At 43.7% G+C, this 112,455-nt stretch overlaps 3 protein-coding genes across 4 annotated transcripts in view; 1 reads left to right on the top strand and 2 right to left on the bottom strand.

Moving 5' to 3' along the window:
* Nucleotides 1-22,302: 22,302 nt before the first annotated feature.
* Nucleotides 22,303-26,179, top strand: LOC116781984 (trefoil factor 1-like). Its single transcript, XM_032677906.1, has 4 exons — nucleotides 22,303-22,381; nucleotides 23,352-23,498; nucleotides 25,046-25,195; nucleotides 26,151-26,179. Exons 1-4 carry the CDS (start codon nucleotides 22,303-22,305, stop codon nucleotides 26,177-26,179), a joined length of 405 nt encoding a protein of 134 aa, XP_032533797.1.
* Nucleotides 26,180-32,339: 6,160 nt separating this feature from the next.
* ABCG1 (ATP binding cassette subfamily G member 1) lies at nucleotides 32,340-86,985 on the bottom strand. Of its 2 annotated transcripts, none has more exons than XM_032678172.1 (15): nucleotides 86,854-86,985; nucleotides 83,680-83,923; nucleotides 52,926-53,043; nucleotides 52,046-52,178; nucleotides 50,547-50,597; nucleotides 47,902-48,047; nucleotides 47,109-47,232; nucleotides 45,918-46,032; nucleotides 45,098-45,246; nucleotides 44,814-44,915; nucleotides 43,269-43,437; nucleotides 42,393-42,493; nucleotides 41,776-41,934; nucleotides 40,446-40,564; nucleotides 32,340-39,068 (listed from the first exon to the last, which is right to left on the bottom strand). In XM_032678172.1, the coding sequence occupies exons 1-15, from the start codon at nucleotides 86,893-86,895 to the stop codon at nucleotides 38,840-38,842; spliced, it is 2,001 nt and encodes a 666-aa protein (XP_032534063.1). In that variant the 5' UTR covers nucleotides 86,896-86,985; the 3' UTR covers nucleotides 32,340-38,839. The 2 variants fall into 2 exon arrangements, with proteins under 2 accessions (XP_032534063.1, XP_032534065.1); XM_032678174.1 differs by lacking the exon at nucleotides 86,854-86,985 and adding an exon at nucleotides 86,294-86,428.
* Nucleotides 86,986-107,269: 20,284 nt separating this feature from the next.
* Nucleotides 107,270-112,455, bottom strand: part of LOC116782096 — a 9,578-nt gene continuing 4,392 nt past the window's right edge. The window contains exons 5-6 of the mRNA XM_032678217.1: nucleotides 110,719-110,917; nucleotides 107,270-109,460 (exon numbers count right to left, since the gene is read on the bottom strand). Coding sequence (XP_032534108.1) covers nucleotides 109,237-109,460; nucleotides 110,719-110,917 — 423 coding nt within the window. The 3' untranslated portion in view covers nucleotides 107,270-109,236. The remainder of the gene's footprint in view (nucleotides 109,461-110,718; nucleotides 110,918-112,455) is intronic.

Below are 112,455 nucleotides of genomic sequence, written 5' to 3'. Positions count from 1 at the left end.
CAGCCCAGTGAGCCTGTGAATCTTCCCTCTGATTTCTGTTAGGCCCCTTGCTGTGGTGTCTTAATTATGCATAGGCATGATTTAAAATCATAGAATGGTTTGGGTTGGAAGGGACCTTATATCATCTAGCTCCAACCCCCTTATCATATAAAAGAGTTACTCTGTAAAGCTGGATTTTCCTCCCTCACCTTATGCCATTAACATGCATGCCAAAGGTTTTGAAATAAATATAATCACAATATTAGTATCTGTGTTAAGCCAGGTGAAGGTACACAGAGGTTTAGGACATTTGCTGTGGGAAGGGTTTTGTAGCAGAGATGGTCATTGTGTTTATTCTGAGAGAGGTGGGACTAATGAACTGGTCTCTACTAGTCATCAATATTACAGCTGAAATGAACTGGTACACAGAAAAGTAACTTTTCAAGGAGGTTTTATGGTAGGTTGCCAAGCCTTTCTTTTTCCTTGGAATTTCTTCTCTTCATTCAATGAAAATAACTTGCTACACTTCCTGTGCTTGTAGAGAGGCCTGCCAAGCCAGTTGGGGCTAAAGGCAGCTCTGGTTTAATTAATGCTGATTAGGAGTCTCATGGTAAACACCTTGGAAGTGTTTAAGGTCTTTATACTGGGGGAGTATTATATTTGCCACATTACTAAAGAGGCTGACTAAACAGCTTCTGGCTTGTGAACTCAGATCACTGGTTTGAAATGGTTGCTTTAACACAGGATTGTGTTACAGCCATGGTATCCCTTGGAAATACAACCTGCTTGTAGGCACAGCCTCGCATCACCACGTAACAGACCCTCAGGAAGCTAATCCAATGTACAGCTTTGCAAGAAATGTCCAGCATGTGAAGAAAAATTTCTTTGCCATTCATCATTTGTTCCTGTCATTGTGACAATTAAGTTTGGAAGCTGAGACAAAACTGGTAAATTTGGGTGAACCAGATGTGACTTTTATTCAATATGCAGTTTTTCCAGACACTCTGAAACACATCACGTGGATAAACTCCACCTTAGCCAGTCTGATATTCGGGGTTTTTTCCACTTGAGATGTACAAATAAACAAGAAATTTCTGTAAAGAGGCAGAGATAAGCATGAAACAAGTGCCTAATATTGGTGTCTGAGGATGTCAAAGTCCCTTCTGATGGGTAACATGTTATTAACATGCTTTTGACACGCTGACACATCCTCCACCCGGTCCATCCCTGCACAGAGGTGGGGATGCTGCACAGCTCTGCTTGTAGGGCAAGATTCAGGTAGACCTGTAAATGCAAATTCAAGAACTTGACATTTAGCTTAAAAAAACCCAGATCTGGCTCATTTATTTTTTTTGAGTGTCTTCGATATCCAGACAAAGCAGGTTGAAAACTAAGAGCTGCACTGTGCATCCTGCTGGTTTTGCTGACAGAGCTAGTTTGATCCCTGAAAGGTACATGCTCTCCAGAAATCTCTGTGAGTGTAGCACTGTTTTAAGATCTGCAGATCAAATTTATTTACCTCAACAAATAGCCCAGTATCACACTTGTGGGCAGCAAGGGCCCGAGATTGCATAAAGCACAGTAAGAAAGGAGCTTGCTTGGTCTGTTTGACTTTAGGGAGGGTACAAGGAAGTGTTTTTTATCTGAACCCAAAGAGCACACTTGATCATTGCCTTTAATCTCTCTTTTTATGTATTTTTCATGAGCAGAGGCTTCCGAGTTTGTTTTGTTGCTTTTGTCACACGTTTTCTTGCTGGCACAGCTCCAGTCCCAGTAGAGGAGAGCAGGTTGTGGCCCCAGCATCGACATGGGTTAGATGGGTAAGTTTTTGAACAGTTTGCATCAAGATTTGGCAGAGGAGAGGTAAAAATGCAGTATTTTGGGATGTCAAAACATGACCAAGCCAATATTTCCTGATTAAAGGAAAACTGACTCCATCACTAATTCATTTTCCTGAAGAGAGCTTTGGTAGCTGATGATCTGAGCAATATAATTGTAAAATGCTATGGGCAGGAGCAAAAAAAAAAATAGTGATTCCCCCATCTTTTAATGCTGGAGTGTATTTACTCAAGGCAAATGCAGGCACAGGGCTGGCAGCTGAACAAGGAGCGTGGCCTTGCCTCAGGCACACACATCAGAGCTCTGCTCTGAGGCTGCCAGCCATAAATATGGTCCCCCTGAAGCTTTCAGGTGAGAGAGGGAGGGCCGTGACAGGGTGAAAAATGAGAAGGGAAGAGAAAAGGACAAGGGTGTCTTGAAGCACCACAGAGTGAAGCACTTAGAGGGAACAATTTGCACATAAAAATAAAATCACCAGTAAATCATAATTCCTTCCTATGGGGGAATCATAATTCCTTCCCACTTTCTGAAGTGCGTTTTGTGTAGAGGGTCAAGTGTCAGGGAGTTTTAGATCCATTTCATGCAACTCCATGTGTTATTCTTAGGGCATCCTCACTCTCAGCAGCATTACTTCAATCAGAAAAAAGTCTGAAATGCTTATGAAAATATTAAGCCCACAGCAGATGGCAGCAGACAGCAAAATTTTGCCTACATCCTCTGTTGAAAAATAAATAAATAAACACTGAACAGTTCGTGCCTCGGCCACCAGAGGTGGATAATGTGGACACAGTTACAGTCCCCATCACACTCTTGGCTGTTTGAGGAGAGGTCACCGAGGAGATGCAACTTCCCCAGCACAGGAGGTGACTCCCAGGCACACGGGAGTGTGGTCAGAGCATCCACAAACCTTCACAGATCTCCTCTGGTGGGTGCTGGGCCCGGCTCCCCAAACTGTGTGACTTCTTTGTGCTAGTGCTGCTGGCTCCTCACGTTATGGGATGCCCTGGAAATCACAGCCTAGGCCTTTCTCATGCTTTGATATATTTAAAAGTGATGTATTTGTTATTTTTAAAACACTGCAAATTTACAGTGGGCTAACCATAAGATGTTACTGCAGAGCTGGTTTTGATCCAGAGAGATCTGTTGAGCAGTATATTGTCCACATCTCCAAATACCTGGCTAATCCCATCTGAGACTGAATTTATAATTGGAACAGTAACAGTGAAAAAGAACCTTCTGCCTACAAATTATTTTTGTCACTCACAAATGGCAGGAAAAAAAAGTTTATTTAGAGATTTAACAACCTTCCTTTTCGTTAGCTTTTCTACTAGGACTAGCCTGGTATCACAATTTACAAGCCTCAGGGCAAAAATGTGACCAAAACACAAAAATATTTCTGTACAGGTAGCCAGGGCTCAACACTTACAGCCATGTACAGATACCCACTACATAGATTAATTTCAAGGAACTCCTAAAGCTATTGGGGAAGTAGAAGACAAACTTCTCCAGAATCAAATTACTTCGTCTCTCTGTGGCTGCAGCAGGAAGGAAGGGAAAGATGGATGCCTATTGAAGGTTTCCTTCACCTCCTCCTGCCTGCAGGAGGAGTAAGGCAGGGCCGTGGCAGCCAGAGACTGTGAGGCTGTGTCCCTGCCCCTCCGTGGCTCTGCATTCCCACATCCACCCACGCCACGATAATCCCTGCTTTTTATAGTGCCTCCTCTGCATCGCCCCACGATCCCCTCCACCTCTCAAAGACCTCCTTGCCTCACAAGCCCTTTGCTTTCTCCACCCGTCTGTATCCCTAAATACCCACCTTCCCTCCCCTGGATGTTCCTCATGTACCCTGCCCATGGCATTTGGCTGGGCAGGAGGCAGGACAAGCGCCAGACAATCAGCCCAGCACCTGATGCCAGACCAAAGCCTGAAACATCCCTGCTTTTCCCTCAGTGGGGACAGTCACTCAGTTCACTTTCTTCCACCCAGCTGAAAGCTTGCACAAAACTTGTCAGAAGTTTTTATGACTGTTTCAATAGTTTCTTCTTCAGTTTCTCTCTCAAATTCTGTCCAACAGGTTCAGGAGTGTTGAGATTTAACTCCAGCAGCTCAGTACCATGCAGCTGCCTGTGCATTCCCCTCCCTGCCATGGTGGGGAGGAGAACTGGAAAGAGAAGGTGAATCTTGTGACTTGAGATTAGAATAGTTTAATAATTAGAAGGAAAAAAACCCAAAATAATAATAATAATAATAACAACAATAATAATAATAATGAAAAGGAGAGAGGGAGAGAAAAACCCTCAAGAGAAACAAGTGATGCACAATGCTCACCACCCACTGATGGATCCCCAGCCTGTTCCCCAGCAGTTATCTGCCCCTCAGAGCAGCTCCCCCAGTTTATGTACTGAACATGACATTCCATGGTATGGAATATCCCTTTGGCTCGTTCAGGTCAGCTGTCCTGGCTGTGCTCCCTCACAGCTTCTTGTGCAGCTCCCCCCTGGCAGAGCATGGGAGACTGAAAAGTCCTTGGCTTAGGGTGAGCACTACTTAGCAACAACCAAAACATCCGTGTGTTATCAACATTATTCTCACACTAAATCCAAAACACAGCACTGTACCAACGACTAAGAAGAAAATTAACTCTATCCCAGCCAAAACCAGGACAAGGAGCGGTTAGGGGACTGGGAAGGCAGGCAGGAGGAGGGCAGATGTGCTGCCTGCTTGCAAGAAACAAGGAAAACCCCACGGGTATCCCCAGCGCATGGGATAACTTCAAACCTTCATTCCCTTCCAAAGGCAGCACCCTCTCCTTCACTTCAACTCTTCACCCCCTGAGGCTTCACCCCTCCTGTCATTCTGCACTTCTGCCCCTGTCACAGCCTGAGTTGGTCCTTGAGCATCTTTGTGCTTTTCCTGCTGTCCCTGCACAGGCGTCACTCACAGCAGATCCCGGTCCCCTGCTCCAGTGAGGGGTCCCTGCAGTGGCTGTGGTGTCTGTGCTCCAAACATTCCTCCTTCCTAAGGGAACTGTGGCCCCACTGGCCTCTCTGTCCTTCAGCCTCAGGGAACTGAGCCTCCAGGGTGTTTGCCTTCTTGGGTGAAGCAGAGAATAGAATGAAGCCTCAAAAAAGCAGGTAGGCTCGAAAATAAAATTAAGCCAGAAAACCAACAAAAGGAAAGTTAAAAAAAAAAAGCCTTGGAACACTTAAAGAGCTTTATGTTTGTGGTTCATTACCAGCATCCTCCAGGACCTTCTGCTCCCCCCATTTCACGGCCACAAAAGGGTGTGTTTGGTGGAGATTAAACTCCAAAGAGAAACTCGAGCCCAGGTCAGTGGCTACAGAGGCAGAGCCCATCTCACTGCCTGAGGTGGCTGCAAGGACCCTCGTGGTGGAGCCCCTGCCTCCATCAGAGGGACTCAGAGCTGTTTCCCTCCCTGCCAGCAGCAGGTAGAGCAAACTGGGAGCATCCCAGTTTACATGTTCCCAAATGCAAGGTCTTTATCTCTGGCAGCCCTGCCTGCTGTGCAATGCCAGGTATTCTGCATGTGTGCTACACTGGGATCAGTACTTCCCACCTGTCTGATTCTGAGGGCCACAGAGTCATTTTAAACAAAGCCAGGGATCATCTTGTATTTACAGGTAGAAATGCTTCTTTATTTATGCAACCTTTGTTTTCCTGTTCACCCACCTGTATGTGTGGGCACATGTTCATATTTCTAAAGATGTTTTTTTCCTTTTTTCTTTTTTTTTTTTTTGGCAGCTGCTGTACAGGTCACCCTCTAGTCACTGACAGGCTGGGACTGGAGACTTAAAAATTCTGTTCCAGGTGATTAATTAATCCCCTTCCCATTGCAGTAGGACAGTAAGTAAATGTTGACTCCTCTGGGACCCGAAGTTCCTAGTCCCTGCCTGTGACAGGGATGAGCTGGAGAGGAGGGTGGTGACTGCTTTTCCTGGTAGCCCCCTGAGCACTGCCAGCATCCCTTTGTGAGACACCAGGGATGCCACTGTGAGACTCATGCAGGGGGAGACTTGTCACTCATGAGAATCACATAAATCACACACACAACTGAAGCACAAAGACTGTGACAGAGCAGGGACAGACTCAGGGCCATTCCAGGGGATAGGCCAGCCAGTGCCCACCTGGAGCTTGGGGAGAGCTCCCAGCCCACACCACAGCCTTCCCTGCAGGGTTCCTGCTGCCCTGCAAGGGCTGCCTGTTCCCAAGGGCTGCCTTCTCCCAAGGGCTGCCTTCTCCCAAGGGCTATCTGCTCCCAAGGGCTGCCTGCCCCTGGCTTGTTCCTGCCTGGGGTAACCCCTCCACCCCCATACTTGGCAGGCGGCAGCGTCACCTTTCTTACCACACTGACGCCACCAGCTCTGCAATGTTGACTGAGCCTTTATCACTCCTTGTGGATAGCAATTAATTATAATAATTAATAGTTATAATAAATCCTTTTAGTGGCCTTTCCTTAGGCCCTGTTGAAGTTCCTGGGAAGCAACAGAAACCATGGATGTGTGCAGGAACGTGACTGCTTCTGGACAGTTTTGCTGCTGATGGTTTTGCAGCATGAGGGAGAGAAGTGCAGCTCCACCTGACCTGACCTGTAGTCCCAGTTTTTCCCAGTGCTGCAGACAACCTGTGCATGCTCTCCAGCAAGGCACTGAGCTGGGAGTGGAGGAGCTGCACCGCTGCTCCCCTGCCATTTACCTCGGAATACATACCCACCAGACACTGTTAAAAGAAAGGATGAGTAACAACAAGCCCCTCTGCAAACCCTTTCTCATTTGGCTCTGTGCTTATTTGCCTCACTGAAGAGGAACCCCCATTTCTTTCTTTTTTCCTTGCACTTGTAGCCCCTGTTAATTTTGTCCCTGGACTGAACACTCTTTGAAGGCTCCCCATCACGTGCATAATTTAAGAAGCAAATAAAAAAGATTGCTGTACATACACATAAATGCATTGACTTGATGATTCACCACGTTGAAGATAACTTATTTAGCAACAGGTGGAACACACACCCAGTGATAAACGAGAGCCAGGCTGGTGAGAATGCCCAGTGTGATGGACAAACCTCCCCGCCACACAGACCTGACACTCAGCTGGGAATCTTTGCCAGCCTTTGCCCGGGATCAGCCACCTGTCTGATTATGGGACACCAAGAGTGCTAACAGTATGTCAGACAAGAGTGACTAAAAAACATAAAACAGATAAAAAAGCAAATGTAAATCAGTGTGTTTGGACAAACACAACTGATGTAAAATAAAAGCCTCAAAACTGACTGTTTCCTTTGGACACACATCCTGCCTAAAGCCTGTAGATAGACATTATCCTGACTCCTTATCTCCTTCTTGGCTGTTGGGCTCAGCAGAAACCCAGAAATTAAGCTCAAGAGTTTCTCCATCAGCATCCAGGAGTTGTACTGGGTGTAAAATCAAGTATCTGAAATTAGCCTATGCTACTACAGAGCATTTTTTTCATAGGCATCTTGCTTCATTATCAAGAAATACCGAACATTAAGTGAATATTGTGTTCTTAGGTGTAAAGTTATGGGCAGAGGTAAAATGTAATTCAGTACAGGATCATGATGGGAATAGGCAATGAGGACACTTCCAGCATCATTCCTTTGAGAAGGAGGGAGGATAAAATTTGGAGTGCAAATGATCTGTGTTTCTCTCAGCCATGGTAGCACAGTCACATGCAGATCTGCTTTCCCAGCAGTGCTGCTTTTCAAGCAGTTCAAAACTAACATTTTTCTGAATCAGCTCAGGAATTGCTGCAGTTTCTTTCTTTCTTTCTTATGTTGCTGAAAAGCTGATTTAGTTTCGGATTTAGACCATTCTGTAGCTCAAAGGGAGCAGCTCCATTCTACCAGCAGAGAATCAGGGAGTAAAGCTGTTCAGCTGCTTTCAAATTGTGTATTGGTGCCTCTCACTCTGTTGTGTATGTGGCATCAGGAAAAATAAAGGGGCATTGACAACATCCCTTAAGGGTTATGTTAAAAAAGATCAAATCAATTTTCATTCTCCAAGTTAAATGAACTCAAAAAATAACCCAATATTCATAAGGAAAATAGATTTTTTAAATGTTTAGTTAATCTACTGCTAATAATGTAAGTCAGACTTATTTCAATTAAGTTTCTATGGCATCATCCCGTATAATCCTTGCTGCACAAAGCTCAGAAATGTTCCTTGTGCTTGTCACCTGGAGCATCCCTGGCACACTGCCCACAGTCTCGATGGCATCACTCTCATACCACACCCAAGTCATCCCTTGTGTTTACACCTACCCAGATTTTAATAGCTGATGTTTCCAGCTTGCCAGCACTGTCATCAGGCTCTTTCCACAGGGAAGTAGAGCAGCATAGTGTCAATCCCTCAGAGGCTTCTCGGGGTGATGTTTGGGGTCATACCAGTCTGCAGAGCAGTGTTATGGCTGTGGACACAGAGGAGTGCTGGGGACTGATGTGAATAGAAAGAACCATTAAACTGTGAAGATTAACATATTCTGCTCCTGATAGCAGGCCAAGACCACAACCCACTTCGCTAAGTAGCCCTTTGCTTAGGGGGTTGACCTGTGTCATACCTGTTTATATCAGAAGGAAATACACCCCTGAGTTCACAGTTATTCTTGACAATTGACCAGGCAGATCAAATATGAAAGGCAACCCTGGAGCAGCTGCATTGATTAGTTAGGAAAAAACTTATATATCTCTATGCTTTTACATATTTTTATATGAATGTATGTGTGTATGTAAATGTATATGTATGCATATGTTTGCATGCCATATATATATATATACACATTTTGTTTTCCTTATCTTTTGCTTTAGATAGTCTGTAACCAACACAGTGTGATCCCAAAAGCTAAAAGGAAAACCATGGGTTTCTAGGTATCACAGAGTCATCATAATGCTTACAGCAGAAGTGTTGTTTCGATCCAGCCATTCCAGATGTGCCCTGGTGCTTCATACTGCCTCCAGGAGGTCAGTATCCATGAGCAGCACTGCCATTTCTCCTCGGTTTTCAATGACATGCAGCCTTCAGGTCCTGGCAGAGAACAGCCTGTGGTGTGGTGCAACCTTGGTGCAAGAACAAGGGCTAGGAAGAACTCAGGGTGATCCATGTACTGGCTGGAGCCAAAGGAAAGCAACTCTATCTTGAGGTCATTAAGTACACAAATTAACTAGAAACAAACGATTCCTTTCTCCTGCAGCAAGCCTGGTGCCCCAGGGTGTGCTCAGTTACTGCTGGAGGGAGGGAGGGGAAGAGGGAAACAGGATTAGGTCCCCTGGGGTTTACGGGAATCTTTTAAACAAGCAGCATTGGATCACCTGTTTACAGGAACCATGACAGGGAAGAGAGGCTGAGGGTTGGACTGGGGTGTTGGGTGACCTGTGGCAAATTCCCCAGGTCCTGGGTGGTACTGACCAGCACCCAGGAGTGCTGCAGATACCAGGGGATATTGCAGCGGGCACTAAGAGTGCAGACAACCAAGCTGAGCCCTGAGCTTTCAGGAACTCTGTCATACCCAAACCCACAGGAAGGAAGCATCAGGGTCATTTCCCCAGCACAACTCACAGAGTGGGGTGTCTGCTTAAGGAGACCATCCCACCAGGGTCCACAGAGGCAGCTGGGGCAGAAGGCTCCTGTCAAAAGAGAGGCACAAAATTTCCCTCTCTAGAGAAGCTGAAGCCCCTCTGGGTGGGTAAAGAGAGATGGGGAGAGCTGGGTTGGCCCTAGTGGGACCAAGAGGGGTTCAGAGCAGGCAGGGCCCCCCTTGCCAGCACCTGCTCACAGCCAGCTGCTCTTCTGCAGGGAACCAGCACCTCCTCTTCCTCCCTCCACACAGCTGGTCCATGTGTCAGAAGAGGGAGTGCAAAGCCCACTCACAAAGCAGGGCACAGAGCTGTGGATGATCAGTACTTCCTAGACTCAAACTTGCTCAATTTGTAAAGAAAAAATAAAGACCTCTATCTCCAGTAATTAGTCCCTTTATATGTCCTGTCCCAGTATTGCTGAAGAAGAAAGAAGCTGGAGGAAAGCACGGGGTTTGCAGTTATCAGCCCTTCCCATGCAGCCCTGAGGGCTGGCAGGGCAGGACAGGCTCTGGAGCTGCAGCTCCCTGGGATCAGGAATGGCCCCAGGACCAGGGCTGGGGACAGGCAGGGAGTGTCCAACCACTGCTGCTGCAGCTTCTGCTCTCCCTGTGGCTCAATTAAGGCTGAAATTCTGCTGCTTTATCCCTGGACACTTGTGTATTCAGAGGTAGTGGGGAAAGAAGTGCAGGGCTCAGGGTTAAACCTGCAAAATGGAAACCCTGTGACCCCATCCCTCCCCATATCCTGCAGAGATCTTGCATTTCAGAGAGGGTTTCCTCCCATCACTTCAACCCTGAATGGTTAATCCCACCCTGCAGCCTCTGGAAGAGCATTTCAAAACCAGTTTTGCCAAATTTTAGGCCCAGAATGCTTGCTATGGAGAACCAGAGAGGAAAGACATCTTCCAAGTTTAGCTGAATGGGAAGGGAATGAGGCAAAAGTCCTCCTAAAATCCACTTTTCTCCTGCTCCATTCTTGCAGAGGGCTTGCTGCTGCTGTCCTCTGAGTATATTGGGTTAGGCAAGACCTTGGGGTGAAAGACTGGTACCCTTCAAAAAGGGAGAAAGCCTCACTGCCAAGGTTACCCTTTGCAGGACTTCCCAGCTGTCCTGATGGCACCTTCCACCTGAATCTATTTGAAAGCTGTTTTTCAGGAGTGTTTTAGCTGAGGGTGTCTCATCAGAGTCACTATTTCACACCATCTGCAAGTCTGCAATATCCCAAACAGGGATCTTTTGTTTTGAACATTGAAAATCTCTGAGATTAATTTAATACAAAAAAAAAAAAAATCAAAGATCACCATATTAGGCAACAATCACTTTGTTACATCATGCAGTTACAATGGCCAACGTTATGGGATGAAACCTGACTGAAAATTCCTGACCAGTGTGTTCACCCTCATAATTTGCAGGGAATGATCTAATCAAAGTTTGTATAAAACTACTCTAAGGAATGGCAAATAAAGCATTTACTAAAGAACAGTTATTCTGAACAGATCCCAACACAAACATCAGGGCTTGTAGAGGTGGCAAAAAATAGTTTAAGTTAAATTATTGGGAGGATCTTGTCTCACCGCTAATGTAATTTCACTACATAAAATATTTTAAAAGGGCAAAGGGGCTGAGCCAGGGATTTACCTCCAGTCCAGGCTAAAGGAGAGAATGAGGGGAAAAGCCCCAACCCTGAAACCTTCAGGTGAGGGCACCTGATTGGGGCTCCCAACTTCCAAGGCTTCGTTCTGACTCACATATTACCCCTCTCAGTTTCTCCCCTTGCAAGTGGCCCTCCTTAATGCAAACAATTAAATTGGCATTAGGTGAAAGTGGCTGTTCCTATTGCCTAATGAGGAGAATATTTGGCAGGTAGGTAAGGGTGCCTGGCTTGCTGTCCAGAAATCGGGCCCTTTCTTAAAGGGGCCTCACGTTCTCCGTGCTTCTAAAGTTCTCCTTCATTATCAAGGAGCTGAATAAGGAGGTTTTGAACCTCTCCAAACAAAGTCCAAGCAGCTTCAGACTAAAACCCAGGAAGAGTGTTTGTAGAAGAGAGGAACAGCAGGTTCCAGAAACAAGAAAGTCATCATCCCATTTACAAGCAATTAAACCCCACTGGCCTCCTGTCAGCAATGAGTGCTGCCACTGCAGAGCCCTTCACAGGATAGGTCAGGTTGGAAGGGACCACAGTGGTCCAACCTCCCTGCTTGAGCTCATCCCAGAGCATATGGCACAGGACTGAGTCCAGACAGTTCTGGAATATCTCCAGTGAGAGATCCTTGGGTGCAAAGTGCTGTGTTCCTGTACTCTACACCCATCACTTGCTCAGGATGCGACACAGAGAGGGGCAGGGCTGGTGAGAGGGGCTGGGCTGCTTTCTGTCACCCTCCTGGCCCAAATGTGCCTGTAGTGGCTGGGCAAGAGCCTACTCCTGCTTTGGGGAAACTGGTTTCACTTTGGGAGAAAGGCAGTGTTTGTTCTCTGGCTGGAGAAACGGGAAATGCCACAAACTCAGCCTGAAATCCTCCAGGCTGGCATTAAGTTCATCAGTGGCAAAGCCTGCTCTCAGCACACGTGTTGCTTCACAGATGTTGTTGCTGTTGCCCTTCCAGAAGCCCCAGTGGCTGTTACAAGTCCCTGGAACTCCCCAGAACTTCTTGTCAAGCCTAGATGTGGTGAATGTGCCTTTGCCTGTGAGCAGGGTGCAGCTGAGAGCTGTAATGCAGGGACCACAGCTCCTGGGGACCAACAGGAGAAGGTCAGGGATGGATGGGTTCTGTGCACAGCTGATCCCAGCACCATGGTCCACACCTCCTATGGCCATGTCCTCCTCCAGCCCAGGGTGCAGATCATCCCCAGCATCCATGTCTTAGTGTAGCCCCAGGGAAGCAGCAGCCCCTGAACTCCCCAGAATCCTTCTAGAAAGCTTGAGCCAATCCAGGCTGCAGCATGGACTGTCAGGAAACAGCAGGGTGACTGCTGGAGCAGCCAAATGTCACCAGGAGTAAGAGTGTCCAGGATGGTGTGGTGCTGCCCTTTGAGAGGGATCTATGATGTTACTGGGCAGTTCTGCCTGGTGGGATGGTTTACTGCCCTTTTGGTTAGCCAAAACCACCAATGCAGCCCCTTCCTTTAGAAAAGGTAAAACCCTGCAGGACATTTCAGATTCTCCCACCAAAATTTCTCCCTGAGTGACATTTGTTAGGGCTGACACCAGCATGCCCCCAGCCCTCTCCCTTCCTCAGCTGCCCCTCACACCACCACACAGCTGTCTGAAACAGTGCCCAGCATGCTTCCTAGTTCCTTTTTTCCCTCTCTATTCTTATTTGTAGTCCCTTCATCATTAGTTCCCACAGGACTATCAATAGCATATTTGTCTGACACAGACAGTTTCACTGTTATAAATTCTCCACAGCCCATTGAATAGAGACTTTTTAATTAGGTTTTAAGGATTTTTCCATTAGCAGAGAGACATTGAGAATTCAGGTCTCACTTCTGAAAAGCAAAATATGTTAGAGAGGGAAGCTGCTTGATTTACTGCAATATTAACATTTTCCTCCCTGTATTTATGGGCGTGGATCAATTGCTGTTTTGCTACTGTGGACGGATATATGTTTGACAATTTACTTTATTGTGCCACAAATGAGAAATTTAATCCAGTGATCCAGTGAGAGCCCTCTTGGGGTGCTGTTTTTTCTGTGTGACACGCATGGAAGATGTGAACAATGTCTTTCATCATCAGAATTTTATTGCTTTCCTATTTGCACCAAACTGGCTTTTTGTTCTTGCTGTCAAAGGGTTTTTCTGGCTTTAGCTTTCACTTTGCCTGGCAGATCTGAGATAGGGCTTCACATGAAAGTGGAAAAGATTGAGCTGGTGCCACCTCCTCGGCAAGGTGGCAGGGCACAGCTGGGCTGCCTTGGGCCCTGGACACGCTTGGCCACAAGGAGAGGGCACGTGTCCCCTTCTAGTGTACTCCCAGCTGCTGGGTGTTCCATACTCAGGGAATTCACGAACCAAGTGTGATATTTTGGGGTTTTCTAAAAGCCCAGATAGATTTTCCCTTCCAGGAACTGTTGCAAATGGCTTTTTGTTGAGCTGACAGAGCAAGCCTGCTGTCTGTCCCATCCCAAAACACCTTCAGGTCGGGAAGAACTGTCACAGCGGTGCTTTGCCAATGAAATCCTTGCAGGCTTCAAGTTTCTATTTCAATCTACTCACCCTGACAAAACTTTATGTTGAAGAAATCCCAGCCAACTCCAACAGCCATGCTTTAATCCTGCTGGGTACATTTAATCTACTTCTTGCACCTCAGCTATAAACCAGTGGGCTGTTGCATCATTTTTTGTCGGGTTACCCCAGGTAAGCAGGACAGAGCAAGGGCAACCTCAGGTGCTGTTTCATCTGCTGTGGCATCCTGCATCCCAGCTGGAGACTGCTGACATGCCTGTCTAGGCCCAAGCTAAAGACCTGTCTGGTTTCTGCAATGCTCTCACCTGCAGTAACTCATTATATAAAACACAGTAAAGTAAGGTGTTAAGATTTTCTAGTTTCAAGAGAATTTTTTCCTTTCCTGCTTCTTGCCAGAACTTTACAGTTCACTTTTTATGCTCACTCTCTTTAAAATCCTTACAAGAGTGGTTTCAAAGGAATTTCATAGCTAGCTTCGTTTCTGTTGAAATTTCCACTTTTTTTTTTTTTCTTTCTACTCTCTACTTTTTTCCTATCATTATTTTGTTAAATCCCTTGAAGGACTGAACTATATAGAGACACAGCTTTCCCCTGAAGTAGCTCTCCCATTAATCCTTGTATACTCTTGCTAACACTGGAGCTTAATATTTCCCCCTCTATTTTTAACCACATTTAATTGGTGCAGAAGAAACACTTCCTGGCCAGTATTTCCTCCCCTCAGTGTCATCAATGAAAAGAGCAATAACAGAAACTCGCTAAAAGTACAATTGTCTTGATTCCACCCTGCCACCTCTGTAGGCAATTTTTGCCAGCAGCTCAGCAGAGCCAGCCCAGGTCACTTTCTGCCCTCTAATTTTTTTTTGCAGACCCTGCCACACTGTACATCCCTCTAAGCCTTTCCAGTCCTCACCATCAGCTGGAGGCAGCAGCTTAGGCAGTATTTTTTCACTACCCACTTTTGAAACCACCAGGAAAAACTTCTCTGAAATGACCTTTTCCTCCCACACGGTGTCTTAGGTTCACTTATTATTTCCTAGGTTTCCTGCTTCTCCTATTTCAGGCTTTTCTCACTTTGTATTTATCTTTTTAGCTATTTATGCCAGAAATAACCTTACAGCCCTTCCGCTGCATTGCCTGGTTTCAAAGTTTTGATCACCCACTGTTCCCATAGTAGCAAATGAGAACTATGGATTTATTTTTTTTTCATTTCTCATGTGTCCCAAATAATATTCAGTCCTTGACATGTAAGGTGAAACCCAGAGCTCACAATCTGCTCTAAGAAGCTGCAAGAAATCTAAGAGGGGAACATTTCCCTTTAGCTTGTAGGGTGAGTGTCTGCTGAGCACTGCCTGCTCCCATTTGTTACCACTTGCTCTGACATTAATTAACGAATTATGCTAAAATAAGATAATATAGGCAATATTTGTCAGCTGTTCCATGTCATTGCCCTCAGAATGTCAGCGTTTGGAGCTGCTGAGTGATCTCAGTGACTCCCTGTTCCTTCCCCTGTCCTGGGTGCAGGTAGGAGGTGTTGGTTTGTAGCCCTTGCTGGCAGGTGATGCTGTTTCGCAGCACCTGCAAGAATCCCTCCCTCCCACCAGTCATTTTTACCAGATTCAGTGTTAAACCCAAACTAGATTATCTTGGTTTTGATCGTGAAACTTTCACCAGGTGATTAAAGTCACCAATTCATGAGAGTTTGAAAAGATGCCCCCAAGAAATGATGGAAATCAAAAGAAGCAATGATAAAATCGTGGAATCAGCCAAAGTTAATCCATCACTAGCCCAGTTCCCAGTACCATGCGTGGCCAGTTACAGATTCTTACAGAAAAACTTCAAGGAATAAAGAGAACACAGTCATGCACCATATTCTTCTCATTTCCCACCCCTGCCCCATCATTTTATTGAAAGCTTTCTGGTTGTTGTCTTCTGAGAAATGACGAGTAACATTTGCTGAAGTCCAGCCAGCCCCAGGCAGCGATACTTTCACAGAACACCCTTCCAACCTCCAGGGACTTGCAGCTTAGACATTTCCTGAGACAGATGTGTAGTCTGAGGATTTAAAAACCCCAAACAGTTTTTTTTTCAACAAGTTGACCCAATTGCTTTTCAGACCTGTGGGAAGTTTTAGCATCCATGACGTCCCGCAGAAGTGAACTCCACAGCTGACTTGCTTCACCCACGTGCTCAGCGAAGAATTGTCTTAGTTAACAGGCTTCTAACCTAACAGTTGGACTTCTATGTTAGATGAGACCATGAGCTGTGTCTCCTGTAACCTGTATGGAGCTTGCAGGCCTGGAGATATGTGAGCACTCCTTGTGTGGATGCTGTCCCACACCTCCATCCCCACCACGGGATCTCTTACATGCTGGAAGCCGAGAACACAGCATGAAAAAGTAGGCATAGTTTTAGTCTATAAAATGACAAAACCATGTGAATCTGTGATTCTCTATCCCTTGCCTACTAATTGTTAATCTGCCATTTGCTTTTCTCACGGTTGCTAAGCACTGAGCTGGTGTTTCCATAAAGCTGTCTGTTATCTTCCATATGCTCATGTCACTCTTACATTGCACTCACATGAACCCCAGTGATCGTAATCAGCTCAGGGCCCATCATTTCATTTGAAAAGGTAGGATTGCTCCTTTCCCAGGTGTGCATCTCTTCATGTTTACAGACATGAAGCATCACCTGCCATTTAACTCTGCAGTCATTCCATTTTGCACAATCCATCTGAGCAACTGGCTCATAGTTTTACTGCCACAGAAATACTGTGTCATCAACAAATTTTACCCTCTTGCCCCCTCTTCCAGATGGTTTATAAGTTTGCTAAGCTGCAAAAGTCCCACCATAACTCTCTCAAGGAGCCTCCTCATGACCTCTCCCCTCAGTGAAAATCATCTGTTGGCTCTCACTCTCTGCTTGTTGCCTTGTTTTCATCCAGGAGACAATTTCCCCATCTGTTCTGTGACAACCTAGTTTTTAAGATCCTTACCCTCTTCAAAGTCTTTTTCCATAGCTCATTGCTCCCACGAGCCAGAGGGATTTTCTCAGCATCTCTCCTAATTACACTGTCTCCTTTTTAACTTTGGGCAAGCAGAACGCGACGTGGGCACGGGAGTAGCAGGGACTGAGGGGTAGGGGGTGTCAGAATTATGTTTTCTGCTTTGCACTTGGCCCCTTTCCTAATAACTACTGAAACTCAATTTGCCTTTTTGGCACTTTGAATATTCAGTTGGCATATCCACAGTGATGCACACTCACAGTGTGAGTGACAACAGATAATTTGCAGCCCATCTTGGTGATTATATAGTTAGGTTACTCTTCCACCATGCACTTTACTTTGCACTTCATTTGCCATTTATCACCCAGTCAATCCTGTAAGATATTTCTACAACTGTTCAGCTAGCTGCACTTTTGAAAAAATATGAGAAATAATTCTGAATCATCAGCACATTCACCACCTCATTATTCACCAAGCTTTCCTGATCATTTATGAATATGTTGAACAATAAAAATCCTCCCCTCTCCCTTGAGATTGCTGACCTTGTCTCCTATCTGAAAAGAAGTTATTTGTTTACCCCTTTATGATTTTACTTTCCTACAGTCAAGGTTTTTTTTCTGTTTTCTTTATTTGACTTTGAAAAAAGGTCATTTTTCTTCCAGTAGCTTCCTTTACTCTCTCATTTAATTATTCTGGGTCTATATGTGTGCCTGAGGACACTCTCTTCATAGTTTTTGTTCGGTGGTAAATATTTACTTAATCTTTCATATTGTGTCTTTCAACAGCTTCCTGCTGTTTCTGAACATTTCACCCATTTTACTCTTCCTTTGAGTTCCATTTAATAAGTCTTCTTGGCGTATGTTTCCCTTTTTAGAAGGTAATAAGCCAGGATCTGGACTTTCTTATTGCCTGGGGCATGGCAAACTGGAATGCATCACAACCACTATCATAAAGAGACCTTGCAATGGCCACATCTTGAATCAGACCGTCTGCATTTCTCAGGAGTTTCTCTCTGGGTCACTGCAAAACTGAGGGGGTCTAGAAAAGAAACAAAATACGTATTTCCCTTCTTGGCTGGTCACGGTCAGTGTGTCCTTGTCTCCACAGGCTGGTCCACATCTCATCTCAGGAAAAATAAGCATTTTCTGGTGTTGCTTTGTCCTGACAAAAAAAGGGCGAACGCTGGCAGTACCAATATCAGGGGCTGCTTGGAGGTCCCAGAAGCATTAGGGAAAATTACAGGCTCAGATCTGTATTTCTAAATTGGCACTGAGCTTTGCAGTCACAACCAAACCTTTTTGCAATGTGTTGGATGCTGAAATTCAGGCTTTCAGATCTGACTCAGCTGTGAGTTGTGTATTTGGATAACCTTAGGTAATTATCTTTTTCGTTTTACCTTGTTCAAGGATGTTGGCCATATAAATGCCACAAAACCCCTCTGGTTTGTAGAAATGACATATTCTTTTACAAAATTCCCCTGAAGGAGTTTGAACAGACCAGGTTAAAGTTGGTTTTGACACCTGCATTATCAAATAGGAGGATCTCAGTGGTTACTTTGAACTGTCCATTCCCAGAATTAAGATGTAGGGTTTTCTCTGTTTGTTTTTTGAACCCGCAGTGTTATTTGGTAGACAGACAGATATCATCCTGGTTTGAGGGCTTTTGTGGGTAACTCATTTAGTCAAAATGTATGGGAGGTTAACAGCCCTCTCCCTCATTTACACCAGGAATGACAGGGTAGGCTCACTGCTCCCAAGCATGGATCTGCAACAGAAAGGTTTGGTTTGGAAGGGACCTTAAAGATCATCTAGTTCCAACCCTCCTGCCATAGGCAGGGTCATCTTTCACTAGACCAGGTTGCTCACAGCCCCATTCAACCCGGCCTTGAACACTTCCAGGGGTGGGGCATCCACAACTTCTCTGGGAAACCTGTTCCAGTGCCTCACCACCTGCCCAGGCAAGAATTTCTTCCTAATATCTAATCTAAACTTACTCTCTTTCATTTTGAACCCATTCTCCCTTGTCCTGTCACTAAGTCCCTCTATATGTCCCTCTCCAGCATTCTTGGAGCCCCTTTAGGTGCTGGAAGGGGCTCTAAGGTCTCCCTGAAGCATTCTCTTCTCCAGACTGAGCAACCCCAACTCTCTCAGTCTGTCTTCACAGCAGAGGTCCTCCATCCCTCTGATCATCCTCATGGCCTCACCTGGACTTGCTCCAACAGGTCCATGTCCTTCTTATGTTGAGAGCTGGAGGCAGCACTGCAGGTGGGGTCACACCAGAGCAGAGCAGAGGGGCAGAATCACCTCCCTTGACCTGCTGGACACACTGCTTTTGCTGCAGCCCATCAAATGCTGCAGGATGTCATCTATGCAGTAAAAGGTGCAGCGTGTCGTGGATGTGTGATACCCACACATAGATGGTTTGTGCTGGTGCTACACAAACTGCTCACATAACTCCTCATGGGCAGCCCCACAACATGCTCCTATGTGCCCCATGGGAAGTACACCCTGAAAAATACAGCCTGGTCCTACAGACCATACTGTGGGGGGAGAGCAGCAACTGCACTGCCTGTTCCCCACACCACCCCCTGTGCACCTCCAAAAAGGGTGGAGGCATAGCAGGGCAAAAGTGGCCACTATGAAACAAGGCAGGTAGCCTAATGATAAGGGAGGAGAGTGCTACTCATTGCTGTGGGTTCTAGAAACACGTTCATAAAAACCAGTCTTGCAGTGAGCGAGTGGTATGTGATGAGCTTCACCTAAGTGGTGTTGTCAGACCACCCCTGCTCCTGAGTCCCTCCTTCTGCTGAGAGCCCTTTGCACAGCTGGCAGGAGCAAAGTGAAGACACACCTCTCCTTTGCCTCCATTTTTTTTCCCTCTTTTATGATGATTTATTTCAGGGAGCACTCAAAACTTGAGGTGTGTTTTGTGGGGTCACAGGCAGTGATGTTCACCCAATGGCAGATCTCTCAGGTCAGTACAGTTACCACTGAATGAAATTCCCTTTAGGACAAAACACTCTCTTTAGGATGAAAAATCTAAGTTGTACTGGTTTTTGCTGGATTTTTTATAAGTGAAAAGAGACAGAAAATAAGTACCAACATCCTTTAAAAATTCTGGATTAGCAGAATAAAGAGTTGGAGGCTGTTACTGATCTGCAGCAAGATCCTTACCAGCCATGGTGATTTCTCCATGTCCTTGCTGGGAAGGAAAAGAGAGCACCACAGTAAGAGCCCTGTGGGACCAGAGGAGGGTGATGAGGGAGGACATGGAGACTGGAGAGGAGGAAGGAGCCCTCCAAACCTTTTCTGGCCATGGGCACTTGCAAAGTCTGGACACCCTACACCAAAAAGTTTAGGTAGGTGCCGGCCTCACTGAAGGAAACATATTTCCAGGGAAACCCCAGATAATTTTCAAGGCTTTGCTATATAAACATATTAAAGATCTTAAAGTAATCCCCTGGCAGAAAGCAAGCAGCTTATTTCTTTCAGTGTGTTTGCTTTAAGATGCCAATCAAACGGTCTTTCCGCAGCAAAAGCTCAGGGGTAGATTTGCCTTTGTGCCTGTGGTTGGGATCAGGCCCAGGAGGTGACAGCCAGCAGATAAGGACTTAATTAATGTCCAGAAAGAAGCAGGAGGGACAAATGTTATCTGCAGTTTCACCTGACTCACACGATGGGCCGATAACCTATTGAGAATTCCATGAAAGTCCAAAAGCAGCACGTTGTCCCCCTCGGGATGACAGCTTTCCTCTCGTGCAGAGACAACATTTCAGCCAAACTCACTCCTTGTACCATGAGAAGAAAGCTGATGGAAATATTACTCATGACTTTTCTGGACCAGCCCTCATGGTGGGCCTTTGGGATCAATGTTGATGTTGCACGTAAGGAAAAACTAGATTTTTAAGCTTTACCTCTGATGTTTTCTCTAAGTGATGAAGGTAAAAAGTGTGATGTGGACTGATGAGCGATGGAACATGGTCCTCCTCTGCCTGCAGCCTGGTCTCTTGTGAAATGAAGGACACAAAAATGTCTGGTTTATTAATTGTGACTTTCAATGAGAAGTGCCATCCATGTCTTAAACAGGGACGGATATAAATAAACCCCATGAAGTATTAAATAAATTAATGATCAGAAAAATAATATATTTGTTTCCCCTTTAGACCAAAACTCCTCCCACTTTGTTGAAAATACTTTTCAGCAAATAAATTACCTCCAAAACATAACTGTAGAAGTAGAAAGTTCTCACTTTGAACTTTGTCAAGGAAAGAGGCACAAAACAAGCTCGTATACAATAATCAAAGGCATGAAGACAGAATTCTGTCAAAGATTAAAAAAAACCGCATTGAGTCTCTTTTTTTGGTGAGGAACAGGAAGAGTTACCTGGTGGGTTTCCCATGGGAAAAGTGATGCTGCAGAGCACTGAAGGGGCCACAGCCATCCTTGCTTGCTCTGCAGGTGCTTCCTGTGGGAGGTGGTTAAGAGGTGGTCCCACCCTCCCACTGCTTGTCTCCCCCTCCCACTGCTTGTCTCCCCCTCCCTGGCACTGTTCTGTTTGTGCTTAAGATTGAGAAGTAGCTAGAAGTTAGGAAATGTTACAGTAAATGGTAGAAAAATGTCCCAAAATGAGATTAAAGCCTTGGACATCCCAAGTCTCAAGGCCTTGGGTTGCCCCAAGCAGGGACGCTCCCCTTGAAACCAGGAGAAAAACAACTGGGAAATTAATAGATCAAACGTGGTGCTTCAGAAGTTTGGGGTTGGCTGGTGGTGTTGGGTGGGTTGTGAAGAAATTCACTGCTTTGGGGATCGGGCAGAGGGGATGGGAGCAGCCCCTGCCATGGCCCCCCCTGAGACAGGACCTTGTGCAGGTCAGCAATTCTGAAATACTGCCTGGGACACTCAGGTCTGACCCCTGGACGAGCACAGTGCCTGTGGGGCAGGCTGAGATCATACACGCCCTCTCCTTTCTTCTCTTGGGTCTCTGTGCTGTTGCTCTTGGACTTCTGAGGGTTTTTTCCCTCTTGATCTTACCTTCTTTTCCTATATCCCCATGTGTGGAAACCAACAGTGGCCTAAGCTGGGCTCAGTATTTCACAGTCACACCTTCCACCTTCTGTGTTTATACATTTCTTCAGGTGCACAGTTTGCCCTGTGGTCTCCTGAAGCTTGGAGGTGTCACACCTCCAGCCCTCCTGCCTTACCTGCTTCAGAGTAAGCATAACCAAAACCCTAAGGCCAGGGAAAAATTCAGGCAGAAAAGATACACTTGGATAGGAAATGTAGGCATGCATCTTTCAGTAGTGCCAACCATTTAAAGCTGCCCAGAGGTCTGAAATACTCTGATGGCCATGAAATCACTTGGCACCCAGAGCACCCAGAGCTCGAAACCAGAGCCTCTGGTGCCTAGAGGCAACCAGCAGCATCCACTTAATAGATCATGGGATCACGTAATAGATATGTATCTATAGGTATGTAATAGATTCATGATCAATAGCTCAGGGGAGCCCAGAAATTTATCTCAGGGATATCATGATATTCATGGCAACATTTCCTAATTAAACAAAAGAAAACCCAGCCTCTGGGTGAAGCATCAGATGGAACAATGTTATCAGACCTCGCTGGGCAAACATGGGGAGTGTATAAAACCAGCTGCTTCCAGGGAAGGCAGCACCTCTCTGCTCTACCCACCTTCCAAGAGCAATGGATCTCAAGGTGGTCTGTGTTCTCTCTGCCACCCTCGTCATAGCCCTCAGCACCTTGGCAGAGGGAAATGCACCAAGTAAGTACATTCACCTACTGTTGCCTTCCAGGTATGTATGGGGGGGCCTGGTCCTACCAGCTGCAGGCAGAGCCTGTCTTTATTAATGTATCAGACAGCAAACGGCTTCTTCTGGTGAGACTTTTCACCAAAGCTGGACTCTACTTTTTAATTTTTTCAGGGAAATCTATGGCAAAATGTAAAAGACTGTGGGTGCACTCCTGTGTTGGTGGAATAACCAGGAACCTGCTGCAAAGGCAGGGGGACAGACATGCCCAGGAGCTCTCTAGAACAGGACCACAGCTGGAACAGGAGCCGGTTTTGCCTAAATAGTCTTCTGGCAATTATTTTTTGCTGCTTTGCCATGTGAATACAATTTCAAAGGAGTCTATACGCCTCCTAATTAATAAACAAGTCATTTAGACAGCTTCAGAAGTGAAAAGCAACTCAATGACACCTAGGGACAGCTCTAGAATTTCTTGGTTGTGGATGACTGTGCAGCAGATTTAAAATGTTAAAAGTGTAGTCATAACTATTTGCACAGAATAATACGTTTTTATAGTCACCTGACAAGAATGCAAAGATTTTGTATCTTTACACCTGTTTGAATATGCACTGGACCCTTAACTCTTTTTCTCTTCACAAGACATGGGCAAATCAGCAACATTTATGAGCATAATATTTGAAGTTCTTGGGTTTTCCCATTTGATGTGGTCAATTCAAAGTCCACAAACTGGGCTGGTTTGGCTGCAGGTGGGACCACAGACTCTCAAAGGGTGCAGTACAGCCCTTGCCAAAATCAGTGAGAGTTTAAAAGCAGCTTTTAAGCCACACAGGCTCTGGTCTTGGCAGGGGACAGAAAATGTACAGTTGCACAGATGGACAGAATCTAGGAAAAGAGCATTGTTCCCTGTGGTCATCTGATAACTGCACCTCCACAAAAAAGTGTGCAAACTGACACCCAGTAACTTGCTCCTTCTATCCTGAACAGCAAAATGCCAGTGTAAAATGCTCCCAAAGGAGAGGAAAAACTGTGGCTACCCAGGAATCTCAGCAGCAGAGTGCAAGAAAATGGGGTGCTGCTTCAACTCTTCGAACCCCAACGTTCCCTGGTGCTACACTCCTAAACAGAAGAAAGGTAATTTCTCTGCCAGAAACACTGATTTACCTCGTGTTTGATTATCTAGAAATGCGTACGACCAGAGGGCTGCTTTTCTTCTGAGGTGAGAAAAGTGGGAGCAAACCTCTGTTAGAAGACCACTGGTAGTAAAATGCGAAGTCAAGCCTTACTTACCCACCAAACTTCTGCCTCATCCTCTTCACACAATGTATTCCCTCTTCCTTCAGACTTCTGGTTATCAAGCAACCCATGCTGATTATTTAAAACATTTCCCTGCCATTTGTGGTCTTGTTCACTGGTAGAGCAAGGGATCCTCGGCGCTTATTTCAGCGGTTTTGCTATGTGGCTGAGGAGGACTTGGATACCTGTACAAAAGGCCACAGGCATCCTCTAACTTCTAGGTTTTTGCTATTTTCTCCAGCCTGTTTTGCTAATTGCTACTTCCTTCTTCTCCTTCATGTTTCCCAGCATAGTTGCACTTGGTTGTCCCTTTTTCTCTGCCATTTTTGCTCTTAGTCTTCACTCGATGAAATCTCCAAAATATCCCAGGGAAATCCTTTTCTCTGTTAGTTTCTTCTTTCTAAAGCTTCTGAAGTCCTGTTTCCATTTGTTGCCATTATTTTCTCAGGAAGGGGAAAAGCTGCCCTCCCACTCTTTCAAGGATTGGGTGTATATTTTACATAACTCCATTAGATAACTGAGTGTAATTAACTGTGTTAATTAATTGAGTGTAAGCTACATTTGCTGGACTGACTGCACGACTCCTTCCCAGGAGAACTTCAGGGCAGTCTCAGCAGTTGCACAAGTGAAATGAGGGTGCAAAGGCAACGTTACCCAACAGAAGAACTTGATATAAGTCGAGTTTGGTCAACAGGGATCAGAATTGCTGGAGGGAAAAAAATGTTTTTGCTTTTGAACACTGTTTGCATTTCTCGTAAATCTTGAAGGATGAACGGCAGCACCTTATGGTGCCATTACATAAAATTGCTTTTCTGAGCAGAACTGCTTCAAGGGAGAAGAATAAAGTATTCCAGCTGGGTGGTATAACCTCTTTACTTGTGATTTTACTTCTAATTGCCTGGAAGAGCTGTGATTTCCCCCTAAATGACCCACCTCCTTTGTGTAACTCAACTGGTATGCAGAGGAAGCTGGGTTGTCCCATCCCTGCATTAGCCAGGCTGCTCTGGGGTTAGCACTGGGTCAGGTCATGGATATACCCTAGCCTGAAGCCAGTGGATGTGTTACCATTATGGGAGACAAATGGCTTTTCACCCCATTGCTGGATCTAGGAAAGATAAAGATGAGTTGCTGCATGACACTTCTAGGGGCGAATTTTGCCTCTCTTGGTCCCTGAGTCACAGCAGCAATCCATCACCCTTTGGTACTTAGCTTTGCCTAACAGACGTGGTGAGGATTTGGGTGAAACTGTTCATCACAGCTGTCACATCTGCTCAGGGACCTCACCTTTGTGTTCTGCCTTTTATTTGTGAACTACATCACCAGGTAAACGGAGCATGAAGTGACACGTTCTCCTTCCTTCCTTTGTTTTTTTTTGCTTCACACAGTTAAGAAAGTGTGTCCCAGCGATCCTTATGCCAGGATAAACTGCGGCCACCCTGGCATTACGGCCAAGGAGTGCACAAAGAAGGGCTGCTGCTTCAGGGCACGTCCTGCTGGGGTCCCCTGGTGCTTCTACCACCGTGTCACGGAGGAAGGTAATGAATGACCCGCACGAGACATCGTCCCTTGTGTCCCTGCAGAGGCCCCCCAGCTCCCGGCAGGGCCCGTGCTCTGCCCAGGCTTGGTGTGCTGTGCCAGCCAGAGATTCCTTGCTCAGGGTGTGAGCAGAACAAGGTGGCTAAACCCTAAAAAAGCAGCTTCTTGCACAAAGAGGGGGGTGGTGCCAATACATCTGAGCCAGGGACTTCTAGGCAATGTGGCTGCACAGGTAGTGTGGGCTCAGGTGTGAACTCAAGCTCTCAGCTAATGTTTTGGTAGAGGTGCAGCTGCCCAACTCACATCTGCTTCATCATCATGGGAGATGTCTTTGGAAATGTGCTTTGGAAATGTAGAATGAAACTTACAGTAATTTCTGATCCTCTACTGACCTTTTTTTTTTTAATTAGAATTGAACCTTTCAGCATATCTAATGCAGATAACCAATAGCCTCAGCCACAGTGTGTTTTGTACTGGGTACAATTCACCATCATATGGTTTTACTGTTCTGAGACACAGTTAGGGACCACATGTACAGATGGGGGTTGGGGGAAACTGCTGAAAAGTTGCCTTTTGGATGTCCTGCATGGGGCAAAACAGTTCCTAGCATCTTGTGCAATTTACGGAGAAAACGTGTCACTTAACCTGCTTCTTCTCTTCAACTCTCCAGCTTGTTAAAGGAGAAACTTCCATCAAGAACTTTCCAAACTTTGGATCTACTTCAATGGAACAAGAGATGAGGTCCCAGCTCAGACTTTGTGTTTTGCAACAGCTGTGATTTCTAGACTGTTTTTTACCTGGGATTGACTCCTTTTGGATGTAAAGTTACTGGTAGCTTTTACTCTCTCAGTAGGCTAGTACCGCACAGGTTTTCACTGTAATAAAAGAACTAAGACACAATTTGTGGGGGTTTATGCTATCTTTATCTTGAAGCTGTATTTCTCTGTTTCCCAGGAAAATTTGGCACCTCAGCAACCTGTTGATGGCAGAGCAGTCACTAACACTTCTGAAAGGAACACGGCACTCAGCTTTTTGTGTTAGTTACATTTCACACTTGCAAGTGACTGCTTGAATTTGTTAGCTGATCCATGGCTTCACACAGGCCACTCGTCCTTCTGAACACTGAGAATATTCAGCATTTCCCATTATACAGATATAGCAGTGGGTTTGGGTTTTTTTTTTTCCCCTCTGAGACATAGGGAAGGGTGCCTTTGTTAGCTGATCTGACTGGTCTGACTCAGACACCTCCTGCTCCGTGCATCACTCTGGTGCTGCCAGACCTTCAGTGCTGCTGCCAGCGGGGCATGGAGCAGCTCAGGAAGGCAGGAACCCATCTGGTAACGTGAAAAACCCAAAGAGCCCAGTAAAGAGACTTTAAAGGCACTGTTGAACCTCTAAGAAATCTGTTGGGGAAGAAGATGGGTAACACGAGACTGCTGTGGCAGCAAGGTGTGCTCAGGGCTTAGCAGGGAAGAACAGTTGTACAGGGTTGTGCTGCAAGCACAGAAAAAAGAGTGGAGACACATAGAATCATAGAATGGTTTGGTTTGGAGGGACATTTAAAGGTCATCTAGTCCAAACACCCTGCAATGGGCAGGGTCACCTTCCACTAGACCAGGTTGTTCACAGCCCCGCATCCAACCTGCCCTTGAACTTTTCCAGGGGTGAGGCATCTACCACTTCCCTGGGCAACCTGTTGCAGTGTTTTACCAATTCCATTGTAAAAAGCTTTCCCTTTAACATGCCTCCTTAGAGATTTATCCCAGTACACTGTTGTGATGAGTATGTTTATCTGTACAGGTAAAAATTAGTCATTCATAAAACGCTTCTGAAGGCTCAATAATATGATTTGAATTGGTTATAATGTGGTTGGGTAGTAACATAGATATTATGATAGGATGTTGGTTGTAATATGAGCAATAAACTGGCCAGTCTACTGAAGGTCTTTGAAGGTGTTTGCCAGGGAAGGTTTGGTGCTGTAGCCCAGCTGAATTCAGAAGGCCCAAGCACAGTGTCCTCATGGTAATACTGCACTGCAAAATCTGGTGCCACAACTAGGTGCCTTCACCAGGTAACAGGGCCTTCACAGGAGTCTTATTGGTAGAAGATGAGAGGCAGAGCAAAGGGAGATCCCAAAACAGGAACGCACATTGAAGAGGAGTGTGCAGGACCTGCAGAGATGTGGCTACAGAAGGAGGGACCTTTCTCTCCTCCTCCCCTTCAGGGTCACTCTGAGGGCTCCCTTCAGCTGAATCAGTGTCCCTGGGCCCCATTCACAGCCCTCAGAGAGAAAAAGACACCTTGTGGGAGTGTATCCCTCACTCCCTTCCTCAGGCTGGCCTATGATCCCAGGAATGCTGTTAGGCCTTGATTAATGGCACTGGGAAGTTAAACTCCCCTTGAGCTTATCAGAAACACTGTCTGTTCTCAGAATTTCTGCTGTCTAATGAGCTCCTGTTTTCCAGCAAATAGCCATGAAACCTTCGTTTTGTATGAATAATAGCCTGAGAGGACCAATAGTATTGTTATTGGATTTTTTGAGGAAAATTCCGGTATCTACTGACTCAGACTTTGGCCAGGATTAAAATTCACTGGTGACCAAAGCCAATCACCTTGTGACCCTAAGAACAGCGGTCCTGAGTGAGGCCCTTTGAGCCCTCTGTCCAACAGTGACCCAAAGGGTTGTCTAGGGAGAGGGGATGGATAAGCACATAATGAGGTTTCTCTTCTATCAAAATGCAGGATTGTCACAAATAGGAACCAGTTTTAACAAGCAAATATCAGGAGCCCAAATGAAGACTTACCTTTTGTATCTGCAACTCTGTCTGCACGCCCACATCACTGCACAGTGAGGGCTGAACAGGTAAACAAAGCTACTGTAACAGGAACCCATTCGTGTCAATTTGTGACACAAAGGCTTTGTGCTGATGAGGCCATTAGGCAGTGAATGACGTTTAAAATCACAAATGCCCAATAGTCCTAAACTGCAACCATGGCAGCTGACTGCAACCAATGCTTCAGCTTCTAATAAAGGCTGAACAGAACGTGTTTGACACTGCAGATTGATTGCCTGTGGTTCTTCAGTGACTGAAGATATTCTACTGGTCTTTAAAGCAATTGTAGCCAAGGGAAAGGTCTCAGAAATCATTCATTTTGAAGCAGTGGAGGAAAGCTGTATTTGGCTGACATGGAGAAATAACAGGGGAGAAAACTAGGACAGACAAGGAGCTCAGAGCAGATGGGTGCTAGCAACAAAGAGCAAACCTGTAGCCATGTGAAAAAGGGCTATAACTGCAAACACCTCCAAAAACGTGGTTTTTAATGTGCCCACTTAGTTCACATCCCAGTCCCAAATGTCTCTGGGAAGGGTGTGCATCCTGCTACAGCAAGTATCACACGCTCCTCTGGCAGAGCTCATGTTCAGAAGGAAGGTTTCAGACAAGGTGCTAAACTGAAGTGAAAAAGAATATGGAAACTGAAATCTTCCTCTGTTGAGAGCAGCTAAATCACATGGTGGTGCCACAGGTCTCTAGCAAGTTACTGCTTTTACTAAAACTTGAAAAGATGACCAAGAAAAGCAGAAGGTAAAACAAAAGAACCAAACCTGACTCCTGTGTCAGGATGTCAATCAGGACATCCCAGGCAGAATGATGACATCAAGATGCAGATTCAGTTTGCAGGAAATTGCCCTCACTACAAGACTGAGTTCAAAACGGAAAAATCACTGCTCTGAGATGCAGGCTGCAAAATCTTCCTTAAGAGCAAAGTTCAGATCAGAGTTTCAGAAGCTCTCAGGTGAGTTTCCCCAAGAAGAAATCTGCCAGAAACAAAAGTCCTCCTTGGTCAGAACAGTCTGTTATTATTCTGTAGACTTTTCCCCATCTGAGCCTTCTTCTAAAGCATGTGAAAGCTGCCAGTGTTGGTATACGAAACAGTGACTGCCCGAGTACCTTAGACAGCAGGGATGGTCCCTGTCCCAGTACACCCCACCAGGTACACAATGGGACTACAAATGTGTCCTCAGCACTAGAAGACAACAGCCAGCCAGCCAGACTTTGCTGTAAAAGATGTGCTGCAAAGCAGAATGCATTCAAGTGCTAGGACCAGCTCAGTAGCACTCACAGCAGATGCAAAAGAGGACAGTGGTTTATTCCAGTGTCTGCTGTCTTAGGGTGCTCCTTCTCCTGCCAGTGAATGGTAAGATTTCCATTTTTTCATTTAAAAAAAATTTATTTCATAAAATTTCCATTTACTGGAGGTGGGCAGGGTAAGAAAACAAAGTACTTTTCTGCTGGAGACCAGCGTATCTATTCATCTAGCTGTGATGATTTCCTGTGCTTTGTGAGCAGCCTTTGCATACCCTTTGTGGCACCTAGAAATCCCCTCCTGGAGAAGACACTAGACAAAGACAGGCTCTTGCAGAGTCCTGCTCCCATCTGTCCCAGAACTGGGACTCCCAGGCTTCCTTCCACACAACCTTCCATCTCTGAGCACAATAAAAGGTTGGTTTGGTAAACAGAAATTTCAAGGGATTTAATACTAAAATAGCACAACTGAAATGAAACTTTGGAAGTTTCGAATCAAAATGTTTCACTGCAGCTGAGCCTAACACCTTTTTTGTTGAGCTTGTTGCAGAAACTCTAGGAAATTCTTCAGGTTCAAAGCCCATGTAAATTTTTTAGGTATGACTCACCACTGGAGTGGACTGATGATTGTTTAAAAGCAGTTTTCATCAGTTCAGTGGTTTTGGTCTGTGATGTTCCAGAAAGCTTCTTGAAAGGTAAATTTGGTAAGTAAAATCCAGCTCCTTCCTGCTACAAATTAGAATTTACCCTGCTTTTTCCCCTTTTTCAGACTTGGTGTTACACCCCATCAAAGGGACACTTCACCAAGACACAGAATATTAGTTTTGACAAACAGAAGAAGCAAAATGAAAAACCTTGGTGTCACTTTTGTTTCTTCTCTAAGTACTTTGGGGTTCTGCCCGATTCTTATGCAGGAAAAAGACAAAAAGCATCTTAAAGACTCTTGATGAAGCCATGAAATCTTCTTCATATTTGACTCTACAGATGCCATGGGGATGAGCAAGAGGGTTCTAGGAACAAGTGGAGCTTTATTCCACCTGCCCAGCAGAGTAAAATGGGCAGTGGAGTAAGAGAATAATTGTGCTGGAAAGAATTAGGGGGAAACAGTGAAACTCCATGGGGTGTTTTGCAATCAGAGGCTGACAATGGATCAGCTTCATGCTATGGAAAAGATCAAGTATTGACTTCCTTCTCATCCTTCCTATGTGTGTGAGGGCACAGGCACAAAACTGGAACATCAGGAATCCATCAATGCCATCACACAAAGTTAACAGTGCATAACAAAATCCACAGATCTTGAAAAAACCTTCAAGGCACAGAAAAACATAAAAGAAACCAAATGAGGCTATGAAATTCCAAATACACTAAATAACAGAAATTGATGCAATTAGTGTCAATTTGACTAATCCAGCCCTTGACAGCTTTTCTGCCCTAAATAGAGCTGGCAACACACACTTTCCCACCAAGCCCTTCATTAAGGCTCTCCCAAGGGAAGATACCAGTGCTAACAACTGACAGCACAGCAGCTGCTCATTGCTCACCTGGGCACTGTTCAGATCCCTGTGCCCTCCCATGCTGAATGAGGCCACCCCTCTTACTGCAGCCCCTTCCCTGGCTTCCCATGTCTTTCAACCTGCATTCCAAAGCAGGTTTTACACAGATAGCTATTAGAAAGCGCAGCATAAAATTTCCTTTATTTCCAAATGCTCTTTATTTTGTGAATCTATTTGGAGTACACAGTGGATGGTAATTGCATGTGAGATATATTAATTTTTGCAGCGTTGCTAATGAGAAGTTTATGGTTGGCTTATTTCATAGCACTGACTGCAATATAAAATACTTAAAAGTAATTTATGTTGCCACTCAGGCTATGAAGGACTGCTGTTCCTCCCCTTCCCTTCCTGATCTATGGATAATAGTTGGTGAAGGGAACATTTCATTTTTGGGACCATAATTCTCCGACCCAGTCTTATTTGCAGGCCTATAAAATGTAACATAAAGTATGATCTGTTATAATTAGAAAAATGTCTTGAATATGCAATCTTATTGCATCCTCAGGACAATTCATCCTTTAAGTATCACTGCTGATGTTCTTCACGACTGGACACTTAACTAACTTATAAAAGTTAGGGCTGTTACCCTTGAACTGTGGTGACCAAGGTAGGTAATTTTGTTGCTGTGGTGGTCAGGAGGGATGGCACAAGTGACATTGTCTAGGCTTGGCTTTAAGTCCAACATACAAATGCCACAAAACAGCCTTACAGCTGCATGAAAAGCCACCCAGCCAACCCAAATATATGGCAAAGCACAGGACACCAACACTGGAGCCTCCTGCAGACACTGCAGTTCTTCAGGCCTTAAAAAGGTCGAGTTTCCTGCCCAAGAATTTCCCTGCCGGTGCACCAGGAAGCAGCAGCCCAGCAGAAACAGCAAGCAGGTCATTTCTTGGCCAACACGGATCTTCAGGAGAAACACGACAGGAAAAATACTGGCTATTGAAACCAGCTGAAGACTTTCCTGGTGACAGAAACACACAGAAGGCTGCAGGAGAACACAGCACAGGTGTGGCTGAATGGTGTTTGGTAAAAGGGGGAATGGAAAGGTGTGACTGGCAGAATAAAACATAGTTTTCTCTTCAGCAGGGAGGAAGGGAGAGAGAAATTCACGCATTCCAGAAGGTAAACAGGGAATGATCCTTTGCTGCCTCCTGTAATGCAAGAGCATGGGGAACATCTGTTGACACTTGAAGGCAGCACGGACAAGATGAACAGCAGATTAGTCTGTGGAAGAAAAATCCATCAAAGATGGATGAAAATATAAAGCTTATCAATTGCACTGCTTCAGGAAGTCCTTAAATTGTGTAGGGTTTCTCAGAGAAGCACCCCTGTTTGGGTTGGAAGGGACATTTAAGATCATCGAGTTTCAACCCCCAATGTGACCACACTTAATGTTTTTAAGAATTTTAACTGTCAGAATCAAGGGGCAGGCAGTGAAAATGTTATCACTACCGACACACCTGGTATTTCCCTCTGGGAGAGAACAGGCACAAAGGCATCTCTCGGAAAATAATAACACTTTATTTGATTTTTGTTTGTTTGTTTGTTTGTTACATTATCATAAATGTTCTCTAGTCTCAGAAAACAAAGCCCTAGTTTGGAAAATAATGCACATACAAATCTCTTCTTACAGGTATTAAGTATACAGAAATATACAAAGATTTCTCTATTACTGTGATATATCATCAGAATGCCCCACATCCCACATTTTTTACTCAGGTCCACTGTACCGGTAAAGCGTAAACTACAAAGGTAACAAGCAACCTGAAAAAGACATGGTTTATATAATATAATTACATATATGTATATATATATATCTACAACAGTGCAAATATATCACAGCGTGCAGGCAGCGATAGTCTCTAGAGAAGCATAATAAAATTGATTCGTAGTAATGCAAATGCATTACAGAAACAAGAGACAACAATGACATATTAGATATACAGAATATGCACACTTCAGCACGCCGATTTAAAATCATACCTTGCATTGACTCTTGCTTTGAAAACAAAAGAACCAAATGTTAAATAATTCAGTAACAGATTCAAGGGCAGTATCTCACAATAAGGTCAACTGACTCAGATAAGGTGTTTGACAAATCTTTACTGACACAGGTAAAGGCTTGGCTCCACTGCAGGATTTGTTGTCTTCTTTTTAGATATATCAGTGTAATCTTAAATTTAATTTACTTTTACCGTAATTTAGGAGCATTTTTTCCATATTTTTAAAAAATTGTTCAACAACTAATTCACATTTTTAAAGATTGGTACAATTATCACTGAGGTCAGGAAAGCTGGTTGCTGGAAGCAATAGAAAGGAGTTTGTGTCATGATTACCCTCAATGGGCTACTAAAATAAGCTACAATGGGGTCAGGAAAAAAGACATCACAGATGCCACTGAAGTAGAAAACCGCATCAACATTAGAAGTAAAAACTTCCTTGTTGCCTTACAATCTGCTTAGAAAGACATTTTAAGGTTTTTTTTTTCCTTCTTGAAAGAGTAAAGCACATCCAGAGATCCAGCACATTGGGAATTTGGTACCTCAGAGAAGTCTAAGAGTCATCCCCCTGCCTCTAACTATCCCACATGGTTCCCAAGCAGCTCATTTTCCCACCCCCACGTGGACAGCAACCACAAATACCCAGCAGCAAGGACACAAGCAGTTGGTAGGCATGGGCTGAGCTGCCTGGAAGCAGCCAGAAAGGAAATGGGTTGACAAAAACTTGTTTGGATTTTGAAGGCATAAACAACGCAGAGAAAAACGCAGGCTGAGCCATGGGCATGTCTTGTGCCAAAGGAGACACATTTTGACTGGTCACCCTTCATTTTACTGTGCTGGCAACAGGTCTCAACAGAAATCTAAACCTCTTAAAGGAAAGTTCTACAGTTGACAGCTGCATAAAATCATTGTTCATCTTAAGACTCCAAAGTAACAGGAACACTGAAGGTACATTTTGTGCTATTACTCCTTCAGAAACTCTACTTGAAGAATGTACAGAAACAAAGTATTAAACAGAATTAAAATGAAACTTGCTGTGCTTGCACACCCAACGTGCAACTTTTGGACTTGTAGTATGAAGAATAATATGTGGGGCTACAAAAATCACTCAGTGGGATACACTACAAGAACCTCTTGTATTATGAAAACGGGTATTTAAGAGGAGAACAGTGGGAGATGATCCCTGAAAATTCTACTGCCCCTGTCCACTAATAGCAGAGCTGATGACTAACTTCAGTGACACGCAGCACTTAATTTACTCACTCACTAGTGCTGTGTGGCAGTGTCACAGGCACCACGATGATCAGCCTGTCTCAAACTGTTACAGAGGACATGACACGGTGTCATTTGCTGCCCACTTCTAGTTCCCCACAGCTTTTCACGTGATCATACTTTATAAATGCATCTCCACACAGAACTAAAGGAAAGAAATTCCTGAGCAATTGTACCCTGTCGGGCTGTTCTGGTAGGAAAATGGCATCCAATAAAGGATGGAGGTTCTCCTTAGTGCTCTATCTACAGAAACATTTTTCATTACCTTTTACAGCAGGAGCCAGATTGAGTTCTGTTTGGGATTTGGCCCTTTTAACTTCTCCCTATGTAACATCACAACACCTTGCAGTCCTCCTGAGCTGCCTGACCCTTCTTCCAAAGGTGATACACTCCTATTTTGTTCCCTGAGTTCCAGCCAAAGCTCTCTGCTCAACCAGGCTGGTCTTCTTCCCCGCCAGCTTGTCTTTTGGATTTCCTTCTTAAGAACCTCCAGCCTCCCTGGACATCTCTGCCCTTCAGGATGGCCTCCCAAGGGACTCTGCCAACCAGATTCCCAAACAGGCCAAAGGCTGCCCTCAGAAGTCCAAGGCAGCAGTTCTGCTGATCTCCTTCCTTATTTCCCCAAGAACCAAAAACTCCGTCATTTCATGATGTGCCCAAGACAACCTCCAGCCATCACGTCACCCACCAGTCCTTCTCTGCTCAGATCACCAGACTTCTTATAGAGTATCTCACCTGCCTCTTCACCCTGCTTGGGTGGTCTGTAGCAGACTCTCAGCAGGGCATCTGCTTTGTTGCCCTTAGATCCTCAGAATCAAAAACATCCATCTAGCGTTGTGCAAATAGGACAGGTAAGATCTCCTCTGTGAGGGTCACTGGGGTGGCACAGGTCAGTATATGCCACACTTCTTTCCAGGAACAAATGTTTCATAAAACATTCATTTCTATTGACAACACAGGCTTTGACACAAAAGCATAAATCAAACTGCCAATCATCTGATACATCCAGTACTTGGACTCAGGTGTTCATTATCTCCCACTTACATAACCAGCTCTTCTATTACATGTCTACATATTCCTCTCTTTTAACAAAAATCAATAACTTGGGCTCCAAATTCTAAGAACTGAAGAGCATTTCAGCACCAGTCTTCTGTTACTCCCTTTGACCTATAAAGATGAAATTTTCTCAATTTCTTAGGGGAAGAATCTGCTTTCCAAATCTCTTATTTAATTGTAAATAATAATGTTTCAAACAATTTTTAAAATCTTCCAGGGTGTTTCATATTATATGCAAGTTTCCATAAAGAAAAAACAACAAAAAGAATATGAAGCATCTAAAGTCTTAACTGATGCACATAGTAACCAAAGAAACATGTCAAAACAAGTCAAAATATAACAAGGAGGCCAACAGGACACTAGAGTCTTCCTGCAATCCAAACAGAAATCATACATTCAGTCTTCAAGTGACCTTTAGAAACCTTTAGCCTCTTATGCAACTTTTAGTGAGACTGTGACTGATTCAAATGGTAAAAATGGCATTGATTTCAAACTGTTTATGGCTCTTTATACATGGCTACACAAATTGAGGATTTGAAGACTTCAGAACCTTGCTGGCCTTATTATTCTTCCACGTGAAGCCTCCAGAGCTTCACAATGTGCTGCTTAACACAACAGCACATGAATGCTCAGCCTTGAATGAATAGGAATCCATTTTATACCAGCCTGCTAGAATTTATTTCCACATAAAGAGAAAAAAAACAGCCTGAGACTATGTTAAAAATCTTTGCAGTATATGAAAACATAATTGGGATGGATTTTAAATACTTCTGCCCCGCAGTAGCGACAAAAGAGAGATCATTAGTTAATTTGCAAGCTAAGGAGGGAAAGAACGATTACCTCATCTATGAGTACCACTGAGTTCCCAGAGAATTATTTCTTTACTGGGATACTACAGTCTGAAAGTGTTCCTTAGAATAGTAACTTCCAACTAAGTGCTGTCAGCAGATGGCTGGGAAAAAGCGTATCTAACAAAAAAAGGAGTGACAAAAAATATTCCAGAGCCTGCATTTTCTTATTAGGAACACCCGCCAGGACCAGACTTTTGGCTACCATAACACAATACAAAGTTACAGTACAGGAGGACATGTTGCAGACTGAAGAGGTAAGATAAGAAGGTCTACAGACAGAGGAACAGGCACAGATAACAAGACAGCATCCAAGGAACTCGTACTGCTAAACTGGTCTGGATGGGAGAAAACACCATCCCAGTGATGGGATGGTCAGCAAAGTGACCTCCTTTGGAACACTGCAAGGGATTTTCAGCGTGGTATTTGGTAAATGGTGCTGGTAAACACAACACATGAGCCCTGAAGGTGTTCAATGCCCTGGATGTCACACTCTCTCACACTCAGCCAGCCTGCAGCTGGACCAGCGGCGTGCAACCGAAGAGTCATTTGGCAAATGTATTCTTTTGTCTGCCTGCAAACAGCGTTTGAACTGCCTGTAAAATATTCACAAATACTTTGAGGGTCTTGAAATAATCAAGGCACGTTGTGCCGAGGGATTTCAGACTTGTGAATTATTTACAAACTGTTCACAGTTATGAGTATGATTTAGAATAGCTAAAATTCTTAATTTCTCAAATCTGACAGCCATATAGGTCCATACCTGCTTGTGGTTACGCCTGGAAAAGCTGCAGAACTGTACAAAAGCTTTTTCGAGAAAAAATAGCAACAAAAATTATGCAAAGAGGCTGTGAAAGGATTTTGGTTTTCTTCTATACTGAAGATTGACCTTGCTTTCAAAGGCCAATCTTACTTTCAGGGAAGGTTCAGCTAACCTTCCTAAAATATGTGACTTGATTTAAAGTCTTCCAGAACACAGGTTTAATTCAAATGTCCTGAGTTTAACAGATATACCTGGTCTGTATTGGTAAATTAAACAGAGCCTGGGCACAGGCCAGGAAAACTGGGAAACAATGGCAGAGCTGCAGCCCAGCACAGCCACCTTTTCCAGGCAATGACTCTGTTTAGAAGTCAGTACAGGGACCATTCCTATCAGCCCCAGTCATTTGAGGACTAACAGAGCTGGCCCTGGCACTATTTATTTCACTAGTATAGACGTAGCCATGGAGTCTCTGAAAACAGAGAGGGACAGCAAATGCACGAGGTCTCTCTTATCTACTCTACTGCCACGAGCTGTTGAGCTCCTGCATGTTTTGCTGACATTGAGCTGCTTCCAACCTACAAGACTTCAGCATCCTGACAGGAATAATGCATTTACAGAGCATGTAAGTCTCACTCAGAGGTTTGGGACACCAAGATAAATTCACAGGAATGGCAGAAGGTGGTGGAATTTGCACTGAAGTTCACCAAGGTGTCCAACACGAGTATGGGCCCCATGGTTCCACTTAGATTTGAAAATCCAAACCCATCAAAATTGGTGACAAAATTCACATCAGCTTGGAACCAGAATTCCCCCTACCAAATTTACACAACTGAGATACACAAAACAACAGTTTCATTGATGTTTAGATGAAGTAGCTATTAATTCCCATGTTCTGCACATGGACTTTAGGATGAGAACAGAACTACCTGGCATAATTAGATCTGCAGGATTGCAAGGTCATCTGTATGTTTGAGGAGGGTTCTACACAGTGCAGACAAAATGACTCCTGCTGTATGAGGCAGTCACAAGTGTTTTAACACAGTACCCCAGGCTTTTATCTCTGGACAACTCTTGCACTCCATCATGCTTTAACAATCACTTTAGGGACAAATTCTGCTTTCACAATTTAAGAAAAAAATGAGCCTTGGAGCGCTTTGATTTTTATATTCACAGGAGGTAGATCAAACAGGTAATGAGCAGAGTTAGTATTTTGACTATCACAAATACCAAGGATTTAAAAGACACTGCAAAATAATGGTTTTTTTCAACTGTTCAGTGACAGCTTGAACATGTCTAACTGCGTGTGCTATTCAGGGATGCTTCCAAATAGGACCAGAGGTTTAGTGCAGACTCGGAATCTGCCTTTTCCTCCTATCATTACAGTTTTCAGATATGAGACCAGCTCGACAAGTAAAGCACCAGAATTCTAAATTCAGACAGAAACAAAAATAATTACTTGAATCACTTCAGGTTTGCTTTAAAAAAGTATCCATATTAAAAAGATGTCTTTACCTTATTAATACATTTACAGACTTTTGGCCAGAAGGGGTAATTCTGTGGAAAAGAACTGCAAAATAATATATAGAAAAACCGCAAAGATGAAACTCTGGATTTAAAAAGATGAGAGAATCCTATTTTCATTGCATTCCTCATTTTGCATCACATTACCTTGTCAACTAGAGAGGACATTATACTATTCTGGCTACCAGGACTTATATCCCAGTGACCTTATCCCAAAATTGGTTTTCATAAGGAAAGCTCCTGCAGGCAGGTTTTTTATTACAGTTACGCTGCCTCGGTTTTGATACTCTGTGGTGTAAAATTCCCTTCTAGTTCTTCTTCCTAGTTAAAGCTAGAAAGTGTAATGAAAACATGACCCAACCCAACTGGACTGATTGGCTTAACACTGTATGTCCACTATCCCATTGTGGCTCTCCATGGGCTCGGTCAGAACAGCATCTGGCTGGGCACTGGGGACCAGCCTGCCACAGTGAGACAATGTCAAGTGCCCTCTATTGCATGTCTAAAGATCTCCCTACTGCATTGGTTTAGCTGCTTCTCCTTTACCTCTCCGCTCGGATTTTGTATCTGAGAACGAAATAGGCAATCAGGCGCAGAGAGAAGAAGAAAATTCCGAGAACAATGAAGTCCAGGTAAAGTTTGGCATTTTCTACATCCAGTTCTCTCAGGATGGCCTCTGATTTTTGAAAATGGCAAGTGTCGTCTTTGTCACAATGCAGATCTTCCCGATCCAGTCCATAGATGGAGAGAATAACTCCTTCGAACCCGTACCTGGAAAGAAGAGGGATGGATTACAAGGAAAAGTCCTGGTGATCTGTTCAGAAACACTCTGGCAACACAATCCCTGTGAGGGCTCAGCTGAAACACTGGGGGGTTCAATACCATTCTGACACGTCTTGGGGCAAAGTTCTATCCCTGTTACAATCAAGCACATGACACATCACTGGCATTTTATGTAAGATGGAACAAGGACATAAGTTGTGCCATTTAATGCTTCCAATCTGTGTATAGCACAATTTCTCCAAAGAAAAACGTTAAAACAGAAAGCAGCCCAATTCCACCTCATAGCCAGAAATTTCCTTTTAAAATGTGACATCATTAATTTACTTTCCTTTTTAAATAAGCCACAAGGATACAATTACGGTTTGAAGTCAGAAATATTAAAACCAGCATCAATCTGGAACGTCTCCTCCGTTTCCCTCCATGCACTGATGGTTCCACTAACAATGTTCCCACGTCTCCCCCGGCACTGGGTGCACCCAGCATTTGATTTTTCCAAGCAGATAAGCCCATCATGGATCCCATGCACATGATAGCCCACTCCAGCTTCAGGAGCCCCTACATGGGCCTGAGGCCTCACCTTGAATTCTAGGTGTTAATTGGGGGGGGGTGCAGTCTCGTTACCTTTGATAGGTGTCTGTGTAAGACCTCACTTGCCAAATGAGAGGGTATTTTTGCTTGGGTTTTCCCAGTAACAGTGCAGTTTGGGCAGAGTGAGGAAAAGGGGGATGGGAAAATTCACCCTTCCTAGTTACAGCTGTAAACATTTCAGTGTCTAGTCTAAATTACCCATGCTGAGCTCCAGAGATTTCCTGATGGGGATTGTCCCATCTTAGGATAGCTGCGTCAGACAGTGAGAGTGACAGACACAGATGGGATATAAGGTGCCTATGGATCTTAAAACACAAGTTTAAATTACAGGTGACACAAATCCCATGTCTCTTGTGGCAGTGCTACTGGAAAACTCAAAACCAGGCCTTTTTCCAACAAGTCTATCTAGGATACAGCAGTGATTTATACAACATTTTCTTCCAACATGAGGGGCTGGCATCAATTTCTCAGTTGGGGGAACTGTCCCCATTATTTCAGAAATCCACTATTGCAAAATCCAGGAAGAATCCCACTGACTTCAAAGGGACTGACGTGGACTTGTGGCCGATAACCTGTTCCTTTTTATTTCACAACACATACAACATAAAATGCAGTGACATGATGTGGTTTACATCATATCTATGTTTATACTCTTAAAAGAACATGCTGTGAACAGTCTCTCTGGCACCCAAAATAACCAACCAACCAACCTACCAAGCAAAGGCAGGCAAAGGAAAGCATTTCCAGATGGGAGGTTTAAGGCCTCCCTAGCAGTACCTGACATAGGAAATGTAGGACATCCACTGGAGGTATGTTGGGATGGTATCAAAGCTGACAAAAAACCCAGAGAAGAGAAGAACTGGGATGGCAGTAACTGGGCCCACAAACGTTGCCACCTGTGAAGAAAACAAATGGACAGTTTCTCATCAGAAAGGGAGCAAAAAAATAAAAATTAACTTGCTTTTTTTATTACTCTTGCAAGTAATGCTACTCCCCAAAATTATCATGGTTCTGAATACAAGAAAATTACTGATTTCTTTTTTCTTATCAAATTTTTTGTGAGGACGAGGTGCTGTTAGTGGAGGAAAAGGGGTCCCTCTCCTCTTCCTAAACCCTTCTGCTCATTGACAGCCCTGCTGTGCTGGGACCTGTCCTTCAAAGGACATGAACCCACCAAGGAGTTTACAGAGCCAGAGGGGCACTGGGATTCCTTTGCTTCTCTAGGTATAAGACCACTCTTCTAAATATTATCCTTTTTCCCTCACTCTCCTCTAAGGACAAACAGACTTCCCTCCTCATTAAATCCCACAAGAACAGTAGCTTCAACTGGTCCTACAACACTGTGAAGAGGATAAGGAACATCTCCAGCTGGGTGGCTTTGGTGGGGATGACAGAGCTGGACCCAGCTCCAGTCTGTCCTCTCTATATTCCCTTGAGGGCAAAGACCCATGTAGGTATCTCTGGGAAGAGCAGAAGCACAGGGATCACACAACAGGGCTATGCTGGTCTCCACAGGGTGGGCACAGAGAGGGAATCAAGTCTTCTACTGCAGAAATCTTTATATCCTCAATGCATATTGAAGTCAGTATCATCTGTTATCACCAGCAGCCCAGAACATCTCTGCTGTGGAATGGTCACCTCAGCACATCTCCTGACAAGAAGCAGAATGGAGTTACACAGCCAGCTTCCAGTCATGCCAACAGCTGCCTCTCTCCCTCCCTCTGCAGAAGTTTGGTTTCTGGGCAAGCCTTTTCCTACCTTGCCTCCTGCAACCCTTTTTGATGTGTATGAAGAACCTTCTCCTGAGATATTGATCCTACCCCCACCTTGTAGGGGCACAGAAGTGCACCAGTCCTGCAGTTTCCAGGACCTGGGATGAATAGGAAACGACAATTCCCTCAAGCAGGGGCAGGCACAGCCCTGTTCAGGTGGGGAAGGAACTTCAGAGCCTCACATGTTTAAGTTGATGCTAATGGGAAACATCAAGACCAAGACAACTTTTTGCCTGTCACCTCTCAACAAATATCTTGGGGACACAGCAGCAGCCACAGCAAGCAGTGTAAGGAGACAGCAGGGTTCCTGTGAGACCACAAAACACCATCAGTACCTGGAGGGATGTAGAGGCTGCACCTATGAGAAGGCCCAGGGACTGAGCCACCAGGGATGTCATGGTTCCCAAGGCTGCGAAGAGGACAAATCTGAGAGCATCAGATGGCTGTGAAGTCATCCAGTACACAATGCTGCAGTAAGCCACAGGAAACATGATCTGCAGGGAGATACATTCGGAGTTAGTCCATTAAAGCCAAACATTTGCTGTTACTCTGAGTAAGACAAAAACATGGGGAGTTCTAATTAACCCACAGGTCTCAGTCTTTCCATTACACGACATGGCTGAAGAGAGTCTGCCACAGACTGTGATATCTATCTTACTTGGGCATTAGAAAACAGGTCCCACTCACTTACAGCCCTTCCCAAGTTCCCTTCTGCAAAAAAAGCAGAGATGGTCATCTATTTATGAAAAGATAATTAGGTCAGGTCTCAGCTTTTGTGATGTCCTGCACTCTTAGGGTGCTTCTCATTTGGCCCTGAAGCTTCAGCAGACACGTATGGACAGTTAGTTTGTCCACTATTCAGATGGATAAAATACTAGTACTAATCTTCCTGGCAAGTGGGCTTGTCATGAACTTAAATGGTTCTTACTGTATTGAAGAGTAGAGTATATACCTGAAAAGGAACATCAGCCATGGTTTTGGCGAGGTAATAGGCTTTCAGGCTGTACCAGTAGTTCAGATGCTCTCTGAGAAACACTCCCATCTCAAGGGGAACTGCAGAGGACACAAATTATTAAGTTGGATTGTCAGTGTGCAGTATTGCTGCACATAACAACACGGTTTATCCATATCTAATCCTGCACTGCTGCAGTCCCGTGGCGGGACTGGAACTCTCAGGTCTCTGACAGAGCAGCAACAGTTCCAGTGACTTCTAATGAAATGTAAGAGGTCAGCCCTGAGAGTTGCTCACTGTTTGGACTACAGACCAGTCTACTCAGTTATCTGAACCTCCCTTAAAGAGGATTTTGCAATTAAAAGTAGTGTCAAAAACTTAAAGAACTTGGTTATTCCTTTCTGGTCCAACAGGGAATCCAAAGTAATAGCACTCCCAAAGGAAGCCCTCTGCTCCCAAGCAGCCCATACTGCAAGAGTTTGCTTCCGACACCACATGAATACACTGATTTTATGGAGAAGTCATGACTCAAAAGTCCTAAAGAAATTATTACATTCTCCCTAAGACCAGTCACAATCTCATCTCACTGGCTGAGATGCACTTGGCACAAGGGGAAATTCCATCCCAGGACTGTGACAGTGAACTAACTGTCTGTGTTGAGAAACACTAACAAAAGCAGGCAGAGAGAAGTGCCACTGGCCAAGCTTATCTCAGCTTGCAGCAGTGCCTCTGTGGGTGCAAGATTTATCTCCTCACCTGTCTTAGAAGTAGAAGCACAAGTCAAATGTTCTCTTACACAAAACAGATTCATCCAAACACCCTCCCACCTTTCTGCAACTCCTTCCCCGTCGATGTAACAGAATTACTGGCACTCACAGGTGAGGACAGTTGGCATGAGCGCAGCAAACATGAGAAACAACATGGAAAAAAAGAGGAAGCCAGAGTTGCTGAGGACTTTTTTAGCTTCATTGCCAATGCCCAGGTAGAGCAACCCGATGAGCAGCCCGATGCCAATGTGTGAGGTGATACGCAGGTGTGTCAGGACCTACGAGCAAGGAAAGAGGGGTATTTCTGATCAGAGAGTCTGGGCTCAAAAACAATAGCAACATGGCTGAATTCAGACATACAGACTGCAGAAAAGGAGCACTTATGTCTAGAAGAACAGAAATCGTAGAATGGTTTGGGTCGGAAGGGACCTTAAAGATTACCTGGTTTCCAAGCCCCCTGCCATGAAAAATGTTCATTTCCTACTGGTAAACTGGCCTTCAGCCAAGAAAAACTATGAGCTTCCCAGTTTCCATCCAACACATGAACATTTCTTCCAGTAAATACAGGCAGAAACTGCAAATGCTGCAACCTGAAATCTTACTCTGACCATGTCACTGGCTCTCATTGATCAGGAGAAGGAGACTTTCTCTTTGACTAAAATATAAATTTCTCAGGGCAGAAGAGAATCAGAAAGGTGTTTCAGGCTTGTATAGACCAAACTAACTTCACCAGGCATACATTAGCTTTCTGTGCTTTCTCTGCAATACAGTATTCCTACAAGAGGCTTGGAAGAACAAAAGAAATAACAAAATCTGTAGCTGCAAGCCTTTAGAGTTGAGCAGGAAAAAAAAAATCTTAAAACCATCAATGTTCTTCATCTATGCATCAGAAAATAAGTTACAGTTTCCCATGATCTTAATTCATTAACTTAATGAATCCTTGTTGACAAATGCAAAGTAAATTGCAAATGTAAGTGTAAAACAGTGAGAAAGAACAAGTTATGGCAAAGAAATGTGCTGGCAAAACAACCAGGCACCCAAAATATTTACTGAACAGATATGAACACTGCACGGCTTGGGATTTTGATGGATGTTGTTTATTTTAAGAAAAAAGGTGGAAGATATGCTTCTTTTTTTTCCTTGGGAATGAAGAATTTCATTATGACATTTAGTTTATCTTGATATTAAATGTATGAAAACAGAAATGTTCCCTTTTCAGAGAAGCAAAATTTTTACCTCCCAATTGTCTGTTTCCAAGAATAGACTACAAGTATTAACTCTTTACATCACACTGAAGTTATTATTTCTGTCATCCTGAATTTTCTGGAAAACCTAATTCTGTGACACACTAGTACAACCTCTCATTCACTTTTCAGTAGGATTAATAACTGTATAAGGAACCTGCCAGCACAAAGGGGATTTAAGCTTCAGGTTTTTAGGCCAGGTGCTTCTGAGTGCTGTGAAGAAAGCTGTTGTTCACAATGAAAATGGTACAGTTAACAGCAAGAGTGAAAGATCAGTCTCTTTCCTTTGAAATTCTGTGATAATCTTCATGGATGGGCTGTTGGACATGACCTTTGAGGAGTATTACAGTATCTCACACCCAACTGAACAGACCTTTTGGCTACAAACATTATTATAAAGGCAGTCTTACCGAATCCCTCATGATGGTGAGAAAAGTTCTTTTGAAGAGGATGCAGAACTGGGTTAGGCAGCTGGCAGAGAAGCTGTGGCAGCCTTCTGTGGAGGAGGAATCCTGCAGGAACACATCACAGGATAAACTTCTTTCTTTGCAGTACCTTGCTTAGTTCTCATTCACAAAACCCCCCTCGCACCACAGCTGAACATGCCCAGAAACCTCCGCTGGCCAAGGTTTAAAACTCCCTTCCTTCCCCTCCAGCCTCAAGCCATGCCCAGTAGTTGTGATGCACAAAATACCTCCTCAGAAGGCCGGTGCCAGAGGAAGGGGTTCAGCTCGTTCTCACCACCCACATCCCTCTTGTAGTCGGTGTCACAAATCCTCTCCCGCACGGCCCTGACCAGCCGGTTGTTCTGGTCCCCGTACTCGCCAGATGCCACTTCCATAACTACAAGAAACAGAGCTTAAGTTGCTGGTTTGCACCACTGACAAGCTACAGGCTTTGTTAGTGATTCTGCAGCACTGACAGAAACAGAGGTTTTGTCTAGAGCAGGCCCTAAAACGCCACGTGCAAATTCCCAAGTATACACACGACATTTAAATCATCTTTCTATAAATCTTCAGAGAGGTCTCTTCATCCTGGAAGTTAAATGAGCCATTTTAGAGGATAGTCCTGGTAATAAAAAAAATTACAAAAGTCTATTTTCGTGGTCCTTACTGCTTCTTTGGAATTAAGAAACAACACTGAATAAAACTCTCAGTGTTATGAACTCTACAATACCACAGTGGGATTGTTCAAGATTAAGAACAACAGAATACTGGAGCCACTTTGAAAACCCACTAATTACTATGAAACACTAAAGAATATGCTTTATCTTTCATCTCCTGAACCTGGACTTCCACCAGAGAGAAATATTCACTAAACTGCACCACTAGATGGCATTCAAATTACTTGGGAAAAAAAATCTGAATAATTTTATTTTGAATTTTGGTACATATATGTACACATACACATAAGAATATACATACAAAAGTGTACCACACACCATGGTCCCCATTACCCTAAAGGTACTAAGCTAACACAAACTAATTTAAATGAACTATTCAAATTGTCCTTACCAAAATCTGCTGGATTGTGGTAGGTTGGGCAATTCAAACCCAAATCTCTCAAGTAAGGGACTAGGTTTGTTACCTTCCCACGGTAAATGCATTGACCTTGACTTAAAACATAGAGCTGGAAAACAAGGCAAAGAAAAAGAAAAAGAAGAAATAAAAATGTGAAATAGTATAAAAATATTTGAACCTGCTACCTGTATGACACCAATCCATGAACCTAATGATGTCTTCTTGTCCATGGGGGAAGAACACCTTGGGAAGATTTGTCACCACTTGAAACTAATTTCTGTATGAAATTATAACTAGTGGAAAATTAAATGCTTAAGGTTTGAGTTCTGCAAACATTCCCTCCAGGCCTTAAAGCACATTAATATAGAAACACACTAATTCCAGCCTCAGACATACGCTGAAAATAGGCAAGAAACTGTAAAGTCAAGCCATTTAATTTCCATTTAATTATGGGTATTTTGGGCTGGGAGATGAGGCTGGTGAATGCAGTAATGGAAAGAGAGGTGGGACAGCACAGCAAAGGGAAACAGCTTGATTAGTCTTACTTTTAGCCATACTATTGGCTTTAAATAAACCTCCCTGGCAGACTGGCAATCTGCAAGAGCTTCTTCACCTGTGGTGTAGTAGGTTTTCTCTCACCTCTCAGGGGTCTAATCTAAATCTCCTAACAAAACTAAAGTAAATTTATATCTAGTCTAAACACACATGGTCCACATCCCATTGTTAGGTTGGAGAAAAGTTCTCCAACTGACTTAATTTCAATTATTATCATTTCATGTGAATAAACTCTTCTGAATCTACACCCATGTATCAAGGATGAGAATATCTACCAACAACATTGCAGACATTGACATTAAACCTTTCCTGCTTTTATATTATTCCAATTTACTGACAGCCCTCTGCACAAGAGCAGTGGTGAGTGAAGGCATGATAATCACAAGCACAATAATCATGATTTCACAAACATACCAAACAGATTCTCTAAAAATATTACATGTAAATAATGGAAACAGGCAGACAGGAAGGAAAAAAAACATATCCAAAAAATATATTTTGCTCTTATTTAATTTCTTCATTTGATTTGTTGCCACAGACCAAAATTATTCACGTTTTCACTTCAAGAGTGTAGCCTTGAAAGTATAATTTACCTAAACCATGCATAGAGAGGAAGTTTGAGAATAATACCTGATCAAACAGCTCAAACAGTTTTGCACTGGGCTGGTGAATGGTGCAGATGATGGACCTGCCACCCTGGGCTAAAGCCTTCATCAGAGAGACAACCTGAAAACATGATGCACTGTCCAAGCCACTGAATAAAAAGAAAGAAGTTTGTTATCCACAGGTCCATAGGCAACACTCAAAACCAGCATGTGGATTTGCTGCTTGGCCTCTCATTATTATCCTTTTACAAATTTTCTCTGTAGCAGTTTAATTTTATCATATGCCAACCTTATGCTTGTATTTCTCCATCAGTCTTTTAATTAAGTTGGAAGCATGCCTGAGAATGAAAAACAGAGTATTCTCAAAGCTGCCTTAAGGGACTTCTTACATTTTAAGACTGCAGATTTAAATTCTCCCAACTTTAATGAATAGATACATATTTATAGCTTTCCCAGCCTCCTCAAAGTCTGATCACATTCATTACTAAGAGTCACATTTTAAAATGTTTATATTCAAGCTACCTTTGCTTGAAACAAAAAATCCGTGCCACAATCTGAAAATGTTTTCCTCTCTCCCTTCCTGCTTCAGCTTGTGTCTCCTTTAAATATTATTTATAGTCCCATGGTCTGGCAGTTACAGCAGTGACCCAAGGCACTAAGTACCCAAATCAAATTATTTCTTGTGGCCTTATTCAGTGCTTACAGGTAACACAAAATGAGCCTTTTCCAAGGACTTAGAGGTGAATAGCTTTTCTGTAGGGCTGTTCTGCTATATAAACCAGTATTTGTCTTTCTTTTAATTTCTGGCCTTGAAGTACCTGGTTGGTTCATCAAAAAACATGACAGGGGGGTTGTTCACCAGCTCCAAAGCAATGGCAAGACGCTTTCTCTGGCCTCCAGAAAGGCTCCCAGTCCTTGTGTTGGCACAGGTCAGCAAACCGAGGGCTGTCAGTATTTCCTTTACCTGCAGGAAACAAAACATTGCAAGTTGTTAGCACAAAAAAAAAAAAAAAAAAAAAAAAAAAAAAAAAAGAGCCTCTTTACTGATCTTCATGCAGATTGCAAACTAGCTCATAACTTTGTTTCATCATCCATGCACCGAAGCCTTTTTCCATCTAATGTAGCATTTCTTAGTTTCAGTGGGGCTTAACAAATCTATCATTTACTATTTCGACCCAAATTCTACCTGTTTGTCCTACATGACCTCACTGCTCAGTAGAGAAGCCTTGCCTGTGAAAATGGAGTGGAAATCAGTTCTCCTGCTGCTGTATATATATGGATATGGCACTGACATCAAAAGAGCTGTGCAGCATGTGAGGGGTTATTACACAGAGAGACCAAGAAGTTTCTTTCAACAGAACTTCTGGGTTGTATCTACAAGGGACTGGAGAACTGCATAACAAAAGTCAGTGGTTTCTATAGAGCAGTGACCTGCTTTATCTAATCTGTTCTTTTCTTCACAGTCTACTCTTTGAAGTGCAGCCATTGATTTTAAGTGTTTTCATGCTCCCTGGAGTCAATTCAGTTGTCACAGGTACTCTCAGATGTTCGGGATTTCCTCAAGGCACAGTCCCAGGAAGGGCACAGCCTGTCCCAGGGTCTTTGGAGCAAAAGGAGAACAATCCCAGACACTGTGAATTTTTCTATTTCAGTGACTGCAGATCTGGCCTGACAGAGCTATATAAGAAAAGCAGCTCTCTGGCAGCAGTAAAAGCATGGACATAAAAAATGAGTGAATCCAAGGTACACTGCTCATGCAATCGAAAAAGTGAAGCACTTCAAAGGTAGGAAGCAAAACTGGGCATTTAACATTTCACTTAAGTGTAGGAAAAGGAGCCCATCATTTTGAAAGTGATAATTGCTTGGATGGGGGGAGTTTACCTGAAAGGGTGGCTGACATGCTAAAAAATGGTCTTTGCTTGTCCTGATTTTGATTTCCAGGAGTTACCTCTCTCAGTGAGAGAGAGTGAAAAAACAACACAACCCACTAACTCTTGTTCTCAGAGAGGAGATCCCAACTACCTCATTCCCTTTATCTCTAGGAAAGATGCCACAGGACACAGGCAGCACAAGCTAGGCCAACTAGAAACATAAACTATGGTTCACTGGAGGATTTTTCACTTGTCCCTGTTTTAAACAAGTAATCCTGCTAGCACAAGTGCATAAAATTCATAATGTTCATCTACGATAAATATTTACACTAAAATTTACAACAATAAAATTAATTATCTAGTCCAGCTCAGCCAGTAACACTAACCAGAAAATGTCCTTCTAACATGTGTTGAATAAACACATACAGCACAGTTTTTTTACTCACAGAGTTCTTTGCAATTACAGTGACAGTGTAAAGAAGTGAATTAACTTGCCTGGCCTAACTTACTGAAGTGTGAATGACTTAAAACTTTCAAAGTACGAATAAAATCAACAGTTGTTTCTGAACTATTTTTCCCAATAAAAAATCTGTGTCCAGCTTATTTTAAAAAAAAAAAAAAAGTATTTGACAGAATCCAATCAATCTTGAGCTATCAAGATTCCTGTTAGGTTTCCCTCTGTGGAGCTCTTCCTGATTTTCAAGGATTCTCTGAGTCTGGAGAAATGTCAATTGCTCCAATTTGGAAATAAATACAGACAGAGGACAGCCACAAAAATAGCTGTTCTACCTAGGAAGTTGACACAGTTTTCACATTTCAGGAAAAGTGTGCACTTTTCCCCATGGATGGTTGAGAGGAGCACACTTCCTAGTGCAGGTCCAGCTGGGTTACAGGTCTCCATGGGCAAAAACAGACCAGGACTCCTCTCCCCCTCAGGAAAGCCCTATGTCAGCAGGAGACAGAAGCAGGGCGGTGCAGCAAATGTGCAACTCATTCACATGGTTTAGGAAATACATGTGCATGTTTTAGCCTGGTTTTCTGCTTGTCAAACCTGCAATCACCCAACACAGCTCCAAAATACATTAGCTGCAACTGCATTAACTTGCCCAGTGCAACAACATGCCCACCAGCACAGCCATAAAGATCTGCTCCCTCAACCATGAGCACAGAGATTTCTGCAGCAGTTACAAGAACTGCTGAGCTTTTTGTCAGTCCTTGGAAAAATTAAGGGCTACATTCACCATTGCCACACGTGACTGATGTCTCTCACCACGCTTGAGATGCCTGAGCCCTCAGACACACACATAAGAGGACCTAAGGTGCTAAGGTACATTAGAAAGAATCCTACAAAACCTGTACATTTATTTCAGTAAATCTTCTACAATTTTCCAGTCTCATACTGAAAGCAACTTTCATGGAGACTGCAGTTAATATTCCCTCCTAATGACACCTGTCAACTTTGAGGCTGTGATTTATTCTGTCATCACAAATCCAATGCAATTCTATGTCAGATAAAAATGCCTGCTTTACAGAGCTCACTTCATGGCCTTGGCATCCCCCAAAATTCTAAGTTTGATGGACAGTGTACATACCATTTCTCTCCTCCCTTCATCTTTCTCTTGAAGTTTCAGATGAGCAGATACCTGGAATGCAAAAGCAATGCAATTGGATTTTGAACCGGTCTGAAGCACAACCACCAGTTACAGCAGATGTCTCAGGCATCTGAGACATCCCAATGTCTAACTTAAACAACTTCTTTAAACCCAGTCAGCAAACCTGAAGTTGAACTATAATGTTCAAATCACAAGCATCACATATGCCTGTGCACTAACTGAGTGTAATTTGACTGAATCAATCACTGGAGCATCTGACAAAAAACATATTAGAAAGAAAGGCCACTCTGAAAGTCAAAGAGCTTGAGAGGAAGATGAAAGAGTCATGTTTTTTTGGGGTTTTTTTTGCACAGCCAGTAAATTCTCAGGCAACACTGGAAAAAACCAGTTTATTTGTGCTTCATCCATATCACAAGGATAACTGAACTCTGCCATTCTCTAGGATGTAAACAAACAAGCACAGAAATAAATAATCTTGTGAAAGATGTCATCTGCTGTCCTGAGAGGCAGCTCCGCAAAACATCATGATTAACCTTTATTAAAAGCAATTAAACTGCTAGGTAATTATTTTTGTCAGAGCCTTGATTGATTAATTTAGACAGCAAGTATAATCTGGGCCCAATTCTACAAAAGTGGTCCTGTGGGATTCTGACTACAATGCTCAAGTAAACAAAAGAGAAGAAAAACTTCATCACAGAAAAGAACTTTTGTAGAAAAATTAGCTACAAAAAAACCTACAGTGATTTCTTTTCTGGCCTTAAAATTTGTGAATTGATGCCAGCATACAGTGTGAGCATCCTTAGCCTTGTATTGCTAACAACCTCTGAGAAAAACTGGCTCATTTCTCAGGCTGAGTAACAGGCAATTCTAGACTAACTGGTCAAGTTGGCAATTTGCAAACTTCTTGATGCCGTGAAAAAGAGTAAGAAGAATTTATGCTGCCTGTACATCTTGGAATTATTCTGTTCCTGTTGTTTTCCCACGAAGAAATGAAAGAGATTTTATACAATGCCTTTATTAAAGAAAAGGTACGAAAGAGTAGAAAGCACAGAGAGACCATGCTGAAGTAAAATAACAATTAGCAGTCAGAACATGGAAGATGGGGAGAAAGGGAGAGACAAGGTTACTCATCAGGTGAGAACAGATTGTCCCTACAAAGATGCATTTGTGAAGAATTTCAGGTTCTATTCTCTAGGAGGTCTGAGAAGAGCCTCAGATCTTCTTCTAAATCACAATGCTGGTCACAAATCGAAAATTACAAAGCTAAAACAGCTCACACAACCCTTAGAAGAACGAGCCTGAAGCGGAATTCAAGGCAACACTGAAGTCCAAGCACTTTCACCGAGCGGGATCAAACACAGACGACGGGCTGTGGCGTTGCCAGGAGTGAGAACACGTGTACAATCCACAGAGATTTTTTTTTTTTTTTCCCGTTTTCTCCTGCTCAGATAAATTAGAACAAGGAAAAAAAAGCTCACCATCATAGCTTCCTGGACGGTCAGGTGAGGAAGGAGCATGTCATCCTGCATGATGTAGCAGGAGACCTTGCGGAAAGAGCGCAGGTCCCGGGGCTGCCCATTGATGAGGATTTCTCCTTTCATTCCCGTCTCTCTGAAACCAACCAAGAAAATAACCAGAGGTGAATCCTGCCTTCCCTTGTGCTGCCAGAGGACTCAGTGTGTGGAAGTCTTAGCTAGTTATTGCCACCACGGAATAAAACCAATGCAGTGGCTAGAAATCATTTCATGACTGTGCTCTCTTTCATACAAGGCTTCTTGCAATGCTGCTGAAAATTTTACTCAAGGTTAGTACAAAATGTGTGCTGTCCTATATCAGTACCTAAAAAAATATCAAAACATTAAAAATAGGGGTTTTTTAGGTTTCTCTATCCTGTTCCTTATGCCCCAAATGACAACAACACGGAGACACTTCGTGTTTGGCCATACAGGAGGAGATTCAGGAGGGTGAATCACTTCAGTCATTGCAGTTTGGTCAAGAAGACATCAACACTATGAAGTGGTGACTAAAGAGAGTAATTTCTTCAAGTGTTTATAAAATGTGATTTAAAAACCACCACAAACATAAGACACTGAGTCAGATTTGTTACACTGCCAAAAAGGAGATTTTTAATTTATTTTTTTTTTCTGTGTGTGTGTGTGTGTTTTGGATTTTAAATTGCTTCTTATTTTTGGATCTCACTTGTTAAGAGATAAATTCTCAAGGGAACAGAATGGGATAAACAGAAACAATACAAGCAGCAAGAATCTAATTCAAAATCTGTGAAATACCTATTTTCTACAAACAGTGGGGTAATATTTCCTCTGCTTATCTGAACTTGGGATTTTCAATGTTACCCACCTGTATCCTGCCAGAATGTTCATAAGTGTTGACTTCCCAGCTCCTGAAGGACCCATAATTGCAACAAGTTCTCCACTGCTGAACTTCCCTGAAATTCCTTTCAAAAGGGTCTTATAACCTGGAAGAAGAAAGAAAAGTTCACTGAACCCTTAACAATCACATCTGAGGAGCAATGAAAGTTCATTTCCACTGAATGCTGGTGACAAACAGGCATTAGCAGGCACCTGCTGAGAGGTTGATGCCTGAGATCAGCACACTGCAAGAACTGTCAAAAATACCTATCAAAAGCCAAATTATGAGTGGGAGCAGCAGACTCCTCCTGCAACACAAGTAGTATGGTGGGATTTACAGGATCACAGGCTCTTGGTTCACTCCAGGAAGACTTTCAAACAGGGCTATGAAAACTTGCTGCCATTTTCTAAGTGCCTTCTAACAATATTTTACTAGAATGCTGTGAAAATATCTAATATTCCAAAGCTAACATAACTGCAGAGCCTTGGAGCAGACTACCCTCCAACCACTGCAGCTTCAGTGCCAAAATTCTTCACCAAAACAACAACTTCTTAGAGAGAGCAATAGCCAAGACCTCAAAGGCAAAGCCCTTTGCCTTTGTTCATTCCCCACTCAAAGAGGTATGACAAGAAATGCAGCAAAAAGAGACACACAAACCTTCTTCAATATCTTACCACAAGGACTCTCTTATCCTAAGAACTCCAAAAGCTTGTCTAGACAGGGAGACTGACCGCAGTAAACTCTGTAAAAACAACTCCTAGGGAAATACTTACTCTGGATTAAGAACATGCAGGTTTTTTCTCATTTAAATTAATCCACTCCAGAACGTCATGCCACGATAATTACATCCTCAGGCAAAGATGTTCTAGGATAACACCTCCTTCAACTTATCCCTGAGTGAATTACCTTTGTCAATAAATCTTTATTTAAAGCCTAAACTCCGTGTTGCTCTAGGTGTAGGCAAACTGGGCTCCAGTGAGAATTCCAGACTTGGACTAGTTGCATCCACCTTGCCCTGCATGATTCCCATGTTAAGGCATAAGAACTCTGTGGGGAGGGTGGAGAGAGCCCTGACCAGCATTTAATTTTTTCAGGAACTCTTCCCCTTTTATTTTTATTGTTTTTGCTTGATGACTTTATTTTAAATACAAGTGCTTTTAGTGAAAACTTTTAATAATAAAAGAAAAAAGTTAAGTAAGGTGTCAAAAAACAACCTCCAATGCTGAAAATGTTCCTGTAGTTAAATTAAAACCGAAACAGAAGGGTGGAAAATCCCTTTACATGCAGTGTTAGGATTTGACAATACATTTTGCCACACTGGTGCATATGCAGGCAGAATTTATATTTCACATGTAAACTATCCCAGTCCTTTGATTATCTCTGGCACAGGTTGTCGCTGGAACACTGAAATGCTGTAAAAAAAAAAAAAAAAATTCATTGTCTGCAAGCTCCTAGAAAAAAGAATGGTAGATTATCTTCTTCTGGTTTATCTTTCTTCCTAATTCCATGATTTGTTTTCCTTTCATGTCCACTTAGCACTCTCTTCAAATATTCTTCTTTTCTCTAGCCTCAGCTCGTACTCCTTCCATGCCACAGAGAGCAAATTTTGCACTAAAAACATTGTCATGCTGCCATGGGGTCTCCCAAATCCACAGAAAATACCCTTCCTTGAGCATCCCCCAGCCCAGTGGGGAAACAGGAGCCACAGAAGCTATCTACAAATATCTGATCCTACTGTTTTCATGGCAAATGTCTTAGAAAATTAACTGACTAAATGTCTCAAAATAGCCATTTTCTTGAGTGCCATTTTTTAAACAGGCCAGTAATATTTCACAATAAATCCTCTCCTGGACCCGAAGAAAACAACTTGTTTGGAAGCTACAAGGTAGGATGGGTATGAAAATAGCAGTGCACTCATGTTGCCTGTTCATGGCACAAGTTCTAAGAACAAAAGCAAGGACAGTCTATCAAAAGGAAAAGCTATTTCAAAGAGAGAAATTCATGGCACCCTGGCAAGGCCAACAGGCTTGTCCTTCACACCAATGTCACCATCCAAATCAGCATCTGAAGGACAAGTGCAAGGACAGGCCAGGCCTTTCAGGCATGACAATATTTAATAAATAGGATCTAGAGGGGAAAAAGTCCTTCATTCTACCCCTCTCGTTACAGAGAACCAGCTCCCTCCCAAACCTATTATTAAACCTGCAAAGGACTCAAACATTAGACTGTACCTCCAATTATTTGTATTATGCACCCACCCATCATGCACACAGGTTGTGTGCAGCTGGGAAAGTTTCTCACACTGGTCACAAGCTGGCCAAGGTGCCTTGGTCTTGAGCTTCCACTGGGACAGGATTTCTTTCACTAGGTCCCATATGCAGTGCATGGGTTAGGTGTCTGTCTCTATTCCATGTCTGCCCTGCAAAGCTGTTTAACATGACAGAACATCACATGCCAACTTCACTACAACAATTTCTATTGCATGGGCTTGTTCTGGCCCATATTTCCAGGGGAAAGGGTTCTTGTCAGAGTTCTGTAGTAGTCAGCTCACCATGAGTTTCAAGATCAGGACAGTAAATATTGCACAAACTTAACAGGGAGGATGAAAACATGTACTGCCATAAATGAGGAAGGTGCCACCTAAAAAGCACACTCATTGTCTGAAAATGTGTAGTAATATATATAGCATTACCTAAAACTGAAACCTTTCCTCTCACTACATATGGCTGTGAGATTTAACATCACATATATTAAACTCATATTTCCAAACATAATCTCACAAATGATGATCAGTTTACCTTTAATTGAAGTATCTTCCCCCTCATGACCTGCTCTTGTTTCTGCCCCTCTGATGCAGGTTTCCATTTTAAGAATCCTGCACATAATGTTAAGTCAGAGCAGGACACATCACAGAATCACAGAATCGGGTTGAAACTGAACTCCAGGATCATCAAGTCCAAGCTTTGACTGATCACCACCCTGTCAACTAGACCAGGGCACTAAGTGCCACATCCAGTCATTCCTTGAACACCTCCATGGATGGTGACTCCACCACCCTCAGGGTAGCCCATTCCTATGCCTGACAGTCCTTTCCGTGAAGAAATTCTTCCTAAAATTCTCTGCAAGTCATTTGCAATACAGTAGAGAAACACGCTTTAAGAAGAAATGGAAAAAAAAACCCTATGAATTTTAGATTAGGATCCCAATCACTGGCATTTTAAGTTGCTACAAACTCAAACCCGTCTCTTCTTTTGACTGGAAGCACATAAAAAGCTTTTCTATTACAAAGGTTAATTTAGCAAACCCACAGAAAGGTTTGACACTGTGGCAGTAGTGTGGTGCCCAGTATAATCCTTTATAAGGAATTAAAGTCCCTAAGTAACTACAGTCTTCTCTTTCAGAATATCGAGGCTAATCTTTAACAGAATCAGTTGACCTAAAACTTCTATATCAGGCCACATGTCTTTCACGAGAAACAGATTATGCATTTGAAGGGGATTGCATTCTTACAGTACAGGGACTGTTTCACATCCATCTGCCATATATTAGGAATTTCTGACCACCTTTGATTCCAGACCACCTCGTTTTCCTTAGTTCACAATCCATTCAGGAAGGAGTTTAAGTAACACAGAGTTCAGTGAAAGGCTGAACCTCAAAGCCAACTCACCCCAAAGTGGAAGCACCTTACAGGCCATTCAGTTCCAGCACCACAGCAGCTGTTTCCCTTTTGACTGGACTTACATCAGGAGCAAGTTTAGCATCTTGACTTTCAGTTATTTCTCTTAAAACCGTTTTGATTTCCAATGGAAAATTTAATCTTTCAACTTTCCAATGTCCCTTCCTGAAGTTATTGTGACATCACCATTAAAAATATATTTAGGGGCTGATACGCCTTGGGAATCCAAATACAAGTTTTCAAGAACTGCTTAAAATACAGATTCGTTAACAGGACATTAACACACCATCACCAATCAGAGCAAGTACTCTGAAGCTTTCTCGGTTCAGCCCACTAAAAATTGAATACAAAAGTAAGAAATCAAACCCTAAACAGAAAATTCGAGTGATGCAAAATTTTTTGGTCTTAATTTAACCACACACTGCATTCCAGAGTTCAAGGTTTTGCTTCTCCTGAGAAGCAAAATGTGTGGCTTTTTTCTCACGTTAGGATTTCCCATGAAGGTAATGTGAGGCACTGTGATATTAGATCATATTTTCAGCCAGAAGCACCTGACTGGCCTGACCAGACCCCCTCATTCAGGAGGTGTGTTTCCCTCCCTGCCTGGCAGCACCACAGAACCCACAGCAGCCCCTTCTTCAAGGAACAGAGGGTGACCTCGTGTCTCTGATGAAGGTGCTCCCATTGCTCAGGTCTGTAAAGCTTTTGCTAATGGATTCAGCAAGAGAGAAGCGTGTTGATGGTTTTATTTGCTACCTCATGGATTTCCCCAAGATTTATGGGGAGATCCGATTTTCCCATTCTCGCAGAAACTATGATCAATCTGGAAAGAATCAAGCAAGCCACCCCCTCCTCATCCTCAAGGTAGGAGCATATGCTTCAGAATGTGCATGAGTCAGCACCAACAAAAACATAACCAAAACTCACTCCTACCTGACAGTGAATTTCCTCAGGTAAACACTGCCTCTAGGTTTTTGACTGAAGTGCTTCATTCATTTGCATTTCATTGCCAGCAACATACTCATTTGTTACTCAGAGAAATGTCACACAGACTCCTAGAAGTTTCTAGGCTTTGTAGCCTAATTCTGCATCCATCAGTAGGCACCAAGGGCCCGTCTCAGGTCCCGGGTGAGCACAGCAGGCTTTCCCTGCTTGCTGCAATTAGAGCAGTATTTGCCCTTCCCGATGTATTTGAACTGCTTCTCTTTCATCACAAGCTCTTCTGAAGGCAGGAAGTCACCGCTGTTGCCCTGCAAGTGCCACTGGCTTGAAACAGCTCAAAGGCTTCTCAAAAAATTTACTATAGCAAAAGGTAACATAGGAAATTTCAACTCAAAAAGTCCAAGTTTGGCAAAACTATAAACAACTGAAAACTGAGCCACAAAGAAATCAGCATTTGGCACTTAAAAATCCAAACCAGAGACGTCATAACCTGCTCTTTCCAGACTCCCTGCCAGATAAAAATGCAGCATTTTTTTTATTAAAAAAAAAAAAAATCACAAAAGGACTATATTTCCTTGTCTTTTTGTGGTGCTTTTTTACATAGGATGTGAAATACCCAGCTGGAAATACAGAAGACACCCCTGGCAAGTACTATATTACTAACCTGCCTCACTTCAATGCCTTCAACAAACAACATACTTTTTAAACAGCAGTTTAAGTTTCAATACACAAGTTTGTTCTCTTACAGTATCATCAGTCAAACTGTTTCTTAAATCATTAGAAGAAAGTGCATCAATTTCTTGACGCTGTATATCGACCCTGTTCCATTAAAGAAACTCCATTGTCTTTCCTATTCTAAAATTTTTGGGCTTAACCCTCATCTCATTTCCTCTTGTTTCAATCAAAAAAAAACAAACAAAAAACTATGCCAAAGTCCAGGGAATTCTCCTCTGCAAAATCTGAATAAGGGAAAGCGGAATTGAGAAGTCACACCTACATCTTTCCCCTTGAGGAAGGAGTGGGGAGTCCTCCCATTATGCAAAAATGCTCCTAGAAAAGTCACGACTTCGCTGCTGCCCCTGAGATCCACCTCAGTCACCCCCCGATGGCTGCAGGCCATTCTCTGGATCAGGTACTGGTCTGCAGCTGCACAAGTGAGGGAAAAAACAGGCTAACTCAGCCAAATATGATATTAAAGGGCAATTTAGTAACTTATGGATTAGAGAAAGAGCTTGCAGAAGTCCATCCAGACATGGAAAACCATCCTCGTGTTACGTGGCAGACATTTAATTTGTAGACTCCTTAGATTTATATCAGAAAACTGAACGGCTGGGGAACACTGGCAGAAACTCTGCACAAGATGACAAACACACACAGAGATAACAGCTCGAGGCCAGATTTGCACTGGAAACATTTGGAGATGTAATAAAACATTACCTAGGAAACATTTTTATCGTTTTTACATCATCGTTTTCCGCACACCGAGGTGTAAATATGCCAACAAAAAATTCTCTCGTCTGCTCCTTCTCAACCTATTATTCACTTTCTGCATCTCAGCCCTTTTCTCACTCCTGAGAAGCCACTCTCACAGCAAAGCATCCACGTGTTTACCAGCAGAGACTACACCAATCTGCTTCATCTAATTTGAACTCTGTGGGACAGGGGTAAGCAAGCAGTGGCAGTAGAGAGATTTATGTGGAGTCCCTGAAGAAAGTTACCCCATATTGCTATTCCATGGAGTCTCTCTTGTTCTCCTCATGCTTTACTCCCCCTGTTCCCCCCTGCACTCAGTGAGTACGTTCCCAAACCCCAGAAGCAAGGTCTGCACATGCAGCAGAGCAGCAGGCTGGCACTGCAGACCGCTGAGGGCAGGGACAGAACACACCCTGCATTTGCTGTGCCACTTTCAGAGTGCACAGTCACAACTACATCGTCTGTCTGCACATGAAAAGAGGTGCAGCTTCCTCTTCTTTGCACATAAACAATGCAACTGCACATGTGAACTAGCTCCTGGTGCTTTACAGTTCCATTTGACAACTCAGCAGCCACACACACCCAGTTTGTGCCAGCAAACATGATGTAGCCATACGTGTTCCAGGGGACGTGTGGAGTGACCAGCAGCCATTGCAAGGCACTGGCCCACTTTGTGGGTCTGGGATATCTGGAACATGCAGTTTCAGAAGCAGTTTACAGCACTAGAAGATGATGTTGTTCTGCCCTCTCCCCCCAGAATACCTTCCCTGAGTTGGCTTTCAAGTGCACCTACAGAAGTGAGGAACAACCAAGCCCATCGACCTGGAAATTTTCCCTGGGAAATTAAGAGCAAAGTGGTTTTGTTTCCAGCTGCTCTGCCTGCAGGACTGTCCCTATCTGCCAGGACAAGTCCTGGGTGGAACAGGGGTGGTGGGACGGTCCTTTCAGCAGCTGGGGCCCTTCCAGCAGTTTGTGCCACCCAGGAATCACTCTCCCAAGCTACCTTTTCCATTCTGAAACACAAACAGGACTTAAATTAAATTACCCCTTTACTCATTACAATTCATGCTGGGCCATTCAAACCATTTCATTCCAAACTGCACTGCTTTATCGCTTCGTTTTAGTATAAAACAAAAGTTAAATCACTTTCCAATGATCAGATGAAGTAACATGAGGCTTTTCACCTAAATCACTGCTAGTACAAAGGCAGGGTGTTTCCCTAACCTGGCATATAGTCAGGGAGATGTTTGCCATGTATTTCTAATCCTGCTATTAACCAACCAGGACACCATGTTCCCCACTCACTTTTCTCTCTCTCAGTGGTACCAACAGTGTTTGTTAATGTTTAAGTTTGTAAATTCTCAGTTGAGAGGGATTATCTGTATCAGTCGATGATTATTTAAATAATTTGAATTTTAAAAACCCTCTTGATGGGGATTATTTAAATGGACATTTCTTTCCCAAGCTCCCCACTGAGTTCAAATGAGTTTAAGTTAAAGTGAATTACAGGCACTGATATTTGGGAAGAAAAAAAGGCACTTTTTAACTTCCAGAAAATGTAGGGGACAGAAATAGCTTTCCTGACAAACAGAGTGAAAAAAAAAATATATTGCTTTAATAACAAGAACCTTCTTAATTTTATATTGGCCTGAACTGTACCCTTATAAAGCCTTAGGGGGCAAAGTCACACTAGAAGGAATAAACATGTTTAAGGTAACTGTCTACCAAATAAAACCTATACATAAACTCACACATCTTTGGTTCATGACTTCCACCATCCATTGTGTATCACAAGTGAAAAAACCTTTTTATGTATCATTTTTCCATTCCAGCTTTCGAATCAACCCATCCATATATTTCAATTCTGTTCACACGTTCAGGGACATAGAACAATAGGATTTTCCATTGTCTAAGCTCTGAGCCCTGCTTTAGGACAATTAAGGGAATTTACAATTGTAATGTGTTCTTGTACCTTGCCTCAGAGAGACGACCTTCGTTATGTAAATGTCTATAAAACAGCTTGCCAGGCACCAAAACATCAGGACAGAAAGGGCAGAAAAGCTAAGTGAGTGCTTGAAGTAACCAAATCAAATTCCTCTGCCTCAAAGTCCTTTCCAACTCAGAAATGAGGAATTCATTCCTCTCAACCTAAATTAATAAGTCTTTCAAGCCTTAAAAAAAAAAAAAAAAAAAGGAAAGAAAGGAAAAAAAAAAAAGAAAAGAAATTCCCCTGTGGGCAGCAAAGCTCTTTCTTTGTAGTGGACTAAACTGCATTTCTTAATATAGCCCACAGCCAGACCTTCTTAAACATATTGCTCTTGATCCACAGCCGATTTCCCACTTAGTGATCATGGGACAGATTAGTCGTAACTCAGATGGAGAGCTTAGCCCATGCTCACAGCGAGCCTTGTAGCATTCAATCTACCTAATTTTACACATCTCAATGTCCGATGCTTAACCTAAATTCATTTTTAGGACCCGCAAAATATCAATAGATAGAAACCAGCACACCTCGCGGGTAATTAATTCTACCTATTTTGCATTCCTGTTCTGGGAAGGGATAAATAACCCTCTGGAAGGGCCTCTTTCTCTTAATTATAGTGGGAAGTTTAGGACAATTAGCTTGGATGAGACACCAAGCCTCTAGATGCTGTGAGAAATCTCATCTATTGCCAAGGAAATTACAGCTGGTTTTAGTATCAGTCACAAATAAAATTAATATAAAGACATTTTCTGTGGTTTTAAATGTCAGTTTTGATTGTGGTCTCTCAATTGTAGCAGTTAAACACACCAATTGCACAGCCCAAGTCTCCAAGTTGGATTGACACTTCACATATTTAGATGCTTCCTAGGATGTACAAACCTCTCAGACACTGTGTTTTCACTCTGTCTTTAGTGGTTAGCACTTGCTTTGCACTCTGGTAACTGGGGACAGTTCAAAACTGCAATTTTTTTCTTCAAGTAATCTACTAGCTCGAGCACACAGCACTGTATTGCTAGCACTGGGTTCAACCTTAAGAAAAACACTTTAAAGACTGAAAAATCCAAATATGCTTTGGAAGATAGATGTTAATGGAAACCTAAATGTATAAGAACTAATTTTAAAGCAGTTTTTGAATTTTGTTTGCATGGGTGCCTTCAGATTTGGCTTCTATCAGTGCACTTCCCTTTGTGTTAAACGTGTCAGCTTTCCTTCTGTGGCCACACAGTAAAGTGGAGCCTAAAGGGAGATCATGAGCCCCCAGGACAAGATTTATGACACAAAATCCCTGGTTACTCTGGGCCATGTTGTATAATAACAGAGAACGATGAGAAGATGGCAATCCAGACAATAAAACCGAGTTCTAGCAGAGGGAGAATCTTAAACCAAACTGCAGATTATAAAGAATCTGAAAAGTGCCTTTAATTGTTCTCTCAGATGCCTGGACTAGATATTAAACTTATGCAAGACACTGGATCTGACAGTTCACACTGTGCAGTCAAACAAAAAAAAGCCCTGACTAAGTAAAGCTTTTACTCCTTTGAAAATCTGAAGAGTTGTGTGCACCATGCTCTTTCTCTATTATCCAGGCTGCTCATCACATTATTTTAGTATCTGAATACTGCTCCTCTTCAGAATAACTAATTAGATCTGACACTCTGTTGGCCTGCAAGCTCTGCCACCTCCTAATTTTTAGTTTGAAGGTTTACTGGACTATAAACCCCCACTCCCCTTGTCTGGCTGGATTGCACTGCTGGCCAGGCAATGTTTCTCTACAAAAAAGATGGGGTTTATGTACAGAGAACCCAGACCTCCAAGTGACAGGAAACTGAAGTGCTTCTTCTGTTCTGGACAGAGCATTTACAGGCTTTCTTGAAACACGTTCCTCCAAGAGTACAGAGGAGCAGAACAGGTGTCAGCAGCACTGTGGGCAAAATTCCTGACCCTGCAACTACTGATTACACCTCCCCACCACGATGTGAGATGGATGGGTTTGTGCCAGTGCCCTTTAATTCTGTGCTCTTTACAGCTATAACCAGGCAGAGCTGAGGCCCTTAAGTAACCTGCATATGCAACCTGACCCAGTAAGAGGCCAGGTAACTATCAGACACCCTTCTTGTTACAGAAATATCTCATATTGGCTGATAATAGTTCCACTAGGACAGCTGCTTTGAGCCTTTCCTCGGATTCACCCTTTCTGTACCCCTTTATCTGGTCCTAGAGTACAGTTAGAGCCTTCTGCTAAGGTTTACAGGATGCTTATGCTTATATATGGGTCCTATCTATTATTATTATTATTATTGTTGTTGTTGTTATCAGATACATCCACAACAAGATTCAGTTCTTGTTGTTTTTTCTGCTGAATGTTTCTGCCTGAGAGAGTTAAAGCTGTTCCTCTCTCCCTACACATGCACGTGAAGCCATATGCCTGCAACTGAGGAGAGAGAATGACAATTAAATAGGTCAATGAACGAGAGTAACCTTCAAACATGAATGCAAATAAATCTCTACTTGCAGCAAGACCTGATGGCTTCAGAAGCAGTATTTACATGTTGAAGCATTTGGAGATCTGGGGCATAGCTTGTACTTCGCCTGCACAGAAAATAGCTACCCTAATTTATCTTCAACCCTTAGGAAATATGAAAGAGGGGGAGAAAAAAAGTATGAATGACGCACAGCTTCATCTTTCTTATGAATCCAGTGGAAATGTCTTCTCAAAGCAATATCCATAGCCTAATCCTTGTTTGATAATTGCTTTTTGCTGCCTTTTTTTTAAATTGCCTTTGTTTCTGTTACTTAAGAGCGCGAGAAAGGTCTTTCCTGACAAAAGAAAAGCCAACACAATCTGAAATGAAAGGCTGACACATTTCCTCGAATGACAAACTGAAGTCACGAGCCTGATACACACATTTTGAGATGAAAGCTGTTTACGTGTGACAGCCGGGCAGAAAGCAATTTCTCATAAGTACCTTCATACCTCCAAGTACAAATAGTATTATTCACAGTCTTACAAACAAATAAAGCCAGAACCCTTCCCAGCATCCCTTCCTTTTGGAAAAAAAAAAAATAAAGTCTTCAAGTAGGAGATACTCCAAAACAGCCCAGCAGCTGTTGTGAACTGAACTGCCCCATCTGCCTTTATTTCCAAGTGTGGATCCAGCTGGGTCACTCTGCAACAAGGGAGACAGAAAACCTTCCTCCCTCAGAGAACACTACTGAGTCTCCTCTGTTGATGTTCAGAGTCCTCTCCCTTCCTCCTTCCAACTTATCCCCACCCTCGTGTACCCAAAGCAAGGAGGGAAAAAAGCAGAAGTAAAACTTTGGCTCTCTCCTCCTACCCACCTGTGTAAGGGCTGGAGAAAAAGCCCTGGGGCTTTCTAGAGTTACAGCAGAAGCAGCTGAAGTTATTTTGCATCTCTTTCCTCCAAGCTGGGCTTCATGGCAATATCTAGTCCAAATGGTGTGTAACGAAAAGCTTTCCCTGACACTTCTGTGTACATGTTCATCACAAAGTCTAGGTTAAACTGGAATGTGATGAAATGTCTCCTGTAAACTGCATAGGGAAAAAACCATACGTTTTCCCAGAGTGTTTGAAACAAAAGTTGTTGTCTGAAACAGACTTCTGTGATGACTCACACGCTCACAAGACAACACTCTGTGCCCCTAGCCCTTACAGACGTGAAGAGATGCATTTCTTGGATTTTTGAAAAATGTTTTCAGTTGTGGTCGCTGCAATTTAAAAACCTGCCACAGTGTCTGAAATTTAAAAAACCACCACAGTTCACAAGTCAGCTTTGATAACTCAAAATATCGCATCTGACTCCAAACAAATACCATTTTTTCACATCAGTCTTATTCAACTGCAGTAGTGATGACAGTCTGGTGCAGGAACTTTCTCTGAAGAACAGGCACCTGCTGAGCACCTCGGCCATCTGACCCTCTAAACAACTCCTGCACATCCTTCTCCTGCCTCTTCTCACACTCTCGAACCAATTCCTCTCTGCTGACTGCAAGATGCACTTCCATCCTCTCACATTCCCACTGCTCCAATCCCCATTCTCTCCCACAGGCAGGCCAAGGAACGCTTGGAGCCAGGAGGACCTTTTGGAACGCACTCAAAGGCAAATACCAGAGGTGTTTTAAAAAAGCAAATGTTAAACTCACGCACTGAGTCTTTAGTCCTACTATACACACCCAGGAGCAGAGACAGGGATAGAAAATTCCCTGATCAGCCTTCCAGCCTGGAAGAGCTCGGTGAGTGAGAACAGGAGCTGTGTTTGGGAGAACTGCTGAGGCTGAAGAAGCTCCTATGGCAGCAGGACATCCCTGTGGCCATATGGACAGCTGGAGCACATGTCCTGGGAGACTTCTATTTTCAGAAACAGCCGAACTGATTCTGATCACTTCTCCTCAACACTTCAGTGAAACAAAAACACAGGATAATATATTTACTTTATTTTAGCGCTGATCTAGTAACGGATACAACTTATGAGCCTGAATGTAAAATTATAGGAAAACCTGAAGCTTGTGCCGAAATAAACACTGGATTACCTCCAGTTCTTGCATTTTACTTAGAACAACTGTGGTTTTGTCTCTCTTCTAGAATATTTACGCTATTAAGTTGCCCAAATTAAAACACTTTTCATTGTCAGCAAACTAAATATAAAATCCTCTAAACACCACTGAACTAATTATCATCTTCTGTGTCATGTCAGCATTGAATATGTTACAAACAAAGCCCACTGCAAAGGGCATTGCTGCTTTTGGAATGGAAATGAGGTAGAACGAGCTGATTTCTGCTTTTTTCACAGTTTGGGACTGGAGAAGTTGGCAGTCTTACTGGGACATATATCCACTGGACTACTGCAAACTACTAAATTTCCATCTGTTTTTAAAAGCTCCAGCTGACCTACATTTTATGTTATGGATTAGTTGAAGCTTATAGAGCAGCATGAACAAAGCTAGAGTTTTCCTGCTAACCATACATCCTGAGCAACTGAATGCTTCATCAGTAATATGTCCCATGTAAAGATGAGAATTTTCAAGAGAAAAACTCAACATTTCACACACAAAATGGGAAAAAAGGCCCCAAACATTTTTTCAGATGCACTGAGATTGCAGCGCAGGTATCAACAAACTGATTAAATTTTACTTCACATACCAAAAAAAATTCAAATGTACAATGAAAACTATCTGAAGTGTTTTTTTTTTTTTTAAAAAGCCTAATGAACTTTTATTCATAACTTCAGGACATGCTAAAATAAGACATCAGAATCATTCAGCATTTTGGAAATCCCATCTTTTCTAAATTATCTACAGAATTATTAGTGAAGCAAGTTGGGAAGCGGGAACTCGTTTCACAAAAGCATGATTTTCACCTCAGATTTCCATTTTATTCGTATTCTGAGGCAGAAAGGAAATTCAGCTTTGAGGTTTGGTGGCAGATTTTTTGCTTGGTTGTGTTCTTGGCAAACCAGAAACAAGCCACTCCAGAGGCCAGTGGAACTCACTGAGGCAAGGGTGAACCAAGCCTAAGTCCTTGAGTCAGATCAAGAACTCCAACTTGAGTCTCTTGCAGTTTCAAGAGATCTGGTCACATCCACTCAACTGGATTTTCTGTCTTCCTAACTACAGAGTCCTCGACCCAACAAATCTCCATGAAAATGTAGTCAGAGAAAATATACAGTGAAGAAACAACATGCTTCTATTCTGATGCACCGTCATTTTCGAACCAAAAGAGGATACTGAAAATTTCCAGAGGGACTTTCACTATAGGCTCATCAGGAGGCCCTTTGTGTTAACAGCCCTCTCCCTCATACTTTTATTCTCTGCATTGGTTCATTTCCCAGTAACAACTGTAACTTCCTTTGACACTTTCTGTCCTTCTTTACAATTAGGGTATTCAGCTGTTCAGTGAAGAGGCAACGGGCAAACTATGGACTGACTTAAGCTGGCTGATCCAACTGGTCTAATTAGGCAGGAAAAATTTGGTAGTAAAAGCAGCTGCTTCCTCCACAAATTGGAAGTCCATCAAAAGAGATGAGCTATGTCAATGGCTCGAAGGCCCATGTATATCATTATAAAAGAAACTCACATAAAAACTGTTGGTCATCTCACATCCTTCTAATTAGATGCCTCTATAAACCATATTCCAAAATACATTTTTTTTTTTCCAAAGCCAGGGCAACACGTTTCCATTTTTTCCTGGCCACCAACTAAACTGACAACGACATTTCCAAAAAAATGTTGGTTGGAAACATTACCAGAAAATTAAATTTGACTTGTCACTTGACATTTCTTTATTCCCTTACTATATGATTTTATATCAGTGGACCACCTATACTTAACATACTTCTGTAAGTCATTTATCTCTGCTGCCTATGAACACACCAGTACACACAGGAGAGAAAAAGGAGACAAAGAGTCCAGGGTGTTTACATGGTTTTCCTCACAAATACTGTCACTTTAAATGTGATAATGAAGAGACACAGTCAGAAAAATATCCCTGTCACCTCAATACACATGCTTTGATCCTAAAAATCACAGGCCCTCTCCAGACTCGGCTCCTGTCAAGAAACATGGCACCACTAAAATCAATATACAGCAGCACAGGCTTGTGCTATTTCAGCAGCTGACAGAGGCTCAGGGATCAAAAGCAGGGATTCATGACAACCTAGACAAGGCAGTATTGCAAGGATTCAAAGACTGGAAGATGGAAACCTTCCACATCAGAATACTGATATAGCAGGAACTCAAAATTTCAATATGAGATTTTGCTGCAAACATCTACAATGCAAACGTTTCATGTGAGCTGTTCTGCTGGGTCTGGCTGGGACAGAGTTAATTTTCTGCAGAGCAGCCCCCACGGTGCTGCTTTGGAGCTGTGACAGCATTGATAACACAACATGGTGTGTTTTGGCTGTTGTTGCCTGGGCAGTGCTTGCACAAAGTCAAGGCTTTCTTCTTACAGAGTAGGTTGGGGTGTGCCAAAAGCTGGGAGGGGCTTCAAACTGAAATAGAGTAGAGTTAGATCAGATATTAGGAAGAAAGTCATTATTCTGAGGGTGGTGAGGCCCTGACACAGGTTGCTCAGAGAAGTCATGGCTGCCCCATCCCTGGAAATGTCCAAGGCCAGGTTGGACACTGGCCTACTGGAAGGTGTCCCTGGCCATGTCAGGGGGGGTTGAATGAGATGATCTTTAAGATCCCTTCCAACCCAACTTCTATTACTCTCTCAAGCCTGTTTCTCACTGCCATGAAACACCCAAGGGAACATGTGGTGTGCTACCTACTAGGTACAACTGCTAATGCAATCCATGTTTTTGAAAACACCTGATAGACCTTAATTTAAAATCTCATTGTGAGTTGAGCAGCTCCATTACACACAGTGATAAAGCCATTGTGGTCTGCCAGGCCACAGACAGTTCTAGGGGCAGCATGTTCAGTGCCATACGGGTGATGCGCAGGTCCAAAGTTTTCAAGCAATTTTTTCTAAGTGGATGTGACAGAACAGGGGAAAGTAATGACAGCTGTAGCCTGTGTGCAAATGGAAAAATAAGCACCTCTAATATTGCTAGTTTTCATTTCAGTGCTACCTAAATGCTTTTGATCATCAGGTGCAAGCGATGAATGCACCACCTGTGCCTTTTCTGTGCCTTGTGCCAACAGGTGAGATTACCTCATGCTGACAGGGGCTGCAACAATCTGGGTAATGGCACAAGTACAGAACATTGCTCTCTTACCAGATCACAATGTTTTCAAAATATTGCTGTATTTTTAAATTTCTGTATGTACATGGTAGAGCTGAGTCACCACTCCATTTCCAATGAAGACCTGAGTGAAACACAACAAACTTTTTTTAAACCCGGCTATCTGCCCTCAACAGAAGAGTTTCTACTTCTGCATTTGTGATATTTGGAAGAGTTCTTTCATATTTACAGCTGATATTACTGTTAGCACAATAGTGTCCACATGCTCTGGTCCCATGTTCTTAGTTTATTGACATGAACTATTAAGATCAAGATCTTGGAGTAGGGACAGAATCTGATCTACTCTCTTCTTCCCTCACACACTCTCCATTTGTTTGCTGATGATAAATTGTCCTTACACAATTAAAGGGTTTGCTACACTTCCTAGAGGAATCCAAAGTAGTGCTCTCAAGATCCTCATATGTCAGTAAAGATCACACCAGGATTAGTTTCACATAGAGTGGTATATTCAAAATATAATCAAATTTATAATTTGGCTTTGCCTACAAATATCCCGCCATCTGCTATGTCAGAATAATGCTTGGGGAAACTGCACAAGGCATGGTCTTGCAGAGGGATGTGTGATGAACCTAAACCAGAAGGTCATTTAGGAACTGATGCAGAACCAACATGAGACAATCGGGCATGGGTCCCAATGTACATAAAGCCCAAGAATGGGACCTGGTCTAGTGGAAATAGCATGGATGATGTGAAACCAGCAGCCTGTCTCCTCACTGAATTCCAGCAGAGCACAGAGTTCTGGCTGTGCCTAGCCAGCCCAGGGACAGCAAGGACAGGGGTCACCCACGGAGCTTGTCCACGAGTCACGAGGTTTTTGGGGCAGAAGTCTCCGAAGGCAATGCATGCAAGGAGAACATGCAACTGCTTTTGGGGAGGTTTACATCTGTCACTTTTTCCATCTTGCAAAGCCACAAAGAAAATGGTGTAGGTGGACGGCTGAAGATTGCTCTTCTCAAAGGCTTCCTCCTGAAATGGGTGCCTACGCTGTAACACTGACTAAGCTGCTGGGCTTTGCTTCTGATCTCATTAGATAATGATACTGCGATACAAAAGGAGAGGTTAATCTTGACTATATCCCCAATCTCCTTTCCTTGTGTACAGCTGTAAACACCCTGGAGGCATCTGGAGCCACTTCTTCTTATGTGTTCAGTGTCAGCACTTCCAAAGAATGGCTGCCAGTGTGGATAATTAGTGGAGCAGGAGAAGAGGAGACAGGAGGGACCATCTTCTAAAACACAGTAGGCAACTCACACAGATCACAAGATGTATTAGTGCCAGTGTGGCTAGCAAAAAAGAAAGTGCCAATACAGTTCTTATCAGCTCTATCCCACTCCCCTCATCCCTTTTGAAGAAGAGACCACGAAGCACTCCCGCTCGCACCTCCGAGATGTGTCAGGTGCAAGGACTACCCAGTCTGGATCCTCCCAAGGCTGACAATATCCTCACCAGCCCTTTCCCTTCCACCCCCAAGGTGCTAAGAGAAGGCAAATGGAAAGTTTCTAGCCCCCAAGAAAATCTGCCAGAAGAACATCTCTGCCACATTCCTGTTCCTTGCGCCGTTCTCTTACTGGCTCTTCCAAATCAAAGCACATTTCTGTTTGTCTGCATAAAACACTGGTATTTTCCTTTCACACCCCAAGATACACAACTCCTTCCAGTTTTCACCAGCAAACCACTGTTCAAACAAACAGAAGTAGCACTCATTTATCTGGCACACAAGCATACTCTCCTTTACACCCAGCAGGAAAGCAAGTTGCAATAATGCTCAGCTATGTAAAGAAAGAAATTCAGACAATGATGTCAACAGTTATAAACAGCCCAAATTGCCCAAGCAGGTATGAATTGGACCCACCACTGACACACACGAGAGCTCCAACCCATTCTTTCCTACAACTTCTAAAGAAAACAAGAACAAAGCACAAACAATATGATTACGAGAGGAATGACTGAGAATAGAAAATTACTCAGCTTATGTAATGTAATAAGTCCCTATTGAAAAGCATCCACAAAATGCTGTCTTTTCTTTATACCGTTCTTTACACCACTGGCACTCAGGTAGATAAAATAGCTTCCATTTTACAGTCATTTTTTCTGCTATTTTAGCCTGTTATGCTGTTAATCCAGTAGCAACAGACCTGAACCACTTCTAAGCAACTGATACTCTTCTGCTTTTCATTTAAAAGAAATAAGGTTGTTGCTGCTTTCCTATAATTACATCATCTTGTCACTACAAAGGAGGAGGAGGAATATACACCTCTATAAAAATGTTATCTTCAAAATATTCGTTATAATGATACACAGCCAGTTTTTGTACATAAATAAACATATCTGAGTGTATGGGTGTATACATACATCTATATATATGAAAACAGAGATAACCTGTATGTTTATATACTCACACACTTATATTCACAGGTATCTATATGGAGATATAAAATATAATATTGAGCATGAACTGGATGTTGCCTGCTGACACATTTCCACCACCATATAAACATTCCTTGCACTCTCTCACTTGTAATGGTGAATATCTGGACAGGAGTTGGAATCCAAGCCAGGGCAAGTTTTCTTAGGTTAAAACTGGGTGATGGGAGGGAGTGGGGGAAAAAATGGCCTTTGATTTATTACAGTGGTAGCCTAAAGTCTATTTGGCCCAAAGAGCATATTGGTGGCATTCAACACTAACATTTAAAATGAACTGCATTGGCTTCTGTATATTTTAGAAGGCAGTTTTAGCAGTAAAACATATAAATAAGTGAAAAACTGTCTTCTGGTATTAGGCCATACTCTTCCTTCAGCAAGATTTATTCATTTCAGATAATTTATATCAGGAATGAATTTGGTTCAAAATGTTCTATCATAAGACAACAGTCCTGGCAGAATGCTGATACCTGTTCCTTGGGTAAACTCCATCCAATATGCCACTGCAGTGATTTCAAGGTTCACTTGGCCCTGTACTTTTAAAGCAGTATAGTATGAATGTCTGAGATGAATTGTAGGTTGGCTTTGAAGTTATTTTTATTTACTGCAGAATGTGTGCCACCTTTTATCCCAATTCACTTTGCTTGGGGAGCTTATTTTTACTGCCTGCCAATAGGAATCAAATGCTGAGTGCTAAAATGTCGTATCCATGCCCTATATGGGGCAGGCTGCTTTATTTGTATTTGTTTGGTTGGTTTTATAACGTGCACATGGTATATTTGGAATATATGGGATTCAGGAGACCAGTGCTAATGCTTCTCTTTGGAGATTAAAGGGTAAATATTATAAGTATCATTATGTATATTCTTAAGTTTCATCTTTCTTTTGGTGTCCTCAGGTGTCAAACTACCACTGGACAAGACATAACCATTCTTCATGAACACTAAGCCTTCCAATAATCCCAGGGTTCATGGGCTTGTGACTACTCCAGGTAATGCATTTCTCCTTGAGGTTTACATCATCTTTCTCCCAGACAAGAAATCAAGCAGTCAACCCCCTTCAGGAGTGTCTGTCAAGCTCCTCTGACTGTTTTTGATATAGCAGCTCACACATATTGTCACAACTCAGCCTTTAAGACAGCAGAACCTGATTTATTATAATCACAAGTGGCAGCAACTCTATCTCCTATTTGCAGCTACTCACAACTTCCCTCAAACTTTCACATAAGAGGGTAAAAAATGTGCCAATGTGAATCCCACTTCTGTAATGATACATAACACAGGGAAACTTTCCATGGGCTCAAAAAAAGGACTGCCAAGCCTTACTTTTTCGTTTGTTTTTAAAAACAAAGCTTAAAAAAAAAAAAACGAATCAGCCAAGAAGGTCTAAAATGGTCTTTACTCAGTTATGAGATTAAAAGCACCAACCCTACAAACTTACCCAGTGCAAACACAGCCCCCTGAATAAGCCACTCTGAAGATGCTCCAAGGAAAAGGACTGGACTGCTGTTCCTGGAGGAAAACCCACCAAGATGTGTCTACAGGGAAACTCCCTCCCTGGAATGCTGTGCAAGAGAGGGAGTGATGGCCTGGTGGGAAACAGGACTTACCATGTCATGCAGGGGGAACAGAAGCTTGGGATGGTGTAAAACCAGCAGGTGGTGTAAAACCAGCAGGGAATTACAGAGAGTGAGAAATACCTATCACAGGATATCTGGGGTAACTGCCAAAGGCAGAGAAAGGAATGAATCAAGGACTGAGGAAGAAAAAGTCTGAGAAAAGAGATGGAAATGGGGATTAAAGGGGCCAGACACATGTGAAGGGGTGGCTGGTCAGTACACCTGTCAGACCAAGATCCTAATCACTGCAATCCAACTTGCACTCCTGCTATACACTGTTCCCAACTTTCTACTGTGTGAATGCACTCACTCACTGCTGCGAGCTCATGTGCATAAAATATCAGTGGTGAGTAGCAGAAGTTTTCACATCAGCTGCTGGAGTGAGAGGTTGCAAATCTGAGGGCTTTTAGGTCCAGGTACCATCAACAGAAGGAGACCAGAGCCTGGGCTACTGCTTGGATTGACAGAGTGCCCAAAACACACTGGTGGAGAGACCTGCCTTGTCTGGGTGGGTGTGTGTGTGCAGCCCACAAGCTGCCAGAGGAGAGGAATGGTCCCAAAGCCCCACCAGGTTCAGCTACTACCAACAGTCCCGTTTTACAATCACCACAATTAGAAACCCTTGCAAAATTCTTGTGAAGAACTCACAGTTCTGATTACAAAACAGACCCCCCCCCAGCTGGTTTTCCAAAACGTCTCCCATCGATCACCTGCACACTTCATATCTATGTACTGTCAATTTGTTCCTCTGGGACAAATTCTCCTTCCAGTAATTCTTCAAGACTCAGAGTCAAAATGAAAACCCAGGGGCATAACTCCTCATGGCCAGCTGTGCACAGATGTGTCCCTCTGCACTGTCCTTGTCTTTCTGACTCCTACATTTCTCTTCTGGCAGCATATGACCTTCACCTCTCTGAGTGGAGACAGAAGAGAAACTCAGTCCCACCCAGCCGCCCAAAGACTTCAGCTCCATGAGCCTCAAATAGCTATTTTAGATAATCAGGCCTTGATATTCATATGCAATAATCTGGCAGAAGCTTGTGGCTTTTTGACCCAGAAAAAATAACTCCCTTCCTCTAATAGCAAATTTAGCTTCAATCCCCTTTCTTTTAATTGTGTACTCATTTACCAATTCCAGCCCTGTCATGCTGGTGTTATTAGAGTGCTTAATTTCCAAAGCACTTAAGGTAATAAGTGGATCATGACAAAAAAAAAAAAAATTATACTAGCCATGCTCTGTTGGTGCAGCCTCATCCACTTGACTGCTTCCACAAGAACAAAACAGATGCAACAGGACAGAATTTAACTCCATTGCTTAGCAAGGGCATTAAAACCTTCTGATTTTTTCTTTAAATTTATATTTACCAGGTGCATCACTTCACTTGAAGCTACTTTCTTCTCCTGTCTGGTATAAAAGCCTACTCTCTAAAGATCAGCAAGAGACAGGGCACAGGTCCATTCTCATTCCCCCAGGAACCTGACCACTGCATGTTCTATCTTCTCCTCTCTCCTGTAGCAGATGTACTGCAATTATAAACAACATTTGTCATTATTCTAAACACGCTAAGCAGGAAGAAATACGATTCTTACACAAAAGATGTAGGCTGTAGATGCTAGATGAGAAGCAGATGGTAAATCAGCTTGTAAAGCCAAGGTCTCTGCCATTTATTTTTACTTGGAACAGATACATAACAAAAAAAAAAAATGGACAACGAACAAGAGGTTAACTCCATCTGACTATTATGTAATTCCAGATAGTTCTGCCTGATAAGAATTTGGATGGCTTCAGCCCTATACCCTCTGAAGAGAATTAAGTCTTCAGAGCGCATCTGTTTCTTCCCCTGAAACCAGCAAAGTCTAAATGAACTGGAAATGAGAATACAAGCCCAACAGTGACAAGAAAGTAAAGTCCAATCGGGAAATGCAGTTGCACAAGTTCCCACAGCGTGACTCAAGACATATTGCAGCATCTCCAGCCACGCCATTTCCTAGACAGAATTATTTTGTCCCCGTTCCAGAGACACTTACACGGGGACCAGTCCTTCCGGATTTTATGCCACCACTTACACTCTGATCAAATATTCATTCTAAGATCTTCTTTTCTGAGAGACTAAGTGTCCAAAGGCCAAATTAAGCTCAAACGTCTGCACTGAAGCACATAATTCACAAGGGAGCCACTTTCAAAGATCTGAATCATCATTAATGAGGTATTTCCACAGGCCTCCTGACGTTTGTAGGAAGCTATTGAGATTCAAACAGCCACTGAAAACCACCAAAACTGGCCTTCTATGTATGTGCTGTTACCTTTTGCCATCATACTTGGGGATGAACAAGTCAAAGGACTGGTTGAAAAGGGAAGTAATTCTTCCATACGTATTATATTATATGTTCTTTTCATGAAGTTGGTGAAAAAGTGATTACATTTGGACAATTTGGGGACCCTCAGTCTTCCCATTTCCTAATTAACACAGACTTTGATATCAAGAAGAACATGCCTATAAGGTTTGGTCCTTGGCTTGGTGAGGAGGGCTCTGCCAGTCCTTGGCACTAAAGCTGTACTTGCAAATTGCCCTCACACTAGAGAACCAAGTTTTCCACATGGTACAGTCTAAGTAAGGGCTGGTGGATTTGCTGCCCTCTGTACCAATGGTGTTAACCAAAAATTGCTAACTTCTAGGTTCAAATCTTGCACAGTGGACAGGCAATCTGAACCACTAACACCTCAGTTTCTTGCTGTCCCAAAGCTTTTGACAGAGAAAAACGATGTTGTGCAGAAGCCTCTGATACAAGATATGGTAATATTAAATGCACGTGATGTCTTTTGGAACACCTAAAAAAAAGAGGGGTATTTTGTCATCTTACATGGATGTCGTGTTTCAACAAGGTCTTTTATTAAAGCTCTTAAATAAATTAACCTGACAAGAAGGTAGATGGCTGGTTCTCAAATAAATGAGAAAGCAGATAGAGCAGCAGGAAACAAAAGAGTAGGAGTCAGTGGTCAACCAGTGAAGCAAGTTTACCCCTGAGCCTCAGGGAATTACGTGGTGTTCACCCTACTGCTGAATGGTTTGAAAAAACAAGGCAAAGAATGAAGTGACAGCATGAACACCAAAGGTTCAGAGAGCAAGGGAATGATTTTACGAAAATAAAATCCAGTGAGAGCTAGAGCTAGGATAAACAAAGATACCACACCTAGGTGAGGAAACCTCTGAGCTGCAGGCTGTGGGAACCTGCAGAAACACTGCTGCACACCTGCCTGCATTTGATTTGAACTCTTCCCCACACACTCGGCTCTGCCTGCTGTCAGAGAAGGGACACAGGGCAAGCTGACCTAAACTCCCAGTTTATATTTGTCAAAAATTCAGTCTCCAGGTTGGACATATATCCTTATGCCCCTCAGCAGAGGTGAGTCACAGAGGTTCTAAGGGCAAACCATGCCTAAGGCATTTATGTCTTGCCCCAGGGATGTTCATTTTGAGAATGAACACCCACTCTTCAGTTTGCAATGCTTTAGTTTTAAATCCAAAGCAGTTCATTCCCATGTGCTAAACTACCACGTGGATTTTGCTGGGATTCTCCTTGCATGTTGTTTTGTGTAAGTTTTGAGATCTTAATTGTAATGGTAAGGCTAAACACTGTTTTCTAATAGAGGACAATGGATACAGCTGTGAATTACAAAGCAGTTGAGTATTCCTAGTGAGGGTCTGCCACATTTTGAGCAGTATCATGTTCCCTGTCTTCCCAAAGCCAGCCAGCTTACCTACAAGACCAATGCTACAGGGAAGTGTGAGGCAATTAATTTCTTAGAGAATACAGAGCTGAACTCTGAGATATTAAAACACTTGAGAACAAAAGATCTGCCCTAGTAAGCTGGTAAGCTTAGACCCCACGGACTTCGAGAAAGCACTTTTCCAAAATGGCATGTGAATACACAACAAAAAGGAAATTGAATGGCATTTTCACTCGAGTTACTTTCTATTCTTGGCTGTTTTTGTGATTTCTCTTTCCTTTTAGGGTGGTTATGGAGAACTGTGATCAACCATGTGATGTCTGAAGGCTTCAACTGCAAAATGAGTTTTGCTTCATCTTCCCTCAGACTTCTTCAGACTACGGAAGTCTACTTTGAAATGAGAAAAAAGCACACCGAGATTATGGTGCACTCCATCTCTACCTCCGCAACACCTCGAGCAAGACATGACTGCCTATGGGTAGAGGACAGCAAAGCATTTCATCAAATCCCACTCAGCACACAGAAAGTTGTAGTGGAAGGCTGTCAGGGTGAGTTACAGCCAGCCCCCAACACACAGTTACTGGGAGATGGAAACAGCAGAGACCACAGCTCAGACTCCCAACAGCTCACCATCACCACTTCCTGCCATATAAATTTTGAAATGTTTTAGTTGCTCTCTCTCTCTCTAAAACTTCCTTCCTCAGTCACAAGTTTTCACAACAGGTGGTTAATAAAATTTATTGTATTAAAACATGAGCTAGAATTAAAAACAGGTCATTGTCATGTATACTTTTAATAAACAATACAGCAAAGAGAAAGAAGAAAAATAGGTTCTACTCCCACAAAGACTCGGTGACCAAAAATCACTGAGTCAAACTCAGACACATTTCCAGGCCCAAAAAAACCCCAAACAAACAAACAAAAAACCTAAACCCCAACAAAGCCAAACCCACAATAACAATGGGTTCTGCTTGGAGGAAAATAAGTAATGCTGAAGTAAGGTCTTACTCAGCTGGGAAAGAGGAGAAGGATCAGACAAAGGGGCTGACCAAGATTTATTCCCAATAACCTCTATTTTATACAACCCATGCTACGAGGAGTTATATATCACTTAATAAAACACTGTGAACTATTCCAGCAACAGTGACTACTCAGTATATTTTTACCATCTTGAGACAGCTTAAGTGTTAAAAAGAAAAACTGCACAGATTTTATCAAGGTTGAAACGCGCGCTTAGAAATCCTCTGCTAAAAAATCGTGTTTCCTTTTGTATTTTCTCTAATATTTTAAGCCACCGAAAAGGAATAGTTGGTCACACATGATAGCTGGCCACAGAGATTTTTACTAGGGTTGCAGCCTAACTTGTTTATTCTTTCTGACATATGGATCTCAATTTGCATACAGGCATCTCTCCGAGATGATGAAAACGCGCGGTCTCTCTCAGACAAAGCGGGAGGGAAAAAAAAAAGAAATGGTCGAGAACAATACAACCCATCTGTCAGAGACAGGCGAGGGGGGGAAAAAACCAACAAAAAAAAAAAAAAGGAAAAAGAAAACAAACAAACAAACAAACACACCAAAAACCCCAAACCCTGCTTTCGGAAAGTGGGTTTAGCTCTGCATCTTTTCCTTCCTCCCATCTTAGCAACAGAGCCTGGAGCAGCCAACCAGGCTGGCGCGGGTTACTGCAGTGCATTGCCCGCCAGTAACCGCGCCGGGCTCGCCCGGAGCGGGCATGCGGCACCTCTACCGCAGTGCACCTGCCACGGATGAGGACAGGCTTTTTCCGACTCCTCCAGCAAGGATTAGCAAATAATTTAGGGCAAATCCCTCCCTGCCACCCACCCCCCCACTCCCCCCCAGCCTCTCCTTTTCATTTGGGTCTTTGGATAACTCCGGAGCGGGGGGTGTGAAATCTTTTAAATGAAGTCACAGAAAGGATGCTGATGCTGGGAAAAAAAAAAAAAAAAAAAAAGCCCCGACTAAATAGAAAGAAATGGGTCTGTCCGAGTGCGTGTACCAGAACTAATTCATGAGACAGCACCGAGGCAAATCAGCAAAACCCAGGCTGTTTAAATCTCTGCTGATGATTTGACAGCGGGTGAAGTTTCCATCTTATGCAGGGAACAGCATTAACATAATACACAGCCCTCTGAGCTGAAATGCAGGGATCTCACCGTTCTGATGACACTGTCTCGGACTGTGATGGCCACTTTTCACAGCTCACGAATACCAAACAACCTGCCAAAGACTCGGTGCTTCCCCACCGGACACGAGGGAGCCATCCAGGATAAGCCCAGTCCCTCATTCCTCTCCTTCCACTCCTGAATCTCAAAGCCACGAAAAACAACAACCTTGACAGAAAAGACAGCACCCCTCCAGCTGACTGCTTCCACAGGGTTTGAGCCATTAGCACAAACCCAAAATAACAAGAAATAGCACATTTTTTCTGCTGAGCATGAATTTCTGTTTTGGTACCAAACCCACTCCACAGAAGCACCCGGCTGGATTTTGACCGGCTGAATCCCGCTCCCTCCGAGGTTACTAAAGACCAAATCCTAGCAGAACTTACTCTTGAAAGCAGCACAGATGAGTCATTACAGTCCTAAAAATAACAACGGAGAAATTTCCAACTAAAACGTTGCCTAATTAACCATGAATACTGACGAGTGGGGGGGGGGGGAGAAGGGGAAAAAAAAAAAAAGAAATCCCTGAGTTGTTGTGGAGTTTTGAAAGCAAATTTATTACTACTTTCTTCCCGGATGCACTCAAGTTCTATTGGAAGAATATATCCATTTCCATCCTGTATTATAGCAAAACCACCTAGAAACAATAGGAGAAATGTCCTTTGCTGGGTGTATAGAATGTATATATCTTTTTTAGGTAAAGCTGAACGAATATGACCAAGACAGAAAGCCCCAAAGTACTTTTCCTGCCCTCTTTGTAGGCCTATACATAATACATCTCCAAATCACAATTCAGATTACTTTATGGTGCTTTTAACAAAAATGGCAGAAACCTGAGGTCCTGACTTTTCTATGAAATCCTCCTGCAAACAGTTTTCAGGCAGTTCTAGTATTAAAACCTACAAGTCTCTAATTTTTCTATGAACGGGTAAAACCAATCTAGGTTTCTGTGGTTTGCATTTCAAACTGCAGTTTAAACAAACAGCTCAGAAGCCAAGATAAGACCCACTTTCATCTCTTTCTCAAGCCTTACATAAATGGCTTTGTTATGAGACAGTAAAACTTTTGGTCACATTTTGTTCTGAAGCTCTGCAGATCTTGCTATTTCCATATTTAAGGAGCCACACTGGATCTAACATAAGACTCTCATCTTTCTCTTCACCTCCAAGCCAGCTGGCTCCCTTGTCCTAAAAGAAAGGAGAAAGCATTCTTGGACTAACTAATCTTACAACAGTTACTCCAGGAGTCCTGCACCTTTCTTAAATAAATCCTGAAACTCGCTGACCCACAGGAAACCCCCAGAACATGCTTGAACAAGGACTGAGACACATTTTCAGTTATAGAAGATCCTTAACCTCACAAGATCTGGATCAAGTCAATTAAAAATCCTTCAAAACTAAAGAAACAGTTTGACTCTCTCTGTTGACTGGTTCCCTAAAAGCTTTATGGGGAAAACGCCAAAGTCATCGGAGACCTTCTGAAACTTTTACCTCTGTCAGCTTTTCCAAATTCCCATACAGGAGTAACAATTTCTCCTGAATGGAATGGGTCACATACCATTCCATCAAGCTTTGATCAAGGACTGACCTGCCACCTTCCCTCCCTGTAAATGCCCCTGACCACAAAAGGAATTACACCAGGAATTAATCAGCTCCAGAGTCACACCAATCTTTGCTATGAATTTGATAAAACACCATGAGCAGAGAGGCATTTATCACATAAACCTTAGAATCAAAATGCCCCTCCCTCCTTTACAAGAGAAAAAGAGATTCAATAGATAAATTAGGCATTTAAAGGCTGACACACAAATCAATGAAAAATTCTAATTTGAAGTCTGCTACAGCTTATTTAGCTTCTTTCTTGTTGACAAGCAATGCAAGTTCACCTTTCTTTGTGCTTTTAATGAAAAGTAAATGACATGACATACCATGAGTTTCATTGTTCTGAACAATCAAGCTAAGTAGAGAACACAGTGGCAGCACTACTAATTATTCCTCCTTTTGTTAATCTGGAGCCTAACCTTAACATCATTTTGCAATACCATTTTTACTGAAGGGAGTTGCTCTTTAGCTGAATTCCTCTCCAACAGGCTGGCAGGAATCAGCTTTGTAAGGAAACTATGCTTCTGCCTTTGTGATCCAACACTCTTGAAGGGGTTTAACTAATTCATTACAGTCATGGAGAATGATGTAGAAATAGTATATTTTTTTTTTCCAAGCTCCATTTCAGAATAGAAACACCATTAATTTAAAAGGCACATTTTTGAAACAGCTTCCCTTATCGCTTCTTACCACAACCAGCACTCAAGAACAATGTGAACTGAGACATCTCCCTTTTTTTTTTTTTCCTAACTTGTGCACACAATTTTACTTCAGTTGCATTTCCTATACTGGACTGTCCTAGTGTTTTCTGCTCCTCTTCTCATAAAAAAGTGAATTCAAACATTTCACATCACATCACTGAGAGAGACTTTTAGCACAGGGAATCCACAAGGAGTGTAGAACTACAACCACCACCAGTGTTAGGAGGCCCAATATTGCCCTTCTGTTGAGCAGTGGCAGACTAAAACCCACTGAAAAGTCCCATTTTCCCACTGGAGAAGAGACCACTATAAGGCATTTAGAACAGTTTTACATGTAATTCATTCATCTACAAATCAATCAGTGTGAAACAGAGAATATACCAAACTGTACACACAAAAAAAATTTTACTTGCAGAACGACTAAAACAATTCAAGGAATCTGATAGTTTGGGCCTTACCTTCACTGGAGACTATTCAGGCAATTCAATTTTCTCTAATGAAAAATCTCTTCTATTAAAACCAATATATTGAGTTTCTTCAGCTGTTCTTTGTAGGCCCCCTGAATAATTTTTTACCCCTCTGACAGACCCTTTCCAGCTTCCCAATATCTCTGTGGATCTGGAGGGCCCGACACTGGGTACAATATCCCAGTTGTGCTCTCACTGATGCCAGGAAAGATAACAACTTGGCTCCACCTGGCCATGACCTCCAAAGGCAGTACATTATATGGTTTATCTTACTGGCAATGAGAGCACACTTTGGTTCACAGTCACTTGGCATGGACTGTAGACCTCCCAAAGCTGTTTTAGGTCCTTGTCAAGAAGAAGAATGCCAAGCCCTGCTGGCAGACACAACCTCACAGCCCCTCTGAGGGTGTCCTTGGTGGCCCCAGGAAAGACACACGGTGAGGAAGAGAGAATATGAACCCCTGCACACAGACAGCTAGAAAAGTTTAATCTCCTCTTTCAAACCTAAGTGTAGTGACACAGTCATAGCCATACCCTAGAGCTGAATACCTCAACAGGTCATTTTCAGCAGCAGGACATTTTGCCAGGACGTGCCATTCAGTTCAAGCCAAGTCAAGGCATGTCAGCAAATGTGAACAAAGAAGCCCACAATCATTTCTGGCCAGTGAGAAAGACATCCAGTTAGAAATCTCAAGCTTTTATATCTCACACGAGACATCTTGGCCTTGCTCCATTTCGACGTTTGAGTTCATTCTGATAAGATAAAACATAATTTTGAATGCACCGAAGTTGCTGCCAAACCAATTGTTCTCCTATGGACAGCATGGCTCCATGCAATTTTAATAGATAAATAAAAGATGGCCAGTGTGTGTACATACAGTTCTGATGTTGAAAAACCCATTAAAGCATGAAATCTGCAGATCCTTCAACAAATGAATAATTGTATGCACAGGCTGTCCATGTACAGTAGCACTTTCATGGCAACAGCTCCAGTGTTTTTCATACCACACATTTTTAGACCATTAAGGCCTTGATGTTGTGATAATGACACAATTTCCAGACAGCAGCAATGTACTTTGTGAAACAATTTCAAGTGTAATGTTTAAGCCAGTGGATTTATAGATGCAGGGCCTGTGCAGGTATGAAGTCTGGCTCAGGTGAGCAGTCCATTGGCAGGGGCTTATCTCTTAAAAGAATTAAAGCACACAACCATACCAGTTTACATTACTGAGAGAGAATTCCTCAAGGAAGAGCAATTATGCCATTTAGTACACAAAATTCTCCCGCAGATTTCAATAGTTTCTCTTGGGCATACTTCTTTTCACTAGCAGGAATTTACTGCACGACCTAGTTTTCCTTTCAGAGACGACTAGTCACATGCACACACAAAACCCAAAAACTCTCTAGGAAACACACAGCTACACAAAGCAAGTGAAGGTATAAAAGGAATGGATGTCAAGCCCAGAAGAAATGACAGAGCCACCTTACATCCACCTTTCAGAGATGGAACTGACCAAGGGCACATAAAGAACAGAGCTGAATATGCCCTTCTTACTCTCAATGCTTCTCTTTCTGAAGATGCCCCCAATATCTGTATATCATTTTGGTACGCCCTGTGTTGTAGGCTGTGAACTCTTCACTGTGTATATCAGCAAAGGAGGTAGTAAAAGAGCATCTTTGTCTTTGACTAAACCTCAGGATTCAGTCCTAGCAAGAGCCAGTGATTCCATCAGTTAAAAGGAATTATAAGCTTAGAGAGATCCCTTGTAGAACACCAAGAGGCACGGATGGGCTGACGTTCCTACAGCTCAAAGCATTTATTTCCAAGCTCAGCATTTTAAGAAAATGGTTTTTATCCTGGTGTCAAATGCCTTCTGAAATTCTGAGATGCTGTTCTGAAGGAGTACTGAAAAAAATAACCATTTCACAAAACAGCCAGTTGCAAGAGTAAAAGAAAAAAGCCTCCTCTTTCCCCCCCCACCCCCATCTTTAAACTGCTGCATATTCTACCCACCCTCAACAATAAATTGTAGACATGCAAGATCACAGGACAGATATTTGGCAGCACAGCAATACCATATTTACTTCAGATACTTTAGAATTGGGAGGCAAAAATAAGCAGTTGTACGAACTGCTGCATCTACGGTTCCTTGTAGATGAAGCACTGTCTTCCTCACCTTTCTTCCTCCACCACGGCCCTTCTTGGATGGAGTAGGACAGTTCTTTAAACTCAATGTTCACGGCTGGTCTGCGGGGTAGGTAGGAGAAACGGTGAGCCTCTGTCAGAGCATTGTCCACCTTTTTCAAGTGTCCATTCATGAGCCGAATGTCTTGGGTGTCTGTGCCATTGGAGACCACTTCGTCCACCGAAACACACACCGACTTCGGCTCGGCCATGGCGCACCCGGAACTGCTGCCGTCCTGCAGGGAAGATGGAGGGAGTTCAAAGACTTCTGCTTAGGAACACATTTCAAACCCCCCTGCACTAGAAGAATTATGATCTAAATAACACAAGAATCCAGCACGGTAACGCGCTGAAGGGCGAAAGAGGAATAAAATAAAACAATCTTTTGTTTGTTCTGCCTGAGCATTGATGGAAGAGGTGAAAGAGCTCTTGCAGCACACAGTTCCTTTAGCACTAGTTTCCCTTTTAGGTCTTGCACCAGATTAATACATTTATAAGTTCAGTCCCCATTGTATTTGGTTTCTCATGCACTCAAAGAATTTGGTTCTAGTTACTCTGATTCCAGGGCTTGTATTGGGACAGAGCCGAAGGGGGAAGGGAGCTGGGTGAACAATTATTTGTGCAGTAAGAGCTCTTGTTCCTCTGGATCAGAATATACTCTGTAAATGTGAAATGTGTTTTATTTCTGCAAATTTTTAAATGTACTATTTTATGCCTTATTTGCTCCTGCACTGATAGTTCTGGAGACTTTGCAACCTGGAACAGTACAATTTCTTTTCTGGAGGTCTTTCAGGAAAGCACAGTGCTTTCCACCCAAAAGCCTTGTGTGCTTTCCTTGCTTGATAGTGATCCCTAATGGAAATCTTATCAGCTACATAAACATATTAAACCCTGCTCCAGTACTTGCACAGCTGACACTGTAAGGTCAACTGTGCTCACAGCCATACCTTTGCTGTGCTTTGCCCATTACAGCACTCAGTGCAATTCCACTTGGCATTTTTTGGATTGAATCCCCATCTCCTCCTCTCCTGACCTCTCATGACAAGGGCCTTTCACCTGCCTTTCTTTTCTTTTTTCACTATGCACACAAAATCTGGACTTCTTCCATTCCTTTTACCTTCACAGGTACCTTGCATCAATATCAACAGAATGTGTGTAAGGTCAAAAGCAAAACACTCGTGAATTTTTTTCAGCTGAACATACTTTTGAAGAGTTCAGAGGCTGTTCACTGTCATCTGTTGTTTGGAGGGTGTCATAAGCAGGGCCCAACATCTGCACATTTGTCTATTAGAAAATTCAGTATTTTTAATGCGGATCTGTATTGGAAAAGACTTCTGTAGCTGGCCAGGATTTCCATGTTGGCCCATCTGCCCAACAATCTGCATGTCCCCAAAGGTATCTCTTGGAAATTATATGTGCTGCACTACTTTTCAAGGCACTGGTGTTGGACACCCCCAAACAGAGCTGCAGGTCCTGCCACTGTTTCCCCCTATTTGTCCTCCAATGCAACTAAGAAGTCACATTGCCTCCTCTTCCCTGTGCCACTTCCATCCTCTCCCTCATGATTTCTGGTCTTCCCATTTATGCTGCAAAAGCAGTGCAGCTCAGATCAGTCAACTTGTCATGAATGCTGATGAAAACATTAAAAAACAAACAGTCCTACATAATCACTGATGAAAAAAAGTAGTCCTACATAACCACACTGCAGTTAGTGTCTTCACATTCTTCATGCACAAGCCCCGAGTTCTGGATGTAAAAATCAGCTCTGCTTAACACATTCTCCCAAGGAAAAGATTTTAGCTGTGCTCTCAACTTACTCAAAGGTCAGGTATCCAGTAACACTTACTCTCAATTTCTTAAACAGTTGACTGCAATGGTATGTAATTTGAACATAACAAGAGTAACATGAAACATCTCAGAACTCAACAATTAAAGCAAGGAAACCTCCCTTTTCCCTAAAAACTAAGAGAAGGTGAGTTAACAATATTCTTCCCTGAATGTTTCCAAGGCTTACTTTGGCACTCATAAGCTGTTTTGTTCAGAGGAACCACTGAGCACCTTCACGCATCAGAGGGAACACCCAAAAACTAACTCTCAACGAGCAGGTCACCTTGATTATTCAGGTGACAGTCAGAGCTTCTCCAGTTTAGATCAATTCAAACACAAGCATCCTTTGGACAAGCTCCTTGTCTCTGACTACTTAATCATCCGGCAGTACGAAGCCAGAGGTTTTTGCTACCGGGACAATAAACAATTTCAATCACTCGGTGGACAGAAATGCCTGTTGTCAGCAGCCTTTTGTCACACACCTGCCTCCTCTCCAGGGACCATCTGCTACGGGTGAGGGTCCCCCGAGCACCTGGCACGGCACCAGGGGCTCCCAATTGCTTGGAAAGAGAAGGGCAACTCCCGTGGCCACGACACCCACGGACTTACCCGAGCCCTTCGTAAGGCACAGACACACCTGAACCCTCCGTATGCCCCAAACACCTGAACCCTCCGTATGCCCCGAATACATGCAGACCGCTGTGATGCTACAGCCCCGCATCCCCGACCCCTGCGCTCCGTGCACGCCGAGAGCGGCTGCTCCCCGCGCCCCCGCTCACCTCTCCGCTGCTTTTACACAGTTTTGGTTATTTCCCATGTAGTTTCGCGTCTCCCGTGAGGGGCCGGGCCGCTCGGGGCGCCCGGCGGGGACGGCAGCGCCCGCCCGGTCCCGGCGGCAGGAGGGTCCCGGGGGCTCTGCCCGCCCCGTCCCCCGCGGGCACCGCGCGTTATGCAAAGGTTACGGTCCCTCCGCAAATCCTCCGGGAAGCCGGCGGGGCGCAGCGGCGCAGGGAGCATGCTCGGCGATAATCCCCCCCGCCTTAACTACAGACAGAGGTAACCAGCGGTCAAGTCCCGCCGTGCGCCGCCGGCCCCTCGCACACCCGCATCCCCGGTGCATCCCGCATCCCCGGTGCATCCCGCACCGCGAATCCCGCATCCCGCATCCTGCACGGGGACCCACCCGCCGGCCCCGCTTGCCACTCGGGGAGCATCTCAGGAAGCGACTCGGGGATCGCCCCGCGGACCCCTCGCTCCACACACACACACACCCCCGCAGCCCCGCACCCCTCGCCCCCCGCCCGCTCCTCGGAGGGAGAGAGGGCAGGGCGCGCCTTACCAAAGCGCTGCCCAGGGAGAAAGCCGCCATCAGACATGCCATGTGTCCCTCTGCCCGCCCGGCTGCCGGCGGAGGAGCCCTCGAGTGCCGCCTCTCCGCCCCGACTGGCTGCGGGAGGCGGGCAGGGATGGGGATGGGGATGGAGCCGCCTCCGTCCCGGACCGCCCTCGCCGCGGAGATGGGGACAGCCAGGGGGTCGGGGAGCTCCTCCGCCCTGGAGAGGGTGGGCAGCGCGTCCACATCCAGCGTGTCCCCATCCCGCGGATGGACGTGGCTGTCCCTCAACCCAAACACGCGGCAGACAATTGGGCAGGGGGCTGCGGACCGAAGGTCGCTCGCCGGGACATGGGAAGCTCCTGACAGGCACAGGTCTCCCTCTACTCGGCTTCCCGATGGGCTCCCGGAGGGGACCGGGGAGGCATTCCCTGAGGAAACGGGTTTCGAAGCACCGTCTAATTGCGCCCTGTGCCGACCCGCCCGGGGATGAGGACGAGGTGGGTCTTCTGACCCCGGGAATCACACGCCATTGATTTACAAGCGAGCCATTGGGGTTCAGAAATGGAGAGGGAGGAAAGTTGTCACTGAGTTACAGTCCCTGTTCGTTTATTCCTCAAATCAAAGACCTGCATTTCGGCAGGGTCACACAGTCACAGAATGGGTCAGATTGGAAGGGACCACAGTGGGTCATCTGGTCCAGCCTCCCTGCTCAAGTAGGGTCATCTCAGAGCATATGGCACAGGATTGTGTCCAGACGGCTCTGGAATATCTCCAGTGAGGGAGACTCCACATCCCCTCTGGACAACCTGTTCCAGTGTTTGGTCACTGCACAGGAAAGAAGTTCTTCCTCATATCCAGGTGGGACTTCCTGGGCATCAGTTTCTGCACATTGCCTCCTGTCCTATTGCTTGGAACCACCGAGAAGAGCCATCCTCTGACATCCCCTTCAAATACTTATAAAGAGAGGTCCTGCCATTGGGGCTGTGTGGGCACTGCTGGTTTGAATGTAGACCCGTGACTATGTTTTGGTTTAGATTCACTAGCCATGCTGCCTGTTGGCAGAAGGCTCTGCCCAACCACTTCACCAAGAATCCAGGTACTGGAAGACCCACCAACCCTCTGAGCGTCCCCATACCCTCTGGGCCTGCTTTTGGGGTGTGCTAAGACTCTCTTAATTCCTCTGGAAGTAGCAGCAAGAGGGAATAAATTATAGCAGGTTGTCTGAGAACTGGATTCAAAGCATCTACGAAACATTATGTACACGAGTTTATAATCTGTGAGGAATCTCCCAAGCAGGGAGCTTGCCATAATGCTTCGTACTCATGTAGCATTGTACAGACACGGCAGTAATCTTCACAAAGCCCCTGGAGGGTAGGTAAGTATTTTATCCTTGCTGAGCTGTGGAGGGGTGTTTACTGCAGGGAGGCAACTGCTGCACAGAACATCTGTGCCAGGTCAGATGGGGCCCATCTCCTGGAGTACCCTCCCTCCTGACAGTGGCCGGGAGATGGATGCTCAAACAAGCACTTAAGCACGGGGCTGGCTTGTATCAGATTTCTCCCTGATAGTCTCACAGCCTACAGCCCTTTTTGGCTCAAGGATTTTTTGATGTGATTGTCCCTCCTGAATGTGTTAACAACCCTCTCAGTATCCCTTCCATGAGACAAGGCTCCCCCTTGGAAACACACAAACTTTTATCATCCACTACAACCTATTGTCAAGGAATAGTGTGGAGACTTACTAAGCCTTGGATTCAGTCCCTAGATATTGCAGAATGTTATTTACTTATAACTTGTGTACTGATGAAGAAATATCTACCTGCTGTGGAATACCACACCAAACATGGATGGGCCCACCCAGAAGTCCTCACTGAAGGCTTAAACCGTGTTTGAGAAGAAATTTGAAAGATGATTGCCTCCTAATATTAGGAATAAAGAGAAATTATGGTGCATTCTTCAAGTGAGGGTCCAAGGTTTTAATTAACTTGATTCGGAGCATGTGTATAGCACCTAAAATTTATTCAAGATTGTATCTTGTATTTTCCCTTAGAAACATTGAGAAAGTTGCTTTCTCTCCCTACAGGACCTGAGAAGGGCTGTGAAATACCGATATATATGCTTAAGACATTTAGAGGGTAAAACATTATTTAACTGTGAGGTGGAACTAGATACAGAGAGAGGAAATGTACAGTACCGAGATCTGCTGCACAAACAAAAGTTTCAGCTCTGTCTGTAAGCAGTTTGTGGTCCTAAGGTCCTGCCTTCCACAAAAGTTTATCCTGGGCAAGAACACACGATCAGATCCTCAGGACTTATTTTCATCATGGTGGCTGCAGTGTCAGTATCTACGGGAGCTTCTTGTAAAACACAGAGACATAAAACAGGTTTATCAGAAACCAAGTTCTATTTGGTATTTTGGTATCTATTTTGATACCACACAGGGGAAAAAAAAAGGATTACATAAGATGAAGCATGCTAAAAATAGCCATCTCCTGCATTCCTACATTCCCTCATTAACTCTTCCATTAACTTTACAGGTGATCCCCTTGTCCCTGCAGACAAAAAGATCAAGAATACAACTCTGTGGCAAAAAAAAAAAAAAGGAAAAAATAAAGGAGAGATATAAAACAGTGTTTAAAAAAAAAAAATCCAGGGCAAAAAAAAAAGAGAGAGAAATTACAAATGAAGGTGAGAAAAAGCAGGCAGGGACAAAACTGAACTCCTAAAATAGATGAGGAAATAGTAGTAGCTTCCAGGCTTTACAGCAGGATAAGCATTACAGGCAGTAGATGGGTGCAGCCCACAGGAAAGGAAAAGAACATTGCAAGCAGAAATGCACTGGGAAGGGCAGGGAAAAGTGGAAATGCACCAACGGCAAGAGAGGGCAGATTCACAGCAGAGCCACAGGAGGCATTTTAGTGCAGCACTGATGGCTCTGGTGTCTCCACAAGAACTAGTTCATGTATAGAAGTGCTACAGCCTGGGGAAATGCAGAGGCCAGTGTGGACTTCACTGCTGAGATAGAATGTGTGGAGAAAGTTCAACCAAGAAGTGTGGGAGAGGCAGATGAGAAAAAGAAAGTTAGAGCTGTAAAAGGCGAAATATTTTAAACTGAATTTTCATTAAAAACATGCCTCAACTTTAATAATTTGCAACTTGCTGTTAATTTAAGCTGGTCTGGGCAGAGTTTAAGAAAGTCTATGGAAAATATTCAAGGATAAATCTGCATAAAAAGTCAAGCTGAGAGCACAAAGAAACAGCCTATTGTGAAATTCTCATGCAATTATTTGCCTAAATAAAAGCCTAACAACAACAGTTTATCCTGGAGTGTCATTTTGCCATACTGGTTTGAATTGTTTCTGAACTAAGTTTCTGAACTTCTTCTTATGCCCTGCCCCAATTATTTCCATAGGTTTAGGGAAATAAAAGTGGAAAGAATATAGGTTTGAACAGCCTAAAGATGAAGTTTAAAAAAAATTTCATGGTCTAATCCTGAGCAAGGCTGAGGCCCTGGGTTCCTGGCAGCTGGTAGCTGTGGATCTGCATTGTCCTTTGAAAAAATGGACAGAGGAAAGGAAAGTACAGTGAGGAAAACAAATCAGTATCTTTCCGGAAGAGAGTAGTTTTAACTAGAGAAATTTTCTCCTTATCCTGGAGAATTTGACTGGCTTTCCTGAGGGGAAGTTTGCACTCTGCTCTGGCTCCTTGCCTTCTGCTGCTGTGGGGCTTCAGCTCCCTCTTGGGCACAAGGCTCAGATCCTTCACAGTTTTGTGTTGCACTGGCAGAGATGTGCTGGGGAGGTCCTACATGGTGTCCCCACCACCTGTGGCCTTGGCAGATCCACATTCCAGCCAACTGGGCTAAATGTTCAGTCCAGTCTCTCCATATTTCTGTGATGGTTGCCAGTGTCCCTTGAGCTCTCTGGGCAGGGCAGCTGTGACAGCCACTGGCTGGGATTGAATCCATGACCTCGGAATTCTTAGCACTGTGCTCCAAGCAACTGAGCTAAATGCTCAGCCCCATTCCTTGTGGTCTCCCTACATCTATGTGATGGTTCCCAGGGATGGCTCCCAGTGTCCCAGAGGTTCACTGCTCAGGGCACCACAGAGGGACAAGGCCTGGTTCTGCCTGTCCTGTCTGTGGTTCAGCTGCATCTGCCCGAGGTCCCCCTGTGGGAAGAGGTGGAATGGGATGGAAGAATGGGATGAGGTGACTGCCTTGGCACAGCACCCAGGCAGCTCCATGAGGACACATGGAGAATGGAGCCCACACTGGAGCAGGTTTCCTGTAGGACTTGTGACCCTGGGGGGGACCCACGCTGTGCCTGAAAGACTGCACCCCATGGGAAGGGACCCACGTGGCAGCAGTTTGTGGAGAACTGTTGCCCATGGGATGGAGTCACACTGGAGAAGTTTATGGAAAACTTCTCCCATGGGAAGGACCCCGCCCTGGAGCAGGGGAAGGGCTCCTCTCCCCGAGCAGTGGCAGGAACAATGTGTGATGAACTGACCATGATCCCCACCCCTATCTCCCGGCGCTGCTGGTGGGGAGGAGGTAGAGCTGGAAAGGAGGGAGATGTGGGGGGAAGGTGTTTTTAAGATCTGCTTCTTCTTATCTTTATCATGCTCTGATTTTGTTAGTAATAAATTCAGTTAATATCCCCAAGTTAAGTCTGTTCTGCCCATGACAGCATTCAGTGAGTGATGTCTCCCTGTCCTTATCTCAGCTCATGAGCCTTTGTTATATTTTCTCTGTCACCTGAATTGCTTGTTACATCCATGATGGGAGACTGTCTTGCATTCCACCTCCATATTCTCTATTTCTATTTAGTAATACATATTCATAAGGTTACCTGGCATGTTCTGTCATGAAATTCTGCTTTCAAATAGTTATGCTCCTGTTCAGCTTCAGCCACTGGATCTGAAATTTTCTATCTTGGGTTTCTTGGGGAAAGAATCTTCAAACAGGATAAAATCATATTGGAGGCCAAAATAGGAGAGTCAGATATTTTTCCCCCATATTTTATAACCATCATTTGAGAAACTGTCTGTGACATAATTTGTGATGTGACACTGTGGCTCTTGAAAAACCTAAGACAGTTTGGCCAAATTACAGACTTCTTAGGGGAAAAAAACCAGTGTGAGGTAGAGTATAACTTCACATACTTATAACAAAGTCTTGCAATGGTTAAAAGAGATTGTCTACCCTGAGTGTGCTTTGATTCTGCCTTTTATAATTTCAAAGTTACCTTCCCAAGAAGATTTGATTTCACAGCTGCATCCCTTCTTGTTGTTCCCCTTTCCTATTTATTGGAAAAACAACCATAACCCTTCTCAGTTTTGTCACGTCTTTTTGCACATGACATTAATACTTCCCTATCCATATTGGAAATATCCACATAATGCTATTTGAGAAGAATGTGATCAGTCAGTTTAAACAGATCTGCCTTCAGATTTATTTCATATTTAAGAACATAATCAGTCATTCCTTTCAGGTTAGGTATACTCTGTATAATGGGTGGAATTTGTCCCTAATTTTAGCTGCCTAGAAAATTGGCACCTGAGCTAGTCATGAAGATTCTCTTTCAGTCAGTGGAGAGGAATTGGCATCCCCAAAGGAAAATTCAGGCTTTCCTTCTTAAATATTTCCCTTGATTTGGGATAGATTCTGGGTCCATCTTGGCTTCCCTGGAAGCTGGGGGAGGGCTCCAGACACCCGACTTGGAATAGCCATGGCCAGTGTTACAGAGACAGATGCCACCCAAGCTGTGTCCTTACACCACTTTTGTCTCCAACTGACATTTCCAGATATAACACAAGAGGCTTCACATGTTTATTTTACATAAGATTTTACCTGTATTTTTACATCTGGGTGCTGAAATGTCCCTCTCCCAAGACCCAAAGGCAAGAAATTCAAGAGCAAAATACCAACCTATTGCAGTTCATGTCTGTGGCTACTCTCTGTGGTACTCGTGGCAATCAGTAGGGTGTACAGCCCTCCCCTTGATGCAGGGGAGTTATTTGTCTGAACATCTTTGCTCAAGCAAACTGAAAAGGGGTAACACTGGAAAGAAGTAATAGTAACTGCAAAGACTTGGCTTAGCTCTGCGAGAGATGGTGGCTCATTAGTCTGTATCTAAGTAGCCCTCAGTCGCCAGGTGATCCCAAGACACACTAAGAGAGAGAAAGAAAACGCACTGTCAGACTTCCTGCTCCAACAAATAGAGTTATTTTGTCAGAGATTGAACATAATTTATATGAACTCACTAATTTCAGTTGATGAAAACAGAGCACGCTCGCAGCAAGTTTACTTTTCCCACGGTTATCGTGAAAGGAAAAATAGCAAATTTTTCTGCTGTGCATAGATCATGCTGGGAGAAGACAAGGGCTGTGGGGAAAGGGTCCTCAGCACAGGGGCTATTTCGGACATATTTCTGCATTCCTGCAGTGCAGGCCCCCTCAAATCATACTGCCCTTGTTCTAACCAGGCACGGGTGCACATTGTTCAGAGTAATGACTGAGCAACTGGATTTCAGGCATCATGTCTCCCCAGACTCCACCTTCCCAGGCTGTAGCCTCAAGGTCTGGGCAGAAGGGAGTAAGTGATAACACTATCACTCGTGCAGTGATAGCCAAGGGGAAAACACTCAGCAAACCTGTCACGAGCAGATTAGGTGAAGAAAATAAATATTTTCCCGGTCTGATGAAAAGGCTGCAGTCTCGATTCACAAGGCAATGTGAAAATTAGATATGGCACCAATCTTCTGAAATCCTCTGGCTTATCCTCCCTGTGCAGTGCCAAGGGACAGAGTTAAGTACCTGGAAAAGGGATGCAGAAGGAAATGACAAGGAAAGATTACCCAGGGGACTTGACTTGGAGTTAGCACCTGTTTCCAAAGGGGATTCTCAGCCATGACACAAACTCATATTTTTCTCATCGAAAGCTGCAAGCAGCACCTATCCCACAGCACCCAACAGCCCTTCCCTGAGCACTCATCCTGCAGCTGGAAAGTGAATTTCAAATTCAGTCTCTGCTTGGTTTTGGACATGCCTGTTGGGACAGGACAAGGTCTGAGTCACTGCTAGCAAGTGCTCTATGGGGAAAGTTTTGTGCGTCTCTCCCTTCAGAATTGTTTTGCTTTGAAAATGCAGCTCAACACCAAATGTGGAAGGGATGTGAATGCCAGCTTCCTCTTTGTTTCTGTGTGAAATGAAACAGCTTCGTGAAGTTCAGGGTTTCACCACAGGATATGCAGCTCTTCTAGAAAGGGCAGGAGACTCTAAATAACCTCACCAGTTCCAGGTTCAGAGGAGCAGTGACTGTGCCTGCCAGATGGGCACTCTGACCATCCACATCAGAAGGAAAAGCAGTCCTTTTCCCAACCTGTTGGCAAGGTACAGGTGGTTTTGTACATGACTGGCAGCAGAACTGCAGAAGATTTGAGATTTTAGACTCTTTCTGAGGCTCAATAGAGAAAATCTGATTATCCTCCACAACCAAGCCATCTGGTACATCTCAAAGATCATTTTGTAAGTGACATAAGCCTCCCTCAGTGCTCCCTGCAGATATATACATTTATTTCCTGAAGAACTGAAGTCCCTGGAAGATAACGACCACAATCACCAGGCAACAAAACCAGTCTGTTGGAGTTTCAGTCTTAAGGACAAGTTGCATATTCTGCTTTAGCTGAGGGGAAGAAAGCTACAAACCCTCTGAAAACTGTAGTTAGCAACTAGGCTTCGGAAAAGTTGTCCCACTCTCTCCTTCCAGGAGCCCATACCAGACTGACAGGGGAATGAAGCACTAACCAACTTTTATCAACCAGCTCCCAGGACTGTGTGCAGAAAGGAACATAGCAGGAGCTGGTGAGCTTAGTACACGTGTGTTTGCCTGTTACTTGTACTTGGTAGTGCTTTTGTCCAAAATTCCATCTAGGAACAGGAAATGAGTGTGATGCACTCTGCAAAAGGTGCCTGGACAGCAGGAAGGTTCCCAAGGAAGCAGAACTACCATTACCCGTGAGGGAGCCAACCTGCAAACCCTGGGCTACGCTCAAATTTGTCATGGTTATTGCAGTGACAGTCTGTCAGTTTAGAGAGATGAGTTCCTTGGAGTCCCTGGCACAGCTGATAGAGGCTTGAGATTGGCGAGTTTGGAACCCTGCAAATGATTTCTCACTGTCACAAACCTCACAGCCACAGAATTCAGCAGTGCCTGACTTCCTTGGTCAGTCCACAGGCCTGACATGAAAGCCTCTGACGATGAGCTTTTCCTAATTCACACCTATTTGGCCATTGATAGGCTGGTGCATGTCAGACTAAGAGGCCATATCTGCTATAATCCAGTCCCTGGAATCTCACCAGTCCCTCATCCATGCAGTTACCCTGTGTGGGAGTCAGCAATGTTCCATTCTCTCCTGGACAGCTATCCTGGCTTTATTTTGAGGTATCAAATCAAAGAAGAGCAAGGTTTCCCTTGATAGTTTTTTCTCCCCCAGTTTGTCATTTGCTGTGAAATAATCTGTGGAGTATTTACGTATCTACTCCAGTTTCCAACTATTTGTTTACATGTGTATTTAACCACGTTAAAAAGCCCTTTACAGCTTGGTACTTTTCCCTTCCCTGGTTCCAAGTAAGTAAATACTTCACAATAACAATAATGAAGACATAATCAAATTGTGTCCAATCTTCTTTTTTTTATAAGCTACATGTACTGAACCCTTTAGGGCTCCCTCTAAGGCAGTTTCTCCTGCCATCTAATCATGTGCGGGTCCTTTTCTGTGCATTTCCAGCCCTTCCTTAGGGCAGTGGATGCCAAAACCTGATGTAGCATTTCAGTGTTGATCCCACTAATGCCATGCTCAGAGTTAACATTACCCTGCTTCTGCCCTGCTTGTGCACTATTAATCCAAGCATCCCATTAACCTTTTTCGGCCACTGTGGGAGCTCGTGCTGACCTGCTTATCCTCCCACTGCCAAATCCTTTTCTGAATCCATCCCTGCTGGGATACAGCATCCTGTTCTGTAGACATGGCCTTCATTCCTTGTTCCTAAAAGTGCATTTGTGCAGTCAGCTACTTAAATACTTTTCACTTAAGTGTGTCAAGCTTATCAAGAAGTCAAGATCGTTGCATGCAACCACTGAGCCTCTTTGTTTACCATTCTGCATAAGTCACACACCCTAATCAGTGGAGGAGTTATATTTGCTTCCAAATCACCGATTCAAATATTTAATCACTTCAGACCTATCACTACCTACAGTGTGATCTTAATCAAAACATGCCCATTTAGAAGTTTCCCCAGTGATAACTGTCTTGAGGTATTTAGTTTACCCGTTGCTAAACTGTTTCTGTTATTTTATGACATTACACAGTATTGGACAGATTGTCATAGGATGCTAAGTTAAACCTCACCAGAATGTAGCTATATCATATGTAAACATGCATATATTTTCATAATTTGGTTTTGTACCTGCTCGTAGAAAAGGTCTGGCCTAGCTTGGGGAGGCTCAGGAAAGGACAATCTTCTCAACACATGGCATTACTCATTTGTTTGACAGTGTAGTTCATTATAAAAGCCATTCTGGTTTTTTGCCTTGACCTGATGACCCCAATCTAATACCACCATTGCTCCAGCCTTTTCTGAATTCCGGTGCAACATTTTTAGGAATGGTATTTCCTCACGAATCCAAATTTTATTCAACATGTTCAAGGTTTTCTGTAGACATATTTTTAGCAGTCACAACTGTAGACTATCCAGGCCATTGACTTACAAGTTTACAAGTGCTATGTAACATCATCTTCATCCTAAGGGTCTGAAAAGCACTTCTTTGTCTTCACTGATTTACTCACACTGTGCAGCTCCTTTCCAAGTTGTATTAAATTACTGTGCTATTTTCTGCATTGCTATGAGTCATGTCAGGTTCAGAGTGGGTCTGTCCCATATACAGAGCACTGCTGGGACTTGATTCCTGTTGCCTTACTTGTAATCCAGGCTGGGGGATGAACAGACCAAGATGAGCCCTGGTGGAACGACTTGGTGGTGCTGGAGGGTGAGAGGCTGGACATATCCCAGCCATGAGCTCTGGGAGCCCAGACCCCTACATGTCCTGGGATGCATCCAAAGCAGCATGGGCAGAAGGTGTGGAGGGGATTCTGCCCCTCTGCCCCCTCAGGTGAGACCCTACCTGCAGAGCTGCCTCCAGCCCTGGGATCCCCAGCACAGGAAGGACGTGGAGCTGCTGGAGTGAGTCCAGAGGAGGTACCAAGAGGATCTGAGGGATGGAGCAGCTCTGCTGGGAGGATAGGCTGAGAGAATTGGGATTGTTCACCCTGGAAAAAAGAAGTCTTGAGATGAACAAACTGTGACCTTCCAGTACCTGAAGGGAGCCACAAGATGGATGGAAAAAGACTATTTTCAAGAGCGTGAAGTGACAGGACAAGAGGGGATGGCTTCAAACTGAAAGACAGAAGGTTTAGATTAGGTATTAGGAAGAAATTCTTGTCTGTGAGGGTGGTGAGGCCCTGGCACAGGTTGCCCAAAGAAGCTATGGCTGCCCCATCCCTGGAAGTGTCCAAGGCCAGGCTGGATGGGGCCCTGAGCAAACTGGTGGAGTGGAAGCTGTCTCTGCCCATGGCAGGGTGGTTGGAACTGGATGATCTTTAAGGTTCTTCTCAACCCAAATCATCCTCTCCTCTCCTTTCCTCTCCATCATGTGTATGACCATGCCAACAGGTCGTGTTGTTAAGGGCAAGAGCACACATGTGGGGATCCCAGACTAACACAGAAATTCCTCAAACTTGGCTCAGACAACTATTCTGTGTAGAGGAGGACAGGCTCGATAGCCATGACCCATAACCCCACAATGGATCATTTTGTTCAAGATACTTTTATTATTATTTTACTTTATTATTATTTTACTCCACAGCATCCTTTTATTCAAGACATGCTTCCACTTTTGTAAAGCCTGCTAGCTTCTTGCTGGGAAAGGAAGATGAGGAGGAGAAGATGATTAGGGAAAGAAGGAGCCTTCAGGCAAGTCATGGCTGGAAGTTTTCACTGCTGAGCTCCCCACCCAGCCTTGCTGGTACAGTGGATTGAAGGCCAGAACCTGCAGCCTCCCTGGCCAGTTTGAGCTGACAGGAAAACCAGCAGGATCCTACAGAGCCTTTTGACTTTGGCAGTTTTCCAGGGTAATGTTTTTACCCTGAAAAAAATGACAACTCGTTTTGGACTCTGAGTCTGTGCCAGAGGTAATTCCAAAACTGAGTAGCCATTTCACTCTCTTTTAAGGCCCTGAACTTCCCCAGCTCCTTTAAGAGCTGAGTAGTCCCCCCCAAAAAATAAGTAAATCACTATATTTGGTGATTGGAACCTTAATGAAAGACTAATTAAAATCATAATGAAACAATTACAGACTGCATTGTACAATGTAGAGAATGAAGAGGGAGGCTGTTCCCAGCTACCCATGGAGAGATCATTTAATAAAAGAGAATGAGACAGAGACAACTGCAGCATAAGCTGCAGGACAAAGCAGGAAAATCCATTTCCTCATATTTAAGATATCAGTCTCTTCTGACCGTTGCACAAGCTGAACAGAATCAGATTCCCCTTTACAGTGACCCAAGAGCTTCCTTTGGCACTGACAGCCTAGACCATATTTTCCTGTGAGTGAACTCTAAATACCTTGCACGCATTTGCACCATCATATTGCAAAAGGCATTAAGGACAACCCAAACACAGAGTTGCTACAGCAAAGCAGGAACCAGTTACTGGCATGAGAGCGAACAACTCGAAGAAAAATGAGTTTTCAAGCATGGCATAAAAATGCAAATTCGTTCTCTCTTCTGACTAAGTTTTTCAGCATTTTTTGCCAGAATTGAGGAAATTTTTCAGAGAGCAGTGGGAGCACTCTTATTATTAATAACAGGCCAACCACAGGCCTTTGTGCCTACATAAAGCGTAAAAGAAAACCAAGAGGAGGAAGGGTTTATCTGGTTTTCATCACAGTATTAGATGAGACACTGGCTGCTGCTGGCTGCCTGTCTGAGGCAGGCAGGATGCTGGCAGTGAGAATCAGAACAGGTGTCTCCTGTCAGACCTGCACAGCCTTAACATGTCCCTGCTTTCTCCCTGCTCCGAGGGCTCCATGCAGGAGGCACAACACATTCACAAGGCTGGGCAATGGTCTCCCCTGAAGGATTGAGGCAGTCACAACTCCCCTTAGCTAGTCTTCCTATCTCTACCCGTCTGCACTAAGTTAGCATTAAAGGAATTTTCAGCTTATCCTTGCTTTAATCCTTTCTTTCTGTCTTCCTCACTCCTCCTACATAATCTGCACACACACATTCCTTTGTTAGCTCCTGGGTTGCTCAGTCTTTGCTGAAACACAAGACCTGGCTGCTGCTCTACATGCAGTGGGGACAAGGGCATGTGCAACAGTGCCTCTTCTGTAACATGTGTGTGTTGGGGTCAAGATGCATTCTGACAGGCATGGTGAGAGGAATATGGGATGGAAAGACAAAAGGGATCTATGTTCCATCCCACATGTCTTCCCCTATGGCCAAAGTCCTGTTAGTGACACCCATCCCTATTATACAGTTATTCAGGACTAGAGGGTGTAGCCTCAAGCTGCGCCACGGGAGGTTCAGGTTGGACATCAGGAGGAATTTCTTCATGAGAAAGGTTGACAAGCGTTGGAAGGGACTGCCCAGGGAGGTGGTGGAGTTGCCACCCCTGGGAGTGTTCAAGAAATGACTGGATGTGACACTCAGTGCTATGGTCTAGTTGACAGGGTGGTGTTTGGCAAGAATACTCTTAAACAGACTAATACCCACTATAGCAGAAGGAATTCTACCTGAAAGTCAGTGTGGTTTCAGAGCCAACAGGAGCACCACAGACATGGTATTTGTCCTCAGACAACTGCAAGAGAAGTGTAGGGAACAGAACAAAGGTCTCTATGTAACCTTTGTTGACCTCACCAAGGCTTTTGATACCGTGAGCAGAAAAGGTCTGTGGCAGATTTTGGAACGTTTAGGTTGCCCCCCCAAGTTCCTTAAAATGATCATCTCACTCCATGAGGATCAGCACGGCCAAGTCAGATATGGCAACACACTTTCTGAGCCCTTTTTAATTAAGAATGGTGTGAAACAAGGCTGCGTTCTCGCACCTACCCTATTCACCGTCTTCTTTAGCATGATGCTCCAAAGGGCCACAGCAGACCTCGACGATCAGGACGGCATCTACATTCGATACCGTACTGATGGAAGTCTATTCAATCTAAGGCGACTGAAGGCCCACACCAAGACCTTAAACCATCTTGTCCGGGAGCTGCTTTATGCTGATGACGCCGCCCTTGTTGCCCACACAGAAGCAGCTCTGCAGCGTTTAACATCCTGCTTTGCAGATGCTGCTGAGCTCTTTGGGCTGGAAGTCAGCTTAAAGAAGACAGAGGTCCTCCATCAACCTGCACCTCTGGAAGTCTTCCATCATCCCCACATCACCATTGGCCAATCAGAGCTCAAATCAGTCCAGCAGTTTAACTACCTTGGTAGTCTCATCTCCTCAGATGGTAAGATCGACGGAGAGATAGACAACAGGTTAGCTAAGGCATATAGTGCCTTTGGAAAACTCCACAAAAGAGTATGGCGTAATAAACACTTGAAGAAAAGCACAAAGATCAGTGTTTACAAAGCCATAGTGTTGTCTACTCTCCTATATGGTTCCGAATCATGGGTCATCTACCGGCACCACCTGCGTCTCCTAGAACGCTTCCATCAGCGCTGCCTCCGTACAATCCTTAACATCCGCTGGTCAGATTATGTGACCAATACATCTGTACTAGAGCAAGCAGCTGTCACTAGTATTGAGGCCATGCTACTGAGAACGCAGCTGCGATGGGCAGGGCACGTCTCAAGGATGAAGGACCACCGCCTTCCTAAGATCCTGCTCTATGGTGAACTTGCCACTGGCTGCCGCATGAGAGGAGCCCCGAAGAAAAGATACAAGGACTCCCTGAAACAACATCTCAGCCTTGGCCATATTGATCACCATAACTGGTCTACTCTGGCCTCAAATCGGGAGGCCTGGAGACACACCATCTATAATGCAGCTGTCTCCTTCGAGAACACACGCAGGATCACTCTCGAGGAAAAAAGGCAACGCAGAAAGAACCGTATCTTGCAAAATACACCATCTAAGGAGTCTTTCTGCTGCGCCTTTTGCAATCGGATATGTCTGTCACGTATTGGCCTCATAAGCCACCAACGTGCCTGTAGCAAAAGTGGATAGTGCCTTCCCAAATCTTCGTTCGCGAAGCCTAGCCATGATGTTTGGTCATAGCTTGGACTCCATGATCTTGGAGGCCTTTTCCAAACTAAATGATTCTGTGATTCCATGATACTCCAAACAAAGAGGGAAGGAAAAACACCAGTCATGAAAGGCGCTGAGGTAAGTAGACCCTAGGGACCATTATTGGCAACATCCTTAAAAAGAGAGAAAAATTCTTGTGCCAGCTGTGTTCTTGCAGAGCCATGATCTCCCAGGTATGTGCTGCTGCTGAACTCTCCAAGCTTGCAAAGATTGCTGCTCTCTCTCCATGACACCATATAATGCCCTTCCCAGGCCTATAATGCCACAGATCTCCTGACCCACCCCACCAAGTGTTGGCATGATGGACAAAGCTGGTGCCTCCTTCCAAGTCATGGAAGTTGGGGAGGGGGGCTTTTTCTGAGGCCCTACAGCTGTCCTGTAACGGGGGTGTCTATGACTTAGTGTTGCTCTAGGTTCCCTTCAGAGTCAGTGGAGGGAAACAGCCATTTCTGGGTGATTTCATCTCATCTGAAGCAGACACCTGAAGCAGGACAGATGAATTATGTCCTGAAGGTGCTCATTTTCCTCTGTTGACAACAGAGGCCAGCCTGAAGCATGAGAGATGGGCTCACCCCTGCCACAACATCACACAGCAAATACAGCTGCGCCTCTGGGAAGGGACAAAACTGTGATTCCTGCTCCTTCCTCCTGGACAATCCTGCTGGGTGGCAGCACCCATCCCCACCCCTGGCCAAGGATGAGAGTCCTTCCTGAGGCCACTTATGGAATGACAGAAAGAAGAGCCAAGAGATTATTCCACCCATCCCTTTGGCCCTGTAGGGCTGTTCACTAGTGAGTAGCTATAGGGTTATGGCAAATTACCTGCCCTATAAACTGAGCAATCCAGCAGTGACACACCCAGGGCCTCCTGTTGCCATCTATTACCAATCATGCGTTCTTATTTCCTTGTTCCAGGGTGAATTCAGCAAGTACCAGTCATGGATTTAGGCCCCATTCAGCAGAATTGAATAAAAAGGCTCTTCCCCTTAAATACTAATTAGTGTTTGATAACTACTGGCACCATATTCAGGCTCTTGTATGTGATGCTCAAGCTCAGTGATAGCTGGCACTCTGCAGCTATCCCTTTCCTCAAACAAGAGGAATGATTAGACATGTGAAATGACCTTAGTGATAGTCAGGGAAAATGACAGTTGGACTATCACATTTTTTAATTAGCTGAAAGCTAATATTTAATTATATTTGTGATTCATCGGGTGGTTCTTTACACAGATAATTTGGCCATGCTTGTGAAATTTTATCTTTTCCTTTTAATAATAATTTACTTAAGTTGCTGATTCGGTGAATTCAATGTGAAAAATTTCCACAGGGAACAACTGAAAAAAATAAAGAGTCTGTACTCTGCTTAAACTTTCTGATTATGAGAAGGCAAATCAAATTAGGATTTTTAATTTGCTTGATAGACAATTCGCCTTTTAATCAGTTGAATGGTGTGTTCATTGTTGCGACGAGATGAATAAAAGTTTAGGAGCTGCTGTCAACACCAGACCACGGCGATAACAAAGTGGTTTTGGCAAAGTCTAACAAACACGTTAATCCCTTGCCTGAGGGGAGAGTCAGGTGACTGCTCCCGGTTCCCTGACTCCGTGCGTTGGGATGTTCTCACTTCACCTTGCGCCAACCCGGGACACACAAAACCAAGTGGAAGAGGCATTTTGTGGAGGAAAAACAAAACCATTTTCTTCCAGTGTTTCCTCGGGGTTCAGGGCTGTGCTTTAAGCTGGTGTTTAGGCGCTTGAGAGACAGGTAGGGTCACACTGAGATCCCACAGACACCTTTATCCCTTCCTTTTTTGGCTGTAATTCCCACATGAGCTTAACTGCGGGTGTAACCAGGGAGCTGCGTGGCTCTTCGTGCCTGTGACAGCACGGCCACAGAGGCTGCTGCCAGGACACAGCCAGGGTGATCCGAGGGCAGCAGAAGCTCCCGTTGTCCGTCCAGGCTCTCTTTGTTCCGTGTCCCCCCTCCAGAGTCATGAAACTTGGTGATCTCTCAACTCACATGCTGGAGAAGAAGACACGGCTTTAAGAGAGAACTGAAGTGCACATAACCACTTCAGGGAACGGGAAGCGAGTTTCCAGGCTGCCCTGTGCTACAGACTGAGCCAAAAGTTCAGGAATTATTGAAGGTTTTGGTGCAAACAGGTCTTGGAGGAGCTGATACAGGTGCAGGGAGCGCTATCTGGTGGTTCCTGCTGAGCAGCGCAGCACTTTCTTAATCCTAATCCTTGGTGAACGTCTGATCAAGGTTTTTGGAAGCTTTTTGGAAGATTTTTGGAAGCTCAGATGTGTTTTATTCATTCAGCCTCCTCGTTTCACATATATTCCACCATGCAAAGATCAAGTGTCCCTCACAGCAAGAGCAACTGAAGAGAGATGTGACCTGCAGCGCAAAACAGCTTCACTTCCCCCGGGGAAACTTTTAACTGGGGCCGTGGGACAGCAAAGTGGACATGAGCTGGACAAATCCCAGCTTTTCACTGCACGCTTTCTAATCAAAAATTGAGCACAGCCCTAAATTTCTTGGATATTTGGAAACTGAGTCCTTGAATGAACCCGTTGACCCTGGAAACAATTGGCAGAGGGGTGTGTTTATACAGCGAAAATGTTTAAGTCAGCTCCTTTACAGCAGCAGCGCTGTCTGGATCTGCACAGAAAGGGAAAACTGTGTTTCCAGAGGATAGATGCACCAGCTTGATCCATTTAATGGTAGCTAAACAGGTATGTTATTGATTTGGATCCCCAGAATGCAATGTCCTGGGACAGCCCAGCTCTCATAAAAGTGACTAAAATGACACAGGTCTGCTTGGGTTACTAACGGTAATGTTTCTGTTCCTAGATTATTTCCACACTATTACACTTGAAAGCAGATGTCAGCAGCTTTTTTATTACAAAGTTAGTCATGAGGACTAACCATGGTCCCTAGTAAAGCCAGGCAATAATCCTGTGCAGGTAATGTGGCCCTGAGGAGCTGCTGGCTGATGTTTTAGCAGCTCGTGCACGTTTCCAAGCACCAGCTGCCAAGGTCCTGCACAGACCCAAATCCCACAGTTCATTTTCCAGGCCGTGCTGAGTGCACACATGCACTCCTTGCTCTCTAGACCAACAAATATTTAGCACGTGCTGAAGTCCTACAGCATTTTCTTGCTGTTTGAGAAGAGGAAAGCAAGCAGCTAAGCTTGGGTAAGGCACAATATGCTATTGGCTTAGATAGTCTGTGGCTCTGACCCCTTTTGTTGCTAATTTGTCTGATTTGAGTGTCTTTAGAACCTTTAGTGTCTCATTCCAGTGTCAGCACAGGGTAGAACCAGCTCTCTGCAGAGGGAACTTCTGACTCTGTGGCTTCCCCGTGTTCACCAGCCAGTTCCTTCTGTTCCTCTGGCACTTGGCTCACAGGTTGGGGACAGCAGGGGAGACAAGACATTCCCAGTGTTTCCCAGGCCTGTCTTACTAAGTCTGAGAGCACGTCCTGTTGCTTTCTCCTCCCTTTCAAGGCATTGTTCCTGCTCTCCATCACGAGCCTACAATGACAAGGGCATTAAGGGAAATTCCTAGCATAGTCTCCATAATCCCAATTGGATAGAAGATGGCAACTGCACAACCTGCTCTTCCACAGCATGGCTACATCCAGTCCCATACTGCCTGTGCCCATGGGACTGTGGTTCAATGACTGAGCATGGTCCTGGTTTCAGAGTACCATCATTTTCACCACAAGGTCTAAAACATACCCATGAAGCTGGAGCAAAGCTTTTGGTTATTGACAGCAATGGGAATAATAAATTGTGGCAAAGGGAAATTACTGAAAAATCAGCAGAAGACTTGAGTCTCATCTCATCAGTTCCATGGCCACCACATGACATGACAGAGGACAAAGGCTGACTGGGGACTCAATCCCACCAGGAAGTCATGTGGGACATTGCTATGGGCTCCAAAAAGAACAGAACACAATATTCCCTAAGACCTTGGTGATCCCAGCATGCATGAAGGGATTGGTAGGTTCAGTGACTAGCACTCAGAAGTTAGCTGAAGGCTTGAGCAGCAGGGACTGATACTCATCACTGGAGGATGAGATCCACAAATGAGATTTTTCACTACAAAGTAAATCATAAGGAGCTGTTGGAACATCCAAATACTGGAATTGTTCCAAAACAAGGTAGAAGCTTAAAATGTGTGGTGAACATTACCTGATAGTCCCATTTGAATGGCAGCTCAAAGGCTTCAGAGGCCACATCTTGCAGAGGTTCACATAAGCAAAATGTATTATCATTAACTGGCTAAATTTCTCCTGTCTCTACAAAAACTGGGGGATATATTAAGCTCCAATTGGTGTGTGCTGGTCAGTGTCCTGCTTTCAGGCACATATTTCATGCTGTCCTACCATACATGCTTTCTAGCATTCTTAAATCTCCACTGACTGCTCATTTTATTATCTTCCACATTTATGAACTTAAAGCAATTTACCTCTAATTTTTACTGTTTTGTATAGATTCCCCCTGGGCTGAAAATCCCAGCAGTCCCAGAGGTGAGTTGCCCCAGAACCTTCCTCCTCTCTGCACACATATCTGCAGAATTTCTTCTGTTTGAAAACACTTTCCTCTCCTCCCACGTGACTGACCCTGTAAGTGGTGAGAGACTCCAATCACCTACATCAGAGTGGAATGCTGAGGGGTTTACATCAGGGTTCAATGAAACAGGAGGCAGGAGAGCTCCCAGGTTGCTTCTCAGATGGGAAACAACAGTAGCACCCCAGGGGTAGGCATGGTGCTACATCCCAGAAGGTGTTGGCCCCAAAAATCCTTGTTGAAAAAAACTATTTCTAAGGTGACAATACCTATGTGACTGAGCTGACAATGGTTCTACCAGCCCATCTGACTATCCAGCTGCTGACCTTCTAAAAAACTTCTACAATTCTTGTCCAAGCAGTTAAACTTGAAACAACACGGATGTCTCCGAAGAGAGGCCCAGAGGTCTCAAGGTCACTGTAGTATGGTGGAAATCAGAGACTTTTTATGCTGCTTGTACTAAGGGAAAGCTCAACCCTTACTTAGACTATGCCATTTCTTACAAAAGCAGGTTTAGAGGATGAGATGGAGAAGGCAAGAATGGAGGCACTGTGGGAGAAAAGCTGACACCATGGAATGACCACGGACTGGGGGCGTGGGAGACCACTGCAATGGGAAGGTGTGTTACAGCAGTGATGGGGCACAGAGCATGCAGGAGTCCAACCCCTAGGAAATCAGACTTGAACAGCTCTGCTGTTCAGGTACCAGCTCCTCCCTCTCTCTTGAAACCAGAGCTGCTCAAGTTTTTCTGGGTCATAGTGTCGGTCAGTTCCAGGGCAAAAAAAAAAGAAGTGAGTCTGGAACAGGCAAAGTGCCTCTCCTCAGTCATAGAGACCCTGATCTGGGAACTGCTTAAAACCCACTGATATCAACAGGAGCCAGCTACCTAGAGACTTCTGAGTATCTTACCCTCAGCCATTTATTTCTCTGTCCCACTTGCTGGACTTGTGTCTCTCTGAGTAGGGAATATGCATGAGGAGCCCATCTGAATGCTGCTTGGAAGTGAGGAAGTGATCCCCTGTGGAAAGGGGAGATCTGGCTCCTCCTGCTCTCCTTTTCAGAGAGTTCTCGGAGTCTAGACACCGCAGTATGGTGGTAGGGGGATTTTTATTGGGAAAAAGGGGAAAAAAGGCTATATTCATTATATAGAGATTCTCTTGTTTAATCTAAAGACATCATCCCTCCATGTAATCATACTGGACCAAGTGTTGACAGCACTCACCACCCTCTCCTCCTGCAGGTAGAAGAGGCTCCAAATTACATGCAAAAATAAGAACAACAGATTCCTTCAGAAGGCACAATTGTAAAAAAAGAGATTTTATTTGTAAAGCATTTTTGAGAAAATATTAAATATATTTTGCATGAACAATCCCAGGATTCTTGCTGTACATGGTTTTTATTTAACACTATTTACAAGGACACCAGAAAGGTTAATGACAATAAGAATTTGCTATTCAAAGTAGATCCCTCAAAACAGAAAGGTAACAGTATTTACATAAGCAAGAGCACTCTTTTGTATTTTCAACACAGCTCACTGGAGAACTTGAATTTACTGACAGACTACATTGTGGAGTGACTGCTCAGTGAATATAGCACCAGAGCTAGCTATATTTGGAACCCACATAAAATAAATTTAACAAATACTAATCACACTGACTTTCCACCAGTGAGGTGGGCTGTGGCCCCATATCCCAGTCCTGAGCAGAAGGACAGCCAAGCTGGCACTACATGGAAGGAAAAGGAGAGCAAAGCATGCAAAACCCTGTTTCACAGGTCCCTGCAAATAAAAATAACGTTCCAGACAGGAACATAAACCACCAGCACAACTTTGTGTGTGAAGACACCTTAAAGTGCTCACACAATCTTCCCTTCTCTGCCAGCACAGCCCATTGGCCTCACACAGCAGCGCTGCTGCCAAGCCAAGGACAGAGGAGCAAGGCTGGAGGGCACTTCCCTCAGCAGGGTCATGATACAGCCTGAACTAATCAGCCTTTCTGCAGTGAGGCAGCACATGAGATGGCTTCACCCATCTGCTTCCCAGGGTCCTCTTCAGGGTTCTCTGAGGAGCTGAACTGTTGCCCAGAAAATGGAGGTATAAAAAGAAAGGCACGCTGGCTGTGCCCAGAGGAGAGCAGAGCTGCTCAGGCACCACCACCTTTGTCTGCTGAGGTCCTTTGTCTGCTGAGGTCCCAAAATGTACTACATTTGTAGGCACCTCCTTTCTCTAACCTGTGCCAACTAACCAGAGCATAATCCCCAAAAACGAAGGCCCTGAACTGTTCAGGAGGTGTGAGCCAGGGCCTTGACATCACAGGATATTCAGTGCCTCAACAGGAGTGCCCAGCACAGGCATATTGACAAAATACACAGACACAGGGAGAACTGGCTTGAAATGAAACACATAAATCCTACTAAAAATATGTACAGCAATACATTGCCCTTTGTCGTTTGTTCAGCACATTCCAAGCAGGAAAAACTACACCACAGGATAAACAGACTGCGACTTCATCAAGACTGCAGCTAACAGTGGTGAAAACAGGTAAAGGCCATTTCTTTTAATGGCTCTAAAGCACAAGGTCTGCTCCAGTGTCACAAGAGCCTTCAGGTTGCTCCTACTGGGCTCTACCTTGGGATTATCAAGAGTAAGGTAAAATTGCACTACATGACACACTCTTGATCAGGCAACCATATTTGCCAGGCAAAAATGGATTAATAAAATCTTTTGGCTCAAATTAACCTATTCTCTCTCTTCCCCTATCTAGTAACATGTTTTGGCTATGCTGTTAAACCACACCTGTATTTAGCATGATTTACATTTGTCACAGAAAGGCAGCTGCTTCTTCATAGCACGACAATTAAAGAAACCTTGAATTCAGAAACCTCCAGATCAATTTGTTGCTCCATCAAAGACTTTTACAGCAAGTCCATATAAGCCAGATGCATCCCATTTTTCTTCAAACTCCTAACAAACTCCAGTGGATTGTTCTGCAGCCACTGGAGAGAAAGAGGCATCTTCATATGGTGATACAAACCTCAGGAGAGGTGAATCACCCTTGGCCAAGCTCATAAAGTCCAACTTTGGGCTCGGCTGAGGATTCAGGTAACCTACCACAGGTACCAAGCTCAGTCACTCTGTTTGCTTTGTCATCTAAATACAAGAAAGTATTGGGTAGTTTGGATCCTCTCTCTCTAGCAAATCAATACTGGGAGTAATTGTGATACCTCTAGGGGACAGGTTGAACAGAGGTTTCTCTGCTCCTCACTCTACCACTAATGGAAAAATTCCCCACTCCATACTTGCTAAAAGGATGATTCACTGGAGGTTGTTAGGAGCTCAGAAATTTGGTGATGGACATTGGGAAGGAGCAGGTAGAATTAAATTAAGTTAATATAAACAATTGACATAGAATTTTAAGACAAATATATTAATTTTCTGCCTTATTCCAAAAATGAAACATTGTGCGTCTTATAAGTGCTTCTAGAAAAAACTTCCCATGAGTCCTGTGGTTCAACCAAGTATTTACCCCATCTTTTCCTCATATAAATATAAAATACTATTGCCAGAAGAATCAGCACTAATGCAACTCCAAGTAAAACTCCAAGGACAATCACTGCCACTCTCCAGCCAGAACTGTTGTCGGTTGGTGACTGAACGGACAGGGCTGAAATTCAAAACACATTTTAGAAATGTTAGCTAGAAACAGTAAAAAGTGGGTGTAAGAAAGCTTGGAGCCCTATGTGACAGCTGTGTTTTACTGTTTGGCAGCTTCGAAACTTCTGAATAATATTAATAGTGCAGTTTGTATGTAATAAAGATTTGCTAACTAGAAAATTTTATGGACCCTTCTCTCTCTGAGGGTTCTTGTGATCTCTTGGTGACATCCATAAACAGCAGCTCTGAGGATTTCTGGGAGAACTCCAGTCTGTACCTCAACAAGGAGTCACTCCAAGGTGTGGAAAAGGGCCATGAAATGGAGCTGTACATAATTTAACCCTCAGAGTCCTCCTTATACTTTCCTTATACACTCCTTATACAAGCAACTTTGTGAAATGAATGGGGAGCTGGTCTGCCAGCTGCACTCACACCTACCCTTGTCTTGCTCCACAAGACAGTCCACTGAAATCAAAGTCTCTGAACTGAAAGGCCAAAACCAGAAAGATTCCTGATAGCCAGATAAAGGCAATGGAAGGCCTGTAGCACATAAGCATGTGTGGTAAAGATGTGTGTAGTGATGGTGGAAAGGCACACAGACTGTGTCATAGTGCTGGCCAGCACTTAGAGAAGTTTTTTGGCTGTGGCAGGAGGAGCCCCTGTGTTGCATGAAAAGCCCCTGAGCCATAGAAGCTCAAGGCAATAAGCACATTACCACAACCATGAGCCCAACAGACACTGTTTTGCATGTGTATCCTTCAGCACAGTTTGTCCTTTCCCTCTCAGCCTCCCTGCATCTCTGCAGTACTTTTGTGTTGCTAACTCCACAACTCCTCTGGGCAGGGAAGCAGGGTCCAAAGGTTTTCAAGGGTTGCCCAAGAAAAGGGGTGAACCCTTCCATCACATCTCTGTCCAGGGAGGAGTATTGCAGGTGCCACTACACAACAAGTCTCCTCATCCCCATCTCCATTAAAAGCCAATCTTTCAGGATCAGCATGGAGGGTACAAAAAGCTCACCTAACCCTCCTTCTATGTGAAGAGAACCCATCCCTCAAGTCTGGAACTGGGTATGTGTAGTGACACTTTAAAACAGCTCCATAATCTACATGATAGCAAGACTGTGTGTTCTCTGAATGTTTAAAAAGATTATCTGAGATACTTCAATCTCTTGAAAGAAAGAAGCTAATTTATCAGCTTTTGTGAAGAGAAGGAGATCTGACCCTTTAGACCCCACACCATCACAGAGAAGCTCTTTCAACATCACTTACATTGTACATTTACTTCGGTTTCATTCCCAAACTTGCGCTTTAATACTTGACTTAGGTGGGTCTGTATAAGATTCACATCTACGGGCTCTTCTTTTGGCAGCAGAGAAATAAAATCAGCAATCACACTGCCGGGTCTGAACCCAAGCACAACGACGTCGAAGCGTTCGTCCTTCAGTTCGAGGCGCATTTCTCTAACAACCTGTGCAAATTGAAGGGGATATTTATTCCAAGTGTCACTCAACTGGGGCAGAGCAGGAACGCACACATCCTACACATATCAGGATGCTCATTTTGTTTCAGGATAATTGCCTTGGAATAACAAATAAAAAACTTAGTGAAGGAGGATTCCGGAACGATGCATGGCCTGTGATTGAAAGTATAAAATCTAAGTTTGACTTCCCAAGCACCAATCTGTTTAGGTTGTTATCAATGAATAATGCATTGAAACCAGTTGTCCTCCTCCACAAACCCATGTGAGACCCTGACTGCACAAAATTTGGAACCTACAAAGTGCACCTAATAAGTGCACCTAATTTCTAAAGTTATCTTCAGCGTCCCCCAACGTTTTTAACACGTTCAACTAAACTTCAAGCGTGGTCCTGCACACACTACCAGCACAGAACTTGATGTGAGAGGTATAAAACATATTTTTTATCAAAATCATGATGTTACAAAATAACTATGCAAAGAGAGACAAGGATGTGATTTGCCTCAGTCATTTTGACATAAACCGAGTGTAATCCCATTACACCAAGTAAAATCAAATCTACTGCACTGATGTCTCTGAAAGTACAACCTTGCTCAGTGCTTTATTGTGGATATAGAACAAGAACAAGCAGCCCCCTCTATTAAATAAGACTGGTTGAAATGTTTCTGTCAGGACTGATCTTTACAGAAAATCAGTTGTTTGGTTCAACCCAGTAAGAGAAGTTATCTTCTCGCTGTGGATAAATATGATATTTTACCCAAAAAGTCTAAAAGATTACTACTTTTCACAGATGGTAACAAGCCTTTTTCTGAGTCACTGCTCAGTTATCTACCTCCACATTTCTCTGTGGGATAAACCCCCACCCCAAACTAAATGTTTCATAAAGTTCTTTGGCCAGAAACTCAAAAAATATTTTTTTTCCCTCACCACAATGAGCAATCTAGATAGGAAACTTGAGCCTATGCAGGTGAAAGCGTAAAATTTCAAAACTACAACTCCAGAGCACTGTGGAATTTAAAATAAATAGTTCAACACCCAAACTGCAAAAAAAAAAAAAAAAAAATCAACACAGAAATTGACTGTGTTTCCAGTCATGTTAGAACAGCCTCCCTTTGATTTTGCCTTTTTCAAAGAAAAGCTGACACGTGGCACAAGGGAAAAGCTTATTAAAAGCCTGTAAAGGGATTCCTGTTGCATTCAGTCATGTTGGAGGAAGCCTTTTAAATCCACTTTAAATCTTCTATCCATGAAAGGGAGATGCTAGCAGTCATAAGACAAGGTTACCCTTGAGTTGGCGTGGTGAGAACAAATTAATTACCGCTTATGAAATCTGTGGAGATTCTTAGCTAAAGGGTGTGATCATCACACCAAAAATAACCTTCTGTATTAGTTATTTAAAGAAGTCTACCCCAATCTTACAGTAGTTTTACCTTCCCAGCAGGCTTACATACATCAGGATTCCTGAGAGGTGTTTAAGTTGTTAGTCCTTTTCTTTAACGTGCTGCTAAAGGCAGCTGAGTGGCAGACTG

This window comes from Chiroxiphia lanceolata, chromosome 2, assembly GCF_009829145.1.
Source record: "Chiroxiphia lanceolata isolate bChiLan1 chromosome 2, bChiLan1.pri, whole genome shotgun sequence".
NCBI lineage: Eukaryota > Metazoa > Chordata > Aves > Passeriformes > Pipridae > Chiroxiphia > Chiroxiphia lanceolata.
Note: the sequence above shows the minus strand (reverse complement) of the source record. Positions and strands in the feature narration are given on the sequence as shown.

Excerpts from the sequence above, each read along its gene's own strand:
- LOC116781984 (XM_032677906.1), top strand. The coding sequence starts at position 22,303 with ATGGATCTCAAGGTGGTCTGTGTTCTCTCTGCCACCCTCGTCATAGCC. Across the intron at positions 22,382-23,351 it reads GGCAGAGGGAAATGCACCAA|CAAAATGCCAGTGTAAAATG; the intron begins GTAAGTACATTC and ends TATCCTGAACAG. Across the intron at positions 25,196-26,150 it reads CCACCGTGTCACGGAGGAAG|GAAAATTTGGCACCTCAGCA; the intron begins GTAATGAATGAC and ends TCTGTTTCCCAG.
- ABCG1 (XM_032678172.1), bottom strand. The coding sequence starts at position 86,895 with ATGGCATGTCTGATGGCGGCTTTCTCCCTGGGCAGCGCTTTG. Across the intron at positions 83,924-86,853 it reads TCTCCCTGGGCAGCGCTTTG|GACGGCAGCAGTTCCGGGTG; the intron begins GTAAGGCGCGCC and ends TCTTCCCTGCAG. Across the intron at positions 47,233-47,901 it reads TTTTTTGATGAACCAACCAG|TGGCTTGGACAGTGCATCAT; the intron begins GTACTTCAAGGC and ends CTTTTTATTCAG.